Consider the following 144,179-nt stretch of genomic DNA (forward strand, 5'->3'; position numbering starts at 1 on the left):
CTTCGCCTTCTAAAGTGCTGGGATACAGGCTTGAACCACCATGCCTGCCCCATTGATATTTAAACAAGAAGTGAAATGACCAGAGATGTGTTTTAGGAAAATTTATTTGGAAGGAATGGGTAGGATACATGAGAGAGGATAGAGACTAATTATGAGGCCATTACAGTAGTCAAGGGGAACAAAGAAGAGAGGATAAATGATGCAGGATTAGAATAGACAAGGTATAATAATAACTGGATGTGACAGCTTGCGGAAAAGAGGGAATCAGACACAATGCTAAGGTTTTAGGTCTGGGTGATTGGGTAAGTAGTAATATCAAAACTTGGGAATAGGGGAGGAGCAGGGTCTGATGAAGGTAGGGAAAGATTGGAGAAATATATGCTGCTTTCGAGGTCCCAGCACATCATCCTTTTAAGTGTGAAGACAGTTAGAAAAACAGAAGTGGGGCTCAGAAGAGACACCAAAGTTGCAGATTAAGATTTCAGACTGGACAGGCATGGTGGTTCATGCCTGTAATCCCAGCACTTCGGGAGGATGAGGCAGGAGGATCGCTTGGGGCCAGAAGTTCAAGACTAGCCTGGGCACTATAGCAAGATCCTATGTCTAAAAAAAATTAGCTAGACATGGTGGCACATACCTATAATACTAGCTATGGAGAGGCTGAGGTGGGAGGATCCCTTAAGCTCAGGAGGTTGAGGCTTCAGTGTGCTAAGATTGTACCACTGTACTCTTGTCTGGGTGACAGAACAAGACCCTATCTCAGAAAAAAAAATCAGACTTAATTCCATATAAATGAAACTAAATGAATATTACAAATGGGGGAGATAAAATGGAATTGTCACTGCAAAAAATAGTAGAAAGGAAAGATGAAGGTGTGAGAGCAAAAAACTGACCCGTGACAGCCATTTGTATTTATTCTGTGAGTCTACAATGTTTTGTTAGTGTGCCTGTTTTGAGTTACGCTGCAGATTTAGTAGGCAAAAGGAGGAAGAGGAGCAGAGAAAGAGAAAAGAAGCTGGGCACAGTGGCTCATATCTGTAATCTCAGCACTTTGGGAGGGCAAGGTGAAAGGATTCCTTGAGTCCAGGAGTTTGAGACCAGCCTGGCCAACATAGGAAGACTCTGTCTATATATATTTTAAAAAATAAATTAGACAGGCATGGCGGAGTGTGCCTGGGTTCCCAGCTACTTCAGAGGGTGAATCAGGAGGATCACTTGAGCCCAGGAGGTTGAGGCTGCAGTGTGTCATGATGGTGCCACTTCACTCCAGCTTGGGTGACAGAGCAAGACCCTGTCTCAAATGAGAGAGAGAGAGAGAGAGAGAGAGAGAGAGAGAGAGAGAGAGAGAGAGAGAGAGAGAGAAGAAAGGAGTGGTAGAGAGATGGTAAGTCCTGTGCAGTCACAATGAAGACAGCATTTCAAGCTGAAGAGAGTGTGTAGATGAGAGGCCCTAGGAAGGTCAGAATGGATGAAATATACCAAAGTTCACTGGACCTGGCAGTGAAGTCTCAAGTGACCTGCATATGATAAACAGATTTATAACTAAGATGGTCCCCAATGATACCCTCCTCCAGGTATTCATGCCCTTGTGTCACTCCCTTTTTTTTAGTATGGGCTGGATCTTGTGACTAGCTTCTAACAAATCGAGTAGCTTTTAGTGAATAGTGTAGAGCAAAAGTGATGGGATATAACTTCAAAGGTTAAGTTTATTAGATGGTAACTTCCCACTTACTCTCTCTCTCTCTCTCGCCTTCTTGCTTGCTTGCTCTGATAAATCCAGTTACCATGTTATAAGCCACTCTGTGGAGCAGCCCATTTGGCAAGGAACTGGGGCAGCTTTTGGCCAACAACCAGCAAGAAACTGAGGCCTTCAGTCCAACTGACTATGAAGAATTGAATCCTTCCACCAACCACATGACTGAGCTTGGAAATGAATCCTTCACTTGTCAAGCTTCGAGAGACTACAACCCTGGCCGACATCTTAAATTGCAGCCTGTAAGAAGTCTTGAGCCAGAGGATCCAGGTATGCCACATCCAGTTTCCTGACCCATGAAAACTGAGACAACAATGCATGTTGTCTTCAGGCACTAAGTATCAGGGTAATTTGTTATGCGACATTAGCTAACTAACCAGCACACTGTACTTCGAGAAGAATGGCGAAGGCAGGAACCAAATCACAAGGGTTTAGGGAGGAAGTATAAAGAAATGCAGGCAAGAAATAGAGACAATTCTTCTAAGACTTGTGATGGCAAAGGGAAAGAAAAGAAAGCAATATCTGCTACCCTAAGGCAATTTTCAGGTGGCTATAATAAAATATTGCTTAGAGCTATTAAGATTACACAGACTTACTACAGCCTCGGGACTCTTAAATATTCAGATTAGTCTTTATTGACTTCTGCTGAGAATCTACCAAGTAACAATATCAAAATCCTTTAAACTCGGATATCAATGTATAGCGACAGCCTCTCTTTATGCATTATCCTGTGGAATTCTCATACCCTCTGAAGTAGGCCTGACAGGCACTAAAAAATCAAGATCCACCGGCACTACCATTCTTCTATCTTTGTAATTTGGTAAAGTTGGTTCCGGCAACACAACTCTTAACTATTGGCACAATAACACCTAGTTAGACAGATGTTGCTATAAAGCAGAAGGCTGGTTACACATACTTTGCATGGTAAAGGTATGTGGACTCTCTGTAGGAGTGTGTGGTTGTGGAGGGGGAAGTGGGTGTCCCAATGCAAGCAAACGTATTGAGAGCTGCAGATTGTCATGCTCATGAGAGTCAAGCTTTCCTTGATTATACAATTCACCCCCCTCTGCCAGCACAGAGTCCCCAGCTGTTGCTCTTAGCAAAGGACTGACATTAACTGATACTTTATCATTTTTATGGGCAGAACACTCGATACCAGTGCTATCTCTGCCAGCTTTGGAAAGAAAACTCTCCCAAAATCTTTGCATTTGAGTGACATCTGCAAAGGGCTACAATGGAGCTTACCCATTTGTGGGTGCACTCCGGCATGTGCCTTCCAAGCTTGACTTTCAGAGTCTGCCTAATTGTCCCAGTCAATTACTCGGCATGTAATTCCTCAGGCAATCAAGTGTTCCAGAAAAGCTGTGCAGAAGCTGCCAGTCAGCTCATCCATCCTGACCCTTCCTGCTGTGCTTCAGATGGTGACCTCCAATCTGACTCAACTTGGGAGGGCAAAAATCAAAACTTGGGGCCTTGTCCAATGGTTTCCGAAGGCCCACACCAAACTCATAAGTGCACTGAAATTCATAAGGTCTTGGCCCAGTTGTGTCACCTTGGGAGCATATAAGCAAGTAAAACACGTGTTTCTTCATGCCATGCCATTACTGGTAAAGAAGTTTCTTTCTCCTAAAGGTCTTGATAGCTGTAACAAAAAAAAAATTTACCTTTAGTGCTTTTATTTTTTCATTTCTTTCACTTTGATTTGTTCACGGTTTAAAAAATGCTTTTCTCTACTCAGTGGAAGGGTTTCTAGAATACTTCTTCCAAAGAGGTAAAAATGAGTTAATTAGTCACCAAAACATATTTGCACACATGAGTCTTCACATTTGTAAGCAATAATATCATCAAAAAAGTACTTGGCCCCACTCTGATTTGAAATATTTAGATCCCTAATATGTGACTGATAACTAAAAATAATTTCTGATTGGTAATGAGAGCCTATGCACTGTGACGCCCTCAGTCTATGCACTGTGAAAGTAAAATACAGTAATGAGATCCATGGTTTCATTTATAGGGTATTGCTAATTTATGACTATTATTTTTGTTTGGATAAACAGTTCCTTCCATCATTCTGCTTTAAAGTTAAGGATTGCCATCGCTTATGTGTTATTTAGAAGACACTTGTATAGCACATATTCTGTGCCAGTCACTTTTCTAAGCATTTTGCAAAGTGTGAACTCATCTACTCTTCCTACTACACCCATAAGGCGGGTACCATGATTATTTCCCCCATTTTAGAGATGAAGAAACTGAGTCCCAGAGAAGTTAAGAAACTTATCCAACGTTACACAGCTAGGAACAGTGAAACTGGGATTCGTACCCAGGCACTGCATGCTCGTGAGTACTGTACTATGCTGCTTCTCTGAGTTGCTTCATTATTTTTGCTTCTGAAGATTTTAAAACATGCTATTTTAAGTCACATCAAACTGCTGACCACAGAGTACACCAGAGCACCTTGCAAATGGAAATGATGATGGAACAATCCACTCTTGGTGAATGAATTTTAGCCCAGCAGTTGTCCCCCAGGGGCTGGAGAAAGTTTGTCTGTAAGGCTGTGACTCCTTGGCTACTTTTTGAGAGGGGCTTCAATTTCTTCTTTTTCCATTTAGAAAGCTTTTACTCATTCTTTAGGTCCCAGTTCAAATGTCTCTCCCTTTGAGACAGCCTCTGAAAAGCCAAGCAGGCAGGACAAATTTATGGTGGATGTGCCAGAGGGCAGGCTGAGAGAATACCGAGAGGGGAATTTTTCCCAAGGCTGGGCTTTAACAACCTCCCAGGGGTCTGGGAAAAATTACAAACATTTTTACAGTTCTTACTACAGGTGCTCTTCGACTCTCGATGGTGTTACACAAACCCACTGATTAACCAATCATAAATGGAAAATATTGTATGTAAAAATGCATTTAAAGCCAGGTACAGTGGCTCATGCCTATAATCACAGTACTTTGGGAGGCCAAGGTAGGCAGATCACTTGAGGTCAGGAGTTTGAGACCAGCCTGGACAACATGGCAAAACCCTGTCTCTATTAAAAATACAAAAATTAGCTGGGAGTGGTGGCATGCACCCTTAATCTCAGCTACTAGGGAGGCTGAGGCAGGAGAATTTCTTGAACCCAGGAGACAGAGATTGCAGTGAGCTGGGGTTGCACCACTGTACTCTAGCCTGGGTGACAGAATGAGATACCGTCTCAAAAAGAAAGAAAGACAGAAAATGCATTTAATACACCTAGCCTACTGAACATCATAGCTTAGCCTAACCTATCTTAGGCGTGCTCAGAACACTTACATTAGCCTATAGCTGGGCAAACTCATCTAACACAAAGCCTATTTTATAATAACATGTCAAATATTTTATGAAATTTGTTGAACACTTCACTGACATTGAAAAGGAGAATGGCTGGCTACATGGGTACTCAAAGTACAGTTTCTGGCCAGGTGTGGTGGTAGCTCACACCTGTAATCCCAGCGCTTTGGGAGGCTGATGTAGGTGGATCACCGGTTTGAGACCAGCCCGGGCAACATGATGAAACCCTGTCTCTACTAAAAATACAAAAATATTAGCTGGGTGTCGTGGTATGCTCCTGTAACCCCAGCTACTTGGGAGGTTGAGGCAGGAGAATCTCTTAAACCCAGGAGGTGGAGGTTGCAGTGAACTGAGATCACACCACTGTACTCCAGCCTGGGCGACAAAGTGAGACTCCATCTCAAAAAAAAAAAAAAAAGTACTGTTTTTACCGAATGCATATGGCTTTCACATCATCATAAAGTCAAAAAATCTAAATTGAACCGTGTTAAGTCAGAACTGTCTGTGTGTGTTTGTGTGTGTGTGTGTGTGTGTTTGTGTCTGTGTGTGTGTGTGTGTCTGTGTGTGTGTGTGTGTGTGTGCGCGCGTGCACGCTAACTTAATCATCACAACACCCCTGTGACATAGGAACTCTTATTATCTCTATTTTACAGATGAGGAAGCTGAGTGTCAGAGAGGTTAAATAACTTGCCCAAGATCACACATTCAGTAAGTGGTAGAACCACAATTCAAGCAAACAGGCAATTTGGCTCCACTTACCCTGCATTTAACCACCACAGGATACTCCCTGTGTGGAAACCCAGCTCCACTGAAAGAGTTAAGGCAAATATAAAAGGAAGTTTCAAGAACGAACTATGATGCAGACCTCTGGGCAGAACACCTGTCATCTTTGCAGAGCCTTTTGCAGTTTCCCATGAGGTGGCTCCTGAGACTAGGCTTGCTTGGGTCCCAAGTATCATCTCCTGGAGGGGAAAGAACATTAAGGCATTTTTAGAGGGGAAAAGGGAAATAATTTTCCTGAGTATGAAACCTTTTTTTCCTAAGAGTTTAGAATAATATTCAGTCATTTGACAGCCTTTCATGAAGGGCTTACCATGTGCCAGCTACTCTTTATCTAGCCCTGGAGACACAGAAGGAAGTAAATGTGAGCAAAATCCTTGCTCTTGTGTTTTCGCGATAATTCTATTCATTCCAACTACTGCTGTCCTTAAACGCTGTAAGACAATTATTTCACGAACAAATAAAATAAACACACATATATAACTTACACGTGCACACACCTTTTTTTCATTGAAAGGATGCATTTATTTTATTTTTAAATAAAATTTAATTTAATTTTAAGTTCTGGGATACATGTGCAGGATGTGCAGGTTTGTTACATAGGTAAACCGCACACTGGTTTTTAATGAGACACAGTTGAATGGGAGTAGGGTGGTGCTGGCCTTTGGATTCCCGTTCAGCTCTGACTGTGAGAACTTGGTAAGTCCTGTCAGTGCCTGGATGAGTTTCCTCACCTGTCAAAGGATAGAGAGGTGACCTCTGGTTCTCCTATCATCTTTTATTCTGTGTAGCCTTATTTTACTCAGCCATGCAATGGGGTAATAATGCCTCACCCCTTTTCCTGTCCCAATTTTCTCCTAAATCCTGAGACCGATGAGAGATATATGTAGGTAGGTGCGGGGCTTTCAGTGCTGTCTTTTTGCATACGTTTCCCTGTTCCTAGAGCCTGCCCTCCCTCCCCTCCCTTTCCAACACATAGACTCAGTATCAGTAACTCCACCTCTTAGGCAATCAATTGTAAATAAAGGATATGTTTCAAAACATCATTTGAAATGCAAAATTAGGTACTTTAAAGAATTTCAAATACCAAAAATGAAGAATAGTATTAATATTTTTTTCTAAATAATTTGATAGTAAGTTGTCAAGCTAGTGTCCCATCACCTCTGAATGCTTTGGCGTGTATCTCCTGCAATCATTAAAGGACATTACTAACATCTAACCTCTAACTTCATTCAAGTTTCTCCAAATGTCCCAATAATGTCCTTTATAGCAAAAGAATCCAATCCAGGATCATAGGTAGCATTTAATTTCCATGTCTCTTTAGGCGCCTTCAGTCTGAAACAGTTTCTTGCTCCTTGTTTTACATGACCTTGCCACTTTTTGAAGGGTACAGGCTATTTCTCTGAGTGTCCCTTAATTCAGGTTTGTCTGATGTTTCCTGTTGATTAGGTTCAAGTTATGCATCTTTTCCAGGAATGGCACAGAAGTGATGCTGTGTTCTCATTGCATCCTATCAGGTGGCACATGATTTCAATTTGTCCCATTACTAATGATGTTCACTTTGATCACTTAAGTTGGCAGTATCTGCCAGCCTCCTCCACTGTAAAGTTATTCCCTTTGTAATTAATAAGTATTCTGTGGGGAGGTACCCCAAGACTATGTCAATATTCCATTTCTCATCAAACTTTTACTCACTAATTTTAGCATCCATTGATGTTTCTTGGCTGAATTAATTATTACTATGATGGTTGCCAAATGGTGATTTTCTAATTCAATCATCCCTAAAACATTTGTTAGTTGATTTTTTCATGTAAGAAAAAGCTTTTTCTTCTCCCCATTTATTTCTGTATATAAGTATGTACCTATCAATTCCTATGTTTCTGTAAGATTTTACAAACACTTCTTCCCTGTTATTCTCAAATCTCTTACATAATCTAACACTTCTTCCTCAGCAGAATGTGGAGCAGACAGGGGTTGAAAACTTAACCTATAGTCAGGTTTCTTATCAATCACTCTAACCCACAGAACCTGCATCACACAAATTTTACCTCATTGCAACATAAAGAGGATAATAACTACCTTTGTTGAGCACTTAGACTGTGCACTAATTTATTTGCATGCTGTATTAGTCAGGATTCCCCAGAGAAACAGAGCTAATAGGATACAGATATAGAGATAGATAAATATAAATATAGATGAGGGGATTTATTAGGGTCCTCCCATACATTCTGCCATCCCAGCTTATAGGATACCATTCTTTTTCAAACCCATGTCCTCACTTTAAACAATAAACACCTTGCAAGGCTGAGAGTTCAACATTCATTGTAATTTAGCCAATTGTGTGATGAGGATGTGGGTTTGATTTTCAGTGATTTTAGTCCCGTGGCTGTAGTAGAGAAGATTCTGGCTCTGAGCAGACTTAGAAGCGTTTAGGCTATTTATACAAAGCTAAAGCCAGAAATTTCAAACTCTGCGTTTATCCTTTCTTTCATCGCTTTGTCCAACGACCTTTGGAGCAACAAACCAATGTCATCATGTACCCTGGTTTTCCACTAAACAAATTAAGAAAACTCCTTCTTAAAATTCTGTTCCTTTAGAATCACTCTTAGCATGAAAATTTGTATTAGTGAAGGTTCTCCAAAGAGATAGAATTGATAGAATAGATAGGTAGATAGATAGATAGATAGATAGATAGATAGATAGATAGATAGATAGATAGACATACAGAAAGAGATACATGAAAAAAATATTTATTAGCATAATTGGCTCATGCAAATGATGGCAGCTGAAAAGCCCCTCGACAGGTTGTCTGAAAGCTGGAGACATTGAGAGGCTCTTACCATACCATGGCTTAGTACAAGTCCAAAAACCTCAAAACCAAGGAAGTCGATGGTGTAACTCTCATTCCAAGGCCAAAGGCCTGAGAACCTGGGAGACCACTGGTGTAAGTCCTAGAGTCTTAAGGCCAGACATCCTGGAGTTCTCCTGTCCAAAGGCAGGAGGCGGAGATTGTCCCAGGTCCAGGATAAAAAGGAGGAAATCCTTTTTTTTCCTTTTTTGTGTTATGGAGAGTGAGGCTGGGCCTGGCTGGTTGTATGGTGCCCAATCGCACTGATGGCAGATCTTCCCCACTTAGTCCACTGACTCACATGCCAGTCTCCTCTGGAAACACTCTTACAGACTAACCCAGAAGTAATATTTTACCAGTGCTCTAAGTATTCCTTAATCTAGTTGACACCTAAAATTAACCATCACACATGTATTATTTGAATTTATCAATAACACAACTCTATGAAGTAGGTGTTATCATCATCTGCAATTTACATATAAGAAACCAAGGCATTGAGAAGTTTATTTACTTGCCCAAGGACACACAACGGATAAATAACAAAGGGAGGATCTCAGCCTGTAGGACTTCTGAGCTAGTGCCATTAACTACTTGGCAGTCCTGTCCTTAATTTACCTCTTTACCGCTGGGCAGTGGCTCACGCCTATAATCCCAGCACTCTGGGAGGCCGAGGCGGGTGGATCACCTCGCCTCAGGGAGGTCAAGAGATCGAGACCATCCTGGTCAACAAGGTGAAACCCCGTCTCTACTAAAAATAAAAAAAAAAAATTAGCTGGGCATGGTGGCGCATGCCTGTAATCCCAGCTACTCGGGAGGCTGAGGCAGGAGAATTGCTTGAACCCAGAAGGCGGAGGTTGTGGTGAGCCGAGATCCTGCCATTGCACTCCAGTCTGGGTAACAACAGCAAAACTCTGTCTCAAAAAAAAAAAAAAAAATTACCTCTTTACAAATACAAAAGTCTGGGACCTGACTGAGTAATGATTTTCCAGTTTTTCATTGATTTTGTTTGTTTTCTGGGGCAAACAGCCTGCTTCTCCTTACTATTTATTTATTTATTTATTTATTTTGGAGACAGAGTTTTGCTCTTGTCGCATAGGCTGGAGTGCAATGGCATTATATCGGCTCACCGTAACCTCCGCTTTCCAGGTTCAAGCGATTCTACTGCCTCAGCCTCCCAAGTAGTTGAGATTATAGGCATGCATCACCACGCCCGACTAATTTTGTATTTTTAGTAGAGATGGGGTTTCTTCATGTTAGTCAGGCTGGTCTTGAACTCCTGACCTCAGGTGATCTGCGTGCCTCAGCCTCCCAAAGTGCTGGGATTACAGACGTGAGCCACCGAGCCCAGCCCCAGTCAGACACACTGAATTCAATGACCAAATAAAATTGAAAAGAGAAATATACCTTAACCCTCTTCCTCCCACCTCCAATGTTAGCGTCCGTAAAACCTAAGATTTTGGGTCTTAGGGGTCAGTCTCCCAGCCAGTGCTCTGCTGGAGTGGGGCATGTGTGTGTAGTGTAGCAAGCTTCTGGTTCATGTTCTTCTGTGAGAGGATCCTGGTTGATTTTTGAGACTCCAGGCTGCTTGGAGTTGAGCCCCTAAAGAGCAGTCCTCTGGAGTTGCACGGTTTGCAATTCATCCTGGAAATCTGAGATGTAAGTCCAATAAATGTGGCAGGCCTTTGCTGAGTGTGGGATCCTGAGAGATCAGTGCCTTGGGAACCTCTTCCTTCCCAAGTCATTCATTCACCAAATATTTTTTAACCACTAGGTGATGCAGAACAATGTGAATAAGATTCTTGATTATAGAATTCTGAGTCCTCTGTTGGAAGAGGTAGACAAATAAATAGAATTCAAAAAGTGTGATATGCTAAAGGAATACAAATACTGTCCCTCATCCAACTATTCTCAGAATTTTCCCTACTTTCAAAATGTTCGACAATGATACTGCATTCCTATATTCATTCATCCATTCATTCATTTAGCAAATGATGATTTACTGACAATTGGGTCTGTGCTGGGCACTGAAAGTAGGTGGGGGAGGGACAGCAGCCCTCAAAGAACTCAATGCTCAGGCCAAGAAATCAAATGATGAGACAATGACAGTTCCTGTTGGGAGACACATAGGCTTCAGTAGGCACAGAGCAGGACCCTCCACTTGGTCTGGATGAAAGTCAGGGAGGGCAAACAAGGCTCTGAAGGCTTTCTGGAAGAAGCAGCTTTGCAGTTGTTAGGGGAAGCCAGACAGATATGGGTACTTAGGCTTTCCCCAAACTGAGGAGGCCTCATGAGTGAGACAGCAGGTAGAATGAGGGCCACTAGAACTTTGAGAGTAAGGGAAGATGTGGTCCCAGGATTCAGGGATTCAGTCCAACCAATGGAGACTGAGTGGCAGCTTGATCTCAGGGAGTATCCTGTGATCAAATCTTGAAAAGCAGGCTAAGGGGAGAGGACCCTAGGGTCCCATTGCAGAGTACTGATCTACAATGCCCTGTTTCTCACAACCAGCCAGCAGTCTCAAAAGTGTACCAAATCCACCTGAAGGAATCAAAATATGGTGCTAGTTGCTTCAAGTTGTCACTGATTCCCCTTATACAGCTGGTGAGACATAAGCTGCTCTTCTTGCTCCAAAGAGTCCTACAGTGGAGATTTTAAACACACACACACTTTTTGCTAAGCTTACTTATCTCTGCTGATACTGCTTGCACAGGCCCGTGCAATTTTCTAAGGGCAACTACTGGCCAGGTCTCAGGTTGGTGACCACAGTTGCCACAGTCTTAGCAACTAGCCAAAGAGCCAAAATCACAAGATGTGTAGCTTTAAGGGCAATTGCTAGAAATACTGATATATTACATTTAAAGCATGTTAAGGAGCCTCCAAACACATTTGTTTGGGCCTGATTTCCTAGTGCATAAGTTTGCAGCTGCTCATAGCTTAACCTCTTTGGGCCCTAAGCTAGCTGTGGCCAACAACATTGGGCTGTTCTTCCCAGAGACTAAAGTGGGAGCCCCAGCACTCTGCTGTCCTATCACACTGGAGCTGAAGAAGGAGGGGGCCTGGTGAGGGAAGTGATACTCCTGAATTTCACCTCAAGAACCCAACACTGGAGCACTCTGGAAATTCAGTTTTGCATCATGCAAAGCACATAGGCAGACCTGGTAGATCCCAGCTCAACTACTTTCCACCGAGTGACCTTGAGCATCTCCCACAATCTCTCTGAGCCTCAGCTTCCCCTGCTAAAATGAGAATAAGTCAACCTCAGAAGGTCACTGGGATGGTTAAATAAGATGATAGTTGTAAAATCACACCGCAAACTGAGAAATCACCATGTAAATATTTCTGTTGCCATTTTCCCCTCTGCTCAAAGAAAAGACCTAGTAAAAAGTAGCCAGTTGGTTACCTACTCATGGTAGAGGTGGCAGCAGAAACAGTTACAGGGAGAAAGTAGGAAAGAGCCCTTAGCAGAAAAGAGGTTTGCCTGGCAGAACTGGGTAACTGACAAAGCAGACTTCAGGAAACATGATCTTCTTGTGTCCTTAGATGGAGTGCTCCCTTCAGCTTGTCCTCCACTATGTTTTCCCAGGCTGCCTTTTGAGACTGCCCAAGTGTCCATGATAGCCAATGACCGAGATAGCTTCTCTGTATTCATTAACCAGGATTGCTTTTCTCTAAGATTGTAGCACTGGGATTGGTATCTATCTTTAATCTCATACCATGCCTATAGGGAAGAACAATTATGATTAGCCTCATTTTGCAGACAAAGAAATTGGAGCCTAGAGAGGTTCAAATACATGCTCAACACAGTCAATGGCATTTACCTTTCAGTATTCTAATTGATTCTTAAAATATATTTATTCAGTAAGCAAATATTTCTTCAACACCTCTAAAATGCTCATTGTTCTAGGGGCTGGGGATACAAGGGTTAACAAAAACAACAACAACAACAACAGCAACAACAAAACCACCAAGATTCCTGCCCTCAGGGATCTTACATTCTAGAGAGGGTAAAAGCAAATTAACTTGCAAAGAAATTAATTAACAAGTTAATTTCCCATAGAAGTAAGTGCTAGAAAGACAATAAAAGAGAGAAGACCTTTCTGAGAAGGAAAGATTGAGCTGCAACCACCTGATAGATCAGGAAGAAGATTTTCCAGGCAGAGGGAGCAGCAAGTTCCCAAGCTCTGAGGCAGAAACAGACTCCCTATAATGGTTCAAAGGACTCTGTGACTGGAGGGTCTTCAATGATGGGGAAAACATGGAAGGAGGTGAAGATCAAAGAGGTTGGCAAGAGCCAGATGTGGAGGGCCTTGTCAATCAGCATAGAGGGTTTGGATTTGATTCTAAGTGCCTTGGGAAACCACGGAGAGCTAGTGGGGAATGAGAGGATGTGCCTAAAAGGTGAGGAATGGACCACAGAGAGCAACAGTGGCAAGAAGCAGGGAGACTGGTCAAGAGGCCATTGCAATGAGTTCAGATAGGAAAGGACTGGGGCTGGGACTAAAGCTGTGGCACTGAAAGTGGATGGGGCAGGCAGATGCAGGGTTTGCTGATGGATTGGATATGGGAGTGGTGCAAAGCGAGGAATCAAGGATGTGAGGAACTGTGGGTGGTAGAGCCATTACTGAGAAGAAGAAAACTGGAAGGAAGTCGGTTGAGGAGGTAGGGATAGGGCAGCGGTGTGGAAATCCATGAGTTTGCTATAAAGCATGGAAAGTTTGAGGTTTCTATTCTGGGCACTGAGGAAGAAATGATGGACAAAAATTGATGCAGTCCCTGTCCTCATTCCAGCTGTGTACTGTGGCTGGTGGTTGCAACACACTTCTCCAAAAGAGAGATTTAAATGGGGTTTGTGTATGTGCTTGAGGAGAGTCTACAGATCTCACTCCCCAAATTCTGTTCCCAAATGTTTCTCTTCCTGCATCCCTTTGAGATTGTGATCAAAACGATTGCTCTTCCTAGAAACATACATGCAAGCACACAAGTCACAGAATTATCAGATCACTGAAGGCACCCTGGTATCCTCAGGGCTCAGCACAGTGCTTGGTGCACCACACATGTTCAGTGACTGTTGACTGGATGAATGATGCTCCCTGTCTCACCATTATATGCCAGTAGCACACTCAAAGCTGTGCACACCGGGCCCTAGGCTACTTCTTCATCCTCACCTTCAGCTTTCTCGATGAGAGTCTTCACCTCTGGTGAAAGATGTCAACTCACTCTCCCTCAGACAGACTGTGTCCTTATCTGGCCTGTACCCCTTCCCTTGCCTCAGGTGCTTCCACTCCTTACTGTATAGTTTAAATTCTAATACTATTGAACTACATGCAGATCACTGCACTGACTCAGCTCCATGCCTTTACTCATTCAGTCCTTTCCCCTTGAAGGATATCCCCTTCATTTAATGCTTCTGTTGCTTAACTAATCCCTAATCATACATTCTATCCCTGTGCCTTCCCTAGTTAGACTCCAGAGAATCAGTAGTGAAGAATACACACCTGATCCATATCCTCCCTGAGCTTATGGTCTAGCAAGAAATACAGACAACAAACATGTAATGGTAACACAGTGGATAAATGCCTTGAAGGAGAAGGGTAGGGTGCTGTGAGAAAGAACAACTGGGGGATCTAATCAGCAGTGGTGGGGAGGTTATGTCAGATAACATTTCCTGGGTCAAGAGATCTGTACATTGAGAACTGAAAGAGAAGGAGCAAGAGCAGTGGAGAGAAAGGAAGAAACGCGTATGTCTGGCAGAGGAGACAGCATGTGTAAAGACCTGGGGTGGCAGGCCGTGGAGTACAAGAGGTGAGAAAGGGGAGAGGGCCTTGTAGGGCAGAGTAAAGGACTTGGACTACATTGATTGGTCTGAAATGGAACAGTGACATGATCAGATTTATATTTGAGAAAGGGCACTTTGCTGAGTACAGCATGAGCGGGGGTGGAGGAGCCAAGAGAGGAGACCAGGAAGCCATGTTCCTGTTGTACCAACAGCAGGTGACTTGTTTTCCTCTCCCAGGAGACAAAGATTCATCCTTTCTTTAGTGTATCCTATCCTTGCAGTGTGGGCCATCCAGGATATCTGATAGACAAGAGAATGTGCTCAACTGGGTGTGGTGGCTCACGCCTGTAATCCCAGTACTTTGGAGGCTGAGGTGGGAGTATTGCTGGAGACCAAGAGTTCAAGACCAGCCTGAGCAACATAGCAAGACCTCATTTCTACCAAAAAAAAAAAATAGCCAGGCATGGTGGCATACCCCTGTAGTCCCAACCACTTGGGAGGCTGAGGCAGGAGGAACACTTGAGCCTAGGAGGTTGAGGCTGCTGTAAGCCTTGATTGTGTGACTGCATTCCAGACTGGATGACAGACTGAGACCCTGTCTCTAAAAATAAATAAATAAATAGATAAATAAAAAGAAAAAAAGAGAAAAGAGTATGTGTCTTTGCTCCATAAAAAAGAGATCTGTTAAGATCACATCTTTCTGAGCCTTCTAAGCCTGTTCTATACCCTGACACCCCAAAGTGCTCTGTAAGCACTTACTGCCATCAGTGATGAGTGGCAGGGTTTGCAAGACCCAATTCTTGGGCTACACTCTTATCAGCCCAACAGAAGGCAGAGAAATGTGGTGTATGCAAGTTCAGAGTCAGGGTTGGGAGGGTGAGGTGAAATGATGGAGTGGAGTGGGGAACTTGGATCTTCTTAAGTTGACTCAAGTTGACACATGATTTCTCTCAAGATTGGGATATAGGAAGAATGTAGCATTTGATTCTGGTTTATAATTAACTCACGGAGTAGTAATGAGGTAGATTTTGGAGACAATGATGTTTTCAAAGTTCCTCCCGTGGTCTTCTGCTTTAGGGTTCATTAGTGTCCAAAGGTTGGAGCCACTTGCCAGAATATGCTTAGGGCATTGGAAATACTTCTTAGCATGACATCCTTCTACCTGCACAGCATAGGTTTGAATACATGCTCAAGAGTCAGACTGCCTGAGTCCAAAACCTGACATTGCCACTTAGTTGTGTAATCTCGAATAACTCACTTAAACTCTCTGAGACTCAGTTTCCCCAATTGAAAATTGAGATGCTCATGTCACCCACTTCACAGGATTGTTTGAGGGTAAAAAGGGATGGTACATGTCAAATACCTGATATATCATGTTAGTAGCTAGCAGTTAGGGAATACTTACTGTTACCGTAACCAAGCCATCTGGCAATTCAGACTCCCTCTCTACCCACAAGCATGTATAATCTTACTTCTTACTGCAACAAACAAATAATTCTAGAAACTTCCTTATATTCGCTGGAAAAACGTAATTTCAAACAAGACTGCCTAAAAACCAATACTTGGAGCTTTGAAATAATTCATTTGTTTTCTAATGTGACTGATTTTGTTTAGTCATAAACAGCTGTAACCTAAGTAAACGCAAGAAGAGAAAAACAGTAAGATCAAATTTTAAAGTTAGTATCATAATGCAGAAAAGAAGAAAACATTTTAAAAGACTGAAATACACAATTGACAAGGAAACTAGAAAGCATAGATATTAACAAAGGTTGTGTCTGAATGAGGCTATGTGTTCTCTTTTCTTTTTTCTATAGATCTGCATTTTCCTAATTTCTTTTAAGAAACTTGTATTGCACACGTTTTAAAATCATAATTAAAAAAGAAAGGAAAAAAATCAATGCAAGTGTTGTTTCAAATTTCAGTATGAAGATTCATAGCAGTGCAAAATAAGCTAGTTACAGCCTCAAAAAATTAACTAGTTTAATTCATGCTGTTTGTTCACTGTGAGTTAATTTAATATACTTATCCTAGAAAATAATGCATTATTCAGTTTAATCAATATTCATTTGTTCTTTGCATAATCATATTTGCAAAAGCATTTATTAACGATGCGCCTACAGACTCACAGGGAAAGGCCATGCTATAAGTAGTGTAAAATTTTTGAAATGGAAAAAAAAAATAGTGAATTTACCAACATTAGACAAATGATTGATCCTAATATGCTGCACATTTTCATTTAAAATGCAGCCAGGAGTCTTTTGTATATGTGTCTTCGTTGGAAGTAGCAATAGATACACTGTCAAGTTAATGAATATCATGTTAGTTTGGGAGGAAATTAAATCTGGGTTATTATCGAATAGTTGGCATATTGGTGCATGTAACATTTGCTCTTTCTACATATCCTCAATTGACTGAAGCAGTCAAAGCTATGGATACTTGCAAATATTTGTTGTTGTGCTAAGAAATACATATTTTTCCATTTTAATCCGGATGTTTAGCATTATGTAGACACAGACAAAAACTGATGTTGAGCTTTTCAACATTGTGACTTAAAAGAAAGTCACCTTTTAAGGATAAAGAGAAGTTTCCTGTGAATGAATCCCATTTGCATTGTTACAATTTTTCTTTAGGATTGTATTTAGGTCGTGATTTCTATTTACTGATTCATTTCCATAAGTAGCCCAGACAAACAATGGTTTACAGTGCAACCCCAGGTCCTAGGATGGTGACCTTTTCTTCTTAGTGATGCATGCCTATTTTATAGATGCCCATTAGTGAGGACCCATCCTTGTCAATTAGGGGCACTATCTCTTATGCAAAAGAGCTCTTTTCCAGTTGAGGAGAAATTGTATTTCATGATAGTTGAGAGCTCTAACTTTCCAGAAAAAAAAATTTAAAAATTGGATGTAGAGTACTGCTGATTAGCCTGTATAAGGCACTCAGGAAATGACAGCCTTTGGAGAAATGAGTAATGTTACAATAGTACCTGCATTTCCATTTTGTTTAGGTTTTTTAGCTGAAATATAGTTATAACTATTTTTTTAAATAAAGTAACCAACTAAATCTATTTTCGGCTGTGTTGGACACTTCCAGAAAGATATATCTTAGGCAGAATATCGGGGAGGCTAGTGTAAACAATCAGAAGCGATTTGGTATATTATTTTAACTTGCAGGTGGGAAACTAATCCTGAAGAATTGCACGTGCTTATTCTCATGAAATGCAACTTAAATATCACTTTGTTTTTATCCTAGGAGAAGTGTCCAAAGCCTTAAACTCCATTATTATTCAGAAATAACTATATGAACATGCCCACTACTACCATAATACCCAACAAATGGGGGCCAAATAAGAGGAAAAAGTAATAGTAAGAAAACTTCGATTGTAAGAATGCTCATTGATATTTTCCAAATACAGGTGAATCCCACTTAAGTGGGATCTACAACTCATTAGGTAGAATATACCTACAGAAGTTAAAATTTATGGTAATTATCTTTCAACTAGCATCCGATGCCTCATCTTTGCAGAAAGATAAGGCGTTTTCTCCATACTGAACTTAAAAGGGCATTGAGCAAACACTGCAACTACTGACAGCCTTGAACAGGATGATTAAATAAATAAACAGTTCAGAGATTTCCTATATGATAAACCCTTTCACAGAAGGGGCAGCTAAATACTTTGAGTTTTCAAAGAAAATATTTATCTGGGGAAAGGTGAGCAACGGAATACATTTAACAACTGAGGCAACACACAGGATACGCCTTCTTTTTCAGATGTAATCCGAGCACTATTTCTAATCATTTGCTATGGAAGAATGCTTTCACTTGAAATACATGATTTTTGAAAGCCTTGTTACTTTTCATATTGTGGTTAAACAAATCTGTCACATTCTAAAGTGTGATTCGTATTACTTCGTAGTAGCCAGAGAATCCTCATGAAAACAGTTATAAGTTTATGACAGCGGTTGTGGAGGGAAATACGGTTTAATTTACAAAAGCAGACACCACAGGCAACGTTTCTGGAAGACATCCATTCAGGAACGGCAAGCACATCTGTGCCTGAAGTGGCTGGGTCCCAGAAGATGTGGCTGCTCTCCAAAGGTAGCTGCCAGACCACATCTCTGTTCAATGCAGTCAATGCCAGATCAATCATTTTAATCAATTGGCAGGGAGATAATGATTTTTCAAAGCCTGAGGATCATTTTCAAATATAAACTTAGACACAAGCCTTCCTTAATGCACCAAAGAAAAGTGTTTAAAGTTCCTAAATTCTGTATCTCAGGGATGTCTCAGCTTGTGATTTTAGAAATGGCCCTTAATATCAGGGATAGGCCCAGGGACCAGCTTTGTTTTCCCCCTCCAGCACAGTTCTAGTAGTGTGTTAGGGAAAGAATTCATTGAATATCCTACCAGAATAGCACAGATACAGGTACAGTAGCCCAGGTAAACAGTTGTTTACAGTGCATCCCTGGGGCCCAGCATGGTGACTTTTTGTGCTTAGAGCTATATGTCTACTTTAGATGCTTATTAGTCAGGACTCCTCCTTGTCAATCAGGGGCACTATCTCTTATGCAGAGGAGACCTTTTCTAGTCGAGGAGAAATTGTATTGTGGGAAGTTGCAGAGGGAATCATCTCAAAGAAAAAAAAGCTCCCACAGGATACAGGCTTAGTTACTCAGGTGACAGAAAACTCACCTAACAATCCATCTGTAGACTCCAGAGGGTCCCAGCTGTATAAACGAAGGTATGCTGTCATCTACAGAAAGGAATAATAATAATAAGAAGAAGAAACCCCTCCCAAATCCGAGAGGACACAATGAGTTTTATAAGGAACCAAAGTAATGTACTCCATGTTACTTGGAGAAGTTTTAACTTTTTAACACCTATGAGAGTTTCTCGCCAAACTGAAGAACTGCCATGGTATATTTACAAATATACTTTTGTTTAAAAAGGTACGTTTCAGATTAATTACCCTGTAGTTTAATAGCTGCTATGGTACTATCATAGTGTGCAAAGGTAAGGCTACACCTACAGCTGTCTCTGTCTCTAGCCATTCTCTGTGTAATTCTTTATTCAGCAAGATTTGGTATTTCCTGCCTTCACTTCACTCCCCTCAATATTGAAATGATATTCTTCAATTTATACGTTTCTTGCATCTGTATATTTCTAATAAGGCTGTACCTTTTGTGAAGATGAGGATCTCACTATGTTGCTCAGGCTGTACTCAAATTCCTGGGCTTGAGTGATCCTCCCACCTTAGCCTCCCAAGTAGCTCAGACTGCAGGCATATACCAATGCGCTCAGTTTTGACCATGTTTCTTTCTTTCTTTTCTTTTTTAGATATGAAATCTTGCTATGTTTAGGTCAGGCTGGTCTCAAACTCCTGGCCTCAAGCGATCCTCCCACCTCAGTCTCCCAAAGTGCTGGGACTATAGGTGTTAGTCATTGTGCTTCGCCTGGCTGCATTTAAGTGGGCTGGCTGTAGTGCTCAGCTTTAAGAACTGTTGCTTAAAACACACAGTAATTTGAAATCATATAACATCAAATAATGCCGTTCTTAATTTCTTAAACTAGCCATTTCAAAGGAGCTGCCTCCAAAATCTTATCAATCTAATAAGAAAAAATATACCTGTGCTCAAATTAAGCCACTCACTTTTCAAACTCTTTTTATTGGGAAAATTTTTTAAATATACAAAAGTAGAGAAAATAGTACAGCGAAGCCCCATGGAGTCATCACACAGCTTGAGCAGTAATTATGATTTTGCCACACTTCTTTCAATTATTCATTTGCTACAACTATTCCACTTGTCTCAGACTGTGTCATACTAAAGCAAAGGCCAGAACTGTGTCATTTCAACCCTATGTACTTCAGACACAGCTTAAGAACTTATAGATATTTTGTTAGACAGCCTGGACATCATTTTCATAGCTAATCAAATTAACAATGGTTCCTTGTTGTCATGTAATACCCAGTTCATATTCACATTTTCCAGATTATCTCAAAAATACAAACCACGTAATGCGATCATTCCTCTGCAGAAGCAATTAGGAACATCAGGTTAGAGTTCCTTACCAACTTTTTAATGCAGAATGACCCTTTGAGTCTATGTCACAAGGCCCCACATTTGATGATGGCTCAGCCAATGTTTGTTGGATCTGGCCTTTCTCTTATTTGAGGAAAGAAATCAAAAGTGACATAAGGAAAGGTAGTTTTTCCAGGGCAGCTGCAGCTCTCAAGATTGAAGCTCAAGAAAGCTGCTATTGATTTCTGTAGCCTCCTACCCAAGTGTGGCAATGCTCCTAGTGAATATTGAAGGCATATTGAAAAGGCCACCTTCCTGGCTGTATCTGTTCTCTGTTCACTGTGTGCGTCTGCATGGAATTGTTTGGCTGATTAAAGAATCAACTAACCCAAATTGAATGGTTTTGTTGTGTTCTTTTTCATTTGATTCAGCTATAAAAAATTAAGTAAATGCATTTCCTTTCTTTCCCAAAGGTGCAAAATGTCGAATGCATGCCAGTTAACTGTTCTCTCCTATGACTAATTGATGTTTTGCACTCATAGCCTTGAAAACTAATCTTTTCCATGCCTGGTGCTAGTTGTAATGAGATATATTATGCTGACAGCTTGAACCTTTGCAAAGGTATGGAACTCAGCATGTAAATAATTGTGTCTGCAATTTTAAAATTTGATATAAATGGTGCACTGTTCTGACTGAGGGCTGTGCTTGCCAGCACTTGGCCAGCTGTGCCCCAAAGTGCAGCTCAGCCACTGTTTGGCCCTAGCAGTCTTTAACCAGCCATGTGTATCCTGGGCTGCTGCCTAACTCTCAGGCATAGCACCTAGCACAATACTTGGCAAGTGGGGTTTAGTCAACAAATATTTGTAGAATGATTGAATAAATGAACCACTACAAAAAGAGATCAGTCTAAATAGAATACAAGTTATTTCTCACCAAATAAGAAAAACTAAATGAGACAGTTCCAGACAAGCCCACAGGAGGCTCTGACAGACCTCAGTCCTCGGTGTGGTGACCATAGGCTATTGGTTGACTCACGCTGGCTAGCCACAGGATGCAAATGAAATCCTGCATTTTCAAATGAGTATTTAATGTGCTTTTTTTTCCTCAAAAAGATCTGGTCATCTCCCTAACACTCACTGCTTAGTATTTTAAATTCTGGATAAGAAAGTAAAAAATCATAGTGAGAAAAATTCTCTAAAGCTATAAATAACAATGTTTCAGTTTTGAAAAGCATAAAAGCAGGTCAACTCAACTGGAACTGTGGGGCAGTATCATGGACAGAAGATTTAGGCAGGAGCTGCTGGATGGTATGGTGATCTGTACAAGAGCTCTAAAACCATGCCTACCCTTTGACCCGGTAATCTCACTTATAGGAATATATCCCAAGGAAATAATCCAAACAACAAAAGGTAATTTTATAAGGATATTATTCATAGCAAAGCCATTTATAATAGGAGAATATTGGAAATAACCCAAGTGCCCAACAGTAAGGAGACTGGCTACGCCAAGAATATCATATGAACTCCATGGTGCACCGCACAGCCATTAGCACATCGAGCAGGTGGTACATTTCAATGTGTGGCAATGTCTACATGAAATAATGTTAATTGGAAAAATCGGAACACAAACGATTATGTGCCTGTGATTACAACTTTGTGAAAACGTACCTGGTATTTTGAAAAGGGTCAGGAAGGCATTGAGTGATGTAAACACAGCTGTAGGTTCATTGAATTCTTTTTCTGCATTGTGGATGGCTGTTTAAATGTATAATGTATAAAAAAGAAAGGAAGGACGGAAGAAAGAAAGAAAAAAAGAAACTACTGACTACAAACCAGAGCTGTCATTTAAAACAATCTGTCATTCATGTTTATAGATTAAGAACACCAGAGAGAAATACAAGTGGGAAATCAGAAAGACCCAGGAACATCTAAATGGTAGTCTATACGCCTAATAGAAAGTCGAAGTTCATTTGGAGCAAGATCCCTTCTGAATGCCTTGCCGCATTGGATCAACAATTGCAAGCCATAATGACAAAGATGTGCTCAGACTCCTACAGGGAAAGACAACTTCCCACGGCCAGTAATGTTTGTTCCTTAGCAAATCACTTCTCAAGTGATGATGTCATCATTAAGGAAAAAATCAACATCTGCAGAGTTCGCCACCATCCAGCAGAAAACAGCATGCCAAAACCTTTAGAATCGATTTCTGGGCATTTGCAGCACACTCTGGATTCTGTGTCTTAAATGAATCACTAATGAAAATTAGCCTTAGTTTGGGATTGTATTTGCCGCATGGCCCCTGCTACTAAAGCGGGGAGGGTCTTGGAAAATAAGTAAAATAATTACCTAGGACTTAGTTCTGAGGTTCACTGTGGGACATCTTCAAAGATTTTTTTGTTTAATCTTTTGTTCCTGTTGAAAATTAGCCTCCGTTATTGCTGATTTTTTTTTTCTGCAGTATTTTTTACAAACACAATTACAATTAAGAGGTGAGAATGTAATGTTTTCGAATAAAGAGCAGTACAGGTCAGTGTCTGCTAGAGCATTTTAAATATTACAGGACTGAATTGGGGGCAAAATCCCCTTAAAATTATTTGAGGTCTTGAGATATCCTATATCAACATGCAAGTTGGGAAGAAACCAAAGCTGATGACGGACAGCTGAAATGTGTTTGATCTGAAAGTTTTCATTTATGCCATCATTTTATTGCTGCAAAGGGACAACAGCAAAATGGTGGCTGCCTATACTGTATTTCTTTGAAGAGAATATATGTAAAACAGCCACCCACTGTGAGGTGGTTAATATGCTGCCTCAGCCTTGAAAGCCGTGCCCTTCCTGATACACAGGATACAGACTTGACTCTGCCATTTGTGCTGATATTGAAGTTGCAAAATCAAATATCAAGAAGCCATATTTTTTCTCAAAAGACAATGCTTTACCAGTTAAACTACACAGTGTGTCCGGCTTCTTTGCATCTGCCTTTCTTCCCTCCCCCATATCCTGCTGGGGAATAGTAATAATCCTGGTGTCATGGGAAACCTAGAGCTCTAAAGAGCCTAAGTGCTTCGACTGTGTTTGTGAACATGAGTTCTACTTAAAGATGAGTGACTGGGTCCTGTTTTTCCTCCTTCACCACTGTTGGAGGTTTATATGGTATGATTTTCTCTTAGTTGTTGACAAGTAGTGATTATGTCCATTTTGTGATATTTTAAAATGAGGGACTTAGGAAGCAGACACTGATCATTCCCCTGTCCCTAAACAGTGTCCTGGTTTTTATTCTGTATCCTTTGTCTCTGTCTCATCTCATAAGCTCAGATTCTAAAGACGTTCATCATCTTAAGTTTTTCATATGCACTGACTGTGTGTATGCAATCTTTTTGTACTGGTTCGTTTATTCAATCATTCTACAAACATTTGTTGACTAATCAACATTTGCCAAGCATTGTGCTAGGTGCTATGCCTGGGAGTTAGGCAGCAGCCCAGGATACACATGGCTCGTTAAAGGCTGCTAGGGCCAAACAGTGGCGGAGCTGCACTTTGGGGCACAGCTGGCCAAGTGCTGGCAAGCACAGCCCTCACCCTGAATAGTGTGTGTTTGTATGTGTGTGTGTTTGTTCCATATGTGGTAGGTAAGTTTCCTCAGCTATAAAATGGAGATAATGCTTCGTTTTACTTTACCTCCTAGAGTTCTTATGAGAATAAAATGAGATTCAGTATGTGAGAGTGCTTTGAAAAAAGTTGAAAGCCCACAACAATATGAAGTGGTTGCTGTCACCATCTTTTCCTGTGAGAACTAGACAGTATTTATGCCACAAGTGGAATGTTGAGCTAAATAATTTCTAAATTTTGGTAGTAATTTGCTAAAAGGTAAATACTATAATTTGCCAAAGGTAAATGAATTTAACCAAAATTGTAAAGTTTGTCCATTAGATTCTCATGTTGTTCCTGAGTTGGCCACACTTTAAACTCTGGGTTAGCTCTGTGCATCAGATATGTGAATATTAAGCAAAGGGTGGCTGGGCGTCATGGCTCATGCCTGCAATCCCAGCTCTTTGGGAGGCCAATGTGGGCAGCTCAATTGAGGCCAGGAGTTCGAGACCAACCTGGCCTAACATGGTGAAACCCCGTCTATATTAAAATACAAAAATTGGCTGGGCATGGTGGCACATACCTGTAGTCCCAGCTACTTGGGAGGCTGAGGTAGGAGGATGGCTTGAACCCAGGAGGCAGAGGTTGCAGTGAGCTGAGATTGCACCACTGCACTTTAGCCTGGGTGACAGAGGGAGACTCTGACTCAAAAAAAAAAAAATGACCAAAGGAGCTCCCGAGTCAGCTTAGGCAAAGGGGAGAGATGGGCAGGAGGAAGTGAAAAATGGGCTCTTTCATCACCAGTTACTTAGAGAAAAGCATGCCAACGGGAAAAGAAGTAGGCTTGGATACCATTTTCTTTGGTAAAAGGTAATTAAATCAGTATAAATCTTTATTTCAAAATCTTGTGTAAAATTATTCTCCAGAGAAATAATATTATTAAAATATCCATACTACCCAAAGGCTTTGCCTCCAAGCTATCATAACAGTTAAGTGTAATCCAGGAAAGGGAGGAATGGAAGCCCAATAGAGACTTCAAGATCTGACAATCTGCCTCATTCATTTCTGAATGTTCCCAACAGCTATTTCACTTCCTTTGTGGTTGTACCCATTTAAAATACCTCAGTCTTTCTCCAATCTTTTCAAAACCAAAGTTTAAAAAAAAATTTAGAGAATCTCTCTCTCTTCTTTTTTGAGACAAGAGTTTCACTCTTGTTACCCAGGCTGGAGTGTAATGGGGCGATCTTGACTCACTGCAAATTCTGCCTCCCAGGTTCAAGTGATTCTCCTGCCTCAGCCTCCCAAGTTCCCGGTAGTTTAAAGATGCCCACCACCATGCCTGGGTAATTTTTTTGTATTTTTAGTAGAGACAGGGTTTCACCATGTTGGCCAGGCTGGTCTCAAACTCTTGACCTCAGGTGATCCACCTGCCTCACCCTCCCAAAGTGGTGAGATTATAAGCATGAGCCTCTGCACCCAGCCTTAGGAGAATCTCCTTGAAAGTAGGCTGCATGCAACAGCCCAGAGGAATCTCAAAATTTTAATGTTGACCAAAAGAAGCCACATATAGAAGAATACATTCTGTATCATTTCATTTAATGAAATTCAAGAGCAAGGAAACTAATCTATGATTTGAGATGCCACAATAGTAGTTTCCTTTGCAGGAGTCTTGACTGTATGGAGGCACCGAATGAACCTTCTGGGATGCTGAAAACCTTCTTTATCTTGATTTGGGTGGTAGTTATATGGATGTGCATATGTATGAAAGTTAACTGAGCTGTACAATTAATGTTGATGCACTTCATTATATGTGTGTTATAACTCAATTTAAAAAATTAAAACTCACCACTTCATTCTTTTTCAAATCAAACGTTCAAAATCTTTTAAATACTTTTCCTGTGTCTTTTAAGGACAGCCTGTATCTCTAAATCACAAAAACAACAAAAGTCTTCAAAACAGAAGCAATGATTCCTCTTTTGGATCCTCATATGGCTTAAGACATGGTTAGCCAAGATGATCTGAAGCCTTTCATCCTGAAGATTAGAGTAACAGAAAACACTGAATCCCACAGAAGCTCCAAGAGAGGGTAAGTTAAAAATGTTAAATTTGCTAGGACCAGGTGGCCTCTCAGAAACACCATTTCCCATCTCTCCTCTGCTTCTACTCATCCTCAAGCCCAGCTGAAATGTCTCCCTTCTGCAATGCATTCTTTGGTCTCTTCTATTCTCGACACTCTAAAACAGAAGTAATCCCAACTAGTTAGTAGAAGAGCATGGATGGAAGCCTTGCTACTCAAAATGTAGTATGCAGATAAGCAGCATAGTTATTGCCTGGGAACTTACCAGAAATGGAGAATCACTGACCCCACTCAGACCTGTTCTGCATTTTAACTTGATTCCAGGGCGGCTTTTATGCACAATACAGATTAAGGAGCAATCTAAGAGAGCTCTTGCTCAAATTTAAAAGCACTTCCAAATCACCTGAGTCAATGCTTACAGTTGCATTCCTGGATCTTGCCCTAGAGATTTTGATTCCAGAGTTCTAAGACAGGTATCTAGATTGCCACAAAGTTGGATTTTAATGTTGACAGGAAAGTTGGCTCAAACTTGAAGAGCACTTGCTAACAGAGACAACGCCACAGATAGTGAGTTCCTTACTGCTCCGCAGAAGACTAATGAACAAGTATGAATCATAATTTGAAATTTAGCTATCCAAAGAGAGGCTTACAGAAAAATTAAGTCCTAGGCCTTCCCATCTGGGACTCAAAGATGCCCTTTGCTTAGAGCTTGGGGTTCCCAGAGAATCCCATGTCAAGTTCTCATCTCCTTTTGGCACTTTCCATCCATTTCAAACAGGATGGATGAGAAAACGTACCTATCCCAGGATCTCAGCGTCTCAGATCAGAGACTATTCCAATAAAGTTTTAATAACAAGTGCCCATGGTAAGGGCTAAGAGGAGTCAAAGAACACAGTCACCTGTTACTGTGGGCCGAATCTCCCTGGACAACTGAAGCCACCAGTGCCTGAAGACCTCTGCCGTGCCAGACATTCTGAAGTCTGAGAGCATGTAAAAGGCTCAACAGAATTTAGTAGTCACATGTTATGAGCCACTCACAGGCTGTTCAAGGTGACAGCATTCAGAATTCCCGTCCATTGTTGATATGGACTAAAGAACTTCCTTAAGTATTCAACGAAAGTGGCCAGTTATCAGACTGACAAAAATGAAAATGAATACTAATTCCCAGAGTTGATGAGGAATTTTTAAAAAGAAGACACAACCTGGGAGAGAATGAATCAGGACAGACTCTTTGGAAGCCATTTTGACGATATATATGCTGAAAGGAAGGTACTAAAGTGGGGTACTTGGGGTATCTTGGAGAAATTCTGAAATGACCTAAAATCTGCTTGAGCGGTAGCTCATGTAGCCATGGAAAATGTTATTTCAGTCCATTTTTATGAATATAGAAAGATGTTCACAATGTATTTTTAAATGAAAAATTGGTGTGTATGGTAGGATCCTGTTTTTCAAAATATCCATATGGCTTGTTAGTATAGGGACAAATCTGGTGTGATAGATGCTGATAGTGTTTAGTCCTCACATGGCAGATTTAGAGAAGACTTTAAAAGTTATTTTTGATTGACTAATGCAGAAACAGAAAACCAAGTGCCACATGTTCTCACTTATAAGTGTGAGCTAAATGATGAGAACAGATAGACACAGAGAGGGACACCACAACCTGTGGCCTATTGGAGGATAGGGTGGAGGGTGGGAGGAGGGAGAGGATCAGGAAAAATAACTAATGGGGACTATGATTAATACCTAGGTGATGAAATAATCTGTACAACAAACCCCTGTGACACAAGTTTACCTATTAACAAACCTTCATATGTAATCCTGAACTTAAAATAAAAGCGAAAAAAATTACCCTTGCTTTCTTATATTTTCAAATGTTTCTAAAACAAACGTGAAATTTTAGTAAAATGTTAAAATAGTAATTCTTTCAAAAACTAAAGGAATACCAGCCAGGGTAATGACCTACAGGAGGAGCTCATCCCTTATTATTCTAACGTGATCATCTTCAACGCATAGAGAACCTTTAGCATGAAATGCAAAGCAATTACAATTTGCTCTTGAAATGGGACTTATATTAAATGGTTAAGGAACAGAGAGGTTCTGTCATTGGTTTAAAAAACAAAAACAAACTGGAAGCTGTAACATTGTCTTTTTCCTGAAGAATGTCCCTTTAGTGATCCTTCTTGCTTATCTAGTTGATATGTGAAACCGGAAAGCTGAGAGTGAAATAGTAGTCCTGTCACTTTTGTGGACACGTATTTAGATTTGATCCATACTTGGATGACATACTTGGAGTCACCCCAGTGACTCCCCCAACCATTAATCTACACACTGGTGTAGACCTGCTCTGTAATTTCTGAGGTCCAAGACACAGCCTCAGAAATTACAGAGCAGGGTGGAAGAAAACATAAACAAATGGACATCTTTGGGAGTCAATAGAGATGCTGAGAGGACTTCATGAAGTTGAGTCTCTGAAGCCTATATGAAAAGCAATAATTCAGAAGTGGAGAGAGATGCTGTCTCCCAATAAGCCATGAAACACTCAGCCCCATGCACCTAGACAAGGGCAATGCAGAAAGGATGGCCAAAAAAGAGTTTTGTCACCAGTCATCCCCAGCATCACCCTTCTCTCACCTCCATTCATACCAAGAGCTGTACTTTTTTTTTTTTATTTTGAGATGGAGTCTCGCTCTGTTGCCAGGCGGGAGAGTGCAGTGGTGCAATCTCGGCTCACTGCAATCTCCATCTCATGGGTTCAAGCGATTCTCCTACCTCAACCTCCCAAGTAGCTGGGACTACAGGCACGTGCCACCAAGCCCAGCTAATTTTTGTATTTTTTAGTAGAGACAGCGTTCACCATGTTGGCCAGGATCAATCTGTTGACCTTGTGATCCGCCTTCCTCCGCCTCTCCAAGTGTTGAGATTACAGGCATGAGCCACCACGTCCCACCAAGAGCTGTACTTTTTAAACTGCTGGTCATGATCCACGGGTGAGCCAAGCATTTACATGGTGCATTTTTTGAAAATGCAATAGAAAGAAAAGAAATGGGCTGAGGTAGAGATAGGATAATACATGATAGAAAATGTAGGAGTGCCTCCCATATAGTAAAAGAGTAAGAATGTTGTGCATGTGTGTGTACCAGTGATGATGTTAAATGTATTGCTATGGGGAGTGGTCACAAAGTTTGAAAGTTGAAAAACTGGAGGTTTTGTATCTAGATGCTGCTGCCCAGTATACTGCAATGAGTTGTCACTTGAAGCCCCTAACCCAGATCTGTCCCCTGTCCTCCACTTTCGATTCATTGATCAGCCTCTTTCTTCACCCAGGTATCGCTTGACTAATCCTGACTTTTTAAAAACACAGACCCAATGCCATAGATGTTTTTTTCTGAGATGATCAAAAGCCTACATAAAATACCTATTAAGTGCTCCCCATAATCAGGGAAGAGTGCTTGCATTTAAGGTACATTTTTTTCTCACTTATTTATATATAAGGGATAGATGAATTTTATTAAAAAAATCATATTTACCATTTCGTATATATAAGGGATAGAGAAATTTTATTACACAAAATCATATTTACTATTTCATACTTGTCTAAAATATTCACTTTTTAAAAACATCTTGAATGCCGATTGTTACTAATAGTATGTTGGCTTATAGAAAAGAAATTGGTTTATTAAGTTGCTAGTAGTTTTTAAAAACTAAAGATATAATTGGATCAAGAAGTACAAGAAAAATTAAGCTCAACAAAGTATCTCCGGGACTCAGTTTCTGAGCAATTGCCCTATAGTCTATAATTATGAATAAAATACCCTTTGAAAAGACCTCTTCAGAATGAGAGAGAAATGAGAACAATAGGGTAGGTATTACAAAAGATTGGTTCTTTTCAGATAATTGTTTTTAATAAAATGGTAAAAGTGTAGAAAATACCAGGCAACTATAATTAGGATAATAATCTATTGTTCTATAGGAATATGTACTCTGCTGTTTCTTCTATGGGAAAGCAACAAAGAAAATGAAGCAAAATATAGGTGAATACATTTGAAGGATAGTTATACATAGAACTGTAGAGGTCATTAACTAATCTTCCTTTTACGGCCGAACCAGCCAAATAACCAAGAGTGAATGCATTCTGTCTGCAGTCTCTGAGAGCACTTTACTTTTAGAGAGAAGCCCAAGGAGACTACAGAACTGCTTTCAGATATGATGACACATTTTCTGTTTGATTCTATTTATTTGCTTAGATGAAATGATATTCAGACACTAAGCATCTTTTCTACACCTTTAAATTCTATTTTTTGTCAATAGTTGAATGTGTGAGCCTATGATTCATCTCTTTAGTTGGGAGAAATTCCAGGAATGGTGAATCCATGAAGCTGGGTCTCAATTTGATTATGACTTTGACAGATATGTGTTTTCAAAACAGGGTACTTAATGAGATACAACACAACCCAGTGAAAGAATCTGATTTTCATCACGATTTTCCAGATTTGAAAAAGAGGGGAGTAAATCAAGCTATCTCCCCAGCTCCTGGCTAGGAAAGAAAGAAACACCTTTGCCCCCAGAATTCCTATCCACTGACTGCTCTGGACCAGAGGACAGCCAGACCCTTCCATAGTGCCTAAGGAAGAGCATGCCCTTGACTGTCCCAGAGACACTGCCACTGTGTGATGCACCTACAGGGCGGACATGGAGGCTATGCCAGACAAGTTTCAGAAGAGGTCCTTGTCTGCTGGACCACAACTCTTTTTTCTCTCCTGAAGCTACAGACCCTCAAACAGCAGTTTGCTTTCCTAGGTCCTGACAATTCTAATTTAAGTAAAAATTTAAGTACTGGCAGTATTGTCCAGTAGTTAATAGCACAGGCTCTGGAGCATGACTGCACAGGTCCTTATAGCTGTGGGGTCTTGGTCAATCCTTTAACTTCTTTGAGCCTCAATTTATTCATCTGTAAAATGGGAGGGTACGTAGTGAATATTTCAGAAAGCTGTGAAGTGGATTAAATAATTAAAGGTAAGTAGAATTCTTAGCCCAAAACATAATGAGCATTTAAAAACAGTAACTATTTTTATAACTGTCATCAACTAGTGGGAATATTCATCTCCCTTCTTTTTCAGTCGAACAGGAGTGTTGGGACTGCATAAGGAAGAACTAAGTGATCGTCACTCAAAAAGAAGTTACAGTGGTTGGTTTTCCCTATCGACAGAATCTTCTCTGCCCCTTACATTTGGTGACTCTTGCCATACAACGTGCACACAACACATACTCTTACATGGACACACTCACCTGGTGGTCCATTGAAACTATTAGATTGGTGCAAATATAATTGCATTTTTTGTCATTTAAAAGTAATGGCAAAACCGCAATTACTTTTGCACCAACCTAATAATTCCAACTCAGTTTACTATAAGGACCTTAAGGTGAGGGCAGGTATGTGTGTGTATACATATGAGTGTGTCTTTGTTTGCTAACATTAAACAAATAGATCTTTGGATGAGCATGGTTGCTCAAGCCTGTAATCCCTGCACTTGGGGAGGCTGAGGCAGGTGGATCATTTGAGGTCAGGAGTCTACACTAAAAATACAAAAACTAGCCACGTGCCTGTAATCCCAACTACTTGGGAGGCTGAGGTAGAAAGATTACTTGACTCTGGGAAATGGAGGTTGCAGTGAGCCGAGATCATGCCACTGCACTCCAGCCTGGACAACAGAGAGAAACTTTGTCTCAAAAAAAAAAAATGGATCTTTGCTTTGAGGAGAGTCCTTTGAGCTTCTCCATCTCTGAGTATGTTTGATTCCCTTCCACACCTTTCCTGCCAAATGGAAGCATTTCCATTTGAAGAAGAAGCATTTCACCTCTGCTTCAAACATTCCCGGAATGAACTCACTATACCCTGAGGCAGCAAAATCTATCTTTAGCCAACTCTTATCACTTTTAGATTTTGATCTAAAATCTGCTTTCTTCTAGCTACATTTAGAGCTTAGGTTGGCCTCCTCAGGAGCCCTAACAGCACAGAGTAAAAGAACGCCATTTACATCATGAACCTCAGTAAAAAAAACATCCAAAGGGAGGGATGGAATATTTCTGATACTGGTGTCTTGGATGGGCAAGGGTTTATTTTGAACCTGAATCCCTGCTGGCCAGAGCAGCTCCGTTGGCTTTCTATCCACTTTAGGAGCAATTTTCCACTTTACTATTTTCCTGACTGCTCCAAGCCCAGCTTGGGTACACAACATCTCTGGCCTCACTTGACCGGCCGTGGGGTTTTCATTGTGGTCCCCTCAGAAATTCAAGTTGTTGTGACTCACCTTGGGGTATAAATACTGGCAGTTGAGAGCCTAGAAGCCTAGACTTTTCAAGAAGCAGCAGCATTACCTTTCATTTCCCTACCCTCACACACAGTTTGGCAGTGCCATATTCCCCAGACTGACCCACAACCACTTGGGCTGCAGCCTCTTTAAGTACAGGTGATTTGGTTTAAGCCCATTAGTGATCATTTGCGCATCACTGCTGGCAAATCCTAAAGCTGGTGGATTGCCGAGGAGGAGGGGAACACAAGTGTGTGCACATGTGTGTGTTTCAGTGGTGGACGGTGTCAGTTGCACCCATGCATGGCAGCTCCACTTCTGTATTTTATGTTCCCAATTTCCTTTTGAAATGTAATTCCTTTCTGTCTCTGTATCAGTTATATCTATTTATTCCACATCCTGCAAATTTATGAGGTCATTTTAGTTACTTAAAATACGACATTATCACAAGTTTTCCTGTTATTTAATTAATGCAATTACACAGCAGAACATAGGCCATTGCACAGTATCAGCTCTTGCTGCCCTAGAAAGACTTCATAACCAAGTATTAAAAGCCTGTTTCCATCTTTTTTACCTGCTGTGGAAAGGGAAGAAGCTTTCATGCAGCTCTCCAACTTTTAAACAGTAACTTTTTGGTTAAATAAAATAGTGTTTCTAAATAACCACTTAGCAATTTTGTTTTCTAAATTTAAGAAAGCAATGGAAAAGGGGACTAGAATGTATTGTATCTCAATGATGTGCTAGATGTTTTACTTACATACATGGTAAAATGTTCAGGAAGAGTTTCTTTTGTCTACTAAAAAAATGAATATTTTTAGTTCCCAATGTTAAGAAAATGAAATAAATGAACAAACCTCAGTTGTGCTTAAAATCAATTTACACAATAATTTCTCAGGGTTGGTTTTGGTGAACACTAGTATTTTTTAAAACTTTCTATTTTGAGTTCATTTTTGATTTCCAGAAGAATTGCAAAATGCAGAGTTTCTGCATATTGTTCAATTCACCTTCTTCTGGTGTTAACATCTTACATAGCCACGGTAAATTTGTCAAAACTAAGAAATGAACATTAGCAAAATGTTATTAACTCCAGACTTTACTTGGATTTCACCAGAGTTTTCACTAATGTCCTTTTTTTCTTTTCCAGGCCCGGATCCAGGATCCTACATGGCCTTATCTGCCAATCTGTAACAATGCTAGGTCTTTCATTGTCTTTCATGACCTTGACACAGATAGACACTAGTTTCTTTCTTTTTTTTTTTTTTTGAGACAGAATTTCACTCTTGTCACCCAGGATGGAGTGTGATGGCACAGTCTCAGCTCACTGGGACGTCCACCTCCCAGGTTCCAATGATTCTCCCACTTTAGCCTCCCGAGTAGCTGGGATTACAGGCATCCACCCCCACACCCAAGTAATTTTTGTATTTGTACTAGAGATGGGTTTCACCATGTTGGCTAGTCTGGTCTTGAGCTCCTGATCTCAGGTGATCCACCTGCCTTGGCCTCCCAAAGTGCTGGGATTACAGACATGAGCCACCATGCCCGGCCTAATTTTTAAAAATCTACTGTAGGGGAAAAAGGGAATTCTGTGGTCAATTATTTCTTTTTCATTTTCTAAACACATCAGGGAAGTAAAAATCAAACCATATTGAGATATCACCTCATTCTTGCTAAAATGGCTATTATCAAGAAGATAAAAGATAAAACATGCTGGCAAGGATGTGGAGAAAAGGTAACCCCTGCACACTGTTGATGGGAATGTACATCAGTACAGCCATTAATGGAAAACAGTTTGGAGGTTCTTCGAAAAAATTAAAATTGAACTATCCTATGATCTAGCAATCCCTCTTCTGTGTATATATCCAAAAGAAATAAAATCAGCACCTCATAGAGATACCTGCACTCCCATGTTCATTGCAGCATTATTCACAATATCCAAGACATGTGAACAATCTGAGTGTCCACTGATGCACGAATGGATAAAGAAAATATGATATGCATACACAATGGAATATTATTCAGCCTTAGAAAAGAAGGAAATCCTGACATTTGTGGCAACATAGATGAATCTGGGGACATTAAGTGAAATAAGCCTGACATAGAAAGACAAATACCACATGATCTCAGTCAGATGTGGAATATAAAAAAGTGGATCTCATAGAAGTGGAGAGTAGAGGCCGGGCACGGTGGCTCATGCCTGTAATCCCAGCACTTTGGGAGGCTGAGGCAGGTGGATCACCTGAGGTCAGGAGTTCGAGACCAGCCTGACCAACGTGGAGAACCCCATCTCTACTAAATATTTTCAAAATTAGCCTATAATCCCAGCTACTTGGGAGGCTGAGGCAGGAAAATCGCTTGATCCCGGGAGGTGAAGGTTGCAGTGAGCCAAAATCGTGCCATTGTACTCTAGCCTAGGCAACAAGAGCAAAACTCTGTCTCAAAAAAAAAAAAAAAAAAAGTAGAGAGTAGAATTGGTGGTTACTAGAAGTTGGCATGGCTAGGGAGGAGGGAAGGTTAAGGAGATGTTGCTCAATGGGTGTGTTATCACAGATAGGAGTAGTAGTAAGTTTGAGAGATCTATAGGACAGCATGGTGACTATAGTTAATGACGATGTATTGTATTCTTGAAAAAGGCTAAGGGAATGTATGTTAAATGCTGTCACCGCAAAAATTATAACTATGTAAAGCAACGAATATATTAATTGATGGGATTGAACCATTCCACAATATATATATATACTTCAAAATATCATGTTGTACACAATACATACAATTTTATGTCAATTTCAAAAATAAATTTGAAAAAATAAAGACTTCCTATAGATTAGAAGAATCTGTTAATATGTTTTATAAACATTCAAGAGGCCTCTTCCACTCCTCCAAGCCCAAGCTGAGAATGAATCTCTCCACTCTTGGTTTTTATAATCATATCTACTTGCATCACCGACAGCACTCATCTCATATCGCTGCCTATTCGAGTTAGCTGCATGTGCAAGCCCTGCCCGGGGTGCGAGCTCCCTGAAAGTAAGAAATAGGCCTTGTTTGCCAAGAGTAATACCTTACTCTTCATCTTGTGCCTTGCACAAAATAGGGGCTCATTAAATGCTTGATGAATGACGAAACAAAACTCTCTAACACTTTATGCATATTTATTTATTCATTTTGAGACAGTACCTCACTCTGTTGTCCAGGCTGGAGTGCAGTAGCACGATCTCAGCTCACTGCAACCTCCACCTCCCAGGTTCAAGCAGTTCTCATGCCTTAGTCTCCTGAGTAGCTGAGACTACAGGCATGCACCACCATGCCCAGTTAATTTTTGAATTTTTTGTAGAGACAGGTTTTCACCATGTTAGCCAGGCTGGTCTTGAACTCCTGACCTCAAGTGATCTGCCTGCCTCTGCCTCCCAAAGTACTGAGATTACAAGTGTGAGCCACCGCGTCCGGCTAACACTCAGCACTTTGTAAGTCTCTCATTTGAGTCTCACAATAACCCTATGAAGAAGGAGTTATAATTATTTTCAGTTCACAGTTGAGGAAACTGAGACACAGATTGGTTAAGAGACTTACCTGGGTATCACGTAACTAATCAGGTATTGGGCAATATTTCCTGATTCCAGTCAGTAACTGTGTTCACTTTAACCTTTCCACATGACCTTCCTGAGTAAGTGAGCAAGTGGACATCAAACATTACGTATCTACTGTGTGCTAAGTAAGAACTAGGATATGGGTGACCCCAGAAATGAATAAGAATGGAGGAGCATTTGTGTTTGAACAGATAGGAGTGGCGTCTTTTATAGACGAAAACAGCCTGACCAGTGAAAGGCAGTAAGAACATAAAAGGATAAGAAATGGTTTAGAGGCAGCGATGAGTTGGTGGCGACCAGAGGAAGAGAGCTACTGGTTGTCAAAGATCAGGCAAGCTGGGAAGAGCTGTGTCAAACTGGAAATCTGTTCAGAGACAGTGATGAAGCCAACACTCTTTGATTGCCTAAAATTGGCTGTGCAGAAATGGATGGCAATGGAGACGTTTGCTGCTGGGGAGAGAATATACTTTAAATTTAATGAGGACAACTCTAGAAGCCCTGCTGATTCCTGATTGATAAGTACTAAGGCGCCTCACTTAACTTGCAGGCACAGCTGTCTGCACTGAGCTTTAGTTGGGTATTGGGCGGCCGTTTGACCCAGAAGGAAATAGTCTCTGCCTTTTTGCCCGTTTGCACTTTCACCTCCTGGACAGCAAGTGGGAAAAGGAGCAATCCCACAGCCTTGCAACCCCCTGAAAGGTTATTTTGTCCAAGGCAAATGTTGCCTATTGAATTCTCACCAGCCTGATTAGAAAGGATTATTCTGAAGGTCTGTGAAGTATCCAGTAACCAATCTTCCCGAGTTATTTTTGAATAGCTATTGAATGGATAATTTCCATACCCATTATCAAAATGATATGCTGGAGGTGAAATTTAGCTGTATTGTATTTGATCAGTAATTGCAGAAATGTTTCCCTCAGATTTAATGCCTTATTGGCAGCAGGTCTCCCTACAGGCTCAAAAGACTTTGGGATACTTTTTGGTTGACACAAATGCTTTATTATTGCAATATTTTTGTTGCAGTGGGGGGGAAAACAGGATTTATTTGGGCATCTACAGATTAACCGAAAGTTTCTTTTTCCACCTCCTGAGAGCAGCATTTGGCAACACAGCATTTTCCACTAGTAAAGCAAGTGAATAATATATCTCTTTATCACCCAAGCCTCAGTGCTCTGGAACAAGAGCAGACCACGAGCCTCCCAGTGGCCAGCAAGTCCAGTGACAACAGCCATTCATTCAGGTCCCTGTTACCAGAAATAAGTGTACAAGGAAAAGAAAGTTGAGAGATTCGACTATGGAATAGTAACTCAATTCCTGAGGTTCATTTCATGCCTTTGCATTGCAAGATTCTAGATCAGCCACTGCCAACAGAAATAAAATGCAAGCCACACAGGTCATTTTTATTTCTCCAGTAGTCTCATTAAAAAGGTAAAAAGAGCCAGGCGCAGTGGCTCACGCCTGTAATCCCAGCACTTTGGGAGGCTGAGGTGGGTGGATCACCTGAGGTCAGGAGTTCCAGACCAGCCTGGCCAACATGGTGAAACCTCGTCTCTACTAAAAATACAAAAATTAGGCAGGTGTGGTGGCATGCACCTATAGTCTCAGCTACTTGGAAGCTGAGGCAGGAGAATCACTTGAACCCGGGAGGCAGAGGTTGCAGTGAGCAGAGATTGTGCTATTGCACTCCAGCCTGGGTGACAAGAGTGAGACTCCATCTCAAAACAAAGAAAAAAAAAGTAAAAAGAAACAGATGAGATCAATTTGAAAATATATTTTATTTAACAGAATATATCTAAAATATCATCACTTTAACATAAAGGCAATATAAAATTATGAATAAGAAAGCATTAGGTGTAGTAGTGGGGGGAGGGATAAGCAATGAGCAGGGCTCTAGGACTCCCAAAATTATATGGGAGTCTTCCACTACCAGAGTGGGTAGGGAAGGGCCATCAAATGGGGGTGGGGCTGGGCGTGTCTAAGCTCAGACTCTCTTTGGGTGGGGTCTCGCTATGGCTGCTGTGGGGGATGGGGGTGAGAGTCCCAGGTCACTGGAATTGTGTACTTAGGAGGACTATGGCTGTCTCTGCTGAGTCATGCAGATTGTTATGGAAGCGGGGTAAAGCCAGCTGTCACAGGCCTCACTCAGCTCCCCCCAGCAAACCAAAGGGCTGGTCTTACTCCCACTGTGCTCCACCCCGAACAGCCCTCTATTTCCCGGGGGGAGGGTGAGATGGGCTTGAAAACTTGCCAGAGGCTTTCTGTCTCCCAGCTGCAAAAGCGAAGTCTGCATGCTGGATTCACGCCCTCCTTAGAGTTCTGGCAAGGAGGCTTCTTGACCCATTCAAATTGTTACAAAGTTCAGCTGGAGAATTCCTTCTCCCAGTGGAGTTTTACACCCTGCTCTTCTGACCACTCTCCTGATGGATCCCCATGGTGCCAGGCAGGAATGGGCTGCCTGGGGACCCAGCAAACTCACAGGGCCTTTCTGCTGCTCCCTTTACCCCCGTATTTTGCTCACCTTGGCTCTCTAACATGACTCAGCTCCAGGTAAAGTCAGAAACTTCTCTCGCAAACAGACCTTCAGCTTCTTCAGTGGGGGTGAGTGTTTGGGAGAGGAGGGTCTCACTTTCCCACTTCCACTGTTCGGGCATTACTGGTATTTGGGGCATCTCCCGGGTTATGCAGGAGCAGTTTGCTTCGTTTGGAGGGTCTGTGGATCCTCTTGGGATTGCTGGCTTGTTCTTGTAGTTGATCTGAAGCTAAAATTCACAATGTACACAACCTATCAAAACCTCTGGGATACAGCTAAGGCAATACTAAGAGGAAAGTTCATAGCCCTAAATGCCTACATCTAAAAGTCTGAAAGAGTGCAAACAGACAATCTCAAGGAATTAGAGAAACAAGAACAAACCAAAACCAAACCCAAACCCAGCAGAAGAAAGGAAATAACAAAGTTCAGAGCAGAACTAAATGAAACTGAAACAGACACACAAAAAATACAAAGGAGAAATGAAACAAAAAGCTGTTTTTTTGAAAGGATAAATAAAATTGATAGACTATTAGCAAGATTAACCAAGAAAAGAAGAGAGAAAAATCCAAATAATTTCACTAAGAAACAAAACAGGAGCTATTACAACTGACACCACTGAAATACAAAAGATCATCCAAGGCTACTATGAACACCTTTACAGATACAAACTACAATACCTAGGGGAGATGTATAAATTCCTGGAAAAATACAACCCTCCTAGGTTAAATCAGGAAGAATTAGATATCCTGAACAGACCAAAAACAAGCAACAAGACTGAAATAGTAATTTTTAAATTACCAACAAAAAAAAGTCTGGGACCAGAGGGACTCAGAACCGAATTCTACCAGACATTCAAAGAAGAATAGGTACCAATCCTTTTGACACTATTCCACAAGATAGAGAAAAAAAGAATCATCCTTAATTCATTCTGTGAAGCCAGCTTCACCCTAATACCGAAACCAGGAAAGAACACAACCAAAAAAGAAAACTACAGACTGATATCCTTGGTGAACATAGACGCTAAAATCCTTAACAAAATACAAGCTAACTGAATCCAACAACATATCAAAAAGGTATCCACCATGATCAAGTGAGTTTCACAACAGGATTCAGGGATGGTTTAACATAAGCAAGTCAATAAATGTGATACATCACATAAACAGAATTTAAAACAAAAATCATATGATCATGTCAATAGATGCATAAAGAGCATTCAACAAAATCCAGCATCCCATTATGAGTAAAACTCTCAGCAAAATCACCATACAAGGGACATTCCTCAATGTAATAAAAGCCATCTATGACAAACCCACAGCCAACATAATACTGAATGGGGAAATGTTGAAAGCATTTCCTCTGAGAACTGGAACAAGACATAGATGTCCACTCTTACCACTCCTCTTCAGCATAATACTGGAAATCCTAGCCATAGCAATAAGACAAGAGAAAGAAATAAAGGGCATCCAAATTGGTAAAGAGGAAGTTGAACTGTCACTGTTTGCTGATGATATGATTGCTTATATGATTGTTTACCTTGAAAAACCTGAGAACTCCTCCAGAAAGCTCCTAGAACTGATAAAACAATTTAGCAAAGTTTCCAAATATAAGATTAATGTACACAAATCAGTAGCTTTTCTATAAACCAACAGTGACCAGGCAGAGAATCAAATCAAGAACTCAACCCCTTTTACAATAGCTGCAAAAATAAATAAATAAAATACTTAGGAATATACTTAACCATGGAGTTGAAAGACCTCTACAAGGAAAATTACAAAACACTGCTGAAAGAAATCATAGATGACACAAACAAATGGAAACACATCCCATGCTCATGGATGAGTACAATCAATATTGTGAAAATCACCGTACTGCCAAAAGCAGTTTATAAATTCAACACGATCCCCATCAAAGTACCACCATCATTCTTCGCAGAGTGAGAAAACACAGTTCTAATATTCATATGGAACCAAAAAACAGCACACATAGCCAAAGCAAGAACTAAGCAAAAAGAACAAATCTGGAGGTATCACACTACCTGATTTCACACTATACTATAAGACCATAGTCACTAAAACAGTGTAGTACTGGTATAAAAATAGACACATAGACCAGTGGAACAGAATAGAGAGCCCAGAAATAAACTGAAATACTTCCAGGTAATGGATTTTCGATAAAGCAAACTAAAACATAAAATGGGGAAAGGACACCCTTTTCAACAAATGGTGCTAGTATAACTGGCTAGCTGCAGGTAGGAGAATGAAACTGGATCCTCATCTCTCACCTTATACAAAAATCAGCTCAAGATGGATTAAAGCTTTAAACCTAAGACTTGAAACTATAAAAATTCTAGAAGATAACATTGGAAAAACCCTTATAGACATTGGCTTAGGCAAGGATCTCATGACCATGAACACAAAAGGAAATGCAATAAAAACGAAGATAAATAGCTGGGACCTAATTAAACTAAAGAGCTTTTCCATGGCAAAAGGAACAGTAAGCAGAGTAAATAGACAACACACAGAGAGGGGGAAAATCTTCACAATCTATATATCTAACAAAGGACTAATATCCAGAATCTACAATGAACTCAAACAAATCAGTAAGAAAAAACAAGTGAGGTAAGGACATGAATAGACAGTTCTCAAAAGAAGATACACAAATGGCCAACAAACATATGAAAAAATGCTCAACATCACTAATGATCAGGGAAATGCAAATCAAAACCACAATGTGATACCACCTTACTCCGGAAAGAATGGCCATAATCAAAAAAGCAAAAATCAGTAGATGTGGTGAAGAGGGAGCACTTCCACACTACTGGTGGGAATGTAAACTAGTACAGCCACTATGGAAAACAGTGTGGAGGTTCCTGAACAAATAAAAGTAGAACTACCATTTGATCCAGCAATCCTACTACTGGATATCTACCGAGAAGAAAAGAAGTTATCCTTTGAAAAAGGTACTTGCACATGAATGTTTATAGCAGCACAATTCACAATTGCAAAATCGTGAAACCAACCCAAATATCCATCAGTCAACAAGTGAATAAAGAAACTGTGGTGTATACACACACACACACACACACACACACACACACACAATATGGAATACTACGTAGCCATAAAAAGGAATGAATTAACAGCATTTTCAGTGACCTGGATGAGACTGGAGACTATTATTCTAAGTGAAGTAACCCAGGAATGGAAAACCAAACATCGTATGTTCTCTCTGATATATGGGAGCTAAGCTATGAGGACACAAAGGCATAAGAATGATACAATGGACTTTGGGGACTTGGGGAGAAGAGTGGGAGGGGGGAAGGGATAAAAGACTACAAAATGGGGCTGGGCATGGTGGCTCACACTTGTAATCCCAGCACTTTGGGAGGCCGAGGCGGGTGGATCACCTGAGGTCAGGAGTTCGAGACCAGACTGACTGACATGGAGAAACCCCGACTCTACTGAAAACACAAAATTAGCTGGGCGTGGTGGTACATGCCTGTAATCCTAGCTACTTGGGAGGCTGAGGCATGAGAATCGCTTGAACCTTGGAGGCGGAAGTTGAGGTGAGCTGAGATTGCACCACTATACTCCTGCCTGGGCCACAAGAGCGAAACTCCATCTCAAAAAAAAAAAAAAAAAGCCCAATTAGGTTGATTATATACTGCCATAATAAAATCCTGAATTGAATAGTGTTGAATATTGGTAGGCAAAATTGATTCATCTCAATTAAAGATCTTTCTAGTTACAAAAAAAATTTTCATTTTAATTCTCATGTTGCAATGGGTTTGGACCCATAGCTGTATATCCTAGGCACTCTGAAGGAATGCTATTACATGGGGACATTAACAGCCTCAGTGTGGGCTACTATACTTTGAGGAGATATAATTTTGGTGTATCTAGACTAATTTGACACTGATTTATCTTTTTTCTGGTGCTGTGATCTAATCCTATCAGTCTCTAATTGTTTCACATGTATGAGATTTGTCTCACTGGTAATATGGCTTAATTACCAGATGATAAAAATCTTAATTTACATTCTACTGTTCTACTGTTTCCCTCTCCTCCCCATCCAAGTCTAGCATAGTAATGAGAATTTGATGCCATTAATGTTCGTTTACTTGACCTGATTCCAAGTTACTTCAGAAAGAGCTGTGGTCATTCTTCTGGGATACTGACAAATACTATTGCTTCTTACTTCTCTTCCTTGAATGACTTAATTTGGGTCTTTGAAGTGCTGAGCAGCTCATTATGAGTTTCCATGCTGGAGCACAAATGTGGGCAGGTAAAAAACCCAGGCACCTAGTTGATTTTGCCTACTTGGCATTAAGAACTGTTGGCCAATTGTTTTCCACTAAATTGATTGAAAGAGCAGTAGCATTTTCTACAACGCTGTAGTCTCTTTTCAATTCTTTAAGCATGTTATCAAATTCCTGCTATGTGATAAGCACTGTACTAGGTGCTAGGAATTCATCAGAGAACAAGACAAGACAGATGATAACTCCCCTGCCTTCAAGTTACCCAAACAATAATAAGGAGACAGAGAAGCATATAGAAAAGGAACTTTAAAAATGGCAAGATAAGTGTTCCAATGGGGGGCTATAGATTACTTTGGAGGAGTACCTAATTTTCACTTGGATGAGATGGGCAGGATGAAGAAATTTTCTGTGAGAAGTCTTAAAGAATGAGTAGGGGCTGGGCACAGTGGTTCACGCCTTGTAATCCCAGCACTTTGGGAGGCAGAGGCAGGCAGATCGTGAGGTCAGGAGTTCGAGACCAGCCTGGCCAACAATGGTGAACCCCATCTCTACTGAAAATACAAAAACTAGCCAGGTGTGGTGTAGCATTCCTGTAATCCCAGCTACTGAGGAGGCTGAGGCAGGAGAATCTCTTGAACCCTGAAGGCAGAGGTTGCAGTGAGCCAAGATCACGCCACTGTACTCTAGCCTGGTGACAGAGCGAAATTGTCTCAGGAAAAAAAAAAAAAAGAAAATGAAAGAAAAATAAAAGGAAAGAATGAGTAGGAAGGGGGAGAAAGAGAAGAGGCTGATGATATAGCCCAAGTGTAAGATGATGGGGGCCTAAAGTAAGGAGGTGGAAATGAAGACATTGACTAAGACATATTTTATTGAGGTAGGATCAGTAGGACTTGTAACAGATCAGTGAAAGAAATAAGAGGAAAGGAGGGATCTAGGGTGACATCCAGGTTTCTGGCATGAATGATTGCATAGATAATGCAGTCATTACCAGATACAGAGAATACATGAGAAGAAATAGGTTGATGGGAGCACTAGTGGGGGAAATAAGCTGAGTTTGCGCCTGTATCATTGGAGGCACATCTGGGACAGCCAGATTTCTAGTAGGCAGCTGAACAAATAGAACTCAGGAGAAAGGTCTGGGCTGTTGATACAGTTGGCCTTTCACATCCGTATATTTGACTTTAGTAGCATGTTTTTATATGCTATTCGTTAACAACCCCAAACCACTTAACTTCATTCTTTTTTTCAATATGGCAACTTACTGGGCTGAACTTGAGCTCTTGGCCTCAAGCAATCCTCCTGCCTTAGCCTGCTGAGTAGCTGGGACCACAGGTGCAAGCCACCATGCCTCGTTTCTCTTTTCATACGCCAAATTCAGTGACAAACTAACATTTCACTCTACTGCATGGTGGCACTGTTTGCCAGACAGTGGTTTCAAAGACCTTGACCTGTGTGTTCACTAGTGTCTATTGAGCACATATTGGAATATTTTATTATATTTCTCCTTATAAGAATTAATGAAAATCAAGAATTGAGAAAAACAAAAGCATAAATAATTATGACAAGAAACAACATCTCAAACTTAAGATAAACACAGAAATCATTGGTTGTCCTGTAACATGGCAAATAATTAGCTTCAAGTAGATGCTCATTGGGCTTACAGTATTTATGTCTTCAATTGTGAAAAAAGGAATAAAGCTACAGAACATAAATTCTGAGAATCTAGTTTTGAAAATTGTGACTGGAAGATAAAGTACAATTGGGGATTTTTACGCTACATTTTAGCTCTCTGAGAATCAACTCCTTCCCATGTCCCCAATAACATTTGAGTCTATCATTTGACTCTTATACACCGGACTTTCACATGTATTTTCAGTATTCCTTCCTATAGGAACGTAGAAAGCTACTTGCAATTGTCAGCATCAAGATGGTAGCTGTGATGGCTAACTTTCGGTGTCAACTTGACTGGGTGGAGACATTCAGATACAGCATTATTTCTGGATGTTTGTGAAGGTAGTTCCAGAAGAGATTGGCATTTGAATCAGTGGACTCAGTAACGAAGATCTACCCTTGCCAATATGAACAGGCACCATCCAATTGGCTAGTGTCCTGGATAGAACAAAAAGGCAGAGGAAGGGCGAATTCACTCTCTCTTCTGGAGCTGGGATATTCATCTTCACCTGTCTTTGGACATTGGAACTCTAGGTTCTCTGACAGTCAGACTCCAGGACGTACACTATAGAGACACTGGGATATCTCTGGCTTTCTCCTTGGACTGAGAATTACACCATTTGCTTTCTTGCTCCTCTGGCTTTCAGACTCAGACTGAATCATACCATTGGCTTCCCTGATTCTTCAGTTTGCAAATGACATAACATGGGACTTTTTGGCCTCTATAATCTCATGCGCTGATTTCCGTAAGTAATCCCTGTTTGTACATCTATATCCATCTATCTATGTGTAGATATTAGCAGATATCTTACTAGTCCTATTTTCCTGGAGAATCCTGACTGATACAGTAGTTAAACCCTGGACTAACTGTAGCAGTTTTCTTTCTTTCTTTTTTTTTTTTTTAAGACGGAGTTTCACTCTTGTTACCCAGGCTGGAGTGCAATGGTGCGATCTCGGCTCACCGCAACCTCCGCCTCCTGGGTTCAGGCAATTCTCTTGCCTCAGCCTCCTGAGTAGCTGGGATTACAGGCACAAGCCACCATGCCCAGCTAATTTTTTGTATTTTTAGTAGAGACAGGGTTTCACCATGTTGACCAGGATGGTCTCAATGGCTTGACCTCGTGATCCACCCACCTCGGCCTCCCAAAGTGCTGGGATTACAGGCGTGAGCCACTGCGCCTGGCCTGCAATTTTCTAAATGTCTCGCTATTTGGTTGTTAGTCTGTTCTCAGGCTGCTAATAAAGATGTACCCAAGACTGGGTATTTATAAAGAAAAAGAGGTTTAATGGACTCACAATTCCACATGGTTAAGGAGGCTTCACAATTATGATGGAGGGCAAATGAGGAGCAAAGCACATCTTACAAGGTAGCAGGCAAGAGAGCATGTGTATGAAACCATCAGATCTCATCAGACTTATTCACTATCATAAGAATAGTATGGGAAAAACCCAATTTCATGATTCCATTACCTCCCACTGGGTCCTTCCCATAACACCTGGGGATTATGAGAGCTACAATTCAAGATGAGATTTGGGTGGGGACACAACCAAACTATATCATGTTCTTATCAACATCTTATTCAGCCACATTTTTTGGTTGACAAAATAGATGCAAAAATAATTCATTTCTAAGCTTAGTCACTGGGAATATTCTCACTTTTGAAAGTCACACATTTCTAGATTTCTCCAATTATTTTTCACTTTCTATTGCTCAGGATTGAAATGGACAGAGAATTAAGTAAATTAGCAAAATAAATTAAAATAGAAGAGTAAATGAAAGCTATGTTGTAAACCTGCAAAGGTGGCCACAAAAAAGCAGCTTTTCCATAATGATAAAGTACTGGGTCTCCTAATATTTGAACATGCATTTTATGTCCTTGTTGTGATTGATACATTGTGTGGCAAAGGAAAAGTATAAGCTCATAAAATTTCCCTTTAAAAAATGAAAGTTATGCACTTTGGCTAAAAGACAGTGTTGCCAGGCATCTATATGGAAATTAATCCCAGCAGGTGAACTATTATGTTCCTGCCATGGGCTGGGAAAGATTTTTTTAGTGCTGGGAGTCACCAACTTCAGAACCTTGGAATTTATTTATTTATTTTTTGAGACAGGGTTTCACTCCTGTCACCCAGGCTGGAATGCAATGATGCAATCTCAGCTCACTGAAACCTCTGCCTCCCAGCTCAAGTGATTCTCCTGCCTCAGCCTCCTGAGTAGATGCGCACAATTAATTTTAAATCTTGGAATTTATGAAAAATAACATATCTATATACTTTACCAACAGACGGAATGCATTTAAAACATCATTTTAGCTCTGCTTTTTCAAAAGAAATAAAACAAGGATGCATGTTTTTATTTTAGATAGTACCTCTTTTGCATATATAAACAGTGTGTTCTCCATGCCAGTATCCATGGCAAGGATCAGATGGTATTTTTTTTAAAGTATTCATGTCCTATTGAGAACTTTCAAAACTTGAATTTCATTTTCCCTTTCCATTGTGAAATTCACTAAAATATTGCAAACAAAGATGTAGTCATAATCACAGGTGGAATGTTGAGGTACATTAGTTAAGATGTACATTAAGACAAACCAGGTTACAGCCTGTTGGGATGGCTTTCTGCTTTTTTGTGAAAGGAAGTACCTAGAATTGTGTGTCTCAGAGCGTAATGTGCATAGGACTCATCCTGGGATCATGTTTAAAATATAGATTCTGAAAAATAAAATCCTTTGCAAACAAACAAGTACTCAGAGATTTCGTCACCACCAGGCCTGCTTTACAAGAGCTCCTGAAAGAGGCACTATACGTAGAAAGGAACAACCAGTACCAGCCATTACAAAAACATACCAAATGCTAAAGAGCATCAACAAAATGAAGAATTTTCATCAACTAACGGGCAACACAGCCAGCTAGCATCAAAATGGCTGTATCAAATTCATATATAACAATATTAACCCTAAATGTAAATGGGCTAAATGCACCAATCAAAAGACACAGACTGCCAAATTGGATAAAAAGCCAAAACCCGTTGGTGTGCTGTATCCAGGAAACCCATCTCACATGCAAGGATACACAAAGGCTCAAAATAAAGGGATGGAGGAAGATTTACCAACCAAATGGAGAGCAAAAAAAAAGCAGGAGTTGCAATTGTCGTCTCCAATAAAATAGACTTTAAAGCAACAAAGATCAAAAGAGACAAAGAAGGTCATTACATAATGGTAAAAGGATTGATACAACAAGAAGAGCTAATGATCCTAAATATATATGGACCCAATACAGGAGCACCCAGATATATAAGGCAAGTTCTTAATGACTTACAAAGAGACTTAGACTCCCACACAATAATAGCGGGAGACTTTAACACTCCACTGTCAATATTAGACAGATCAACCAGACAGAAAATTAACAAGGATATCCAGGGCTTGAACTCAGACTTGGAACAAGCAAACCTGATAGACATCCACAGAACTCTCCAGCCCAAATCCACAGAATATACATTCTTCTCAGCACCACATCACACCTACTCCAAAATTGACCACATAATTGGAAGTAAGCACTCCTCAGCAAATGCAAAACAAATGAAATCATAACAAATAACCTCTCAGACCATAATGCAATCAAGTTAGAACTCAGAATTCAGAAACTAACTCAGAACCACACAGCTTCATGGAAACTGAACAACTGGTTCTTGAATGTTTACTGGATAAATAATGAAATGAAGGCAGAAATAAAGAAGTTCTTCGAAAACAACTAGAACGAAGACACAACATACCAGAATCTCTGGGACACATTTAAAGCAGTCTCTAGAGGAAAATATATAGCAATAAGTGCTCACATGAGAAGAGTGGAGAGATCCAAAATTGACACCCTATCATCAAAATTGAAAGAGTTAGAGGAGCAAGATCAGAAAAACTCAAAACCTAGCAGAAGACAAGAAATAACGAAGATCAGAGCAGAACTGAAGGAGATAGAGACGCAAAAAACCCTTCAAAAAATCAATAAATCCAAGAGCTGGTTTTTTGAAAAGATCAACAAAATAGACAGACCACTAGCCAGAATGATAAAAAAGAAAAGAGAAAACAACCAAATAGATGCAATAAAAAATGATAAAGGGGAAATCACCACAGATTCCACGGAAATTCAAACCATCATCGGAAAATACTACAAACAATTCTATGCACATAAACTAGTAAACCTGGAAGAAATGGATAAATTTCTGGACACCTGTATCCTCCCAAGCCTAAACCGGGAGGAAGCCGAAACTATGAATAGACCAATAACAAGGTCTGAAGTCGAGGCAGCAATTAAGAGCCTACCACACAAAAAAAGCCCAGGTCCAGATGGGTTCACAGCCGAATTCTACCAGACACACAAAGAGGAGCTGGTACCATTCCTTCTGAGACTATTCCAAATAATCCAAAAAGAGGGAATCCTTCCCAAATCATTTTATTAGACCAACATCATCCTGATACCAAAACCCAGCAGAGACCCAACAAGAAAAGAAAACTTCAGGTGAATATCCATGATGAACATAAATGCAAAAATCTTCAATAAAATACTGGCAAACCGATTGCAAAAGCAAATCAAAAAACTTATCCATCATGATCAAGTAGGATTCATCCCGGGGATGCAAGGCTGGTTCAACATACGCAAGTCTATAAACGTAATTCACCACATAAACAGAACTAAAAACAAAAACCACATGATTATCTCAATTGATGCAGAGAAGGCCTTTGACAAAATTCAACAGCCCTTTATGCTAAAAACCCTCAATAAACTCGGTATTGATGGAACGTATCTCAAAGTAATAAAAGCTATTTACAACAAACCAACAGCCAATATCATACTTAATGGGCAAAAACTGGAAGCGCCTTTGAAATCTGGCACTAGACAAGGATGCCCTCTCTCACCACTCCTATTCAATATAGTACTGGAAGCTCTAGCCACAGCAATCAGGCAAGAAAAAGAAATAAAGCATATTCAAATAGGAAAGGTGGAAGCCAAATTGTCTCTATTTGCAGACGACATGATAGTATACCTAGAAGACCCCATCGCCTCAGCCCAAAAACTCCTGAAACTGATAAGCAACTTCAGCAAAGTCTCAGGATGTAAAATCAATGTGCAAAAATCACAAGCATTCCTATATACCAATAACAGACTTAAAGGGAGCCAAATCAAGAACGAACTGCCATTCACAATTGCTACAAAAAGAATAAAATACCTAGGAATACAACTCACAAGGAACGTACGGGACCTCTTCAAGGAAAACTACAAACCACTGCTCAACGAAATCAGAGAGGACACAAACAGATGGAGAAACATTCCATGTTCATGGTTAGGAAGAATCAATATTGTGAAAATGGCTCTACTGCCCAAAGTAATATACAGAATCAATGCTATCCCCATCAAGCTACCATTGACTTTCTTCACAGAACTGGAAAAAACCACCATGAACTTCATATGGAACCAAAAGAGAGCCCGCATAGCCAAGTCAATTCTAAGCAAAAAGAACATAGCAGGAGGCATCACACTACCGGACTTCAAACTATACTACAAGGCTACAGTAATCAAAACAGCATGGTACTGGGACCAAAACAGAGATATAGACCCATGGAACAGAACAGAGGCATCAGAGGCAACACAACATATCTACAACCATACAATCTTTGATAAACCTGACAAAAACAAGCCATGGGGAAAGGATTCCCTGTTTAATAAATGGTGTTGGGAAAACTGGCTAGCCATGTGCAGAAAGCAGAAACTGGACCCCTTACTGACACCTTACACAAAAATTAACTCCAGATGGATTAAAGACTTAAACATAAGACCTGGCACCATAAAAACCCTAGAAGAAAATCTAGGCAAAACCATTCAGGACATAGGAGTAGGCAAGGACTTCATGACCAAAACACCAAAAGCATTGGCAACAAAAGCCAAAATAGACAAATGGGACCTAATGAAACTCCACAGCTTCTGCACGGCAAAAGAAACAGTCACTAGAGTGAATCAGCAACCAACAGAATGGGAAAAAATTTTTGCAGTTTACCCATCTGACAAAGGGTTGATATCCAGAATTTACAAAGAACTCAAACAGATTTACAGGAAAAAAACAAACAAGCCCATTCCAAAATGGACAAGGGATATGAACAGACACTTTACAAAAGAAGACATACATGAGGCCAACAAACATATGAAAAAATGCTCATCATCACTGGTCATTAGAGAGATGCAAATCAAAACCACACTGAGGTACCATCTCACACCAGTTAGACTGGCGATCATTAAAAAATCTGGAGACAACAGATGCTGGAGAGGATGTGGAGAAATAGGAACACTTTTACACTGTTGGTGGGAGTGTAAATTAGTTCAACCATTGTGGAAGACAGTGTGGCGTGTTGGGGTCCGGCATGACTGCTGGGGGACTACCGACCTGCAGGAGTCCCCGAGACCGCCAACGTAGATATCTCGTTCAACCTGAAGGATAGAGTGCACGGAAGTCAAAGAATAAAGAAAGCAGAGTCTGGAGGGCTGGCTTAGGCTATGTCCAAGCAGCAATTTGATTTTTGCAATACGTTTCATTATATACTTTTCTGAAGTTAAAGTTGTTTATGCCAGATCAAGGTACTTAAGTTACAGTAAGCAAGTTACGCCCACTTAGTTACGCCCAGTAAGTAAGTTAAGCCCAGTAAATAGGTTACACCCAGCAAGTAAGTTACACCCAGTAAGTACTTAACAATTGTAAGCAAGTTACAGTTACGCCCTGTAAGCTATCGTAAGTAAGTTACAGTTACACCCAGTAAGTTACCAAGTGTAAATACTTAAGTTAATATTTTACAATGAAGGTAACAAGGGTCCAAAATGAACACAATCAAGCAATAAACCATAAGAAGCCAAAAGTGGACACAATGCTTCCCATGTCCTCATATCCATAAAGTAATGTCTGTTAATTATTTTGAATAACATAGTCCCTCTTTCGGTTCCTGCTTTCCCTCAGCTCAACTCCCCCAACCAGGGATCTGTGTCCGGGCTCAAGGTCACTGTATGGCGAGGCCCATTTCCTAGGGCCCTCACATGGGAGCGATCCCCATAGATTCCCTCAGTGGCGATTCCTCAAGGCCTTAGAAATAGAAATTCCATTTGACCCAGCAATCTCATTACTGGGTATATATCCAAAGGACTATAAATCCTTCTACCTATAAGGACACATGCACACGAATATTCATTGCAGCACTGTTTACAATAGCAAAGACCTGGAACCAACCCAAATGCCCATCGATGATAGACTGGACTGGGAAAATGTGGCACATATACATCATGGAATATTATGCAGCAATCAAAAATGATGAGTTTGTGTCCTTTGTAGGAACATGGATGAATCTGGAGAACATCATTCTCAGCAAACTGACACATGAGCAAAAGATGAAATACCGCATATTCTCACTCATAGGCAGGTGAGGAAAAATGAGAACACATGGACACGGGGAGGGCAGTACTACACACTGGGGTCTATTGGGGGGAATAGGGGAGGGACAGCGGGGGCGGGGGAGATGGGGAGGGATAGCCTGGGGAGAAATGCCAAATGTGGGTGAAGGGGAGGAAGGCAGCAAAACACCGTGTGTGTACCTATGCAACTATCTTGCACGTTCTGCACATGTATCCCAAAACCTAAAATGCAATTTAAAAATAAATATATCTATCTATCTTTATATATATAGATAGACTCTGATTCTGCAGGTTTGAGATTGAGATTTCTTATAAGCTCCTAAGCAATGCTGATGCTGCTTGTCCACAGCTATGTTTATCCATTCAGGAATGCAAGCTGCCTTCCTTTTCAGGATGCAAGATCCATTTGAGAAACAAATATGCTTGCCCCTCCACGTAAATATTTATCTGGAGAGTGTTCATCTTTGTGAAAGGGAGAAAGGAATTTGCTTGTCAAGTATGTAGTTATGTGCTAGGGACTGTTAAACATAGTCATTTAATTCTGACAAATACTATGCAAGGTGGGTGGTATTTTTTCACTTTGCCAGTGAGGGGAAAAAAAAAACCTGAGAGTGATGTACTTGTCTAAGGTCAAAGCTTCTCTCCGTTGTATTATCTTATCCCTAAGATTTCAATCTTACGACAGTGGCCAAAGATGCCATCTAATTCACCTCTTTGTCAATGTCATTTCTGCAGTTCTCAAAAGAAACATAATTCAAGCTAAAATGTTTTACCACATTGCATGAAATGTCACAGAGCCATATGACAGCATAGCTTGTGATTTCATACCTCTGAATAGAATACTGACCACTCTGTGTCCTTGAAAATGTAGCAATTACACACAGTAACAGCCTGACATCTCACCCTTAAGCGGGAAAGCAGTGGTTATTGTTGTTCCCTGACCCCACCAGGTCTGAGGTGAAGTCACTTTAGTCACTCACCTCTGTCCAGGCCTCCTGAATGCAAAAGAAAGCTAATCTACCAGTTGTTTGATCAAAATGATGCCAATAAATCAGTTGATATTCGCCATTAAACTGTCCTGCTGCTAAAGCTAAGTCAAAAGGACATGGAGATACTGTGTATGAAACACTTCAAACAGGCATTCAAAGAAAACACATTTTCAATTGGTCATGTATCCAAGATGACCCAAGTTCTGTCAGTAAACAAATTTCTCTAAGAAAGAAAAAGGGAGCTGGAGACTGAAGGCAGTGTTTATACCCAACATTTCAAAGCAGCTTTGTTTCTGCCTGCGAATAAGGAAACTCATCAGAGGTAAACAGTACAATTAAGTTATTCCACCAAATTCAACTCACCGGGCAATTACAGAACACCTGCCGCATGTGCCATTTGGGGTGCTGGGGAGACTGAAAATAGTAAGAATTAAGCCGTTCCCTCAAGGTTCTTATAGGCAGGTGCACAAATGACTCCAGCAAGGTCGAGTAAGATAAGGGCTAGAAAGAAAATGCCAAGCAAGCCGTATCAAGATTCAGGAGAGGGAGAGATCATACCCCGTTTGGGGCATCAGGAAAGGCTTAATGGAGAAAGCCGAATTTGAGATGAGTCTTGTAGAATGGGTCAAATTTCCATATGTAGTCCTGAAGTGGGGAGAATCCAGGGAGAAACAGCGTAACTGAAGAGAGGCATGAAAACAGGAAAGTGTAGAATATATTCAGTGGACTCTGGTTTGGCTGGAATATAGGATAAACTTACTGCACAAATAGTAAAAGGGCAGGACAATGCCTGGCAAGTGGTTAGAAACTAAATTGTAGAGGACCCTAAATATCCCATTTCAACAGGGATGCTCTCATTATTAATCAGAAATATAATGATTTATATGAATCCTTAATTACACCCACAAAAATTATCCACTAAAATATCACCCAGCTTTGGTATAATTCTGTAAAAAAAAAAAAAGCCATGTCAATGTTGTATATACAATCTGAAAACTTCAGTATCAGCCTGTCAGTTATTAAGGCATACTACAAAGCCACTGTGTAAACACACACACACACACACACACACACACACACACACACACAGAGTCTATTATTGACCCAGAAAACAAACCGTAATAATCCAGAGGATTAGAATTGAGCACTCAGAAACAGTCGCATGTGTGCGCGCATGCACACACACACACACACACACACACACAGAGTTTCAGCTATGTATTGCTATGTAGCCAACTACCCTTCCCTCTCTCTCTCTCTTTTTTTTTTTTGAGATGCATTCTCGCTTTGTTGGCCAGGCTAGAGGTCAGCGGCACGATCTCAGCTCATTGCAACCTCTACTTCCCGGGTTAAAGCGATTCTCCTGCCTCAGCCTCCTAAGTAGCTGGGATTACAAGCACGCACCACCACACCTAGCTAATTTTTGTATTTTTAGTAGAGACAGGGTTTTACCATGTTGGTCAGGCTAGTCTCAAACTCCTAACCTCGTGATCCGCCTGCTTCGGCCTTCCAAAGTGCTGGGATTACAGGCATGCCCCACTGCGCCTGGCCCCCTCTCTTAGTCTATACTTTACAGAGTAGCCAGAATGATCCATTTAAAACTATAAATCAGATTATGTCACTCATGTGCTCAAAATCCCACAATGGCTTCTCAAAACACTTGAAAGAAAATCTAAAGTCCCTGGGATGGCCTATAAAAGGCATTCCATATTCTGGCACTTGGTACCTCTCCAAACTCATCTTTTAATACTTTCTCCTTCGCTCACTCAGCTCCAACCACTTCCATGTCCATCCTTTAACCCACTTATCTATCTCAGGCAACCTACTGTGTCGTAGGCCCGAAATACAGTCCCCTGTATAGCCAGCCCTGTACAATAAGGCCCACATTCCTAGGCTGACATTCAAGGTTCTTCGTGCTCAGGTCCCAGCCTAAGTTTTCGACTCTTATCTCTGACTTTCCCTCACCATGCAACCTATCAGTGCTCTGGTCCAGTTGTTTAATTTTTTTGTTCTTATCATTTGGACACTTCCCCCGCCCCCAAACAACTGAAATCTTAGATGGAACCCTAATGTCAAAAATAGATCAAAGCAGAGGTACTTTAGTTGAAGTTGTGATAGGTGTCCTGGGTTTCCTCCAACTTGACATCCCTCCTTCTCTGCAGTATGCCCTAAAGTAGCTCTAACAAATTCAATTTGAAAATGATATTTTAGCCAAGCTGAAATATCTATGTCTTTCAATGCCTCTGAACACCCTGTGTCACCCAACCTGAATGTCCTCCAAGACCATTTGTGCATTTCCAAATCCTACTTAGACTCTAGGCCCGGTCAAATATCACCTACTCTGTGAACTTTTCTTCGATCTCATCAAACAAGACACTTTTCCCCTCTCAACTTTGTTCATATACCTTCTATGGCCCATACTTCCTCACTTTCTGTATTAGGGAGATTGGCTTATAAATTGTTAATCTTACTAGGCTGAAAGCTTCTTTTAAAAAGGTGGGCAGCTAGTGTTTGCTGAATGAATGATTCATCTTTGTAGCCACAATAGTCCTAGTGCAATGTCTCGTTCGCAGTAGGTGCTCAATGCGCATTTGTTTTTTGGATGAGTGAGTGAATGAGTTTTCTACATTATATGAAACAAAACCAATTTTTTAGTTGAGCTTATTTAGCTTGTTGTTTGTTCCTTCCTTTTTATGGTCATAAAAACAGACAATGCATCCAGTCCCCTGTGGCTCCTGAAGACTTCAGTAAGCTGCCAAATAACATTACTGAATTTATTATTGGATTAATGAAGAGCTTATAGCAAAATTATCATAGTGAGGAAATGATCCTTTTGGGGACTTCAATTTCAACTGTTGAGGCAACATTAGTTTTAAATGAAATAAAACATCTCATTGTGTAGACTTCACACAGCTGATAAATATGCCAGAAGGAGTTTGTCCCAGGTCATCCTGCAGGAGATGAAAATAGGAAGAAACTCACCATGGCAAACTGAAGAAAAGGGAGCCATGCTGCACGACCTTAGAAAAGCCACTCCCCTTCTTGAGGCCCCATTTCTCAGGTTTTCAGTGTGTAGATGGAGTTTCATTCCAACGATCTTTAAGTTTTCCTCCAGCCCAAACCATCTATGGTTCTTTTAGATTGTAAGCAGGACACTATTTCCACTGGACAGAGTCGCAGATAGCTAGCCCACTTAAGAACGTGGCATTTGGTCCCAATCTTTTTTTAAAATTTGTTTATTATACTTTAAGTTCTGGGGTACATGCGCAGAACATGCAGGTTTGTTACATAGGTATACACATGCTGTGGTGGTTCGCTGCATCCATCGACCCATAATCTACAATAGGTATTTCTCCTAATGTTATCTATCCCCATCTCTCCAACCCCTGCTATCCCTCCCCTAGCCCCCCACACCTAGCCCCCCACACCCCCAGGCCCTGGTGTGTGATGCTCTCCTCCCTGTGTCCATGTGTTCTCATTGTTCAACTCCCATTTATGAGTGAGAACATGCTGTGTTTGGTTTTCCGTTCTTGTGTCAGTTTGCTGAGAATGATGGTTTCCAGCTTCATCCATGTCCCTCCAAAGGACATGAACTCATCCTTTTTTATGGCTGCATAGTATTCTATGGAGTATACGTGCCACATTTTCTTTATCCAGTCTACCACTGATGGGCATTTGGGTTGGTTCCAAGTCTTTGCCATTGTGAACATTGCACAATAAAAATACATGTGCATGTGTCTTTATAATAGAATAATTTATAATCCTTTGGGTATATACTCAGTAATGGGATTGCTGGGTCAAATGGTATTTCTGGTTCTAGATCCTGGAGGAATCACCACACTGTCTTCCACAATGGTTGCACTAATTTACACTGCCACCAACAGTGTAAAAGCGTTCCTATTTCTCCACATCCTCTCCAGCATCTGTTGTCTCCAGATTTTTTAATGATCGCAATTCTAACTTGCATGAGATAGTATCTCGATGTGGTTTTGATTTGCATTTCTCTAATGACCAGTGATGATGAGCTTTTTTACATATGTTTGTTGGCTACATAAATATCTTCTTTTGAAAAGTGTCTGTTCACATCCTTTGCCCACTAAACCTTGGTCCCAATCTTTATTCAGGACCCATTTGTAGTAATCTTGCTAGGATTGAGCGACATAGCTAGCTTTGCACCTGTCTCTTGCCAATGACCCACTAAATATCTCTACAGCAGGATGTATTCCTTACTAGAGATCTGTCTACAAAAGAAGAGCCACGTTCACAATCCATTCTACTGGATAAGTCATACCACTTGCCCCCAAATATCCAAGAGATTGAAAAGAGGTGGGACCACTAGCCACAGCCTGTACCTGTTGCTGCACTTATCACTGGGTTGTCCCAACCACATATTATAGAAGCAAGGGACCTTGCTACATTCCGTGATCTGTGGCCACCATTAGCTCCTGGAGCCTGTGCCATTGATCTGCAGGCGGTTGTTTGTCATTGTTCAGTGGGGGAAGCTGCCTCGTCATATTTGCATCTTTTTTCCCTATGCAGGTATAGGGAGTCCACTCTCTGAGCTCTATGCCTGAAAGCCCCACAGTGAGTCTGGCTGAAGTAGTAGCTTTGTTCTCAGCAACTTAAATCTAATCCTATTGTTGGCATGGCTCTGCACTCAATAGACATGGGTTTGAAATCTAGTTTCATCAGTAACTAGCTGTGTGACCCTGATCAAGTTACTTTTCTTCTCTGACCTTCAGTTTCTTCACCTGTCAAATGTGGATAATCTTTTTAATTTAAAAATTTAAACCAGTTTTATTGAAAACTGGTTTAAAATTTTAAATTAAATTTTAAATTTAATTTAAAATTTGATGATTGACAAACAAAACTTTTTTTTTTTGAGATGGAATTTCACTCTTGTCACCCAGGCTGGAGTGCACTAACACGATCTTGGCTCACCACTGCAACCTCCACCTCCCAGGTTCAAGCGAGTCTCCTGTCTCAGCCTCTCTAGTAGCTGGGACAGAGGCACGCATGCCCAGCTAATTTTTTGTATTTTAGTAGAGACAGGATTTCACTATGTTAGCTACAATGGTCTCAATCTCCTGACCTCGTGATCCACCCCCGCAGGCTCCCAAAGTGCTGGGATTACAGGCATGAGCCACCGCGCCCGGCCTAATTTTTGTATTTTTAGTAGAGACGGGGTTTCACCATGTTGGCCAGGCTGGTCTCAAACTCCTAACCTCAAGTGATCTGTCTACTTGGGCCTCCCAAAGTGCTAGTATTACAAGCATGAGACACCGCGCACAGCCAAAAATTTTTTTTTTAATTTTATCTTAGGCTCAGGGGTACATGTGCAGGTTTGTTATAAAGGTAAACCGCATGTCATGGGGGTTTTGCGTGTAGATGATTTTGTCACCAAGGTAATAAGCATAGTATTTGACAGGCAGTTTTTTTATTTTCTTTCTCCTCCCAACCTCCACCCTCAAGCAGGCCCTGGTGTCTGTTCCCTTCTTTGTGTCCATATGTACTCAAAGTTTTGCTTCCACTTATAAGTGAGAACACGTGGTATTTGGTTTTCTGTTCCTGTGTTATTAATAGTTTGCTTAGGATAATGGCCTCCAGCTCCATCCATATGGATACAAAGTGCATGATCTCATTCTTTTTTATGCCTGTGTAGTATTCTGTGGTGTATATGTACATTTTCTTTATACATGTGGATGATTAATGGTACCTTCCTCAAAGGATGGAGGTAAGTAATAAATGAGGTGATACTTGTAGTAAAAAAATTTAGAACAGTATGTCACATATTATTATATTAGCAATATACATTAACAAATACATTAACAAATATTTACTATTATCACTACTATTAATAATATGAAGTTTTCTAAGTACAATGAAGCCCCACTAATTCTGATTAAGGTGTCAGTGAGTAATGTTTGGGAGGCAGAGCGATTTCTACCATAATTCATTACAAGGATATTAAAATCAGATGTATATAGGGCTTACCATGTGCCCATTCTAAGTACGTTACATACATTACTTTCCACAACAACCCTATGAAGTAGGCATCATTATGACTCTTAGTATTGTCACTGTGTTACAGAGATGAAGAAGTTAAGAAACTTATTGACAGTCACACAGTTAAGTGGAAAAGTTGGGGCATGATTGCAGGTCATCTGGCTCCAGGGCCTGCATACTTAACCCCATTGCTACACTGCCTTTACATACATAACTAACTGTTGACGGTGTGAATGGAAATGCAGCTTTATTACCACACACTTAGGGTTGTAACCCTTCCAGTCACTTATGCTATCTTCTCCTGTAACAAATGGGCGCTAATTAATTATAATTAGCACATTATTCATGTGAAATCCTTGCAGGCAAACTGCTGCTACTAGAGGTAGAAAGTGACAAGAAATGTATTTGTTTCCCTTGATGAGAAGGGAAATGTTTCTTCTTCTATCCTGATTGACTATGTTTGGGCTTATCCAATCCTCCTTTCCATCAATGGTAGACTCCAGCTCAGCACACACAAAAGCAACGCTTCTATGACAGATGACTCTCATCTACACACTTAATTAAGACTTGCTCATTAAAGTACTGACAAGATTCTTTGAAGCTGTTTCTCATGCACTTTCCTCCAAAAGCAACCAGTCTGCTCAGTTAATTCAGGAAAGAAATCAAGTTGGCTTTATTTTCATTCAACAAGCAATTACAGTATGCCAGGTGCTATTCTGAAAGCTTGATGTGCATCATCTTTTTTAATTCCCAATTCACTCCAATATTTTAGGTCCTATTATCATCTCCATTTCGAACAAAAAAAATTGAAAAGTTGTGACTTCCAGAAACCACACAGAGAGTAGCAAGAGGGGCCTTTGTCCTTGGTTTTGTGCTTTGCTCTGGCTGCGCTCTAGCTATGACCCCCCAGAGGGCAAGAAATCTGCAGGGCCAAGGAAAAGTGTCCACCCAGAGACTAGGCTCCTTCTATCCTGCTTTTAGAGCATAAATATCTGGGACCCCACATTTTCCTGCCCAAATGACTCCAAACCCACTTCCAGGGCCTGAGCAGAACTCTTCCTTGTAACCATCCTCTCAAGGGCAAACAGTGATACTGCTAGTGTGAACATCCCTTGGTCTGAAGGGTGATCAAGAGATGGCTGTTTGTGGGGTTTTTTGATTATTTCTGGCTGTGAGAGCTGAGGCTGGCATGTGCATGAAGCCTCCTGTGGTGAGGAATAAAACCCAGGGTAGGAAGGGAAGAAAGAGCAGCTACAGGCCAGGGGACTGGGGTAAGGGACCACCTCTCCCCATGTGGCCATGTTTCAGAAATTCAAAAGGTACAAGAACTTTAAATTGTAGCTTGGCTTTTTAAATTGTTGTAAACATGCATTTTCAAGGTAAAAAGAACATTTTATGTTAGTTTGCCAGTTTGAACAAACTCTTATCCTAGCTTGACAGATGTCAGGGTCAGGCTTGCACCCCCATGTCCACCAGACACAATTGTATGCTTCTTTAAGGGATCAGCTCAAATCCCACTTCTTCCAGAAATTTCATCTAGAGGACGCCCACCAGAATTGTTTTACCCCTCTACTTCTCTTGTGGCAGCCTTTCTCCTGGCCTGCCTGGCCACACTTGTCTAAGCTTCTATCTGTCTTCCCTGTGAGACTGTGACCTAAGATCTGAGACCCATCCATCTGCTTGACCCTCAGTGCCCAGTAGACTGCCTTGCCCAAAATGCATGTCTGAAGATGTTTGTTAATTGAAAATATGAGAAGGGAGAAAAGAGAGGCAGCACTTCTTGGGGAGAAAGGAAAGAATGTGAAGCAATCAGAAAAATCCTTGACATGAGGTTAGGTAAGCTGATAAGGGTTTTTTTTCTTTATTTCATGGAAAATTTCCAACGTATAGAAAGGTAGAAAATAGTGCAATGAACTTCTCTAGGTCTTTCTCCAGCTGCAGGAATGATAAATGAACTCATAGCCCATCTTGTTTCAACTCTACTTGTACTCTTTCCCTATCTCAGTCTTGGATTATTTCAAAGCAAGCCTAAAACATCATATTATCTCAACCATAAGTATTTCAGTATGAAAAGAGCTTGGCCGGGCGCGGCGGCTCACACCTGTAATCCCAGCTACTCGGAAGGCTGAGGCAGGAGAATCATATGATCCCAGGAAGCGGAGGTTACAGTGAGCCGAGATCCTGCATTACAGCCTGGGTGACAGAGCAAGACTCCGTCTCAAATAATAATAATAATAATAATAATAATACTTTTTTTTAAAAGGAAGAGCTTGTTTATCAAGATTTGGTATCACCAAGCCCAGCTGAGCAACAACTGGAGACTGACATGATCGAAGCAGAATCACTTCTGGCAGCTGCAGAGGCTTGTAGGACAGGGGCACATGCAGACGGGTAGCCTGTGTGTGATCAGGGAAGGCAGGCTTTCTCCTTCCCACCGTGATCCTCAGGGGCAAGGAGCTGGGGAAGCATGGGGCCCATGGTCGTGGCTCCTCACTGAGCTAGCCATCTTTCTTTGCTCATTTCAAACCCTGTACTTAGTGATTTTAGACACCTTTGTGCACATCCATACTGACTTGTCTTAATTCTGTCAAAGCCTTCTCTTTCTCCCCTGGAGCTGTCTGGGAATTCTAGTTCATTGTTGCTGGCCGTTTTTTACTTCCTTTGTGCTTAACTTGTTGAAATACTAAAGGGGTTGGACAGTGTCAGACAATATGGCCCCCGTCACGCCACATTTTACATTGAAATCATTTTTAAGGGCTTTGCTCCTTGACACAGATGGTCTCCATATCCTAGGAGATGGTCTTTTGGCACAAAAATGAAAAAGCTGTGCCCCCTGTGAATCAAGAAACCTTGCGAGTTTATTCTAGCTCAAGTCAAACGGACACTTCATTGTCCCAGAGCCTCTTAGTTTCTCCTCTTGTAGGAAGCATTTTTGATTCCTCTCATTAAACACATGGATGAGTTTGCACTCCTCTTTCTCACCTCACGGTGGGCCCCTATTCACACTAAGGCTCATCCCCTTTTCTAAGACAGAGAATGGCCTTCACCTTTAATACTGACACAGAGGATCAACTGCCTGAAGCCACTCCCTGCTTCTCCAAGCCCTCTCAAGAAAGGTCTATAGGACCGGGCACAGTAGTTCACACCTGTAATCTCAGCACTTTGGGAGGCTGAGCAGGGCAGATCACCTAAGGTCAGGAGTTAGAGACCAGCCAGGCCAGCATGGCAAAACCATGTCTCTACTAAAAATATAGAAAAGAGCCGGGCATGGTGGTGGGCACCTGCAATCCCAGCTACTGAGGAGGCTGAAGCAGGAGAATTGTTTGAACCTGGGAGGCAGAGGTTACAGTGAGCAGAGGTCGTGCTACTGCACTCCAGACTGGGCAACAGAGGTAGACTCCCTCTCAAAAAAAAAAAAAGAAGGTCTATCCTTTCACAGACTGCTGCTAATTGTTCCGTTCTTGCTCATGTTAACCCTGTTACTGTCACCACTTGGAAGCCTGAATTTCTTTTCTTTTCTTTTTCCCTTTTTTCTTGGAGTTACCACTGGAATCACTTTCTTTTTAGTGTTTGGGCTTTTTCAGTAATTAATATCTCTCTCAGAGTAAGAGATGTAAGCAAATCTATAATCTCCGTTCCAATCTCTTTTCCTGACTTGTTTGATATTTCACTGACTGTGGTGTAGGTAGCATATCACTGTACACATTCCATTTCACCCTATTTAGGTCCCAAGAAGTCTTTGTTTTTCCATCTCTCTTATGGATTTTTTACTTACTGGGCCAAACTGACATCAAACACAATTCTCCTAGAAAACACTCCTTTCCCACTTCATTGATGTTTTCCACAGTTCTCCTTTAGAGCACATATATCCAATCTGTTTGGTGACTGCAGTATTAAATATTTAGTAGCTATTCTCTTTCTCCCCACTACTAAGTTCCAGGACAGGGATGGCAACTGGGTAATAGTAAGCCCTCGATAAATATTAGAAGGGAAAGAAGTGAATGAATGAACTTTCATTTTTTGACATAGCTTCTCACTGTATTGCCAGGCTTAACTAGAAATCCTGGGCTCAAGCAATTCTCCCACCTCAGCCTCATAAGTAGCTGGCACTACAGGCACAGGCCATGACGCCTGGCTTGAATGAATATTCTTGAATGAATTTCTGATGGCATTTCTTTTATGCTTCTAAAATCTGATCTCCTCTTACTCTCTTTCAGTTTGTTTTCTCAATCATTACAAACCAAATCAATTGTTCATTGGGAAAAACTCTTCTTGCTCCACAATTCCACATATTTCAAGCCAGACACTTTTTTTAAGCTAATATATTCGTCTGTATGTGGCTTCTTAAATCTACAATTTTAGGAGATCAGTGGATTTTTGTTTTCATGGAAATTTTTTTTCATCAGGCTTTAATTTGCATTGCCCAAACTATAATGTAAAACATTCTTTATAAAAACTAATCGATATTAAATACTTTGTAATAGTATCAATGACCTTGTAGGTACTGTTATCTGGTGGCAGAAAATCCTTAAGTGTGTGTAGGTATGTCAGTGTGTATATGTGTGAGTTGCATTTAATAATTATGAAAAATACAGGCAAATTCAAAGAGTTGTACGGACCTGGCAGTAAAAGATATTTGAATTTCTCTCTCACTCTGTCTTGTTTTAAGATTTCAAGTTAAACTTTCCTAGAATAAGAGATTCGAATAAGAGCAATTCTGATCTCAAAAGCATCTATTTCAAAGCCTTCTGAATAATAAAGCTTAAGCGTAGATGAATGGAATGCAACCATCGAATTTTATGTTCAAACATAGTCAGACCTGGATTAAAACCCCAGCTCTGCTAATCATTAGCTGTACGAGATTGCGAAATTTATTTTACCTGTCTGCACCTCTAATTCTCTCTATTTTCTCATCTGTAAAACAGGATACACAGAGCTGGATGTGGTGGCATGCTCCTGTAATCCCAGCTACTACTCAGGAGGCCAGAGAGTCACTTGAACCTAGGAGTTTGAGACCAGTCTGAGCAACATAGTAAAAAACATACCTCAAAAAACAAAAACAAAAAGAAACCCAGCTGGTCTCACGCTTTGTAGTCCCAGCACTTTCGGAGGTCAAGGCCAGCCAATCACCTGAGCTCAGAAGTTAGAGACCAGCCTAGCCAAATGTTGAAAATCCGTCTTTACTAAAAATACAAAAATAAAGGCCAGGTGCGGTGGCCTACACCTGTAATCCCAGAACTTTGAGAGGCCAAGGCGGGCGGATCACCTGAGGTCAAGAGTTCAAGACCAGCCTGGCCAACATGGTGAAACCCTGTCTCTACAAAAATAAAAATAAAAATAAATTGCCAGGTATGATGAAGGCTGCCTGTAATCCCAACTACTCAGGATGCTGTGGCAGGAGAATAGCTTGAACCCAGGAGGCAGGGGTTGCAGTGAGCCAAGATCACGCCATTGCACTCCAACCTGGGTGACAGAGTGAGACTCAGTCTCAATGAATAAATAAAAATACAAAAATGAGCTGGGCATGGTGGTGCACACTATATTCCCAGCTACTAGGGAGGCTGAGGTGGGAGGATCACTTGAACCCTGGAGGCAGAGGTTGCAGTAAGCTGAGATCGTGCCACTGCACTACAGCCTGGGTGACAGAGCAACACCCTGCCTCAAAAATAAATAAATAAATAAATAAGAAAGAAAGAAATCAAAAAAATTTTAAAAAGAAAAAACAGGATAAACAAACTTATTTATGTTATATGTATCAATGCACATAACAGACACACATTAGTACCTAGACTATATAAAGATGTTAAAATCAACTTAAAGAAACCTAACAACCCAGAAGAAATATGGGCAAAGGATATGACAAAGCAACTCAGAAAAGCGGAAACCTGAATGGTAAATAAATACATGAAACAGTGCTAACTCTCTGCTGTGGTCTGAATGTTTGTGTCCCTCCAAAATTCATATGTTAAATTCTAATCCCCAATGTGTTGGTATTTGGAGGTGGAGCCTTTGGGAGGTGACTAGGTGATGAAAGCAGAGCTCTCGTGAATGAAATTAGGAATAAAAGAGACCTGAGGGAGCTAGCTATTCCCTTCCTTCATATAAGGATGCAGCAGCAAGAAGGCACCATCTCTGAGGCAGAGAGCGAGCCCTCACCAGATGCTGAAACTGCCAGCACCTCAATGATGAATTTCCAGCCTCCAAAACTGGGAAAAAATTAATTTCTGTTGTTTATAAATTGCCCAGCCTAAGGTATCTTGTTATAGCAGCCTGAAGAGACTAAGACACTCTCTCTCCTCAGTTACTATGGAAATAGGAATTAAGACCAAGAAAAATACATGATTGCACATGATCCAATTGGCAAAAATATTAAAGACCAGCAATGTAAAATATGACAAGAAACTATGGAAAATACTGTGGAGATTTCTGAAAACATTAAAAACAGAATTAGCAATGGATCCAGCAACCCTACTCCTGGTTATCTACTCAAAGAAGAAGTCAATATTCTGAAGGAACACCTGCACATACATTTTCATTGCAGCACTGTTCACAATAGCCACGATATGGAATCAACCTACATGTCCGTCAGCAGATGAATGAATAAAGAAAACGGGGTACATAATACACAATGGAGTACTATCCAGCCACAAGAAAGAATGAAATCTTTCATTTACAACAACATGGATGGAACCGGAGGTCATAATGTTAAATGAAGTAAGCCAGACACAGAAAGCCAAATTTCTCATGTTCTCACTTATATGTGGGAGCTAAAAACTTTGGATACTTGGAGGTAGAAAGTGGAAAAATGAATAACAGAGACTGGGAAGGGTGAGTGGCAGGGTGAGGGGAACAAGGAGAATAAAAAGTGAGTTAAAAGATACAAACATAAAGCAAGATAGAAGGAATAAATTTAATGTTTATAGCAGAACAGGGTGACTATACTTAACCATGTCTTGTATTCAGGTGACGGACTCCCTAAATACCCTCACTTGATCACTACACATTAGATATGCACAATTTTTTAAAAGGCAAATCCACACATGCATTCTTAAAACTCAATCACTAAAATATGACAGGGAGATAGAGAAATACACTCTTGCATACATTACAGATGGGAGTGTAAGCAGGAAGTCTATTTTAGCAATGTGTAGTAAAGTTGAGGATGTTCATACCTCATGACCCAACAGTCCCACTTCTTGAAAACTACAAAAGGACATGTGTAAGCATGTCCACTATAACGTTGTTTATAAAGCAAAGAGCTGAAGACAAAATGCTCACCAACAGGAAGATGATTAAGTAAATTGTAATATATATACACAGTGGAATACTACATACCAGTGAGAATAAACAAACTAAAGCAACTCACTGTAACTTGACTGCATCTCAGAAATCTACATACTGGGGTCTATTGGGGAGAATAGGGGAGGGACAGCGGGGGTGGGGGGAGCTGGGGAAGAATAGCATGGGAAGAAATGCCAGATGTGGGTGAAGGGGAGGAAGGCAGCAAATCACACTGCCAGGTGTGTACCTATGCAACTATCTTGCATGTTCTGCACATGTACCCCAAAACCTAAAATGCAATTTAAAAAAATAATAAATAAAAGAAATCTAACATCGACCAAAAACCCACCTGCAATCAGAGGCATATAGTATGTGAGCATCTTCATAAAGTTAAAAACATGTTAAACAATATGATTTCTCTTTTAGAGATTCATACAAATATGTTGTACAAATACATGCCTGCAATAAAACTTTAAAGACCTGAATGGGAATAATAAACACCAAATTCTAGAAAGCGGTTACCTCCGTGCTGTAGGGGGAAAGGAGGAGTACACACGCGCTTCAACTACATTTCTTCTGTTATATTTCTTAAGCTGGAAGATGGATATACAATTGTGAATTATGCTATTATCTAAAGGTCTAAAATACTTAACTTCAAAAAATGCCTATCTCTCAGTATTGTTGTGAGGCTTAAATGAGGTCGTGGATTTAAAATATTCAGCACAGTATTTGGTACCTAGCAAATGTTCTGTAAGTATCAATTCCCTACCACCATAATACACAAACATCCACTCCTTCACCTCCCACCATGGCCTTTAAATTTGTAAATATCATCGGGTAGCTGCATAAGACTCCAGACACCTAAGCCTGCTTTATGAATTCTCACCTTATCCTGCAGCTTCTTTCCTTTATATTAACTCTGTTGAGCTGGGCTGAGGAAGCTTGTCCCTTAGAGCGAACTAAACTAAGTCCCTCACATTGTAATTTACACTAGTTTTCTCTTCTGCCTTGGTTGGATATTGGAAGTTATAATCTGCAAAAGGTCCCAACTGTACATGACCCAATCTTCCCAATATGGTTTGTGAAATATTTCAGTTACCTATTGCTGTGTAACAAACCACCCAATACTTAGTGGCTTACAATGGCAACTGCCTTATTTGCTCATGATTTTTCAATTTCGGCTGGGTTCATCTAGGTGGTTCTTCTGCTTGTCTTTTGTGTATTGGCATTCAGCTGTTAGCGCAGCTAGAACTAGGCTCAGCTCAGATGTTGGCATAACTGGGACAACTTTCCATGTAATCTCAAAGCTTCTCCCTCCCTGTGTAGACTCTCCACATGTTTACTGCAGCAGGGTAGCTGGACTTCTCACATGGTGGCTCAAAGCTCTCAAGAGCACAAAAACAAAACAGTCAAGCCATATTAAGGCTTAAGACCCAGAACTGGCACAGTGTCATTTCTGCTGCATTTTACTGGTTAAATCAAGTCCCTGCCCAGATGCAAGGGGAGAGAAATATGCACTGATGGGAATACTTTCCTATTATGTCATTTACCAAGCCTGTTGTTTCCAGAAAACAGAGGTGGCCTGGGAACTCTATTGTTGCCCTTTGGTTCATGGGAGAAGACAGACTGCCTGCAGCAAGAAGCAGAGTCCTCAGATATCAGAACATCACCTGCTGCTGCACATACTCTCTCTCCCCATCCCAGCCTCACTTATAGACACCGCTTGATTTAGAAACTCTTTTCCAATTTCACATATGTAGATTGTATGAGTACCAGGCACTAGGCACTATATTATGTTCTGGGAACCTCAGAACAAATAGCAATGGTTTAGATCATTAAGGATTTCAGATTGCAGCCAACAAAGAAGGGGGGTTAGATTCTATCTTCCCAGCTGCCATGAGGTGGCCTCACAAACCAAATCGAAAGCCTAAAGACATCCAGGCTAGATGACAGCCACAATAGCCACTTGACCTAACAGGCTGAGCCCTTGGTCACAAAAGGGCATTTTATTAGTCTAACAAGGCGTAATTTTTGTAAGAACATGAAGCTGTTACCAGTATGTGGCTTCATTGTGTAGATCAACATTTTTAGATTCTAAAACTATAAGCTAGCTGCTTTTGCCCTGTGAGACCTAGTACTTTTTGCCTTGTTCATAATAGGTGGCAAAGACACATTTATTTTCATGTCGAATTGAATTTACTCTGAGTTTTTTGAATGTCGAGGAAATGTTGTTTCACTGCATGTAATACTTAGAATAGTGCTTTAAAAAATAACACCTGGTAGACCTCCAATGACACATAGATACACACAAATATGTATATATATACACAAATACACACAAAATACATATATAACATAGCTATTAGTCCTCAGTTATTTTAGTTTGCTTTTAGCCAATTGAATTTTTTAAAGTTCCCAGACACTCCAAGAAGCAAATAGGCACCACTTACACCCTGCAGCCAATCACTTTTAATTCTTCTAGCAGTCATTTTGATAATATCAGACATAATGAAATCACTTATCAGTAATATGGGGTCTAATTCCCCGTATGCAAAATAGTCTATTTTAATTCAGGTTTGGAATCCCTGCCAGAGCTCTCAAGACAGCTCCTTTTATAGGGTTATTATTAAAGAAACTTTATTTTTATGATAATAAATTCTTATATAAATAGATCTCTCACACAATAACACAGAATCCCAGCTAGACTCTCCCACCAGTTGTCATGAAGTGCTATCATGCTCTATATTGCTTGAGTAAATAAGAAGCTGGCAGTTTCTGAATTACACTGAGTTTACAGATGGGGGTTATGAGGGTGACTCCCGGATCCCCAAAAAATCTGTCACTGCAATAACATTTTAGATTGAATGGAACCTTATTAAATCAGATCTAAAGAAACTGAGCGCAGAGCTGTTATTATCTCTTATGTAAATAAGGGTGGGAGCACATCATTTTTTAAGACATGATTTTTCTTGATGGACTATGTGGCTTGTCTGACATCATTAGGTCCCTTTTGTGGTTTTAATCTGCAGTTTGGACACTCGAAGTGTTGAGCTATTTTCGCTCCTTAAAGTGACATGAGTTTGGTTAATGGAAGAAAGAAAATGAACCCCTGAGGATCTTCAGCTAAAAGCATTACTTATAGGAGAAATCAGTCTTCTATTTGGGTTGGGAAAAATCAGTTGAAGAAAGGTGCTGAGTGGCCAGGAAATGGAAAGGAAGTTGAAGAAAGGAAAATAGGAAGAGAATGAGTCAAAGCCATCCCCATGTTCTTCACCATTCTTCTTCACAATGGGATCCTTTTTCTTCTCCAAGCTCCTTCTTTCACGCATAGAGCCTGAGAGCCTAAAATTGCAGGAAGAAGAGTGCTGGTACCATTAACAGGTAAAGGAAAGAAATATCCAGGCCTGCCCTCAGATTAGCCCGGTACTCTCTCTTTCAGCCTAAAACTTGGAAAATAAGAGCACGCATGGTATGAAAAATAGCTTTGTTTTAAACTACTAAAGAGAAAAAAAAGACCAAATTACAATATTAAACTGACTGTGAAAGTGTGTTTTATTCATTTCATTTTCCTGTCTTGATACATCTCATCCTTACACATGGATTTATGCTTCACAAATTACTGCTTATGTTAGAATCCTTGGACCAAATTCGTAGAAAAAGATTCAGCCCTAACTCTGTCGAGTATTTTTATTGTTGTTTAACGCAACCAGATCTGTGATTCATTAACTGCTTGTCATGTGTTGATATGTGGATCAGGAATTGATCAACAGCTGGCAAAATTTAATAAAAGGAGCTCATTTCTGGAGAAACGAGCTCGTTGCCATGCCAACTATCGATCTTCCCTGATGGAGGCTCCACAGTCAGTCACAAAATGGGCCCTGTTAGGCAGGCCCTACAGTCTGCCCATAGGAAATCACTGGGTTGCCAACCTCAAATGAGTTCCTGAAAATGACTTCAGGTTCACAGTGGAGAGAACTGGGCTGCATGTGTTTGCAGGAAATACTCTGGCTCACAATTGAGTAGGACACATATATTCCATTGAACACCTGAGAATCTTGTCACATAGCTGGGTATGGAATGCAACATTGTTGAAATACATTGCATTCTGCTTGTGCAGTGCATAGCATATTATAGCCATAGAGAGAGAACGAACAGATTAATTTATTACTGTTTCATGTTTACGAAATATAAATGCAAAGAAATCTGTTTACTCTGTGTCATTATGTACTCATTTTTTAGGTGTGAGAAAGATTAATAGCAGCTTTATCAAAGAGAGATCTGGGTCTGCACTGTGTTGTATAACATAAAGGCCAGGGGAAAAAAAGAGAGAGAGAATAATAATCAAAGAACTCTTTGAACTTTTTGAAACTCTGAAAACTCCTTTAAAGTTAAGAAGTTATCAGAATATTTGAAAATGTCACAGATTCTAATTTGAGGAATTCCATTTGCTTTTATAGGAGCTGAGACATCTTCAAATGTAGAAATTACATTTCACTGTATTGTTACCAAGTGAATAGAGTGCTTTTAACATTTGCTCAACAAATACTATTTGAGCACCTACAATGTAGATGGCAAAGCTTATAAATATAACTGCTACATGCACAGCATTTAAAAATAAATCATACTCCCTACATATTGTAATGAGAGATAAAGTTATCCTGTTTTAAGCCTTGGCTAGTAAACTTGAAGCCTCTTGGACATGATTTCTCCCTCCCCTGTCAACTGGACTCAAGGGCATGAGGGGCCCACTCTCAGAATGAAACCAGCCCTCACCGATGCCAAAACCATTCAATGGGGAAAAAAGCAGTCTTTTCAACAAACGGTGCTGAGAAAACTGTATACTCACATATAAAAGAATTAAACTGGATCCTTACTTAAATCCATATATAAAAATTAACTCAAAATGATTCAAAAGTATACAACATGATGTGTTGACATACATATAAATAGTAAAATGATTACTACAGTCAAGCAAATGAACATATTCATCACCTCATATAGTTACCTTCCTTTTTTTGTGTGGTGAGAGCACTCAAACACTACTCTTCTAGCAAATTTCCAGTATACGGTAAATGTTATTAACTATAGTTCTCACACTCTACATTAGATCTGTAGGCTTATACATTTTCTGTAGCTTTGTACCCACTGGTTGGCCCTTACTTTTCCATTTTTCTCCTCTCCTTGCCCAGGGTAACCACTGTTCTATTATCTATTTTTATGCATTCAACTTTGTTTTTCCCTTTCTTTTTTTTGAGATGGAGCCTCTCTGTCACCCAGGCTGGAGTGCCATGGTACCATCTTGGCTCACTACAAAGTCTGCCTCCTGGGTTCAAGCAATTCTCTGCCTCAGCTTCCCTAGTAGCTGGGATTAAAGGTGCCCACCACCATGCCTGGCTAATTTTTTGTTTTTTTTAGTAGAGATGGGGTTTCACCATCTTGGTCAGGCTGGTCTTGGACTACTGACCTCATGATCCACCTGTCCCGGCCTCCCAAAGTGCTGGCATTACAGGCATGAGCCACTGTGCCGAGTCTCAATTTTTATATATATATAACAAAAATAACAAATTTTCAAAAAGACACATTGAAAAGGTAAATAAAATAAAATTGGGCATTTTGTAAATACTCTTTTATAACTTACATTTTCCATGTAACAATATATTTTAAGCATTTTAAAATGCCATTGTTATTATGAATATAACATTATTGTTATTAAACATGACCTTAATAACTAAAAAATAGACCAAAGACCTAAATGTAAAACCTAAAACTATAAAGCTCTTAGAAGAAAATATTGGAAAAAATCTTCATGATATCTGATTTGTCAATGACTTTATGAATATTATATAAAATGCACAGACAACAAAAGAAAAAAAAATTGGACTTCCCCCAAATTAAGAATGTTTTGCTCACCAAAGGATACTATCAAGAAGGTAAAAAGACAAACTACTGAATGGGAAAAAATATTTGCAAATCATATATCTGATAATGCGTTAATATTCAGAATGTATTAAAAACTCCTACAGTTCAATAATAAAAACCAAATAATCCAGTTTAAACTGGGTAAAGGACTTGAATAGATATTTCTGCAAAGAAGATACACAAATGGCCAATAGGCATATGAAAAGATACGCAATATCATTACTTCTCTAGAAATGCAAATTAAAACTACAATGAGATACCGTTACCCACACACTAGGATGGCTGTAATTTAAAGACAAAACAACGACAAAAAAGAAACCCAGAAAATAACGAGTGTTGACAAGGTTGTGAAAAAATTGGACCTTTCATGTATTGCTGGTGGGAGTGTTAAAATGGTGTGGCCATTGTAGAAAACAGTTTGGTGATTTCACAAATGTTAAACTTAGAAGTCCATATGGCCTGGCAATTCTACTGCTAGATATTAATATATATTTAAAAGATTTGAAAGCAGGGGCTAAAAATAATATTTGTACATAAAATGCTATTCACAATAGCCAAAATGTGGAAAGAACCCGTGTCCATCAACCAACGAATAAACAAAATATTATATTTTATATATAGATATTACAATGAAATATTAAGTCTTAAGAAGGAAAGAAACTTGACATATGCTGCAACATAGATGAAACTGGAAACATTATGATAAGAGAAATAAGGCAAAAGGACAAATATTGTATGATTCTGCTTATATGAGATACCTGGAAGAGTCAGAATACTGGTTAAAATAGAGACAGAAAGTAGAATAGTTACCACGGGCTTTGGGGAGAGGATAATGGGGAATTAGTGGGTACAGAGTTTCTCTTTGAGATGATGAAAAAATTCTAGAGATAGATAATGGTAAAGGTCATACAACAATGTGAACATACTCAAAGCCAGTGAACTGTACACTTAAAAATAGCTAAAATGATAAATCTTTTGTATGCAAATTTTACTGCCATACAAAAATAAAATTGAAATTTCCTGATTTTTGTTTTTGTTTTAGACAGAGTCTCACTCTGTCACCCAGACTGGAGTGCAGGAGCGCAATCTTGGCTCACTGCAACCTCCACCTCCCAGGTTCAAGCAATTCTCGTGCCTCAGCCTCCCAAGCAGCTGGGACTACAGACATGCACCATCAAGCCAACTACCTTTTGCATTTTTAGTAGAGACAGACGGGGTTTCATCATACTGACCAGGCTGGTCTCGAACTCCTGACCTCAAGTGATCCGCCCACCTCAGCCTCCCAAAGTGCTGGAATTACAGATGTGAGCCACCGTGCCTGGCCGTCCTTTTCTCTTTCTACCTTTAAAGATATAAGTCCTTAAGATCTCATCTCCAGGTAGGTTTTCTCTCTCTGATTCTAAGAAGAAAAAGCACACATGGAGAACCAGAATTATCTACTATCACTCGCTTTTCTAATTAACGCTCTCATCGAAGACTTATTTATTCACTTTTATCTTAGCATCCCACAGTGTTACAATTTTCTGTTTCCTTCCATCTCCCCCACTGCTGTGAGCATCGTGAGGACAGAGGCTGTCTTTTCTTTATGACAGGAGAATGGATGGAAATGCAAGCTTTCAATTTAGTTGGCCTTAGAGACCAACTCCAAATCTGTCCTTAACTAGCCAGGGGAACTTAAGCAAGTGATTGCATCTCTCTGCAACTCTGTTTTCTCATCTGCAAACTAGGGAGTGTTTTAAATGAGGTGATAAAGTGTTCAGAATCATAAGGAGTAAAAAAATCTTAGTTATAACGTAAATAATAATTTTAATAATAAGTATTAAATTCTTTTTTTTTTGGGGGGGAGGAAGGCGGGAGGGAGGGAGGGAGGGAAGGGAAGAAAGGAAATCAAGCAATGAAAGAGACATTGCCGACCTGGATCTAGAGGTTTACAAGTTGATTTCTTTTTTTTTTTTGAGAGAAGGAAAGAAAAAAAAAATAAGTAAAGGAGAGGAAGAAAGAGGAAGAGAAAGAGGGAGAGTAAATGGAAATATTACTTTATTTTGAAAAAAATTGGGTATTAATAATGGCCAATCAATGTTTCATTTAAACTAATGGGTGGGTGTGATGTGGTATTGACAAGAATGTATTTAAAGTGGAGAGCTCTATAAATATTTATTAAGTTTACTTGTTCTGGATCTGAGTTCGAGCCCTTGATATCCTTATTAATTTTCTGTCTCATTGAATCTAAGTCTCCTATCTGGGTGTTAGGATCGTTAGCTCTTGTTGTTGCATTGATCCTTTTATCACTATATCTTTGTGGCTTTAAAATCTATTTTATCCGATACAAGAATTGCAACTCCAGCTTTTTATTTATTTATTATTTATTTTTGCTCTCCATTTGGTTGGTAAATCTTTCTCCATCCCTTTGTTTTGAGTCTTTGTGTATCCTTGCATGTGAAACAGGTCTGGATGTAACATGCTGTTGGGTTTTGGATGTGTCTTTTGATTGGGAATTCAGTCAATTTAAATTTAGGGTTACTGCCATTTGATGTTGACTGGCTGTTTTATCCATTTGTTGGTGTAAATTCTTCTTTGTGTTGGTGCTCTTTACTTTTTGGTGTATTTTTAGAAAGGCTAATACTGGTTGTTTCTTTCTGTGTGTAATGCTTCTTTCAGAAGCTCTTGTAAAGCAGGCCTGGTGGTAATAAAATCTCTGAGTTCTTGCTTGTTCATAAAAGATTTTATTTTTCCTTCAGTTGTGAAGCTTAGTTTGGCTGGATATGAAATTCTGGGCTGAAGGTTCTGTTCTTTGAGGATGTTGAATATTGGCCCCCACTCTCTTCTGGCTTGTAGAGTTTCTGCTGAGAGATCTGCTGTAAGTCTGATAGGCTTGCCTTTATGGGTAATCTGACCTTTCTCTCTGGCTGCCCTTAGTATCCTCTCCTTCGTTTCAACCCTGGTGAATCTAACGATTATGTGCCTTGGGGTTGCTCTTCTTGAGGAATATCTTTGTGGTGTTCTCTGTATTACCTGGGGTTGAATGTTGACCTGCTTTGCTAGTTTAGGAAAATTTTCCTGAATAATATCCTGAAGGGTATTTTCCAGCTTGGATTCATTCTCTCCGTCGCATTCAGGTACACCTATCAAACGTAAATTTGGTCTTTTCACATAGTCCCACATATCTTGGAGACTTTGCTCATTCCTTTTTATCCTTTTTTCTCTAATCTTTTCTTCACGTTTTATTTCATTAAGTTGGACTTTGACCTCTGATATCCCTTCTTCTGCTTGAACAATTCGAGTGTTTAAACCTGTGCAGACTTCTCGGAGTTCCTGTATTGTATTCTTCAGTTCCATTAATTCACTCATACTCCTCTCTAAGTTGTCTATTCTCAATAGGATTTCATCAAACCTTTTTTCAAAGTTCCTACTTTCTTTACGTTGGGCTACAACATGTTCTTTTAACTCACCGAAGTTTGTTATTATCCATTCCTTGAAGAGTGATTCTGTCATCAGGATGCACTCGTTCTCCATCAAGCCTTGTTCCATTGTTGATGTGGAATTGTGATCATCTTTAGAGGGAGAGGCGTTCTGACTTTGAGTATTCTCAGCTTTTTTATGCTGGTTTCTTCCCGTCATTGTAAATTTATCCTCCTGTCGTCTTTGAAATTACCAACTTTCAGATTAGGTCTCTTGAGTGGACGTCCAGGTTGTTAGTTCCCAGGGCCAGAGCAGCTGCGTTAAAACTGATGGTGCTTTTCTGCCCAGGATTCTCCTGTCGGGCTTCCTTCTTGTTTCCGTAGTAGGCGACTCTGCCTTCCCGGGGGCTCCAAACCTCGGTCAGAAGGGGAACCGGTCCTGTTTACTCTGCGCCGAGCGCTGCTGCGTCGAGGTGCCGTCACAGCCGCTGCGCGGACCACGAGAGTCGCGCTGGCGACTTGTGTGTTTCCACCACTGGGGGATCTTCTGCTCCGTGAGCAACCAGACTTTGTCTGAAAATGTGGCGTCCTCTAGTTCTCCGCGCCTTCCCTGAGAGCTGCAATCCCGGGATGTTAGCGATCGGCCATCTTGGATCATTTCCCGTATTAAATTCTTTTAGTGTAAAAATAAAGTTTTAGTAATAGAATGATTTATGTTATAATTTTTATAATTATTATATCCAACGCCTAACACATAAAGTGAAATAAGCCAGAAAAAGAAAGACAAATACTACATGTCCTCACTCATATTTGGAAGTTAAAAAATTGATCTTAGAGAAATAGAGAGTAAAATAGTGGCTACCAGAGCCTGGGAAGAGTAGGTAGGGAGGACACACAGAGAGATTGGTTAACAGAAGCAAAATTACAATTAGAAAGGAGGAATAAATTCTAGTGTTCTATAGCACTGTAGGGTGACTACAATGAACAACAATTTATTATATATTATCAAATAGCTAGAAGAGAGGGTTTTGAATGTTCCCAATATGAGAAATGATAAGTGTTGGAGGTGATGGATATGCTAATTATCTTGATTTGATCACTATACATTGTATGTATAGAAACATCAGTGTGTACCACATAAATATGTACAATTATTACATGTAAAATTTAAAACAAATCTAAATATTGAACACACATTCTAATTCTGATTTAAATATTAGATGATAAAATTTATAGAATAAAATATTATCAAAAATAGCCAGGTAAATATGTAAAATAAAGACAATGTAAAAATAATAAGCGTTTTAAGATTAGACATTACTTCAGCTATTTTTTTGAATGCAATCTTAAAATAATGTGCAACACTATGCATGCATTAAGGTGTCAGTTCTTTTGTGCAAAATATTTTAAGCTTCAGTTAAAAATTCTGACTCTTTGCTTATAAGTAAAGTGTTAAGGAAATAGTGTTATGACAATCCAAACATTTTCCTCTAACTCTTTCATCTTCAAATAATCCTACATCTTGACTTATAATTTTAGAGAAATGTTTTTGAAGACTTTAATTTGGGGAGAGGGATCAGAGACTGAAATCTTTATATTGAGAGTAAGATGTTATTCTTGTTTAGAGAAAGCATTTCTAGTTTGTCTTCCTCTTTTTTAGTTTTGTTGTGTATAGATGGAGATTTTGGTTTAGAATTACCTGGGTTTTTTGTTTGTCTGTTTCTTCTGTTTTGTTCTTTGAGCCAGGGACTCATTCCTCTCTCTTTCTGGCTGGAGTGCAGTTGCACAATCTCAGTTGACTGCAGCCTCAACTTCCTGGGCTCAAGTGATCCTCCCATCTCAGCATCCCAAGTAGCTAGGACTACAGGTGAGCACCATCATGCCCGGCTAATTTTTTTTTTTGTAGCGACAGGGTTTCACTGTGCTGCCCAGGCTGGCGTCCAACTCCTGGGCTCAAGCGATTAGCCCACCTGGGCCTCCCAAAGTGCTGGGATTCTAGGTGTGAGCTGCCACACCCCATTACCTGTATCAATTTCTGTATTATATTTCCTTAATACTTTGAAAGGTAATCTAACTAAAATAAAATTGGTTCTTTCAATAGAAAAAACAGTAATTTTTATAATAAAGACTAAATGATTTTTAATGTAAAAATTAATATTGTGAATAAATATAATTATTACATTATAATTATTGTACCCAATACCTAACTGGATAGTGACTAGTAAGTTGCAGAATATATGCATTTACCACACCGTAATTGCCAACCGTAACTGACTTTTTCCTTGTCTGCCTCTCCCAGTAGATTGGCAGTTCACTAACTGCTGAAACAGTGTCTTAGTATCTGAAACATGGAGTATAGTACCTGATATATAGGAGGAACTCAATACATGTGAATAGTATGAAAAAAAGTGAATTCGTGGAAGACTAGTGGTATTGGGAACCCAAGTGAGAGAAGCCCAAAAGTGAAGAGAAATGAGAAAGGAGATGAGGCCTCTTGTGTGGTCATTTCCTCCTATTCTGGAGCTTTTCCTAGAGCTGTCCTTAAGAGGGAAAAAGTCCTGTGTCATTTTTTAATGAGGAATGGCACTTTCTTGTTCATGCTTCCTAATTAGAATGTGGCAATACAGAAAGTTTTATTGTACTGCCTATTTACTTGTTTGCCTCCCACCTCTAGACTGTGAGTTCTGGGAAATGAGTGTTCATTCCAGGTCCTGTCCGAGCACCTAGCACGATACCTGCCAGATAGTAGTTGGTGCTCAGTGCATGCTGATGGCATGAAAGAATGCAAAATAGAATTGGATCTGATGCTTATTTTACTTTATAAAAGGACTCTCTGGCCGAGCGTGATGGCTCACGCCTGTTATCCCAGTACTTTGGGAGGCTGAGGAGGATGTATCGCCTGAGGTCAGGAGTTCGAGACCAGCCTGGCCAACATCGTCAAATCCCATCTCTACTAAAAATACAAAAATGAGCCAGATGTGGTGATGGGCGCCTATAATCCCAACTACTCGGGAGGCTGAGGCAGGAGAATCGCTTGAACCCCGGAGGTAGAGGTTTCACTGAGCTGATATCGTGCCATTGCACTCCAGCCTGGGTGACAAGAGCAAGACTCCATCTCAAAAAAAAAAAAAAAAAAAAAGACTCTCATGTGGGAGGAGGGGCAGTCTTGATGCAGTGATCAGCATAGTCATTCAGTGAACACTTGAGTGAATGAAACTTATCCCCTATTCAGAGAGTCAGTGTTTGGTTTTTGACTTTCTCTCTCTGAGGTCAATACAGTAGAACATTACTTAATTGACGTATTTTAAGTGTGTTAAATGATCTGCTCTCCATGAATTTTGGCTTAACATGTCTAAATCATGAAAAAATGAATAGGAATGCTCATGCTTTGAGGACATAAGAAGGGAGGAAGTAGAAAATGGTAATGAATTGAGGGAATACAGCAGGGGAAATTATAAAAACACCCAAATTTTCTTTTCTTCTTTTCTTTTTTTGAGAGAGAGTCTCACTCGGTTGCCCAGGCTAAAGTGCATTGGCACGATCTGTGCTCACTGTAGCCTCCACCTCCCAGGCTCAAGCAATCCTCCCACCTCAGCCTCCCAAGTATCTGGGGCCACAGTCACACACCATCATGTCCAGCTAATTTTTGGATTTTTAGTAGAGATGGGGCTTCATCACATTGCCCAGGCTAGTCTTGAACTCCTGAGCTCAAGTGATCTGCCCGCCTCTGTCTCCCAAAGTGCTGGGATTACAGGTGTGAGCACCGCACCTAACCAAAACCCAAGAATTTTCTATCTGAAGGACAGTAAAATGGCAGATAAAAAGGAAAAAAATAAGGAATGTAAGAGAGAGAAAATTCATGGATTCAAGTCTGTGCCTTGCAATCTGGAGGGAAGAAATTAACAGAACATAGTTTTTATCTAGAATGACAGTATTATGCTAATATGCTGCTTCCTCCCCCATGTCCCCCTCCACTGCAAGTCCTTAGAAAATGATTTTGTGTCTACTGGTTAGTTCACATCCTCTCACTATTTTCAGTCTGGGGAGTCTAGGTTAACAAGATCCAGTAGTCAGGTGTGGTGGTTCGCACTCGTAATTCCAGCACTTTGGGCAGCCGAAGTGGGCAGATAACCCGAGGTCAGGAGTTCAAGACCAGCCTGACCAACGTGATGAAACCCCATCTCTACTTTGCTAAGTACGAATGTCTATACAAAAAAGAAGTATGTCTGCTTCTTTTCTAAGTATGAATGTCTATACAAAAATAAGCCAAGCAGGGAGGCAGGTGCCTGTAATCCCAGCTACTCAAGAGGCTGAGGCAGGAGAATCACCTGAACCTGAGAAGTGGAGGTTGCAGTGAGCCAAGATTGTGCCATTGCACTCCAGGTTGGGTGACAGAGCGAGACTCCATCTCAAAACAAACAAACAAACAAAAACAAAAAAAAGTCCAGTGACTTGACTCCATTTTACATAATTGTCCCTGCTTTCTGAATTCTATATCGAGATCTCCCTTCTTTTAAAATATTATGACAAGATTACCTGGAGCCAATGTTTATCCTAGAACATGCTTTATCATCAGGATGATGACTCACTCCATCTTGGAATGTTGTAATGATGGTTTTTCATGATGGCCAGTAAATACACCAATGCTTTTGTAGCCAGTGAACAATTTCAACCAGCAGTCCCAGCCAAACCTGCTGCTCCTGGTTGCATAGGGTACCAACTGGGCCTACAAGGCATCCATTCTCCATGGCTGGTCCTGCACTCCACCCACAGTTCAGTCGAGCCTCACAGTTTCAGAATTTACCTCCAGTAATAGGTCAAATCCTGCTAGAACAAACTACATGGACAGATGCCAAATTCCTCTGCTGTACAGGAATACAGCTATAACAGATAGTGCTTGAAATCCAGCCATCAGTAGGACTTCCTGCCATATGAAGGTTTTTTTGTGATGGTGTTTCTTGTAATACAAGTTGACCTGGACTATTTAGGGCCCTGCTTTGCTTCTTTTCTAAGTACGAATGTCTATAGATGGCTGGTTACCCAGGCTATTGCTTTGAATAGGTCCTTCCATATTTAAATGTTTGGTAGCAGAGGTAGTATTAAAATACTCAATGACATGAGTCTTCATTTCACAAAGAAAAAGTAAGTATCTCTAATTACAAAGGGCTAGATAGGCTTCAATTTGTGAAATATGCCAACAGTAAAACAATGATGCTAAAATATTTTGGGGATTTACAAATAAATTATATACATTACATGACTTTGTGTCTCATCATGCAGCCTAATCTTATACGTAGACACTTCTTTCCAATTCCCTTTGCATTTTTGAGGAAGGACAGTTTGAAATTTTTCCACACACATCCAGGTGTACCCCATTGACATAGTATTTCAAGACAGCTTGAACCAATTATTATTCTGCTCAGAATTCCCATAGTATATTAGAGCTCATTTTTGCTATATGCAAGTTGGCACCTAAACATACTCTATTGTCCTAATAATAATAGTTCTTATATCATGAGTGCAAGGTAAACACTGGGCTAAATTTTGGAGATCCAGTCAGAAGGGCACAGTTCTTATCCTTTCTTAGGAACTCACAAGTTAATGAGAAAGAGAACCAAGCAGTTGTAATCTGTTGTGATTTGTGGTGCAGAGAGAGGCACACAAGGAGATAGTTGAAACAGTAGATATTTGAAACTACTAATTGATTCATTTACAGATACATAACCAAGCCAATAACAACACAAAGCTCAATCTATAGTTTCTCTTTTGCTTCCTGTATCTATTTTTACACTGTTTCTTAAAAGTGGGGTTGAATACAGGTAGACCCCAACCCAGTAATAATTTGAACCAAAGACTTCCTTGTGTTTTTAGTTCCTAATCTTAAATATTTGAGGAGTTCTTTTATAGACACAGCAATATTTTTAAAAAGTTTTAAACATTTACTCAGCACTAAGCAGGTGCTAGACATAGTACTAGAAATTTCCCTGTATTAACTCATTAATCATCAACATAATTCTTTTTAAAAATGAGAAAACTGAGTTTTGGGGGAATTTAAATAACCTGCCAATTTCACACAGCTATTAGGTGGCACGACAGAGATTTGTGCCAGGACTTTCCACTCCCATGAGCATGTAATGCTGCCTCTTTCACATAACTGCTGAGTTAACTTAATTAGGAATTCTTGTTTTTCTTTCTATTACTGAGTCAGATCATCCCAGACTAGAATTTGAAATGCATTTTACCTAAGGAAATATGTTATATATGGTATTTATGTGTGGTTGCAATGGGTTAGAAAATAGTCAGGAAATTAAATCACAGAGAAAGAGTCAACTCAGAAACCACCGAACAATGGGCAGGATGCCCTCCGGCCCAGACTCACCAAAACAAACGGATTCAGTTTTTATAAATGTGCAAGATCATCCAAGATGTAAAGGATTATAAATATAGACCCTGGAAATTTTAAGACGCTTTTTGCCTCTCTAGGCCAGACAGAAAGAGAATGTCAACAGCAAAGTGCCATTTGTCCAAAATTATATTCAAAGCAGCAATCTGAACATACATCACACAAGGCTATGGACACTAAACACAGGCCGAAGCCACATGATTCAACTTGCTCCCGGGACAAAACCGTGACATTTTTAGAGTCTATTTCCCTAACCATGCTGTTTCTTATTCTCCGTAGAAAGTCCAAAGTAGGGGAGAACCCAAGTGTGGCTATACTTCTGATTCCAGTGGGGCTATCCAAATACCTTACTGTTCAATTGAACATAAATATGAGCCAAACCACAATCACCTAATGCCAAAACATTTTTGAATTCTCTTTCCTTCCTTCTATGTATGTTCAGACTCTTTGACACAAAGAAATGTAACAGCTATTAAAAATCAACAGAGGCCGGGCATGGTGGCTCACACCTGTAATCCCAGAACTTTGGAAGGTGGAGGCAGGGGGATCACCTGATGTCAGGAGTTCGAGACCAGCCTGGCCAACATGGTGAAACCCTGTCTCTACTAAAAATACAAAAAATTAGTCAGCATGGTGGCACATACCTATAATCCCAGCTACTTGGGAGGCTGAGGCAGGAGAATCTCTCGAACCTGGGAGGTGGAGGTTGCGGTGAGCTGAGATCGTGTCATTGCACTCCAGCCTGAGTGACAAGAATGAAAGTCCATCTAAAATAAAACAAAAAACAAAAAACTCAACTGAAAATATGCTGTGAATCAAGTGATAATCTTTTAAAGTTAGGAAGTTATTGACTCAAGAATGAACTATTTGAAATGCCTCTTACTGAGACTTAGTAAGAGCTTAAATGATATGAACCAAATCCCAACGTAAAACGTACATTGACATCTTTTTCCTCATTGAGAAATATTTTACCTAATTCATGACTTGTATTTTAGGAGGTTATCCTTAACCATGACAATATTCTTTGTGATTGATATACTCAGTTATGTGGATACACATTTGGGGACCCCTAGGTTACTTTACACATAATTAATAAGCTGAAATGAATGTGATCTTGCCAGAGATGTGGTTGGCTAGGATTGCCAACTGATCACTGTGAGGTGCCTCTGGAAGTTCTGGGAGACAAATGTGCCTTCCTTTGGAAAGGGTAGAGAGAAAATATACAATTTGATTTTTCACCAATGAACTCCCCGAGGAACAAAACTACTCTGTGCAGTGAGGCTAACCAAGGTCATGCAAAACCAACAGAATTTAGAACAATTTTCCAGAGGCATGCAACACTGTGCAATAAAGGTGCAGCTAAGGTATATAGATGCTTCAACTCTGGTTGACAGATTCAGCTGGAACCTGGGATCATCATGACCCCAGGAAAAAAGGTCATGGTACCCTCACTAGGTCACAGTAATCTACTTCTACTTTATCTATTAGGTTGCATCTCCTCTTGGTTTGGATTCTTGAAGTAATGGGTTATGGAGTTTTCTCACCTATTTCTAAGGAAAAATCATCTGCTCAGACATAATACAAAGAGACAAGAAATGATACATCTGTTCTACCAGGCCCATTTTCATCTCTACTCCAAACTAGTCTCTCAATGCCATCAAACTGCATCTCAACTTTTTACATAGGACTGAGGTTATAGGTGCATAGATGTTTAGAAATGAAAGGGCTTATAGTGATCAACCAGTTCAGCTGTCTCTGATTTACCCATGAGTTCAATAGAAACCCACATAGCATAAGTGACTTGTCCAAGGTCACTTGGCTAGTTAGGGTGCCCAGTGTTGCGTTCATTCTCTTCTCCTTTTTATCTTGAGATCACATTTGCAAAACTCTGTTACTCAGGCCAAGGGCTGACTCTAGGCATTGTAAGTCATTGCCGTGCTTCTGGCTGCCTTGTTAGAGGAGAGAGTTGGGTTGAGCTGTTGAGAATTTGCCAGTGTTTAGGGAAGGAAAAACTGATGAAGTTGCAGTAATTCCACATATTCACATATTTTCGTAACCTGCACCATGCATGTAGTTCAAGGCCAGCCCAATGGGTCCTTGATCCCTACCTTTTACCTCCAATTCTTTAGGTTGCATTTTTTTTTTTTACTTCTACCACATATTCTGGGCTACTATCCATCATCCTCCTACCTTCACTTTATCCACCAGAGAACACATTAGAAAGGAAATGAAGAGAAGGACATAATCTTCCTATTGGTCCGCAGCCCCTCGGGGCAGTCTTTGGATGCCCTGTGTAAAGATGAGCCACTGGATCAAGGAGGACTGGCCCTATTACAGAAGGGGAGTGCCAGTTAGGCCTTGGCTAAGACTGGACTTACAGGAGATCAGTTAGGGCATCTCCAGGTGGCGTTGGAATTACTTTTTGGGGATCTGAGGGATAAAAGCATCTGTCATCAGTTGGTATGATGGCAGGTGGGATAAGATGCCATTATTGTAAACTCATGCTTGGAAGGGATTTTAAAAGTAGCTTCGTCTAACATATTTTTCTCCAAGCCTCCACAAATACAGTGAAGCACTTAACCATTTTGAGCCACTCTGCTTGCTTTGACACATTACAGAGGAAGCCACTTTACCAGAAGTCACTTTATTCATGTTAATAACTAACACTGGGTTGCTACTGTTTTGTGTTGCTTGCGCCATTTAATTTAATTCACCTGAAAACTATAAAGATAACCACCATTATTCACTTTCTTTTGCAGATGTGGAAACTGAGATTTAGTCTCCTAAGTAATTTGTCCCAGGTCAGGAAGCTAGCTAGTGGCAAGAAGTAGGGATTCAAACCCTCCTAAAAGTGTTTGACACAAAAGCCTGTGCATCGAACACAAGACCTTTGAGGAAGTGAGATGATGAGTGAGTGAGTGAATGAATGAAGTGTATGTAAGAGAGACAGAGAGAGAGAGGAAGAGAGCTGTTTGTGGTAGGCTGGAGAGGTCAGACTGGAGTTCTCATAATCTCAGCCCGGCACAGAGGATGAGAGTCAGTTAAGACTTTGTAGGAGCTGGGTGCGGTGTCTCACACCCATAATTCCAGCAATTTGGGAGGCCAAGGTGGGTGGATCACAAGTTCAGGAGTTCAAGACTAACACGGTCAACGTGGCGAAACCCCATCCCTGCTAAAAATACAAAAATTAGCCAGGCGTGGTGGTCCACGCCTGTAATCCCAGGTGCTGAGGAGGCTGAGGCAGGAGAACGGCTGGAAACCAGGAGGCAGAGATTGCAGTGAGCTGAGATCATGCCACTGCACTCCTGCCTGGGCAACAGAGCGAGACTCCATCTCAAGAAAAAAAAAAATTGTAGGAATGAGCATTTTGAGGTGAGGACAGGATGGGTCATTGTTCCCCATTCCCAGGTAGACTCACAGCTGAAGCTGCTGTTTCCCCCAGGGCATCCTTGAGTTCCTGTCACAAAGCCTCTCAGAGCATCCCAAACCAGCGCCAGAGAGGCATACGTAACTAGAGCAGTACTCACTCACTCACTCACTCACTCACTTTCTCCTCAGCACTTTGCCTTGAGATGCTCCAGCGCTGCGCTTTTCCTGCTTGAACTTTTCCAAAGCAAAAAAGGAGAACCCATTCATTTTCCTGGAGCTAGGGACCCTCAAGTCCAGACTAAATGCAGGCTGCTTCCGAGAAGAGACGGTGGTGGTGGTGCTAGCAGACACTTGCTAATTCTCTCCCAAACGCTCCTTGTGCTCAAGTCTTTTGGAATGGCTCCGGGGAAACCCAGTCTAGATACTACCTTATTTACCCTTGACCTCGCCCTTTGAAGACCCAAGCTAGATGTGGACCCAAGCGCCCTCGAAATACCAATAATCATCGCCGGGAGCTCTGGAACATAAGGCATTTTCTGAATAGCCTCGGTCCCTCGGGCCGACGACTCGTAAGCTGCCAGGTGCGTCATGTAACTTTCCCACAGACTATGCGCTTTCCCTGGCTGGGCCGCAGCGGGCTCCCTGACAGTGCCAGAGTCACGCTCTACAGGCGGCTCGCAGGAGGCCAGGGGACTTCCCACCAAGCTTGCCTCTCACCAGGTAGGCTTGTAGCACTCCGCGGACAAGCTGGGTAAGGAAGCCACTTCGATCTGGCAGGAAGCAGATGTTAATGGCGTACAACTAGTTGAACATGGATGGTGCACTGGGCAAAGAGAACTGTGAGAGTGAGCGGATGACTTTTTGAGGCCAGACTGAAGATGTAGATGAGGCGGGGGACGCGCTGGAGTCCTTGAGAGTCGGAAGGCCTCCTGTGCACAGCACTAAGTGTTTGCACCAGACTTGCTCATCCTGGATCCTCGACCCCAGGGAGGGAAGAGGACATGTTTCTCCCACCGGCCTCTTGGCTTGGGATGGGATGGGCAGTGCCGAGGCAGGAGAAAGAGATCCGAGAAATAGGCGCGTACTAGGAGGCGGCAGCGGGGACTGTGGAGCAACTGCCGAGTAGTCAGTTGGGAACACTACCGCGCCTAAGCAGCGTCCCGCCCAGCAAGGGCTTAGCAGATCGCTGGAATCCTCACCTCCTGCCTCTTTCTGGCATGCAGAGCAGACAGGGCCCCACTGAAGAAATGATCACGCTGCACGGGAAAGAAGCTATTTGTGTTTGGTGTTCTTGACTGTCACGGTTTCACAACCGGAGAGCGAGCTTAGCTCAACACTGCAAAGGTAGCCTGAGAACTGTGCCCTCTCGCCCTTCCTTGGACCCGGGAAGCTGGCTGGGCCCACCCTGGAGTCAGCCTCTGCTTTCTCGCAAGAGCTTGGATCGCCTTCTTTTTAAACGTTTAACGCACCCACTTTTTGAAGAAGCATTCCAAGAGTAAAGTGGCCTTTTAGTAGCCCCAAAGAGGGGGTGTGGTTAGCCCCTTTAAGCCAAAGCCCAGGGAAGGTCAGGTAGACCTTCCAGGGGGAGCCTCTGGATCCCCACCCCACCCTGCAAAGAGGCCACCCCTGGCCTTTCGGATCGCTGGGCTAAGGGATTAGAGGGGGTAGGTGGGGAGGCTGCACTGCCAGGACCCCAGCAGCTTCCATCTACTGCTGGGGACAACTTACTGCATGGGCAAGGCTCTGGGGACAGAGGAGGTGGTAGAAGAGAAAGTCCGTCTAGAGGAACAGATGGGCTTTACAAGAACTTTTCAGACGAATCTGCGGAATGGGGGTAAAGAGGACAAGCAGGGGTCCATTTCCCAACAAAAGTAGGGTGCGTCCAAGTCTACAACAGGAGACCAGTCACTGTCCAGAATGTACTAGGATTCCTCATTTTACAGTGGGGAAACTGAGGCCTGGACAGGGGCCAGGATTTGCTTCACATCAACCAATCTGTAGGAGCCTAGGTGAGATTGGAAGCCAGCTCCGGATTCTGATCTGGATGATGTGTGACGCTGTCTCTTCCCTCAGGTAGACCTCAGACACCTGCCGAGCTCCCTGACCTTGGCCACCATTGCCAGCGGCTCCTCTGGGTTGGGCCTAAGAGTAGCCGGCGCCTGGACAGGGGTGGCGCAGGCGGGCTCTGCGGCGAGCCGGGGAGAGCGCGGCTGCCAGGGAAATATGCTAATGGCGGCCTCCCGGCACTGTCCTGGATTTGGTCTAGGCTTTCTGGCTTGGCCCTGGAACCCTCACCAAGGACGGGCCGAGTACCCAGGCCGTGGAGAAAGCCCGGGAAGGGAACGTGCTAGGATCTCACAATTGGCTCGAGGCAGCGGCTGCTCGGGTCAGACAGTGGCGCTGGCGTTTCTTCCTGCTCTTCCCGCCTGTGTTCGGGTGGCCACAGCTTCTTTGAGGCCCGAAGCTGGTCGCCCATATGCGCGTGAGTGCTCTTCTCCCAGTCATAACTGTGGGCAAACTGCCTACTACAGCCGTCGAGTTCACACTTGAACTGATCACACCTGGAAATAGAAACCTAAACGCTCGCACCCAATCCTACGGAGCCGCTAAGCAACATATAAGAAGGGTAATAAGGGAAGGCGACAAGTCATTCCCCACATTAAAATAACCGATTATTTTCAGGAATTTATTTTTTACATAAATATATACAACAAATTCACGCCGATCTCCATTGCACCCAGCATTTTAGAAACTTTCTAGTGATCTGTAGTTCAGAGACAGACACCGGCGGAGAGTCACAGCAAAATCTCAGCACCTGTCGACTTGCTACACTGAGGCAGATGAAACCCTTCGCGCCCGTATCCCCAGGCGCACAAACTCCTGCGGGCCCCAGCGCTTGCTCTGGAACTGCTAGCACCGGGCCACTTCCTTACCCGCAGACTTCGCCAAAGGCTATTGCAAAAACCCACCCTTTGTCTCATAAAACTGCAAAGAACCGCACAGCTGGAGGCAGACTTTTCGGCTGGCTCTTCAGCCCTCCGCGGAGATACTGGCGAGTCTCGGGTGCACCAGGCAGGAGCAACTTTTCTCCTTAATGGTATTGAAGGGAGCTTCTCTTCTTCCCGGTGGTCCTGCGCGCGGGGGTGTGCGGAGAAGACTCTAAAGAAGCTACTAACTGGCAGGGCCTGCTCTCCACGGGACGGAGCCTTAGGGAGAAGATGAAGGGAGCCCCTGGGAACACAAGAACGCCTGGCAGGGTTGGGTGGGGACTTCAGCTAGTCCACGTCCCAACTACCGTGTGGACCTGGACCCAGAGGCTGAGCTGTAAGCGGAGCTAAGGTTTCTTCTTCTCGAGCTAGCCTGAAGATGTAGTCATCACGGAGGACGCCTCTTGGGAAGGAACTGGGATGGACAGCGGTTTCCGAGAGAGAGAGAGAGAGAGAGAGAGAGAGAGAGAGAGAGAGAGAGAGAGAGAGAGAGAGAGAGAGAGAGACAGAGAGCGCCTGGGAGTGTGAGCAAAAATTCAAAATGTTGAGCACTCCCCTCGCCCTCGGCTCCCAGAAGGACCCACCCCTGTCAACAAATGCTAAGTCCTTTTGGGAATGCTAGAGAAAGAAACTGGAAGGTCGGAGATAAGGGTGCGCGCCTGGGCGCTGGGGATGGAGTGGGAGGTCGGGGAAGGGTTAGTGGTCCTTGTCCTATGGAAATGGTACATGTGCTCGGAAGGCTCGTGTAATTGGAGGCCAAGGACTGTTTGTACTAGTGTACGAGAGAGAGAGACATGAGACCAAGAAGCAGAATGGACGTGTGAGTCGCACTGGACGACAATTTCAAAATGCAATTTGGCTTATTATACAAACGAATAAATCTCACACAGCTTTCACTTGTTCATCCCCTGAGATCTTAGCGGTTTGCACTCTCCTGGTTCAAGTTCGAAATGGAAAGGGAAACAAAAGCAGGCAACGATTCCAGCGCTGCCTGAAAGGCGGACCACAAAGCCTCCTCCCTCCTCTCTCCTCCCGGAGCCTGGAAGCCAACGCGAGGATCAAAAGCTTCCACATCATTCCGGCGGGGCGCACCCTCAGCCCTGTCGAGGAGGTGGGGAATCTGTAGAACTCTGGATCTGGGCGGCTCCTGCCAATTCTTCCTTGGATCAGCGGAAGGCGCGGGTTATAGGGCCCTTTCTCCTGTGGGTTCACCACCGCGGTTTACTAAGTTTGTATCCGGCCATTCAATGACACCCGCGCCTGCTCTGAGACTCCGTGGTACATTAGACCAGTAAGCGTCCCAATTGGGGAACTGTATGGTTGCCGTGGCCTGCGGGGGCACCGGTTCTGTCCTGCCTGTGGACGTCTCTAGCTGGGCCTCTGGTTCAGGGCTGTCAGCTCTGCCAAGGCTCAAGTCATCACTCGGAAGGGTGGGGAAGTCCCTTGCAACTCTGGGCAGGGAGAGCGAAGAGAGAAGAGCCCCGTTCCTTGTTCAAAAGCAAGCCCTAACCTAAACACGGGCCAGGAAAGACAGGTACACCTCTTACACAGGGGTGACCGGCCCTGACTCCTCTCTACCACAGCTCTGGAGAGGAGGTGCATCTTAAAGATGAGCCTCGGCTCCAGGTGGTCGAAGTGCAGCGTCAGGTTGCACCTGGTCTTTCCTTTTTAGGCAGGCGGGCCAGGAGGGCGACTATTGAACCTCGCGGATCCAGGCCCTGGCGACCAGGCAGAGGAGATCGTGCAGCCTTGATAAGCCGGATCACCAGCAGTGACCTTCCTTGACGTCGGGATAACCCGGCTAAGTGACCGCCACGTGAGAAAGTCTGGGCCAAGCACAATGCGCCGGCGCCTCGTTAGGGCCGGGCGGGCTCTCGGGGAGCCAGGCCAGCAGTGTCCGCGGCCTCATCATTCATTCCCCTGGACGTGTTGGTAAAAATGCATCAAAACAGGCTGCGGAGCGCGGTATAAAAGCACAGCGGGATGAGCTGCTTTCCAAAAAGGATCTCGGTGATTGGACCGAGCTCCGTGTGATTGACAAGAGCTTAGTTTGGTAAAGGGAAGACACGCAAGCTTTCACAGCAGGATCCCTTTTCTAAAATATATCACACTGGCCTTTGAAAAGCGCCGCACACTATAAGGAAATAGCGTTTCACGGCTTGCTTTATGGTGCGATGACATTTCTTTAAAACACAGCGAAGATCAAAAAAAGGAGAGAGAGAAATAAAATGTGTTGCAAACACAATGTTTTAATTAGTTTATTCTGCGCGTTGCTTTTATCTGTCGTATACATTGCGGGTTTTCCTTTAATTAAACAGCCCCTCTCGAGCGGTGGCAGGCGAGGAAGGCGAGGCACGGCGCCCTTTCGTTCCCTTTTGGAAAAACGGGAAGGTTGGCTGGCCCCAGAGCCCAGCTTACAGGCTCCTGTACCCTGGCGGCCAGGATAGGCAAGCTGAGGCGTTGGGGCTTCGGAAAGCGACGGGACCCGAGCGCCCCACGGAGGCGGAGAAGGAAGGGAAGAGGAGGAAAGGAAGGGGAGGAGGTTCTCCCCTGGGGAACCGAATGGGACCACGGCAGTGCCAGTAGTTCGGGCACTGCGCCAACGTCCAATCCCCTCCCCCTCCCCGGGGCTCCAGCCAGCAGCCTATGTCCTCACTACCCCCCACCTTCCCTTGTTCTCTCCGGTCGCTTGGGTGGTGGGGATCAGTAGGCGCGAGGATGAGCCCAACGGTTCTTGCAGTCCCCTCGCCTTTGGGCTCCGATTTCCAGCTACTTAGCCCTTCTTGGATCCCAAAGTAGCGGATTCTCTAATTCCTGACCAACAGGAAGAGGAGACTGCGCAAGCATCCGCTCGCTGAAAGCGCGGGCGCCGCAGGCGCTGTCAAAAGTGGCGCCTCAAGAAAGACGAGGGTTAAGCTAATGGTGGAATGTGTTGTGGACCTAAGACTGTTCTTACACACACACACACACACACACAGGCTCCAGTCTCACTCATACTTAATACACGATTACTTCTTGGAAACCTCTGTAGATTTCAGTTCTACCAATAACCACCCTCTCCACTCCACATGCCCCAAAGGCCCAGCTTCAGCCTTAACCCAGTGCTTGAGCCTGGCATAGTCAGTGCATGCAACACTCTCTCAACAATATTTACTGCTCAGGCCGGTAGGTAGTGATGGTAGGAGGCTGCGGCCTTAAAATCACAGGGCATTGTTTCGTTAATTCTGCTAGTGAGATCTGAAGACAATATAAACCTGCAGAGTCTGGTGAGAAGGTGGAGTGCCGGTGTAGATAAGAGATCCAGATGTGGCCTCCTAAATGAACCACAGAACACAGCCCAATAAATTCATGGACTGGACATAAGGCTTTCTCTACTGTCCAAATGTATTTATTCTACTGGAAGTGGGAATGGAAGAGTCTGAGTCAAGGTTTTTAGCCTAGTTGGGGGGGGGGGGCAAGGAGATAGTAGGGAGGGAGATGAGGACAACCACCAAGTGGCTGGGGTGCCTCCTTTCCACCTTTTGCTCAGAGGAAAATATTCTCCAGATGTCTTTCCTTTCAAGGCAATGAAACAGAAAACAGGTTGAGCCGTGGGATGTCTCCATGGCCTGTTTGACTACTCAAAGAGGTCTGCAATGTTGCTTCTCCCACCAAATATTCTCAACATTTTTGTTTAAATATTAAGATTTGTGCAAATGTTTGAAACTATGCTCCTCAAGGTAATGGACTCACATTTTATTTACTTACTTTATTTATTTATTTAATGTTTTGGAGATAGGGACTCACTCTGTTGCCCAGGCTGGAGTACAGTGGCAAGATTTCAGCTCACTGCAACCTCTGCCTCCCAAGTTCAAGTAATTCTCCTGCCTCAGCCACCAAAGTAGCTGGGATTACAGGTGTGCACCACCACATGTCTAATTTTTGTATTTTTGTTTGTTTGTTTGTTTCTGTTTTCTTTTTATGTAATCCCAGCTACTTGGGAGGTGGAGGCAGGAGAATAATTTTTGTATTTTTAGTAGAGATGGAGTTTCATCATGTTGGCCAGGTTGGTCTTGAACTCCTGATCTTAATTGAACAGACTCCATTTTATTTTATGTTTATTTATTTATTTTGAGACGAAGTCTCACTCTGTTGCCCAGGCTGGAGGTGCAGTGGTATGATTTAGGCTGACTGCAACCTCCACCTCCTGGGTTCAAGGGATTCTCCTGCCTCAGCCTCCCGAGTAGCTGGGATTACAAGAGCCCGCCACCACACCCAGCTAGTTTTTAAAAAAAATATTTCGATAGAGATGGGGTTTCACCATGTTGGCAAGGCTGGTCTGGAACTCCTGACCTCAAGTTACCTGCATGCCTTGGCCTCCCAAAGTGCTGGGATTGCAGATGTGAGCCACGTCATCCGGCCAGACTCCATTTTAAATCATATACACCCTCCCCATGTAATAGCACACATAAGTAGCATATGATTATAACTGGATGAACCTTTGAAAACAACTGCAAAGATCATTTGATAATAGTCAAAATAAGTCATTTAATATGCAGTTTTTATGATCACAAAATTCAATATTCAGGGCATATGCACAATATACGTTCTGCATTGCGTTATCCTTGGAAGGACCTTTTTCTTTAAATTATTTAATTATTTGGGATGTACATATATTATAACAGCAATCAACAAAAATTGAGTGACATGTGTGATGACAAAGTAGTGCCAAGTCAACTCCCAGAGCACTTTGCCTACAGATTCATTAGAACATTACATTCAAAATAATGACTTCAACCCACCCTGGCCACAGAATGAAACCACAGTTCAAGCAGTGCAGCTCTGCTACAGAGTACTCTTCCATAGCTAACCTTCTGTGTGTGTGTGTGTGTGCGTGTGTGTGTTGTGGAGGAGATACAAAATTGTGAAGTTAAAAATAATAATAATGAGCCTCAAATTTTTACCAAGTAATTTTAAAGTCTGTTTTAATGAAGAACATAAGGAATATTAAATGGACTTTCTGATCTTAAAGACTATATGTTGCAGCAGAAAAGGACACAAATAGAATACAAAAGAAGGCAGTCCCCAAGATAATGAATTCGAGTTTATTTCTTTTTTCCTCATGAAATCACAGATTCTTTTTTTTTTTTTTTTTTGAGACAGAGTCTTGCTCTGTTGCCCAGGCTGGAGTGCAGTGCAGTGGTGCAATCTTGGCTCACTGCAACCTTCACTTCCTGGATTCAAGCAACTCTTCTTCCTTAGCCTCCCGAGTAGCTGGGATTATAGGCATGTACCACCACACCCAGCTAATTTTTGTACTTTTTAGTAGAGATGGGGTTTCACCATGTTGGCCAGCTGGTCCTGAACTCCTGGCCTAAAGTGATCCACCTGCCTTAGCCTCCCAAAGTGCTGGGATTACAGGCATGAGCCACCACACCCGGTGGACTCTTTTTATAATAGTTTAATTTGGGTATTTGTCCCAGAAAACCCCAGTAACACATCCGAGTTGGAAAAGGCATAACCAAGAGAGACATGTTTAAATAAAAATAAAGAAGCTCTAGGGCCAGGCGCAGTGGCTCATGCTTATAATCCTAGCATTTTGGGAGGCCAAGGTGGGAGGATCGATTGAGCCCAGGAGTTTGAGACCAAGCAGGACAACATGGCAAAACTCCGTCTCTACAACAAATACAAAAATTAGCCAGGCCTGGTGGTGTGCACCTGTAGTCCCCAGCTACTTGGGAGGCTGAGGCAGGAAGATCACCTGAGCCCAGAAAGCTGGGGCTGCAGTGTGCCATGATTGCACCACTACATTCCAACTGAGTGACAGAGTGAGACCCTGCTTCAAAAAAAAAAAATTAGAAAAGAAAAAAAGAAACAAAGAAGCCAGGCTCGGTGACTCATGCCTGTAATCCCAGCACTTTGGGAGGCCGAGGTGGGCAGATCACGAGGTCAGATCGAGACCATCCTCATCCTGGCTAACATGGTGAAACCCCGCATCTACTAAAAACACAAAGGAAAAAAAAAACACTTTTGATGAGATTGTCAACATTGCTCGACAGATACGGTACTGATCTTTAGCTAGAGAACTCTCTGGAATCATTAAAGAGATCCTGGGGACTGCCCAGTCTGTGGGCTGTAATGCTGATGGCCAGCACCCATATGACACCATAGATGGAATCAACAGTGGTGCTGTGGAATGCCCAGGTAGTTAAGAAGCACAAAGGAAAATATTTCAATAAAGGATCATTTGACAACTGAAAAAAAAAATAACTGGACGTGGTGGCACGTACCTGTAATCCCAGCTACTTGGGAGGCTGAGGCAGGAGGATTGCTTGAACCTGGGAGGCAGAGGGCTGAGATCGCATCACTGCACTCCAGCCTGGGCAACAGAGTGAGACTCTGTCTCAAAAGAAAAAAAAAAGAAAACAAAAAACAAAGAAAGAAAGCTCTGACAGTTACCCTAAAGTTTCAGGTAATCAGCATAGTATTATGAAATATTTGTTCTAAAACTTCAAACCCAAGCATTGTTTTCAGGTTGCTACAATATTTTGCTAGCCCATGTGCAGGACTGAACCTTGACATCATTTACTTGTATCTTCCCCCACAGTAACTCCAGGATGTCTTACATGTAGCAGGCAAGCTGTAAATATTTTGAAGGGGCAGGCATGGTGGCTTGAACCTAAAATTCTAGCACTTAGGGAAGCCAAGGTGAGGATCACTGGAGCGGAGGAATTCGAGACCAGCCTGGGCAACATAGGAAGATACTGTCTCCATGAAAAATTAAAAAGAAAAATAGCCAGGCGTGGTGGCATGTACCTGTGATCCCAGCTACTTGGGTGGCTGAGGCAGGAGGATTTCTTGAGCTCGGTAGGTCAAGGCTGCAGTGAGATGTGTTCATGCCACTGCACTACAGCCTGGGTGACAGAATGAGAACCCTGTCTCTAAAAATAAAATAACTTGAAGAGTGAAGCAGCTAATGTATTGCTTGTGAGAGTAAAAAAAGTTTTTCCAAGGGGAAAAAAGGGTTCAGTTTCAAGTCACTGCAACTTGAACTACAACCACTTGCTCCCATCTCTACCCACCTTCCACAACTTCTGGGAACTGTCCGTGAAGCCTGAACCAAACTGCCTGATACCTGGAGAGTTCTGGTTTTTGCACTCATCTAGAAATTTAGAGGCATAAGGCTCCCCTCACCAGTTCTTAGGATTCCACCTAGGGTAGGGGAGAAACAGCAAAGGAAATATCATTGGGGAACAATTCTTAATGAGATGGCATGCTCCTCATTCCCATCCACCTTCTTTCTTCTAGAAGGACAGAGCGGATCTGCTGCAATGGGGGAGAAGTGGAATTAGAACAGCCCTTTTCACCAAGTAGCTCCATCCTCACTGTCTTACAGCGGGAATTTCGTTCTGCAACAGCAAAAGTATAGCCCTTTAGTTGAAATAAAATAAATGGTTCTAGGTCCACGAGCAGCCCTTTATTTCTTCCACCTCATATTAGGGCAAGGGGTCATTCCTAAAAAGCAGGATGAGTAAAGTAGAAGTTGAAGGCGAGATTTTTCTTCATGGAAACATCTGATAGGCAAAAGAAATAGACAGAGATAGCAGTCTGGAGTGGGGACCCAAAGTTTATTCTTAGAGCACATCTAGTTGAAGCATTTCTCAGATCTTAGCGGTAATGGCAGGACCAAGAATGTAAGCCTGGGAAGACTGCAGGGTGGGAGAGGCTCTAGATATTGACTAACTTTAACATTGTGGCTCCCGCATTAGAATCACCTGGGGAGTTTCAAAAATAAGGCCATGGTACCCTCCTCTAGACCAAATGAGTCAGGAGCTCTGGGGTTGGTCTGGCCATACGAATGTTTCAAAGATTCCCAGGAAATTCCAATGTGGAGCTGGAGTTTCTGGTTCTACTCAATTGCTTCTGGAGTAGAAGGCAGTCAACCTCTCCCCGCTATCAAATTGAGGGAGAGGATTTGAAATTTAATAGTAAAAACTAAATATTGCAACATAACTCTCTAATTGGGAATCATAAAAACAAGAGATCATGTGGGAGCTAGAGCTTTTAAGTGTGTGCATTAAGAAAATGGGTCCCCTTGGGCTGGGCATGGTGGCTCATGCATGTAATCCCAGCACTTTGGGAGGCTGAGGTGGGCGAATCACCAGAGTTCAGGAGTTCGAGACCAGCCTGACCAATGTGGTGAAACTCCGTCGCTACTAAAAATACAAAAAATTAAAAATAACCGGGCGAGGTGGTGGGCGCCTGTATTCCCAGCTACTTAGGAGGCTGAGGCAGGAGAATTGCTTCAACCCAGGAAGCAGAGATTGCAGTAAGACGAGATCGCACCACTGCACTCCAGCCTGGGCAACAAGAGCAAAACTCTGTCTCAAGAAAAAAAGAAACTCAGGAGAACAGGCAAGTGTGCAGGTGTGTACAGATGTGCACTATGCTAGTGGTTATGGGCTACCAAAACTACCAAGAACTTCAGTTTGCACAGGTAGGCAGTGGCGGCTCCGTTGGCTCCAAAAACCTTAGAGGCTAAAACCACCTTAGAAAGGAGAAAAAGGTAAGAGGTAAGAACGAGTGAGCTTTTCTACAGTGATAAAGGGGTATTTAAGTGATGGGGGAAAGGGATCTTCTGGAATGTTTTCGAGGCCACTGAGCTGCTGGCAGGTCCGGCCCTTAGAACTTGTACTGATAGGAGTGAGGAACAGGGCACTCTAGGCCATGTCTTTTCCTCCTTCATTTAATAGGTAGATCGATAAGAACTTCCATGGAGGAATGTGTGATGAGGATGGGGAACCAGGGAAGAGGAGAACGGATGTCTGCTGATAAAACCTGCTTCACTCTGCTCTTGGTCCTCAGGAAAACGACCTTTAGCCCCGGATGGCTCGAGAGGGGCCTCTGCACAGCCCAGTGTGGACTGAAGTTTGTGCATAGAAATCTGGAGTACAGGGCTAAGCAGAGGGAGTACAGGCTCTGAGGAGTCCACCTGTTGATAGCCCTCAAGGGCCCATAGGGGCATTCTTTCTGAAATCAGCCTCTTCTATCCTTGAAGACAACCCCATTAAAGTGAGAGAAAGAAGAACCAAGGGGCTGCAAGGGGAGGAGGATTTTTCAGGCTTAGTGAAACTTGAACCCTAGAAAGCAAACGGAAGGGGGCCTCAGGCTCACACAACTTGAGCAAGATAGGAAAGAATGTTCAAGGCAAACACCTGTTTCAGGTCCCAGAGGAGAAGCAGGAGGATCAGGTCAATGCACTGGACTTGGAGGCTTGCAGTGCATGGGATCTTAAGGTCCCCAGTGCACTAGTACTGAATATCTGCAGTGTACCAGATCTCACAGTGAGTAGCACAAGAGGCTTTCCTTCAGGGGCTAGGACAGAAGCAGGTACAATTAATCACTGTTTGGGAACAGCGCCCCCCCTGCCACTCCTGTGGTAACAATCTAGTCAGGGTAGCTCCTGAGCCTCTTGATGAGAAAGGACAGGCTCACTGAGCCAGAACAGAAATTTCACCAGGAGCCTTTCCTGGGCCTTCAGGACCACCCTGTCCCTAAGTTGATCTTCCCACAAATGGAGCCTTTGGAAAACCCTTGGCAAGTGGCACAAGGTCAGGCTACACTTTGGTGAGAGCTCCATTGGTGTGACAATTTAGCCTGTCTAGACCATACTCCTGAAAGTAGGATCATCAGATAAGATACAGGATGTCTTATAAAATCTGAATTGCCAATAAAGAATATTTTAGTATAAATATCTCCCAGGCAATAATTGGAACATACTTAAATGAAGAAAAATGGTTTGTTTCAAATTCAAATATAACTTAGTGTCCTGACTTTTTGATGTGCTAAATTTGGCAACACTACCTGTGTGAGTGGCTACTTGGGTCTGGAAGAATTGTTTGCCAGTCTGGGCCACATTCAGAAGGTGAAGTATAATCTACTAAAGATGAGTCTGAGGGGCAAGGGTTGAGGTTTATGCAGCCTTAAAGAGAAATTCCTGATAGGGCCAGAGTGGGAGGAAAGACGAGGGAGAGGGGAGACATACCTAAGGGGATGAGCTAAGGTAGTAGCTAGCAAGCCGGGTTGTTGGGAGCACCTTGGAATCTTTTTTTTTTGAGAGGGAGTCTGTCAAAAAACAGCCTGTTGCCCAGGCTGGAGTGCAGTGGCACAATCTTGGCTCGCTGCAACCTCTGCATCCTGGGTTCAAGTGAGTTTCCTGCCTCAGCCTTCTTCTGAGTAGCTGAGATTACAGGCACCTGTCACCATGCCCAGCTAATTTTTATATTTTAGTAGAGATGGGACAGGGTTCTATCATGTTGGCCAGGCTGGTCTCGAACTCCTGACCTCAAGTGATCTGTCCGCCTCGGCCTCCCAAAGTGCTGGTACTACAGGCATGAGCCACCGTGCCTGGCCCACCCTGGAATCTTTATAGTAACTTATCTTTATAGTTTAATGGTTAAGAGTGCAGAGAAGGAGCATAAATGTTTTGACCAGGTCTACCAACTGATAGCATTTGTCTTGGGAAGAAAGGGAGGAGAGTGTTTCTGGGCAAGAAAGAGGAGCTGGGTGAACTCTAGGCCCTCACTGAGGAGGGGCAGTTGAGTTGGGAGGGAGTCGACCTCTGTTCCTCCAAGCCCCTCAGGCCTAGGGAATTGGGGTCACTTCCCTCAGGCTTTCTGGCCTCACATGCCTGGCTTGGTTTGGAGCTGTGGTTGCCCCTGAGGGCTCAGTCACGCAGAAAGGGTCAATAAACTATGTATCTCTAGCCAAAGAAGAAAGACAATAAAACCACCCTCAGGGTCAGAGGTCACCTAGTCACTGATTGAGATATTCACAACTCTTTTTCCTCTCTTCTCATTCCCTCTTTCTCCTGAGGACTCCTCCTTCCTTGACTACTTTTTGCCTTTCTCCAAAGCCAAAATTATCCCTGAAAATAACTGAGGTGTGGGGATGGAGAAAAAAAAAAAAAAAATCAAGCCATATGCAAAATGAAGCTGGAAATTTGGGAGGGTGATGGTGGATAAAATCTACTGGTCAAGAATACCTAGCCTCTGCTGACACTACAGTCCAACCGCTAGTCCAGGGGTCAGCAAACTTCTTCTATAAAGGGCCAGAGAGAAAATATTTTAGGCTTTTCAGACCACATTCAGTATCTGCAGCATAATTCCGCTCCGCACCACCCCCACCCCGCCACTTTTTTGTCTTTCTACTTTTTCTACTTCTGCTCTCTAACCCTTTAAAGATATTTAAAAAAAAAAAAAAAAAAAAAAAAACATTCTTGGCTCCTGGGGCCATACAAATACAACAGGCTATGGGCCAGATTTGGCTTGCAGTTTGCAGGCCATAGTCTGCCATTCATGTCCAAACCAGCAGTTAGTCTAATTCACCTCCACTCTATCCTGTTGGTGGGGAAAGAAAAAAGGGAGGAAAGGGAGGCCCTACGCTTTGTTTTAATGTCAAAGCCCTTTCCTCCCATCTTCTCACTAGGAAAGGACTAGATGAATAACCACAAACCAAGTGCAAATTGCAACAGGCAATTTGATTTGACAAAATGCAATTCCTGAACTACACAAAGTTCCCTGGGAGTGGAGGGAGTGGAGACAGTATTTTTTTTTAAGGGATCAGGAATTCTCCCTCTCAGCTTGGGGAAAAGAAAAGCTAATTTAGGTAATTTGGCCTCCGCCCCTCAGCCAGGAAGGGAGAAGGAAGATGAAATGGTGGAATAGGCCTCGAGTAAGGAAATGTAGCTTGGGAACAAATGGTTGGTGGGGGCTCCAGATCTAGGCACTAAGGATGAGAGTTACTGCCAGAAGTCATAATGTGGTCCAGAGACATCTATCTTTCCTATAACCCTGGGAGAAGGATTCTGTCTCAAAGCAAAGAAATGAATGAGCAAATATCTCAGAATAGTCTAAGATTTCTCTCCACTTGCCTTGAAGCTAATTTACGTTGTAGAACTAGTACAGCATTTAGCAGCTACAAAAAACTTAGGGTCCTGGGTAAATGTGTGCTCCAAAATGTCAGGCAAACTTGGCTTTCGAAAATGATTCTCTTTCCCCCATCTTTTCAGGTGTCTGGGGAAGGACTTGCAAACCTAAATCAAATGTGTCATTGTGTATCTCAGCCTCTGCCTGCCATCTCCCTCTCCTCTTGCCTGGGCACTCCCCATCTACAAGGTGTTCTGATCTAGAAGGAAGGAAGAAGTCCTCTTTCAATGTGACTTGCTCTTCTGGCACCTGAAGCCACAGCTAGTGTAGCTGGGGGCTAACATCTGGTCACCCCCAGAGTGGCAAAAGTATTCCATGGCAGCAGGACCTAGCAGGCCACAACTCATTATAAGCCTTTCACTCAGATTTGCCTGAGGACCACTGCCCACCACCTGGGCGGGGGGGTGGGGGGGGTGTAGGGGGGGTGGGGGGGGTGGGGGGGAGTGGGGGGGGTGGTTTCACTGCATTTTCTATATTTCAGGGGCTCCCTTTATAATCCCAAACCAGATTCTGATAGCTCTTGTTCAACTCCCTGCCTGTCTTCTTCAAGTTCAGTCCTATTTACTTCAGCCTATGTCTCTGAAGTTCAAGTATATATATCTGTCTGCACAGCCCTGATTGACAAGTACAATGAAAATGTCTCACTCCCATCTGGTTTGCATTTCATTACATTAGGCAACAATATGCCTTGGATTTCAGAGGACAAAGGCAAAAAAAAAAAAAGGTTGATTAACAATATCTATTTGTTCATTGATCGAATTTTAAGGGTATTTAGGGCTTATAAAATATGTGTCAAATGGTAGGACCATAGTGAAAAATTCTGACGTGGCCAATAAAATCTGGAGCTCTGATTTTACTCACCAACCTGCGGACACACTCGGTAGGTGAGTGTGTTGGCAGGTCCTGGAGATGGATAGTTCAGCTTGGCCCCTGAAGCCAATTAAGGGCTTTATCTTAGCATAAAAATAAAAAGAAGTTAAAATGCATTCTTTTCCCAGCTTTCTTCCTCCTTCATATTTTATTGCCACTTGCAGTTTTTCTTTTAAAAAGATCTGAAACTCTGAAGAGAGGGTGGGGATTTATGTAAAGAAAGTGTCATTTACCAGGAAAAAAGGCGAATAATGGTGAATTTCAAGGACATGTGGCAATGAGAAACACTTTGTGCTCCACTAAAGAGAGACAGGGGCACCAAATTCAGCGTCTTGGAATAATTCCCTTCCTGGATTCAGAGATTCATTTATTGAAATAAATCAGGAAGACTTGGCAGAACGGAAATCCGCTTGCTGGGTTTAAAGGGTCTTTAAAATGTTGCGAGTGTTAGATTGCAAGTCTTTTCTAAATACAAAACAGAAGAAAAGACCGCAGTGTTTCCCTGGACTTAAAGAAAATCACTAGGTCACCGAATCCGGATAATTTCGTGTCCACCACATAAAATGTGTTTAGAAAGAAATGCTGCACGATAACACAACGTGCTGTGTATGCTCTGTTTTTTCCGAGGCTAGAGGAAAAGTGCTGTGGAGTGGGGCTCTGGGTTGTTCGAAGAACCCGTTCTTATCCTACTGCCCCTAAGGACGCTCTGTTTCCATACTGCTTCTTCAAGATGGATCCTAAAAATCGGGCTCAAAATCTTTGCTGGTCTAGAAATGATCAGTTTCTCTGATTTTATTTACTGCTTTAGATTTGGGCATAAAAATAAATCTTTTTCCTATTTGGCGTTTGAACTCAGTGTGAGGGACAGGATCCCATTATATTTCCTATCCATACAAACATGGATATTTAGACCGGACCACATACAACTGGGGGACGCATAAAAGAGATTTATTGGTTGATTTACGCTGCCTAATACACATGTAAACCCCAGTAAGCCAAAGCTGCCGAGGGAGCCTCGGTTATAGCGTAAAATAAGAACCAAGACCCCTGGGTTCGAGTTGTCCTTCCTGCCTGGAGCTGTGACTCCTGTCTTCACCTGAAAAACGAAAACCCGAGAGTTCTCTCCATCCTCGCCTCGGACTGCGTGTAGGAAAAACTTTTCTCCTCTCTGCTTTCCCTCTTCTGCCACTACTCTGCTGTCAGACTCAGCTCCCCAAAGCCCCTGTTGCCCGAAGTTGTTCCCAGAGTCTCCTCTGAGCATCGAGTTTGGGGACGAGAGAAGCTCTAAGTCATAAGAAAAACTTGGCGCTTTTTTCCCCCTAACAGAAGTGATGGGCTTTGTTGGCGGTGGGGGCTTTGCTTTCCTGTGCAGTAACTAGCTTTATCTGGAGGGATATCGCTTTCTACCCTCTTTTAAGGGTTAGGGTTCCCCCTCCCCAAATAAGGAAACTCCCACTCAAACCAACTGAAACCGAATTAGAAATGGCCTGCCTCTGCCTTGCTGTTCACAAAGCCCCCAGCCTCGTCCTTTTGCGCGCATCTGGGACCCCTGAGTCCCACAGAGCAACGACACCCCCTCAGAGCCGCACTCTCGGAATGGGCCCGGCTGTCCCAGGAAAGGCTCCACTGCCCGGGCTTTGGGCCTGGCTGAATCGCCTCAGGTCTGCCCCTTAAAAAGCATCTCCGCCCCCCCTCCTCACCTCCCCACTTCTCGGTTGATGATCTAATTGAATTATGTCTTTTTGTTCCAGGGACTACAGAGCACGTGCTGGAGGCAATTAATTATCGGAATGTGGCCGTATCAAAACGGACACTGGGCACCGGGTAGGTCAGCGGCGGCAACATCCCCCTGCCCTGAGCTCGAGACCCCTCCCCAAATGGCAAGAAGGGTTCCCTCGGCTGCCCCCCTTCTGAGCCCTTCACCTGGTTGCAATCGCGCAAGGCCCTTGATTCTTGGGGTACCTGGCGGGACTCCCAGGAAACTCTCGCATCAGCGCTGGCCCGGCCAGAACTCGACAGTCGCCCCTTCCCGGTCCCCCAGTCTCAAGAACCGCTATCCGCGGGACCAGCTCAGTGAGGAAATCCAAACTTTTTCAAACCAACTATTTGGCCTAGGGCAGTGGGGGTTGGTGGGAGGTGAAGAGAGGTAGAAGGAAGAGAGGAAATAAAGGAGAAAGTGAAAAGAAAGGGGGGGGGGAGAAAGGCAATCCTCTTTTTTTTTGTAAACCTGACTCCAGGGGATTCATTTGCATGATTTAAGCATATTTGTTCTCTGAACACGCCAGCGCCCCCCTGTCCCCCAAAGAAACCTTCTGCTGAGACACTGAAACCATTCTTGGAGAGCCTATGTTCGGTAGACGCAATAATTTAAGTCAACAGTGAACTCACCTTCCAACCTGGGGAGAGAGCTCTGGATGTGAAGAGAGAATTGGGGCGAGTTTGATGGGAGGGGGTGAATACGGTAAGATGTACTACCGGTAGGGTTTTCTCCCAGCAAACTGCCTAAGAAAGAAGGTGAAGTGTTGGCTGGGCCAGGCAGATTGGGGAGCAGGAAGTGAGAGGCTGCAGTTATAAAGCGCTGCTTGAGGCGGTCTCTCCTGGCGCCTCTGAACTTGATCAGATGTTCTGTTTCCTACAGAGAGATGGCGGCCAGGCTGTGAGGCTGCCTCAAGGCTCGGACTTTGAGGCTTGGCCCGGCTAGGGATGTGACAATCACAGCCATCTTTTTCTCTGCCTTTTTCCCCATTCTCACTCTCCTGCATTCTTTGCAAATGCCTTGCAGGACACAAAAATGAATGAATTTATAGCCTTGTCTGAACCTGGTCATTATGTCTAGAAAGACCTCGCACCAGACAGAAGGGGGGGGCGACACTTACACACCCCTGGAAGTAAATCCTTAAGGGGTAAGCAGTCCCCGAGGTCACTACACGCTCTACCTTCTCCGGGTAGAAGAGAGTAAAGCCTCGGCTGTTCAGAGGAAAGAAAATTCCATCTCACAATCCCCATTCAGCATCAGTGCCCCCCCATACGACTTTTGCTTTTGAAAATGTTGAAAATTCAAAGCTTATTAGCCTAGTGATTTGGAAACCACCCTGATACTATGTGTGTTTACTGTGTTGTGTGCATGTTTTGCCTACACGGGCTAAAAGTGTTCTTTGCAGGGTTTGTATGTTTGCTGTTATGCGTATTTGCTCTATTGTGTTTAGTTGTGTGCCTGTTTACTGTGTTGTGTGTAGTTTATGTTACTGTGTTGTATGTGCTTACTTTGTTGTATTGTGTGGGTATTTCATGTGTTGTGTTTGTTTCCTGTCGTGCGTTTGTGTTTACTGTGTTGTGTGCTTGTTTCCTGCTGTGTGCTTGTGTTTACTGCCTTGTATATGTTTGCTGTGTCCTGCCCGGTGTATCATTCGGGCAGTGGGCAGCGGCGAGTACAGCCGCTGCTCACAAACTAAAGGATCAACGCTTGGCGCAGAAGGAAGTAAGGGAGATCAGCTCTAATTGTAATCGTTTCTTCTCCTTTGGGTCTCGCACAGCTGCCGGCAGCGTGGGGGCACAGACGGCGAACTATCCCGGCCTGGGTCCGGGGTCTCGAGGCCATCAGGACTCGCAGTGGCTTGGGGGTGGACGCAGCTGCTGGGCCGGGAGCGCGGAACTGCTGCGCTCTCCCCAGGATCTGCGCCCTGCAGCTACAGAGGGGACAAGGTCTCAAGGTGGTGAGGCAGCGGGGGCCCAAGTGGGACTGGACGTCGAGCGCCGCGTCACCTCCGTCGGCGCGGCAGTAGGACGGATCCTCGAAGGGCAAAGAGGTTCTTTGATCAAAGCGGGTAAGGAGCGCGCGAGGGGTTGGGGGGAGGCCTGAGAGAGGCCCGGCGGCGTCCCGCCGTTTGCCGCCTAGAGCCTGGCCCCAGTTCCCCGCAGCCGCTCAAGCCCAGTGGAGCCCACTCGCGGACGCTGGGCAGCCGCCGCCTCACCTGCCAAGCACCAAGCGGCTGCCCAATCAGCGGGGGTCGCTCGGCCGCGGCTGCCATGTTCTCCGCTCCGCGCTGCCAATCAGCCTGGCAGCAGCCAATGGACGATCCGGCCGGGGGTCAGGTGACTGCGGGCCAGCTGTCTCCCCATTGGCGCGCGCCGCGCGGCCTCCCGCTCGGTTTATGTGTGAGGAGTGAGTGATTGACTTTATCAGTCCAAGGACATTACTCTGGAGGCGAAGAGGCTGGGACTCGCACGGCGAGCGGCGAGTACCGAGCCTGCCTGCTGCCGGCTGCCTGCCTGCCGGCCTCTAGCCGGCTCCGCCACTTGGCGCAGCCCAGCCCGGAGGCCGGTACCCAGGGAGCCTCCTGGCCCAGCGGTTCTGTGCACTGGGGAAGAGGAGGGGTGCTGCCCGGGACAGGATTGGCAAACTCCGCCCTCCACTTACTATTTTGCTTATTTTTCTTTGTGCGCGCCTGTTAGTTTGTTAAACCAGATCTAGTCCCAGAGTCTTTTCTCCTCCCTCCTCTTTCCCCCCCACACCCCCTCCCTGCTCTTTCTTCCCCTCCTCCCTCCTATCCCTCTGCAGGAGACTCTCGCAGCGACGGAAAGTTGCAGCCCTTGGTATCGCCTTGGGGGTCTCCCGGCAGTGTCCAACCGCCGACGCTCCTCTCCGACAACCGCACTTCGGAGATATCCTCCTTCGCCGGTACCTTCTCTCACTTCGGCCGGATCGCCTGTGCCCAGAACGTCCCACCCATGACGATGCTCCTGGACGGAGGCCCGCAGTTCCCCGGGCTGGGAGTGGGCACCTTCGGCGCGCCGCGACACCACGAGATGCCCAACCGTGAGCCGGCAGGCATGGGGCTGAATCCCTTCGGGGATTCAACCCACGCCGCCGCCGCAGCCGCCGCCGCTGCCTTCAAGCTGAGCCCTGCCGCAGCGCACGATCTATCTTCCGGCCAGACCTCGGCTTTCACGCCGCAGGGTTCGGGCTACGCCAACGCCCTGGGCCACCATCACCACCACCATCACCACCATCACCACGCCAGCCAGGTGCCCAGCTACGGCGGCGCTACCTCTGCCGCCTTCAACTCAACGCGCGACTTTCTGTTCCGCCAGCGCAGCTCCGGGCTCACTGAGGCGGCCTCCGGTGGCGGGCAGCACGGGCTCTTCGCCGGCTCGGCGAGCAGCCTGCATGCTCCAGCTGGCATCCCCGAGCCCCCTGGCTACTTGCTCTTTCCCGGGCTGCATGAGCAGGGTGCTGGGCATCCATCGCCCACAGGGCACGTGGACAACAACCAGGTCCACCTGGGGCTGCGTGGGGAGCTGTTTGGCCGTGGTGACCCATACCGCCCAGTGGCCAGCCCGCGCACGGACCCCTACGCGGCCGGCGCGCAGTTTCCTAACTACAGCCCCATGAACATGAACATGGGCGTGAACGTAGCGGCCCACCACGGGCCCGGCGCCTTCTTCCGTTACATGCGGCAGCCCATCAAGCAGGAGCTGTCGTGCAAGTGGATCGACGAGGCTCAGCTGAGCCGGCCCAAGAAAAGCTGCGACCGGACCTTCAGCACCATGCATGAGCTGGTGACACATGTCACCATGGAGCATGTGGGGGGCCCGGAGCAGAACAACCACGTCTGCTACTGGGAGGAGTGCCCCCGGGAGGGCAAGTCCTTCAAGGCGAAGTACAAACTGGTCAACCACATCCGAGTGCACACGGGCGAGAAGCCCTTCCCATGCCCCTTCCCGGGCTGCGGGAAGATCTTTGCCCGCTCTGAAAACCTCAAGATTCACAAGAGGACCCACACAGGTAAGGGGAAAAGCAGGCGGGCGTGGGTTCCACTGACGATACCCCGTCATCCAGCGGACTTGCAGCGAGAGGGAGAGGTGGCGGCCAAGGAATGGGGCGACGCCCGGCCACGGCCGTTCGAGAAAGAAGCGCTGTCCATGCCCCTCCACCCCTAGCCCTTCCCGTCCCGTGGCGCCTTTGCTGAGTTCTAACTTCCCGGGCAGACTGCTCTGCGGTCTTAAGAACTAATTGGGACCTTCTCGAGCCCAGGAACAAACTGGCGCCGCCTCTTTTTGTCTCCCTTGCTGGGTTACCGTGAAGGGACTCCGAATGTGTTGAGAGCATATTGCTTACAAACGACTTAGCTCTCGGCACACATTCGTGGAAGGCAGCCATAGAAATGCTAATGAAAACTAACTTTCGGTTACTTCCGCTCCTTTTTACACTTGATTGGCACATCTCCTAATTAAATGACTGATACTTTTGTCAAACTATTTTTATTTGGAGTTCCAGGTTCAATTTAGTCCTCCGGGAGGAAAGCTAAAGTAGAAAAGGCACCACAGTTTCGTGGCTTGTTCAGAACATCTTGTAAAACTGTCTGGAGCCCCCTGGATTTATATAGTTTGTTGGTTTTTTTTCCCCCTCAAACATTAAGTACGACTAGCCAGGCTTTTTAATACCGGGCTTAGCCAAACCGCTGCATTTGAAAGAGGCAAATTAAAAGGTACAAAGAAGAGGCTGAACGGGATTGTCCTGTTCGGGGCCCATTGTCCCGCCGGGCTCGGTTACGTCGCCGAGGTGGTGGCGGAACGTGGCCGCGCATTGGGAGCCCTGGGTGGGGTGGGGTGGAACCACAACTTAGGGGAAACTTCGGAGGAGTCAGGGGCTTTCCCTCCTTGCAAGAACAAAGACACGGTCAGGTTCTGGGTCGGCCCTGCCCCACCCCCGCCCCGACCACCACTCCCAAACCCAGCGGGCCCAACCAACGCTCTTCATTTCTCTCCTGGGAAATAGATGCCACAGCAGCCCCCAGTCAGTGCTCCCTTTCCCGGAAGACGGCAGGGAGCTCAGTCTCCTGCTGCTTGCCTCTGGGAAACTCCGGCGCTGACCGTATTTTACCCCTCCTGCGTTTTTGCCTTTTTCAGGTGAGAAACCTTTCAAATGTGAATTTGAAGGCTGTGACAGACGCTTTGCCAACAGCAGCGACCGTAAGAAGCACATGCATGTGCACACCTCGGACAAGCCCTATATCTGCAAAGTGTGCGACAAGTCCTACACGCACCCGAGCTCCCTCCGCAAACACATGAAGGTAATTACCTCTTTATTAGCGGTCGGCGGTTTGTAAACACTCGGCCCGACGCGGGGCCGCGGAACGGAAGCGCCCGCGCTGCCAACCCTCTGTCCTCCACGTTAAATCCGATTTGCTCCAGCAGTGACACCTTGAACCCATTTTGGGGACCGGGCGGGGGTGGGGCGGGAGTGAGCAGAGTTGGGAGGGGGAGGAAGCGGAGGGAACAATCGGTTGTTTACTAGGAAGCTCTAACCGAGCTCGCCTGGGCTTGAGGCTGCTTTGGCCACCTCTTCCCGACTCAGCCCGCTGTGGGAACCCAGAGAGTAGCCGCGCGCCGAACCCGAGGGGTGGGTGGTTCATTCGCTCTTTGGCTTCCGATAAAACAATAGGGCCGAGGAGCGCAATCTAATTCCCACACATTTGTCTGCGACTTCGCAGTACTCAGGGCCCCTGTGCCACCTTCTCTGTACCTGCTTTCCCAAGCCGAAACGGGCTTGGTGAAACCTGGGCCCGGAGTGAGTATTTTATAGGACCCCATAGAGTAACTGCTTATAACCACTCCATCCGCGTAGAAACATTTTTGAAGTGGCCTGAACAAAACGGAGTGCTTCATTCCTTTTCCATAATGCCAGTCTTAGGACCGAAACTGGTTTTTGGCGAACATCTCCGGGTTTTCTAGACATCGGTAATATGGATTTTTTTTTAAGCAGCATTTTTCTTTTAAGTGGGTCACTGGGCGGTTTTGTTCTTACAGTACTCGAATTCTGCTCTTGTTTTTGCTTGCACATTGCCAGTTGGAATTATATTCATTATAATATATACATGTTAATTTTAGGTTCATGAATCTCAAGGGTCAGATTCCTCCCCTGCTGCCAGTTCAGGCTATGAATCTTCCACTCCACCCGCTATAGCTTCTGCAAACAGTAAAGATACCACTAAAACCCCTTCTGCAGTTCAAACTAGCACCAGCCACAACCCTGGACTTCCTCCTAATTTTAACGAATGGTACGTCTGAGGAAAAACACAAACCCTGTTAACTATAGAATGGACCAAATGCATTTTTAAAAGAAAACTGAGACCAATCAGATGGAAATGGAGTTTTAAGGCAAGAGGCCATATATAGGGCTACATCTTGTTAATTGCAATTGTCCAGGAAGGTTTCGGGCAAGATCCAAAACTAGCCATGCCCTTTTCTCAGGATTAGAAAATATGTTTTGGCGTTTGAGGATTTTTTACAAAATCTTTACACTGCTTTTTCTTCCCCTTCCTCTTGCTCTCTGCACACCCCATTCCTAAACTCTTGCAATTCAATTTAACACTTGTCCTGTTTCTTGAGAGGAAGTTATAGAAGGCTTGGTGGTGGTGATGTTAAACTGATGGAAATTCTTTTTCGCCTTAGTGGTGATTGTTTAAACTCTCACAGTCTTAAACCGTGCCAAAGTCCTGTTATGTCTTGAACTTTTCCTCAAAGCATTACACTTGTGAATGTATTTTTGTCTAATGGGGTCGAAACTGTTGTTCAGTATTTTTTCAGGCTGAGGATGTGATGTTACTCTACACAGATTGTGACGTTTAGTATACAGTTGCCTTTTGTAATAACTTTTTTTTGTAAATACATATCCATTGATGCCATATTTATCGTTTGTAATTTAATTATTTCTACAAGTGCCGGGAACTGAACAATATTTATGGATAAATGTTTTCTAACAAATTCTGTACAGCTTTTGATTATAACTGCTTTAGCATTAAGAATTTATTGTTTTGAAAGAAGAACACAATTTACAATTTTTGAACCACTGACTCCTTTCTCTTGTTTTGTAACAGCCTTCTTCTACAAAGAGGAGATGTGAGCAAATTAAATCTTGTTTGTTGGTATTTATAACTCACTCAGATCCCTTTTTTAATTGTTAAATTATTTTTCTATTACAGTATAAATTCCTTACAGTGTCAGTTTCCATCTGGGAAGACCCTCCTTTCTTTAGCTCTATCTCAGATGGTTGTTTAACTTCCGGTTAAAATGTGTTTGTCCTGGATTTTCGGCATGCAAATCAAATATTACTGATCAATTCAGTTAGTGGCCATGACATCTCAATCTTGTACTTCAAAGACTGAGAAGCTGGATTTAATCATCCCTGCCCTACATATATAAACATAAGGTAACCTAATGAATTTTATGTCCCTTAGTTCTTTATTACCTTAAAAATGAAAACTGCGGCAGGATGCATGTCTGTCTGTTCTATCTAGAGATCACCCATATACCTGTATATGTTTGTATCTATGACTTATCTAATCTGCCTATCAAATCTATCTAGTAGCTATCTATATATTTTCAAAAGATAGCTTATGTCTGAAACAGTGGTGATAAGTAAGGCCAGTTGAGCATTGCTTACTTATGATTAAAGTGCTTCTTAAAAGAACCATAGTCCATTTACAATTTTGGAAGGCAAAGGGTGATTTGTTTGCTGTATATAGTTCAATTCATAATTATCACAATTATCCATAACATTTATATAGCGGTGTAATAACTGCAGCAGTTCTGAAATGATGCTATGGAAAAAAATTGCAAAATATGTATTTTTAAAGTTCGCGATTTGTAGGCAAAGATGTTAAGAGCAATGTTTCCATTAAAATCGATAACAATGAAAAACGGTTGTTTGCTTTGTGATAAAATGTTAACCATCCATTTAATCTTCAGTGAAGCAACTCATTTGGACAAACAGTTCTTTTACAACAGTTATATGGAAAAGAAATTGATTGCTATTTTGGGGGGCTGGAGTGGGTAGAGGATTGAGACCTTTTTTATTAGGGTGCTGTTTGTTATTGAGAGCCCAATCTGCATGAATAACAGAAAGGTGGAGATAAGGAATTGTAAAGTATTTAGAAATGTATTGAATAGGCTTAAGTACCTTCTTCTCTTTAAGGGGCAATGCTCTAGGTTTTTGGTGGCAGTCAATTTGGTATCATATATAATCATTTTCAATTCTAGAATTTTGTTTATTGTTCTTTTTGAAGAAATAAAGTCTTGGCACATCTTATTTATGTTACAATATTTTTGTATTTGGTGCCTGATTTTTTTTAATGTTCAAATAAATGAACCTAAAATTGAAATGCTTACAGAACTTCTGATGATTAAAAGAAACTGATTCTGTGAATGCAGTTGAAGCAATCTATTTAAGTTATCTACTGTTCTTTGTCACCAATTATTGACAGTTTCTAATTGCAAATTGCTTTGGAAGCTATTTTTTTGTTGTTGTTAGTGGAGAATAATGGGGCCTTTTGCATTTTCTTCCACCAATATCCAAGCCTGAATGCCATGAACAGAGATTGGGATGACTACACATGTGACGAGCAGGTAACTGGTCAGTCTATCACTCCCAACCCAGACATTCCGATCTTGACCTTGACATTGAGGGTGCTGGACCAGATTCTTATTTCAGGCTTTTTCCTTCACCCCAAACCAGAGACCATTTTAAATGCTCAACAAGTTCTCAGAAAGTATATATTCATAAGACTGGCTCTAAGTGTGTTCCATTGTGAAGTCTAAATAGTGTATTTTTCTTTTGAACTGTACAATGAACTTCCATAATTTACTACTTTCTCCATGAATTCCCCCCCCACCCCCAATCTAACCTAACTTTAAATGGAAGTGGAGCCATGGGGTTGGGTACAAGATTCAACCAAAAACTTGCTTCCACTTCAATTAAATGTGTTAAATATCTGCTTAGGAGACAATGAGCAAAGAGCAGTTTGATCTTTTCTTAGTTACTTAAAATGATTCCACCATAAAATTTTTCCTGTAAAATCTTATGGTGGGATAATTTCATGGACATTGTGAGTGTCCTAAGAGGGGAAGATACCAATTCAATGGAAAACAATTATGATAACCAATATTAAAAGAATATAAAAAGCTTTGCTCTACATGATTACCTCTAATTTGGGTGTAGCATATTTCTCAAAATCATGTCTTCCACAGGCCTTGTCATTTGTGGTAAACAAAACTTACTTTGAGAGAAAACTCTTCACAGATTCCTCCCCCTCACCAATAATCTGGCTCTGGGAGTGCACATTTACATTCTTGAATATTCAGTAAACAACCTTAGAGAATAAGTATCACCCCTAAAAACAAAAACAAAAAAAAAAAAAAAAAAAAACAAATCCTAAATACTCAAGCCAGAGGCATGGGCCAGGCTCTTAATAATCAACTTGTTACTTTCCCTCTTGCACCTTGTAAGATCTTTGTTCAAAGTCCCTTATCTTTTTCAAAATGAGTGATTTAGCATAAGAAGATTCCTACTATTAAGTAGGCAAAATGGAGGTGGCTATTTCCACGAAAGACGGAAGTCTGGCCCTAACGCAGCTTGGGAAGGTTAAAGATCAGAACAGGGTGCACGCTAAGCAGGTCAGTCGGTCTAAATTACTAAGGCTGGACAAGAGTGAGCAGGGACCTCCGCTCACAAAGCCTCCCAGGAAAGTTGGAGTGTTCAGAACTTCCTCACCCCTCCCCCTTCTCCCCGCGCCTGATGTCTCTGCCTCTTCGCCCTGGCTCTCTGTCTTCTAAAAAAAAAAAAAAAAAAAAACTCCCTAAAACAGAGGAGCAAAGTCGAAGGGCCTCTCAACACGTAAGTCTGTGGAAGAATCTCTAGCAGCATGCCCATCCCCCTAAGAGTGGGTTTCTCCAGGCACCCAGACTGGTTTCCTCTCCCAGGCTTCTGTCCCTCGAGCCCCAAGTCTCCAGCGGATCCTTGGCCAGGGCCTGGGAGAGGGCGGAGAAGCCAGGCGTTTCAGAAGTTGGGGCTCCAGCTCAGTTGTCCTCGGGGACCCTCGTCGGGGCGCCCAGTCTCCCTGTCCACACACCAAGTTCTTGAAAGTCTCTGTCGAGGCTGGGGCGGGAGGGAAGGGACCTCATTTCCTAGGGTCAATTCTCTCGCGGTCTCTGCCCGCTGACCCTTTGACCTCCACCTACAGGGCCCTCGGCGGCCGTAAGCCGGCGGTCGCCCGGGCTCCGAGGACGCTTCGCGCCCCATCGCCTCTCGGCCTCATTAGGCCGGCGGGGCTGTAAAGCAGGAATCAGCCGCTGCCTAATCCGGACCTGGGGTCAATACGAGCCCAAACAATGGTGAGCTCCGAAGGCCACTGCGTAGCGCTGGCCGCAAACTTTGTGTTCAATTCAATTTTCTAAAGCGGTGGGGGTGGGGGGCAGGGAGGTACTCGTCCACCCGAAGGCCGCTCGCGGCTCACCGTACTCTTCAGAGAACGTCCTCTCTCGCTTGGCCCCTCCAGCCTCTTTGCCAAGCCTGCGATAGAGGGGGCGGCGAGGCCCGGGGCCTGGTTGTCGGCCTGCGCGGGTGCCCGGGGGCTGGCGCAAAAGGGGCCGCCCCCGTGCCGAGAACAGACTTTGAAGTGGGTTTTTAGCGCGCACGTGTGAGAGCCGGGCCAGGGCCGGAGCGGGGACCCGCTGGGAGGAAAGAGGAGGCTCCAGCCGGGGCCCCAACCCCTCCCCCGCTTCCCCGTGGCTCCGGCCTTTTCAAGCCGCGGCCGGGGGCCCGTAGGCCTCCCACACCCACCCCCACTCCCGCGCCCGCCCCCGCCCCGCGCCGCGCGCAGGCGCACACCTCGCAGCCGTCGAGTCGGATTTTGCTGTGAGGAGGGGGGTGCTGAGTTGAAAGCGGCTTTGCAGCGCCGCGGCCTCGGTTGAGCTGGGAGGGAGGAGAGAAGAAGAGAGGGATGTGGGAAGGGGGGCTGGTTTTGGGGCCGCTTTCGAGTCGCGAACATGGCTGCCGGATGCGAACCCCCGTGGAGCGCAGCAAAGCACAGACTACAGGCTGCCGAACTGTTGTGTAGTTTAAACTCCCTTGTTATTCCTCAGCTCTGGGAGCCTCGCGGGGGAATGTAGGTCGTGGCGGTTTAGCGCAAAATTGTTTAAAACACGGAAGCGAAGTTCTTCCTGGGTATTGCCCTCGGAAGTTGGCGTGTGCTTTTTGGGTTTGGGGTTCCCTTGGGACCTGGATAAAAAACCCGCCAGAGGCCTCCCCACCCACTTGGCTTGACTTAAAATGCCCCCTCTCGCAGCTCTCATGGGTAGGGCATGCCATTTCGAGTTACCAGGCCCGGGTCGGGATACCACGGAACCTTTCAGTCCCTAAAAATGCCCCGAGAGTGGACAGTATGTTCTCTGCCAGGACAATGGCAAAGCCTATGAACACATAGGCACCATTTTCCAAGAAAATGCCTCGGCTCTTCAAGACAAGTGTGCCATTGCGAGTTCGACTCCTTCACGTTGCCCAGGCTCCGTTTTCTGTGTATCTCATTTAAACGTGAGCCTATCAAAATAGTCACTGTACCTTTGGTGTGTGCCCTAAAAGCTGGTGGTCTTATGTTACGGGGAAAAAAAAGGCCAAAATTCCAAAAACTTTAATTCAGCTTTTGCTTAACTCCCTTGCTGCTGGCGTTGAAAGAATCCCTGGTAGCTCTGGGATCTCAAGCTCGTGTTTTCTCCTCAGAAAAAATGTTGCGGATTCACCTTCAGATGTGTCTTTTGTGAGGAAAAAAATAAAAATGTGAGATTTTAAGAAGTGTAGTAATTGACCCTCAGCTCCTCTAGGAAAATAAGCGGCACGAACTCTTCCAGGTTTCGTCTTCGTGGAGACCAACGACCAAACAAAAAGTCAGCCCTCTTGGGGTTGTCCAGTGTCACGCATTTGGGCTCCTGAAGGTGTGGGGCAGTTCTCGTGGGCCACCTCGGGAAGGGCCCCAGGTGGGTGGGCAGGTCATTAGCAAAGCTGGCCCAGATCTGGGGGGAAATCTGCAAAACAGTGCCTTTATCTGCAGAGAACAATTGATGGGGTTGTCTTTCCTCCTTTTCAGTGCACAAAGAAGACGGCTTTGGAACAAGAATTTGGAATATGCATTTAAGTTGTCGTGCTTTGCATTGGAAACCCATGGGCAATTAAAATAAGCATGCCCTGTAGTATTTTCTGTCCTTTTCTTATGTGTGATTCCTGCAAGTCAAAGGGGGCAGGAGCCTCTTCAGTAGTTTGGAAACTTGTTTTGAAATTGCCACCAAGCCGATCTTTTTTTTTTTTCCTGTGGGTGAAGTTTCCTTCCCCGGTTCAGTCACTCCCCCATTCCCCACCCCCTCACTGGAATAGAGTATTGACATCTTTGAGAGATCAAAGGAAGTAAATGGTGCTTGCTGTATACTCTATTTTTCCGTGCCGTAGTGTGAACCCTGAGGTTTGAGCTTTTTTCTAGTTAAATCTCTTGGTAGCAAAAGTGTGGAAAATAAAAAGTTCATTAACTTAAAAAAGCCTTAGCCAATGGTTAGACAGCAGTTTGTCTCTTTAAGAACTACAGAGCCCAGATTGTCTCTTAAATTGACTTTAAAATCGAGCTAACATGCATTGGTGGACTGTGTTTCCCCTGGATACCTGCGGTGTTCTTTGGGTCATTTGATATGGTAAAACTGGTTGATTTTCATAGGAGTTATGTGAATGGAATTTCTGCAAAACTGGGCAAGTGGTAAATTGGTAGAGCTCTTATATATGTTTGGATGACGACTCCGAAGGGCACTGCTTTTCCACTGAGGTTTGGTTCTATCATAACCATTGAAATTTACAGCTTGGAGAACACTAAGTTTGCTGGAAGCATTTAAAGTGGGGAGTGTTTAGAGCACTTGGACTAGTGGTAACTTTTACCACAAGAACATAAATCCTTTGAATATTAGAGAAACTTGTTTCAGAAAATCTGCGGAAACTGAAGAAAATCACTTTCTTTATCTAACATTGAACAAACCAAACAGTTGTGTGTATTTTTAATCTGATGACAGTTCAACCTATTTACAAATCTGATGAATGGAGAGAAATGTAAGCTTCCCATAGTAACTATAACAATAGCTTTCACCAGATGGCAAATTTATAATATTTGATCTCGAATAGGGTGTGTGTCTTTTGTCATGTTTTATTAAAATGCAACCTGCGTCAAGACCGTTTCAACTTAAGGTGTTAAAAATAAAACATAACATCGTGTTTTATTATAAACAAGCGTTTAAAACAACATATCCATGTAACATTTTGTGACATTTTTTTCTAAGAGGAAATGTGGCCTGTTTTGACCTATCTGCAGTTCACTTTTTGTTTTTTTGCCAGTGTTGTCCTGCTTGGTATCCGGGACAGTCTCTAATTCCTGACGAAGAACTTGATTCTGACGTTGGTATGCAGCAGCCAGCCCTCCATAACACTACCTATCCTAAATGCAGGGTTAATGCCGAACCTACTGTGCAAGAAATGATTTACTGATGAGGTTTCAAAGAAAACCACATCAATTTGGATGTCTGTTACCTTGAAGTGATCATTTTAGGAGTAGTAGCTTCTTCCCTAGGTATAAAAAGACTATTTTCTTCTTTTGGTGTATTTCATCCTGTGTTGAGCAATCATTTGTGAAATGAAAAAGCAAAAAAGCTCCCCTGCAATTTAGGATTTATAAATGGGAAGATGGAGGTGAAGACTGGCCTAATTCATAACCCAGATGCATTATCTCATGCATTGTGTTGACCTTGTTGAAAATCTTTTTCAGATGTCGGCATTCTATATGTAGAACTAAAGTGTTTAAAACTAGAAACATGAATTCTTGTTTTGTTAATTTCATGTTTGTGTTCAGAAAGCAATACCCAGGATCCCTTCAATTGTTGTTTGACTTAAATAAAACCATTTAAATTATTTTTGTGATTATTGTTTTATTAAAATGACAGTAGCCCCTAAATAATTTTGATTAACCTGTTGACTTGGGACAATTTATATTCAATTCACATTTTTCACGATATACCTGGGCTTTTATTGGGTAATAAATGGGAATGGGGGTAACCCACTGAACAAACCCCAAACAACTGTTTTGAGCTCAGCGTTTTCCCAGAGGGGTTCAAGGTCAGGTGCTGGGAAGGCCAGGGGAAAAATTCAGAGTCAAAGATTGATTGGGGAATGAAAGGATGCAAGAGTTTGGAGGGGAAAAAAAGAGCATTTGAACACTACTATTTGGGTGAGAAAAAGAGGGAAAGATAGACAAAGCTGAAGATAACCTGAAAGGTGAAAAGGGTGCCTCTGTGGCATCCAGGGTAGGGGAGGAGACATTGCAACATTACATGTATATTATTCAGAAGCCCTGAAGTGGTTTTTGGGACAGGCAACTTGGTACAACCATTGATTAGAACACTTTGTCATTAATTAGCTGTAATGTTAGAGAAGATAAAGACGCTACAGAAATATTCCTGGAACTCCAGATACTTGATTTCTCATTCTAAATTTAACATCTATAATGTAATGTAATCTGTGAATGGCCATCATTCTGTTTATTTGGTGTGATTATGTGATAATAATGAAGTATTGCAAAATTGGAGCCTGATAGAGTATATTGCTATTGGTTCTTTAGATCCAGTTTTATTAAAATTTTGGGTAAGTAGACAGATTATAGTGTAATTTTTAAGTAGTAGGAAACATGCTCATCTCCCTGTGATTCCAGTTATTCATTTACTTCAAGAATAATAGAAGGGGCCAGGTCAAGGAAGTCTATGATTCTTTGAATGTCAGTTTCCTAACACCTGACATTTTTGTAGGCCCCGTAACAATGTTGGTAAAATTTTTGTGTTTTGTTTTTGTTTTTAAGAACAAGAACTGTGTTCTTTCAGACAGGCAGTGGAGTATAATCATAGTATTGTTGAAAAAGCCCTAGGAAAGGTAAGCTACAGAGTTGTTCGTGAGCCAGCTGCACTGTGATAATACCTCCTAGGGTTGCTCAATGGACTAAACAAGTAGTCCTTGAACAAATGTTGTCTTTTTCCCTTGCAGGTAGTTATTGTTTTGTTGCTTTTGGGTAGTTTCCTGTTTTTACTGTTATAGAATATTTTACTAAAAACATACAGTGGTTTGTAATGTGTTGCAAATTTAATACAGTTTTCAGAAAGTAGATGGAGATTTGTGTCATGTAAGAAATACTGCATTTCATAAGTAGAATCACTAGATCAGGCATGTGGATTTATGAGCATAGCTATGAATATTTAAACACATAAAATTAAAATGTTATTAAATGCCTGTTGTTCATTATCTTACAATGAAAATACTTAGATAAAAATAAGTTGTGTACTTAAAATCTGTAAACATGGAAATTTAATGGTTTGCTTTTAATTGAATAAAATTTTTACTTTAGTTAACAGCTTGATTCTTATATTAAAATTCAGTGACAATTTTACAATATGAAAGTTGATACTCACATATAACGAAAAGATTAAATCTGTGTCTTAAATTATTCAGTTTCCCTTTACTAAATTTATGATAGTATTATGTGGTTGTGATTATAGAGTAATGGGACTGATTTTCTTTGGAGCTTGGAAGGTAGCCCTGAACACAATTCCCAATGACGAGTCCTGAAATGTTTTGACCTATGTCAGCATCCTTAGAATAAGTTTATGGAGTCCATAGGTGATGGATTCACTTAAGATAAAACAACAACAAAACAGATAACAGCCACTAGTCTTACTCCTTTACTGCCATACTTTTGGTTTTATTATATTGCAAAGGTTACTCTGATTTTGTATTATGTTAATAAACTGAGGCTTGACTGAAAGACAGCATAGAAATGATCTACTACAGCATTATAGAATTTTGTTTTAAACTATAAGTCTATTTATACAGAAAAACAAAACCACCAACACACATCTCTTCCTAGTGAGCTGTCTGAGTGGGAAGTGTTTCTTTCCTTTCCACTGATTTTGGGAACTTGGGGCTCCTCAAGAAACTGTACTGCTGAATAACATGGGCTGTTTTACAGAGGCCTGGGAGGATTTTCTTCACTGATTTATCAGCTTTGTCGATCTCTTTCTTACTAACTCTCTCATATTTACCCTGCCCCATCAGACGTGGGGGTTAGTCTTGTAAAATTTCTTTTGAAGCTGGGCATGGTGGCTCACTCCTGTAATCCCAGCACTTTGGGATGCCGAGGTGGGTGGATCACCTGAGGTCAGGAGTTCGAGACCAGCCTGGTCTCCACTAAAGATACAAAAAATGAGCTGGGTGTGGTGGCATGGGCCTGTAATCCCAGCTACTCAGGAATCTGAGGCAGGAGAATCGCTTGAACCTGGGAGCCAGAGGTTGTAGTGAGCCAAGATCGTGCCATTGCGCTCTGGCCTGGGCAACAAGAGCAAAACTACGTCTTAAAAAAAAAAATCTTTTGAGTCTTGATTGTTACCCAATAAGAGCAATGTTATATTAAATGTCCAGAGTCAAAATGGATGTCTCTTTATCCCATGTAGTGCTGTATTACCACCCATGGCCCAATGGTCCTAGAGGTGAGATCACTCCAGGATCCTAAGGGGCAAATCAGTCAGCACAGTTTTTTCTAGAACACTGGGCAGGAGAATATACTCTTAGAGTCTCAGAGAAGTATTCTTTTCCTGTTGCCTTTTGCTGTACTTTCTTTAGAAAAAGAAGTCCCTTTAAAATTTTTATTTATGTATTTATTTATTTGGAGATGGAGTTCTGCTCTTCTTGCCCAGGCTGCAGTGCAATGGCACAGTCTTGGCTCACTGCAACCTCCGCCTCCTGGGTTGAAGCGATTCTCCTGCCTCAGCCTACCGAGCAGCTGGGATTCCAGGCGCTTGCCTCCATGCCTGGCTAATTTTGTATTTTTAGTAGAGACGGGGTTTCTCCACGTTGGTCAGGCTGGTCTTGAACTCCCAACCTCAGGTGATCCACCCTCCTGGGCCTCCCAAAGTGCTGGGATTATAGGCATGAGCCACCGCACCTGGCCATAAATTAAAAGAAAAAAATCAGGTTAACAGAAACTTCATTGCTGAAATGAGGAAAATGATTGTGCTAACAATTCCCTCTGTAAAGTCCCAGAGTCAACCATCGAAGGCTATTTGTGGTACAAATAAATCAAAGCATCTTAACATTGTGATATAAATCCAGTGCCAATGCAAATAAATTGTTTACAAATGACTCACTTTGTAATGTTACCCAGCCAGAACTTACACAGAAAAGGTACATTCCTATCTTTTTCATGAAGCACCAAGAGAGTATGTAATTGGTTGGCCAGCTGATATTTCTTTGGAGACCTCGCTATCCTTTACAAAAAATATTTAGCTACTCTGAGATGTGACATCTTATTGGCTGTAGTGATAACCGAAAACAGAAGGTGTTTTGTTAACTTCTGGCCAATGACATATTAAATGAAGATGCTCAGTTGAGCAACATCAGTGATTTCAATTGACTCATCAATCGCTAGTATCTAGCTGCCATCATGTTTCACTTTGCTAACAAGCTGATATCCCACATCGGATGCCAACAACTCAGGTCCTTCAAACAAATGACATGTTTGATAAATCTTTTCAAAATCATTATGCACTTCAGCATTTGTCTTTTCTTCTAGCACAGCATCTGTGCATCTGTTCCATCAGGCGTCTATTCCTTGATCATTTCTGAGCCTTCCATGATTTTTGAGTCTGATTTGCTCTATCTCAGGAATGAGAAATGAAGCTTATTCCATTGAATGTTATGTTATTAAACACTGAAACAATCTTTATGTCCAAGGTTTTAGATTTAATCTTGTGGATGAGACTGCAGGGAAGCATTAGCACAGGCTTTCTGATAAGACAATTTTGTGAAAGAAATTGAGTTGGGGAGGAGAACAAAGTCCTAATTTAGGAATAAGATTAAAGACATATTTTTTTGTTTTGTTTTGTTTTTGGTATGGGCTCTTGAAACTTCACACCACTTTCAGCGTTGCAAAGCTTCTGAGTTTTAAGGCATCTCTGAAACTTTGAAATGAAAAATCACATGGTCCAACTGGTAAAAATGGATGCAATTCATTCTTTGGTGAGCCCTGCTTAACTGTGTAATTTGCTCAGGTGCATTCAATTGAGGAAGTCTTCATCTCTAGTTTGCATATATCTGCATTGCATGCATCTGGCTCCACTAGATTCCTTGTAAATTGCATATTGACTAATAGTGTGATACAGCTATTTTAACACTTAATTTAAGCCCCAATACTGCTGTTAACAGTATAATCACCTTGATTAAGTAAATAGTTGAAATATAACGCTTCAAAATCAGAATGCAGGACAATAACTACTTTTCTATTTTATTTTTAAAAATTTTTTAATTTTTTTAAAAAAATGATATGGGCTCTTATTCTGTTGCCCAGGCTGGAATGCAGCAGCCTGCTCATAGCTCACTGCAGCTTCAAACTCCTAAGTTCAAGTTATCCTTCTACCTTAGCCTCCCATGCACCTGGGACTATAGGCGTGTACCATGATGCCCAGCTACATTTCTAATTTTTTGTAGAGAATAGGGTCTTGTTGTATTGCCCAGACTGGTCTTGAACTCCTGGTCTCAAGCTATCCTCCTGCCGCAGCCTCCCAAAATGCTGGAATTAAAGGTGTGAGCCACTGCATCCGGCCCTCACTTCCATATATATATATATATAAAGAAAAGTCTAGGCATACCTTTGAATTCATAAATAAACCACGATAGTCTTCTGTTGGGGAAATACTAAATCCGAAAATAAATTGTAATTTAAAAATTCCAAATCTTGATACCTAATAAATATTTTATCAAATCTATACTTGCTTCTTTATTTTTAACACTTTGTGTTGTCAATTGAGCATCTGTATATAGTATAAATATGTTCATTAAAATCAAATTATTTTGGAAAGATAATTGTGCAGTTTTTTTGTTCTGTTTTGAGACAGAGTTTCACTCTATCGCCCAGGCTGGAGTTCAGTGGTGTGATCTCAGCTCACTGCAACCTCTGCCTCCTGGGTTCAAGTGATTATCCCACCTCAGCCTCCCAAGTAGCTGGGATTACACACATGCACCACCACACCAGGCTAATTTTTGTATTTTTTAGTAGAGACAGAGTTTCACCATGGTAGCCAGCCTGATCTCGAATCCCTGACCTCAGGTGATCCAGCTGCCTCAGCCTCTCAAAGTGCTAGGATTACAGGTGTGAGCCACCATGCCTAGCTGTGTGCAGTTGTTTTAAATTTGAATTCATTTCTTTCAATGTATGGCCTCTGGCATTTTTGGTTGGGATTGGGAGAGAGTTGATTCTGTAACTTGCACTAATCGAAATTTATTTGGTGCATATATAGTGTTCGATAAAGGACCTGTGGCTGTGTGTGCACGAATATACATTAGTTTAGATTAAAAGTGCGCGTTAGGCCAGGCATGGTGGCTCATGCCTGTAATTCCAGCACTTTGGGAGGCCGTGGTGGATGGATCACGTGAGGTCAGGAGTTCGAGACCAATCTGACCAACTTGGTGAAATCCTGTCTCTACTCAGAAACACAAAATTAGCTGGTGTGGTGGTGCATGCCTGTAATCTCAGCTACTCAGGAGGCTGAGACATGAGAATCACTGGAACCCGGGAGGCGGAGGTTGCAGTGAGTTGAAACGTGGCCACTGCACTTGGGCCTGGGCAACAGAGTGAGACTCTGTACTAAAAAAAAAAAAAAGTATGTGTTAATCACAGTCCAGCATTGAAAACTGGAGTCTCTGGTAGAATCAGGAGAGAGGATTCCTGAGCTAATGTAGACAATAAAGCCCATTTCTTTAGTGATAGAAAAATATTACAATTGCCATGCTAAGTGTATATTGAGTGACTCCAATATTTATGTCTGATTTTAAAATGTATTGTCTAGAATGAAAGAAGTAGAGATCCTCGTTGTTCCTCAGTTTGAATTGTAGTGTCAAGTTTGCATGGTGTGAAGGCCTATTTTTCTTTCTGATGTCATAGACTTCCCCCATCTCTTAAATGATTACAGTCAGGGCACAACCTGAAGACCATTCCAGGAATTTCTTTGGTTTAAGCTTTGAAGAATATTCTCAGGCAAGGTTTTCACTGCATTCCTCTTTGCCTTCATTAGGCATTCTAAAACTCAGAGGGTAGCTATATCTAATTGAAGCCAAAACGTCAGTCATTTCAGAAAACATTCAATATTAATCATGAAGTAGTTGTGTATAGTTAAACTAGTTGATTCATTAAATCAACTGGTTGTTCTGGTATTATGTATAGGCAACTGTACTTCTATGGGCAAAACGAAGTAGAGAGGGAACTATTCAGATAATTGGGTGTTAAAAAAAAGTGTGAATTTTGCACCTACTATATGCCTGGCTGGGCATAATGTCCACATATAAATGAGTGTTGAATAAATTCATAAATAACTCAAAGTTAGTTTCTATTCAATATACTGTGTAACTTAGTTGCCATTTTATTTTTGTTTATTTAGATATTTCCTCAGAATTATGGTGGCCACGGATTATCTTCATGTATAGGAAGTGGGTGATTTGTATCAAAATTTCTTACACCTGGCTCAGTGGCAGGGTGAGGGGATCTTCCTTTTATTTATTTATTTTTGTTTTTGAGATGGGGCCTTGCTATATTGCCCAGGCTGGACTTTAACTCCTCCTCTCAAGTGATCTTCCTGCCTCAGCCTGCCAAGTAGCTGGGATTGGGATCACAGCCATGTGCCCCCGTGCCCAGCAGGATCCTTTCATAGATAATTGTTCCAGGTGAATCTGATATATATATATATATATATACACACACACACACACACACATATACATATATACATACAGATACACACACATATATATGTTTTAGAATTGTTTTTTAGAGAATGACAAAAAAAATCAAAAATCTTGATACTCTTTTCTTTTCTACCAATTTATCTGCTTGTTCACCTGTGGTCTTTTTTTTTTTTGAGACAGAGTCTTCCTCTGTTGCCAGGATGGAGTGCAGTGCCATGATCTCGGTTCACTGCAACCTCCACATCCTAGGTTCAAGCGATTCTCCTGCGTCAGCCTCCCAAGTAGCTAGGACTACAGGCACACGCCACCACACCTAGCTAATTTTTGTATTTTTAGTAGAGACAGCGTTTCACCAAGTTGGCCAGGATGGTCTCCATCTCTTGACCTCTTGATTCACCTGCCTTGGCTTCCTATAGTGCTGGGATTATAGGCATGAGCTACTGCGCCCAGCCTCACCTGTGGCCTTTTAAGACTCGGTATATCAAAATTGTCCGCTCAGTTAAAAACAACCCAAAATAACCTGAGTCTGAGGCAAAGTTTTTTGTTTTTCCAGTGTGGACATTTGTCTCAAGTCTCTACTTAATTTTGCCAATGTACAGCTACCAACCATTCAGAGACACATAGACGTAGATCTGAGGATAAATTGGTGTCTGCAAAGCAGGGAGTAGATTCCTCAGCCTGTGTTTGTTTGATTTAACATTTAACTTAAATGCAAAATCCAAGCCTTTTTGTATTTCTGATATTTCCCATTCGTTATGCCAAAGTCCTCCTCCAGGTTTCTGCAGCTTTCTGTATCAATGATCATGACACTTTAAAAACAGTAACATTATAAATACTGTGCTGTCTTAAGAAATTCTAGCACTTTCTGAAACGGAAAATAATGCCCTTGCTTTTTGTATAATGAGAACAATAATTCTTTCACCTGCTATATACTTCTGTTAGACAGATATTACAACGGCGTTGGTTGGAAGGAAAAGCCAATTTTGAAGTCAACTTTTAGCTTTATGGGTGCTAAAGGTTTGTTTTTTCATTATATTAAAGAAAATGCCTGCTTCAATGCAGCAGGTAGACATTCTTAGTTGATCCGCATTTTGTAAGCAATAGAGTGCTTTCTGCTGAATCTTTTCAATACAAGCAGTTGCAACTAATAATGAGTTATGTTCCAAAATTTGCTTTTTAAATTTAAGCTTATTGTAAACTCACCAGTTATTTTTCCATAGAATCAGAGATAGGACTCCTGGATGACCTCACAGAAAGTTTATTTTATTCTTCTCTATTTTGACTTTAACTCACAATGTAGTCAGATGATGTATCATAATAAAGTGCTTGGTGACCCAACTACAGATGCCAAGGCACAGCTTGGCTCTCTTCTCCCCAGATGCCCAGACAAAACGGGGACAATAATGGCGGAGGTAGTAAAAGAGACCACCTCCTCTTCTTGTGTATCTCTTTCTTTCTTAATCTCCTTAGGGTTTGGATAAGACTGGGGAGAATTCTAAAATAATTGTAGGATGCCTTGAACTGGGTTTTGACATAGAGTCTGGCTTTTAACTGCAGGCAGGGAGTGAAGAAAGGGAACCAATTGGCATATGTGTTGGTATTTGTAAGGCAATGCCTTTGGAAGGCAGCATCTTCTCTTTTCTGAACTACCCCCTCCCTGTTCTTTTTCTATTTTGCTTTGAAAAGCTCTCTCTTATCTCAGCTTAAAGCTTTGGCCTTCAAGTCAGATGCAAAGTAAACCAACTAAATCTACCCAAAGTTACATAATAACGAAAGAGTGAAAGAAAAGTATTTTAGCAGTAATCAATTATTTTTCACTCCCAAAAAGGAACTGCACCCTTGACCTCGTTTTTATATTTTTGTTTTAACACTAACCAATTATTTTTTTACTCCCAAAACCACAAACTTGGTTTTTGTGTTTGTATTTTTGTCCCATGTGCTCTCAAAACATGCGCATTTCCTGCAAACAGCATGTTAATTTATATCAAGCCTTTTCGATCTTGAGGAAAGTAGAATAATGTTTACATAAATAATGTTTGCAAAGAAGAATTGTATAAAATCAGAAAGAAAACCCTATCTTTGTCTGCAGCTTCTGGCTTTTTTAGATCTTAAAAAAGAGTTACCATTTCCTGATAACTTTTTGAGTGCATTATTTACTTAAATGTCAAGTTTGCTAAATCCAGCTCATCTAATAAAAGTAGCTTAACCTGTAACATTTTTAGTTGTGTGCTTCCTAATTTTAGGCTAATTCTGTAAATCTGACAATTTGTTATACCCTTTTTAGTACTGATTTTTTTTTTGAGATGGAGTTTAGCTCTGTTGCCCAGGCTGGAGTGCAGTGGCGCGATCTTGGCTCACTGCAACCTCCGCCTCCTGGGTTCAAGCGATTCTCCTGCCTCAGCATACCGAGTAGCTGGGACTACAGGCGCATGCCACCATGCCCAGCAAATTTTTGTATTTTTAGTAGACACGGGGTTTCACTATGTTAGCCAGGATGGTCTTGATCTCTTAACCTCGTGATCCATCTGCCTTGGGTCCCAAAGTGCTGGGATTACAGGTGTGAGCCACCACGCCTGGCCTGAGTCGTGTGTTTTTCAATATCAGATTTTCTACTAAAGGTGTCAGAACAATTTTAATGAAGCAAATAATGAAATAAATTTAATACATTTGCAACAAATCGCAGTGAATGTCATTTAACACCAACCTGTTGTGAGAACACAGGTATGACAGACTTAGAGCTTTCTAATAGCTTTGGAACACATCTTTAAACTCCTACAGATTAAGAATTCAGTTGAAAAGCTACCTTTCCAGGCTGCTGTTATAAAATCTTGTCGCTTGGATTCTGGGGAGGATTAGGGAGGTAGCTGATTGCTAACACTGTAAACTGGCCGCCGTCTTAGTGGTGCTGCCTCCATGTAGTTTTCATTGGTAGTTTGTGAACTTCCCTGGATTTTTAAAGACTCTCCTTACTGTTCCATAAAATGTAGTTTCCTTTGTCCTTTCAGTTCCTTTTCTGCTGTTTTCAGAATAGGGCTTAAAAGTAAGATAAAAGACCTGATATTTTCCATCATAAAAAGTTGTAATGACAGGTCTCACTAATTAAAGTGTAACAATGGGAAGATTAGCCTTTCAGTTAGCTTTGTGTTGAAGCTCTACAGTATTTTCAAAAGCCCTAACTCAGAACATATTGGAGTATAGCATCTTTAAAATATAAACATTCACACATGGATTTGATTATAGTACACACACCAAATAGAGGCATGGTACCAGTAGGGCTTCCAGAATGTAGTAAAACAGGAAAACTTCCCATTTTAATGCAAACTTTTTTTGGTGCTAACCATTCTACTGCAGAAATAGGAAAGACCCTATGAGAACTGGAGGGGCATATTGTGGAGCCAGGCCTTTTGCTAATTATGAATGACGGGGCTTTCTTTGGATTCCTTAGTATCAGAGAATGTAAGTAGAACATATGTGCTTTTTAATGCCTGTGTTTTTTCCCCTTAATGGAAGAGCACATCTTCAACCCTGTGTTAATAAAGTAATATTCCTTTCTTGCGGTTTCAGTGCCACCACAATGTGCTTAATGCATTATTGGAATGTTAGTAATCTCAAGGGACCAAACATTTGAAGCTGTCGAAAGACATTTGATACGTAAAAACATGGTATACAGTGACTTTTCATTATTGGGGGTCATGATATAACATTGCCTGCATAGCATCAAACTATGCACGCTTCTGGAGATATAAACATAAAAATAATCAAAAGAACTCTAGAAAAATCCAGCTGGAGGATAGCTGACGGGAAAGATCAGAGAGTGAGTAGGAGAAAAAAATTCCTATGTTTGCATCCGGTTTCAAAATAAGTTTAATTTACATGTGTAGACAGTTTTAAATTAGTGATTAATGCTTTGTTAAGAAAAAAAAATGGAGTTCTTTCTTTTTGTTTAAACTTCCAGGTTTGGTCCAAATTCCTGACTTGAATACAAACTAAATCTCTTATTTTCTATAGCATACTGCTTTGAGAAGAGCTTTTGGTTCACACTTAATCATCTTTAATTTTAGTATTTTGGTTTTAGGCATTTATTCAAGCTGAAGTATTTGGCAGAAACAGTGGGCATGTTTTACTCTATTCCAGCCCTGAAGATACGATATTGTGGCTCTGCTCCAAGTTGGAATCATCACAATTCTAACTTTTAAATGTTTGTGTTCCATAGAAAAAAGAAAAACGCCTGACAGAAGAGTCCCATGTAAGATGACTGTATCTCAGTCACAAGGGGAGAAAAGAGGCAAGAATGGAAGAGACGAGAAAAGGGATGCAAGTCAAAGTGTGTTCATTTTGTGTATCATTAAGAGATTATCATTTTCTTTACTTTTCTGGCTCCGGAAATTCACGTGGAAGGATTGTGTAGACATTTCTTCTCAATATTTTTATAATCAATCCCATTCTCTCTTGTAGGTTCACCTCCTTCCTTCAAGTTCTAATTACTGTTTTATCTGGACTATTGAGGGATTTTCCCCCTTTAGGTTCTCTCCACTCTTCTTACACCCTGCTGTCAGATTAATCTTCCTAACACCAACACCGATCCTGTCATTTCTGTGCCCAACAGCCTTCAATGGCACCCCATTACTTACCAAATTAAGCACAAATTTCATAGCTTGGTATGTAAGGCCCTCCTCACTTAAACTGGACTTTATTTTTGCCATATATCTTTTCATTCATCTTAGTCTCTAGTCAAAATAAACTTGAGAAGTAGTTCAGAATAACAGTTACAAGAACATTCTTTGGAGTCAAATCGGAATTGCATCTGTGTGACCCAGCTCTGCGGCCTCAGAGACTGTTAAACCTTCCTTCATCGATGTAAAGAAGATAATGCCAACACCTTCCACCACAGGAATGTTGTGAGAATTGAACAAAAGTTAAAAAATTCACAAATATTTTTGCGAGCAGCAGGACATTTTAGATGATTTCTATCAATCACTCAGTGGATTCTTGTTGTGTGACAAGCACAAATAGAGCTAGTCCTGAGGGGAATACAGAAGTGGCTGAGACACGGTCTAAAGAAGCCTCCTAAGAGATGCTCTCGTTCACACTCCTTAAGTAGATCATGATCAAATGGTGGTGGTGACAGATATTTATTCCCAAAATTAAATAATAAAAGAACTCAAAGTTCAGGGCAGTAATACAAAAATTGTCTCAAGACCAGGTATGAGCAATTGTCAGGTGAACAAAATAGATACTATCTATTGGGATTCGTTGGAAGGAGACATCCTGGTGGTCCGAGATGGTTGGCAAAGACTTCCAGGAAGAGGGGAATTTGAGCTGTATAGATTTTAGATAGGAGGATAAGTGTGAAGTGGGCTGAAAGGGACACATTTCAAGGGTAGCAAGTCCTGGCTTTGTTTTGGGGGGCTCCACCTCAATGAGTTCCTTTTGTCATAAAAGCCCTCAGTCTTTTCTCAAGAGGAAACTTGCTTCAGAGGGAGATGCTAATCAATTTGTTTGGTGATGTAAATTGGGTTTAAACAAACTATTCTCCTGTAGAATTAGAGAATTTTCCTTTTTCTAAAGATGGCTTAAGCTTGGATTTGTTTTGGGGAGACGGGTGTGGCTTTTTGCCCAGGAATTTTCTTCCAATAGACATAAATTCAATGGATTTGTGGCAAGAGAGGTGTGCCTTAAATTGCAGGAAAGGCTGTGATAAGGAACTGAGCTGGACCTGGCTTAGTGCTGGCTAGATAGATGAAAGATGGCCTCACTTGGTGTCATTTGAGATTAATAAGTCAGTCTTTGGGTAATGGACTGTGCACTCTGGTGATTATGTGTCTGGGTCATGGTATCTGGAGATTAGGAATGGGATTTCCCCCAGAAGGAAATGGAGAATCTCAGCGTCGATCTCTCTGGGGTGGGAAAACAGGCCAACTAACTTTAGATGGGCAGGAAGGGAGGAGTTTCTCTGTTTTTCTGGAGCCAAGGGAAGCTGGACATGGAATCGCAAGCATGGGAATTCCTGAATATTCCTGTTACTGTGAATTTTGAGCTGACACCTGTTATGAGAATACTGCCAGGTGGTGGGCCAGAAATTGAACATAGATTGTAAAGTACAAGGGTAGTTTTAACAGCATCCAGTAGCCTTCAGAAATGAAGACTCAGCTGGTATGACAGCTCATGCCTGAATCCTAGCACTTTTGGAGGCTGAGACAGGCAGATTGCTTGAGCCCAGGAGTTTGAGGCTACCCTGGGCAACGTGGCAAAACTCCATCTCTACAAAAGAATAGAAAAACTAGCTGGGCATGGTGGTGAATGCCTGTAGTCCCAGCTACTCAGTGGTTGAGGTGGGAGGATCTCTTGAGCCCAGGAGGTTGAGGCTGCAGTGAGCTGAGATCATGCCACTGCACTCCAGCCTGGGTGACAGAGACCATGTCTACAAAAAAAGGATGGACAGTTGTGGGGATATGACTTAAAGGCAGTAACCTGGGAGAACTTGGGAATGCTGTCTGTTCCGATTCTTCTTGGCTTTCCTGCGTAACATTCCTTTTCTCCTGTTTCTGTCAGGACACCTGTCACATGAGAGTCTTCAAAGAAGTAGGTCAGAGAGAACTTTCTGCTTCTGTGGTTTCCTCAATTTCCTTCAGCTTACAATAGTCAGTATGTCAAGGTGCCATATTTTGGGGTGTCAACATTCTGAGACTTGGCATTTATTCCCAGAGATTCTGATTAAATAAGTTGATTGTGGGTTCTGGAATCTGATTTTAGCATATTCAGGCAATTCTGAGACACAGTCAGATCTGGGGTCTACTTTTCTGGGCTGAAAATATTACTACCTTCCCTTATTGGGCATTTAAAAAGTGAAATATTAAAATGCTTTTAAATTGATGGGGAAAAGTTTTGAAAAATTATGTGTTGAGTAAAGAGAGACTTCCATGTTAGACTTCAGATGATGTTGATGTTTTACAACAAGCATATGCTTATGGTGTATTGGGAACAAAATGAAGATGAAACAGTACAAATTAGAGGTGGACAAATCTGCCCTGGTCACAGTGCTACCATCACCAACTCAGAGGTAGATGGGAAGGGGTCAAGGCTTAAGCAGCATAAACTGTCATACAAATCTCAAGTGCTCTTGAAAGTTAAGCATTACTTTTATAATCCAAAAAGAATCTGTAGATGTGGAACTTAAGAAAATAAAAAACAAGCAGTGCGTGGTGGCTCATGCCTGTAATCCCAACACATTGAGAGGCCAAGGTGGGATGATCGCTTGGGCACTGGAGTTCAAGACCAGTCTGGGCAACGTGGTGAGACCCTGTCTATAAAAAATATTTAAGAAGTAGCCAAGCATGGTGGCACATACCTGTAGTCCCAGCTAGTTGGGAGGCTGAAGTGGGAGGATCACTTGAGCCCAGGAGGTTGCAGCTGCAGTGAGGTGTGGTTGCACCACTGCACTCCAGCCTGGGTGACAGAGGGAGACCCTGTCTCAAAAAATAAAATGAATGAAAACAAAAAACAGGAAAAAGAAAAGTGATGAGAAAATACATTGGTGTAAGTTGGATTTCATATTATATGCTGCATAGGAAATGAAGATCCTTTTGTTAGGCAAATAATCACTCTCTGTTTCTCTTTCATGTAGACACAATTATTTATGGTCTTTTCCTTGAGTGAGACCCCTATAACAGACCATATCCTAGAAATTCCAAAAATGTTTCTATGAAAGTACAGTTTGAGAAAATTTGATACCTACTACAGTTTAGAGACTTCTAATGTTATGTCCATTACTAAAGTGTCATGCATTTCAGCTCATCAGCTTTTTTTCTCACATGTCACATGTTATCAATAATTAGTATAGTGGCTAAGATGTCACAGGAAGTTTTTAACCTAATTTGTATGGTCTGAAAGTACTCATTTTACTAAGACTGTCAAAGAATATGCAGAGTTACTTTTTGCCTTCTATAAGGATAGAGTATTTCCATATTCTTTCAGGTATTTTGAAAGAAACCCCAGATAGCTTTCCTACCATTTGAACCTCTATTGTGAGCCTTTCACACCAACAGGTTTACTTGACCTTGGGTCTAGTGGATTGAAGCCCCAAGTGTGAACACTTTTCTTTCCCAGGAGCTGTTAACTTCAAAGCCCCTGAGAACCATTTGAATGGTAATATTTTTCAGCACCAGGCCTAAGAAACAAACACTCATAAAATGTCTTCTGACTGTCTTTCCTCCACACTTTTGCTTTGAGTGCATTTGTCCATTCATTCCTAGCTGCATTTCCCTGTGCCAGTCCTTACAGGGAAAGCAATTCTTTGATTGTTTTACCTCCCCAATTCTCCCCTTGTGAGAATCGTATAAGGAAACTCTTTGGCTTAGCAGATGGGCACAAAGCAACTTTGAGGTGTGAGTTGAACTTTCTTGAAATTTGAGATCAACTCCTACTTGGATTTGAACTTTGAAGACCCAAAGATAGGAAGTTTCCATATAAGGATCAAAACATGTCAGAGCAAGACCCAGTGATTTGGGCTGGCAACCCTGGCAGGTAGGATTACTTTGCTCAACAGCTCAGGATGGTGTACCCGTCCCCTGAAAAACAACTTCACAAATGTCTGCATTGTCCCAAGGGTGACTGGAGAGAGCGTGAGGATAAATCAGTGCAACCTATCTCCATCACTGGAAAAGCAAATCAAAGCATGTCCTAGTGAATATCATCCCTCATTCAACAGCTAATGTCTGTGAGAGACTGTTAGGTTCACAGCAGTGTGGCAAGCAGAAAGAAATATAATTGTAGTGGTGTCTGCAGGAGGCTGGTGCCTAGTGAACACGGTAGTACACAGTGGAAGCAGCCATGGTGCCCAGTGGGGGACATTGGTGCCTGGCAGGGGACAAGACCAGGAAATGAGAAAAGAAACGGTGCATACCACATGGTAGCAGAGCTGGACAGCTGACAGGGGCTCATTCATGACCACCGGTGAGATGGAGACTCCTAGCAAAACTTAAGAGGTACTTTGCAGGAAGGCAGTGTTTTTTTACAGGAGAAGATGAAAAGATGAAGACAAAAGTCATGGAGGTATAGATTCGGTGGCCTTATTGTACCCACGGGCTGGAGAAACCTGAAAAAATTCAGGTTGCAGAATCAATTGCTGTAAGAGACACGACTCCCACTCTTAGGGGCTTTCACATGCATCTTAGGGACGTACTTACTTACGTGACAATAAAAGAAGGATTATAAAAAATGAAAAATGAGGAGTTGGAGGAGTTTCATGAGGAAGGCGTTGCTGGAAGAATAAGTGGGTCCTCATAGGGGTGCAGGTGGGTATTCAGGAATAGTGTTCTCAGAGCTGGAAAGGTAGAAAGGGCCTTCCAAGTGGGGATCCTCATGACCAGAGAAGGTCAGCCTCTCACCATGTGGGGTCCTGGAACTGCAGACCCGGCCAGGCTGGCGGAAGGAGGGGCGTGTCTGACTGCTCGGCTTTCCTCTGACGGAGCTGAGAGGTATGCCACAGAACAGAAAGCCCTGAAGCCTTTGAGTGATGAAACTACTGGTGATTAACAGGACCCTCCTGGTATCCTGCCTAGGACAGAGGGAAAGTTTGCAGGCTGGGAAGAGAAACTGCAGGCAGGGCGATCCATTAAAAGGCAACTGCAATAACTGAGAGGTGAGAGGCAAGGGGTGATAAAGGTCTGGACTTCCAGATACAGAAAGTGGAAATGAAAAGAAAGGAAGAGAAAACCAAGAGAGGTGGGAAGACAGAAATGACAGGACTGGCCGGGTGCAATGGCTCACGCCTGTTATCCTAGCACTTTGGGAGGCCGAGACCAGCGGATTACCTGAGATGAGGGGTTTGAGACCAGCTTGGCCAAAATGGTGAAACCCCCTCTCTACTAAAAATATAAAAATTAGCTGCATGTGGTGGTGCATGTCTGTAATCCCAGCTCTTTGGGAGGCTGAGGCAGGAGAGCTGTTTGAGCCTGGGAGACGGAGGTTGCAGTGAGCTGAGATTGTGCCACTGTACTCCAGCCCAGCCAACAGAGAAAGACTGTCTCAAAAAAAAAAAAAAAAGAAAGAAAGAAAGAAAAAGAAAGAAATGACAGAACCAACTGACAGATTGGGACTGGCTCCCAATTGGCTACCAAGAAAGAGGTCAGTCAGACAGAATGAAGGGTTTGAGTGTAACCAACCGGAAGACAGACTGATGGAAAAACAGAGGAGTCTTTGGCACTGGAATTACATTTTTTAGTGAGACTGACAACACATTTTGTTTGTCAAAACCACTAAATAGCCAGGTGTAGTGGTGCATGCCTGTAGCCCTCTGGAGGCTGAAACAGGAGGATTGCTTGAACCCAGGAGTTCTGGGCTATAGTGTGGCATGCCAATAGGGAGTCTGCACTAAGTTCAGCATTAATATGGTGACCTCTTGGGAGTGGGAGACCACCAGGTTGCCTATAAGATGATTAACAGCCCGGCATGGTGGCACACATCTGTAATCCCAGCTACTCGGGAGGCTGAGGCAGAACTGCTTAAACCTGGGAGGCGGAGGTTGCAGTGAGCTGAGAGCACACGATTGCACTCCAGGCTGGGCGACAGAGTGAGACTCCATCTCAAAAAAAAAAAAGGTGAACAGACCCAGGTCAGAGATGGAGCTAGTCGACACTCCCATGCTGATCACTGATCCAACGACACTCCCATGCTGATTCAACACCTGTGAGTAGCCACTGTCCTCCAGCCTTGGACAACATAGTGAGACCCCATCTCAAAAGAAAAAGAGAGAGAGAGAGAAAAAAAGAAGGAAATAAAGAAAAAGAAAACTACTAAATAGAGCTCAGTCTTCTTTTCTACCTTTTTTTTTCCTCCTCTTCCTTCACAGCACTACAAATCTGGTCCTTGTTAAATTTCCACAATTTATAAACACATGTTAGTATTTTAGTTTTTAACCACAAATGAGAACATGATATACACATCATCTTGCAACTTACTTTGATTAACAATATATCATGGGTATCTTTCAGTATTATTTCATACAGATCTTCCTCATTTCTTTTCTTTTTTTTTGAGATGGAGTTTCGCTGTTGTTACCCAGACTGGAGGGCAATGGCACGATCTCGGCTCACTGCAACCTCCGCCTCCTGGGTTCAAGCAATTCTCCTGCCTCAGCCTCCTGAGTAGCTGGGACTGCAGGCGCGCGCCACCATACCCAGCTAATTTTTGTATTTTTAGTAGAGACGGGGTTTCACCTTGTTGACCAGGATGGTCTCGATCTCTTGACCTCGTGATCCACCCGCCTCGGCCTCCCAAAGTGCTGGGATTATGGGCGTGAGCCACCATGCCCGGCCTCTTCCTCATTTCTTTAAACAGCTATGTAGCAGTCCATTGTATGGCTGTGCCATCCTTTATTTTACCAGTGCTTCATTGGTACACATTTATGTTGTTTCCAAATATACCTTTTTAAAACCAATGCTTCTCTTAACACCATAGCCATGCACTTGGACAACTATCACAGGACAAATTCTTATAAAAGCAATTGCTGGGTCAAAAGACATGCACAATTTAATATCATTTGATACATATTGCAAAACTGCTCTTCAGAATGTTTATCTGATTTAATTCTTCCACTAACAGGTTAATCAAGACCTCTTTGTGCATGTCTGTGGCAATTTGTCAACCTGCTCTTTCTACAATTGCAATAAATACTAGTTTGCCACATTGGAAGAGATTATATTAGTCAACAGATCCTAATGAATGAAGGGTTTCTTAATTAAAATAACCAGAAAGCCATTACTTGTAAATATATAAACAAGTTGATTATAGCAAGAGGCTGAATACTTCTAATAAGCACGTGTGGATATTAAATTAACCATGGTTCACAAACCATCCATGGATGCATTGGATGCACGGTTGATTGGAAATAACCACTTCACAGTGGTTACCCGATTCCTCTCTGTCAACTGCCAAATGGCATTCCTGTTTTTAGGACTGTTATGGTTTGACATAACTCATGTTATTTCCTAACACATGTATGTGTCAAGTAAAATCCTTTTTTCCTCTTGTGGGTATTTAAGAAATTAAAATACTTAATGGAGGATTAGGAAACTATCCTTTTTTTTGATTCAGCAGATATTTGTTGAACATGTACAACATACTAGGAAATGACCTTGTAATTGCTTCAGAGAATACATGGAGGAGTAAAATCTGATTCTTGCCCTCAAGGTGCTCAAAGAGGACAGAGAAGAATATAGGATGAATATGAAAATAAATATAAAAATGGCTATAAAACTGAGGCAGAAGGAGAACAGTGCTTAAAGAGGAGCACAAAGAAACAATGATGAACATTCAACAGAGAAAAAACACATCTGGTTAATGGAAAAATAAGAAAAGGCTTCATTGAAGGCAATGCATTTAAGAAGCGTTTTCAAGAACGAGTAGGACTTGCTCACTTGTGTACTTCCTTTTGGAACGTCCAAGGCTGCCAAGGTGTGGGAAGGTGAGGCCACATAGAGAATCCACTTATAGATGCTTCTATCAATGGCCCAGCAGAGCAGATCTTGCTAGTCAACCCAGCCCAGGTGCCAAACATGAGCAAAATTTCTAGCAGGGCAATTTCCAATGAGTGAAGACACTTCTGGATGTAAGTAAATAAATAAAATGAAATAAATACAGTTTTCCTTGGGCGTTTAGATGTTCTTCTCCTTCTCCTCCCCCTCCTCCTTCTTCTTCCTCTTCTCCTTCCCGTTCCTCTCCTTTTCCTTCTTTTCCTTCTTCTCCTTCTACTTTTTTTGAAACAGGATCTTGCTCTGTCACCTGGGCTGTGGTGCAGTGGCATGATCACTGGTTACTGAAGCCTCAGACTCCTGGAACTCACGCAATCCTCCTGCTTCAGCTTCCCAAAGTTCTGGGACTAGAGGCACAAGCCACCACACCTGCCCATGTCTTCATTTCTGTAGTCTTCCATGTTATGTAAAACTTTGGTTAAATACAATTTTTATGTTTTTCTCTTGTTAATCAGTCCTTTGTAATGAGGGTATCAGCCATGAATCTTTTGATAGATGAGGAAAATATATTACATATTTTCCCCCAACAATATTAATACATTTTAGGGGAAAATTAAATTCCATATTCTTTTTGCAATTCATTATTTAAGTTAATAAAAATTTCAGCCTGTCATTCATTTAAGGAGTATTTGTTGAATGCCTCTATAAATTTAATTCATACTTTGAAATGTAGTGCATGCAAATAAAATAGAGACCTACTCTATTCAGAATTTATACATTTTATTTGACACAATTCAAATTAATAAATTCAGTAGGATATGTGTGTGCTTGTGCATATATGTATATATTATGTGCCTGTGTAAAGCACTCTTAGAACTTTTGTGCTAAAATTCAAAAACACATAATACATAAAATAGCATCCTTGGAAATAATGATGTAATGAATTTGAAATTTGTCCCAGAATAGCAAATTTTCTCCTTAAGTTAAAAAAGTTCATCTTCTGTTCATTAAGTATTTGCTATTTCAATGTGGCAGGCACTGTGCTAAGTAATTTATATGCACTAGCTAATTTGAAACTCACAACAACCTCAGGAGGTAGGTTAGGTACTATTAGCAGGAAAGTAAGGTCAGTCCTTTGAGTAATCTGCCCAGGATTATCCAATTAGTAAGTTGGATTCAAACAAAAACAGAGTCCCAAAAAGGCATCCTGATTCTCGGGTACTATGCTCCTGACCACTTTTAATTACTTAAAATCAAACCTATCTTTGTGGGAAAGGACTTCAGAAGTATCTAAGGTAACTTAAACTAGGGAGACAGGTGTTAGTAAAATGGTAGATAGATGCTAAAGACAACTTTGTCTCTTAAAAATTCCTCTGCATTGCTTAGTACCCTTTACCAAGGAATACAGAGGCACTGTGGTCTCAAGAGTGTGGAGTGTATAAACATTACTATTTCTTTCTTAAGTTTTTAAATTTTAAATTTTATTTATTTATTTATTTATTTTGAGACGGAGTTTCACTCTTGTTACCCAGACTGGAGTGCAATGGCACGATCTCGGCTCACCGCAACCTCCGCCTCCTGGGTTCAAGCAATTCTCCTGCCTCAGCCTCCTGAGTAGCTGGGACTACAGGCGCATACCAGCATGCCCAGCTAATTTTTGTATTTTTAGTAGAGACTGGGTTTCATCATGTTGACCAGGATGGTCTCGATCTCTTGACCTCGTGATCCACCCGCCTCGGCCTCCCAAAGTGCTGGGATTATAGGCGTGAGCCACCGCGCCTGGCCAAATTTTAAATTTTAAATTTTTATTTAGGCTAGTCAAGTGAAGCAATGGGAGTGGAAAAGCATTCCTATTTCTATTACTTCCCTCTTTTTGGTACCATAGGTAGACAATGGAGAGTGTCACATCACAAAATGAAAACAGATGCCCCAGCCTTCTGGACAGAGGACTGTGAAGAACAGCCCCAGAGAGCCAGAAAATTGTCAAGGAGATCACGAAGAGGACAGAGCTCAAGGTAAAGATCCTGTAAAGTGGTTTGTGAACTACTGAGCACATCTCTGAGTTGCAAACCAAAGACTTTAAGAGCTAAACTACAGTCTAGACCATTGCCTGGTCACACACAGACTGACCATTAATAGTGTATATGCAGGACAGACCACATAGCACTATGAACACTCTGAAAATTGAACTGACACTGGAGCCACAACCCACAGATATTCGGTTGGAAATTCAGCCTAAACCTAACCAGGTCTCTTACCTTCTAAAGTAAACAACAACAGCAAACTACAGAGGGAATGTGGGAGCAAGATAGCTGCACAGAGGCCTACACCATCCATCCTCCCCAAGGAAAACACGAAATTTTGACAACTAACTACACATGGAAGCACCGTTATAATAACCAAAAATTAGGTGACCAATCACAGTACCTAGTTGTAACTTCATATCGCTGAAAGAGACATTGAAGAGGCCAGGAAAGACAGTCTTGAATTGCCAATGTCACCCTTCCCCTATCCTGTGGCAGCGGCCCTGTGGCATGGGCAATCTGTGTACTTGGGAAAGGGAGACCACAGTGATTATGAGGCTTTGCATTGAACTCAGTGGTGCCCTGTCACAGCAGAAAGTAGAAGCAAGCAGTATTTGTTCACATCTGCCCACAGAGGGAGACTTTGAACTGGCCCTAGACAGTGGGGAGTCACCCATCCCAGTGGTCAGAGCTTCAGTTCTGGCAAAACTTGCCAGTGTGGTCTGGAATGCTTTAGGGCCCTAAGTGAATGTGAGGGGCAGTCTAGTCTACAAAGACTCCAAGTCCTAGTCCTGAGCTGGGCTGAGAGCCAGTGGACTGTGGGTGGTGGGGGCATGCAACCTACTAAGACAGTTGGGGCAGCTGAGGTAGTGTTTGTCCACCCCTTCCCTGGCAATGGCCATATGGAAAAATCTCTGCTTGGAAGACAGAGAGCACAGCAACTGGGGGACTTTGCATTAAACTCAGTGCTGCCCAATTACAGCAGAGACCTAGCAGGATTCATCACCTGCTAACTTAAGAGCCCCTGAGCTCTGAATAACCAATAGCAATACCCAGGTAATATCCCATAGGTGTTGAGCTCTGAGAAATGCTGGCTTCAGTTCTGACCCAGCACATTCCTAGCTGTGCTGGCTGCAGTGAAACACTCCTTTTATTTGAGAAAAGCAGGGGGTAAAGTAAAGGGGACTCCATCTTGTACCTTAGATACTAGCTCAGCCACAGTAGGGTAGAGCAGCAAGTAGGCTCTTGGGGTCTCTGAGTCCATGTTTAGACACTTGGTCAGCATTTGTGGACCTGGCCTGGGCCAGAGGGGAAGCCACTACTCTGAAGGGTGAGTCCCAACCTGGCAGCATTCATCACCAGCTGACTTAAGAGCCCTGGGGCTTTAAGTGAATGTTGGCAGTAGCCTGGCAGAGCCCCTGTGTGTTTCTGGTGGTACTGACCACAAGGAGAGGCTCCTCTGCCTGTGGAAAGGGAAAGAAAGAATGGGAAGGACCTTGTCTTGTGGTTTGAGTGCCAGCTTAACTGTGGTAGAATAGAACACCAAGCAAATTTCTAAAGTTGTTTACTTCAATCCTTGGCTCCCAGATAGCATCTCTAGACCCACCTGGGGCCCAGAGGAACTCACTGCCCTGAAAGAAGGGATACAAACCTTGTAGGCTCTGCCCCCTTCTGATCTTACAACCCTAGGGCCTTGAGTGAAGTCAGGTGGTAGCCAGGTAGTGGTTATAGTGCAGTCCCAGTGGTGGTGGCCACAGGGTTGTTTGTATCCTCCCACCTTCAGTTCCATGAGGCCCAGCACAGAGAGACTACATTTGTTTGGGAGAAAGTAAGGGAAAAGAACAAGTGTCTCTGCCTGATAATCCAGGAATTATTTTGGGCATTATCCAATATCACCAAGGCAGCCTATATGAGTCAACCCAAGAACCAGAGTTATTGGGACTGGGGCCCATTCATTTTTTGCTTAGTAGAATACCGGGAAAGCCTTCCAAAGGACAGGCACAAACAAGCCCAGACTGTAAAGACTACAATAAGTGCCTAATTCTTCAATGCCCAGACACTGTCGAACATCTGTATGCAGTAAGACCACCTAGTAATACATGACTTCACCAAACAAACCTAGTAAGGCACCAGGGACCAATCCTAGAGAAACAAGAGATATGTGACCTTTCAGACAGACAATTCAAGACACTCATTTTGAGGAAACTCAAAGAAATTCAAGATAACGCAGAGAAGAAATTCGGAATTCTATCAGATAAATTTAACAAAGATTGAAATATTTAAAAAGGGCCATGTATGGTGGCTTATGCCTGTAATCCCAGCACTTTGGGAGGCCGAGGCAGGCAGATCACTTGAGGTCAGGAGTTAAAGACCATCCTGACCAACTGGCGAAACCCTGTCTCTACAAAATATACAAAAATTAGCCAGGCTTGGAGGCACACACCTGTAGTTCCAGCTATTTGGGAGACTGATGCAGGAGAATCACTTGAACCCAGGAGGTGGAGGTTGCAGTGAGCCAAGAGCACGCCACTGCACTCCAGCCTGAGTGACAGAGTGAGACTCCATCTCAAAAAAATAAAATAATAAAATAAAAAGAATCAAGCAGAAATTCTAGAATAGAAAAATATAATTCACACACTGAAGAATGTATCAGAGTCTTTTAATGGCAGAATTAATCTAGCAGAAGAAAGAATTTGTGAGCTTGAAGACAGGCTATTTGAAAATACACAGTCGGAGGAGACATAAGAAAAAAAGAAGAAAAAACAAGCATGGCCTAAAAGTTCTAGAAAATGGCCCCAAAATGGCAAATTTAAGAGTAATTGGCCTTACATAGGAGATAGGGGTAGACAGTTTATTCAAAAGGATAAGGTTGAGAACTTATCAAACCTAGAGAAAGATACTAGCATTCAAGTACAAGAAGTTTATGGAACACCAAGCAGATTTAACCCCAAGAAGACACCTGAAGACATTTAATAATCAAGCGCCCAAAGGCCAAGGATAAAGAAAGGATCCTAAAAGCAGCAGGAGAAAAGAAACAAATAAACAAATAACATACAATGGAGCTCCAACATGTCTGGTAGCAGATTTTTCAGCGGAAACCTTTCAGGCCAGGAGTGAGTAACATGACATATTTAAAGTACTGAAGGAAACAATTTTTACCCTGTAATAGTATATCTAGAGAAAATATCCTTTAAGCATGAAGAAACAAAGATCTTCCCAGACAAAAACTGAGGTATTTCATCAACACCAGACTTGTCGTCCTGCCAGAAATGCTAAAGGGAGTTGTCCAATCTTTTTTTTTTTTTTTTTTTTTGAGACAGAATCTAGCTCCGTCACCCAGGGTGGAGTGCAGTGGCACGATCTCGGCTCACTGTAACCTCTGCCTCCCAGGTTCAAGCAATTCTCCTGCCTAAGCCTCCTCAGTATCTGGGATTACAGGTGCCACCACCACGCCCAGCTAATTTTTGTATTTTTAGTAGAGACTGGGTTTCACTGTATTGGCAGGGCTAATATCAAACTCCTGACCTCATGATCCGCCCCTCTTGGCCTCCCAAAGTGCTGGGATTGCAAGTGTGAGCCACCGCCCCCAGCCTAGGAGTTCTCCAATCTTAAAAAGGACATTAATGAGCAATAAGAAATTATGTGAAGGTACAAAACTTACTGGTAATAATAGTAAGTACACACACACACACACACACACACACACACACACACACAAACCACAGAATATAACACGGTAATTATTGGAGTATAAAATACTCTTTCTTTCCTTTTGCTTTTTTTTTTCTTTTTTGTTTTTGAGACAGGACCTTGCTCTATTGCCCAGGGTGGAGTGCAATGGTGTGGTCTTGACACTGTAACCTTTACTTCCCAGGTTCAAGCGATTCTCCCACCTCAGCCTGCCAGGTAGCTGGGACTACAGGTGCATACCACCAAGCCGGGCTAGTTTTTAGTAGAGATGAGTTTTCACCATGTTGACCAGGTTGGTCTTGAACTCTTGACATCAAGTGATCTGCCCGCCTTGGCCTCCCAGAGTTCTGGGATTACAGGCGTGAGCCACTGTGCCTGGCCCTAAAATATTCTTAAGTAGAAAGACTAAATGATGGGCCAATTAAAAATAATGACTATGACAACCTTTCAAGACATAGACAGTATAATAAGATATAAAGAAAAAAATAAAAGGTTAAAAAGCAGGGAGAATGAAGTTAAGATGTAGAGTTTTCATTGGTTTCCTTTTCGCTCATTTATTTATGCAATCAGTGTTAAGCTGTTATCAGTTTAAAACATGTAACCTCATAAGCCTCATGGTAACCTGAAACTGAAAAACATACAATGGATACACAAAAAATAAAAAGCAAGAAATTAAACCATATCACCAGAGAAAATCACCTTCACTAAAAGGAAGACAGGGAGAAAGGAAAGAAGAAAGAGAAGACCCAAAAAAAACAAGCAACAACAACAACAACAACAAACAGAAAACAAATAACAAAATGGTGAGAATAAGTCCTTACTTATCAATAACAACATTTACTGGAAATTAACTAAACCTAAACTCTCCAATCAAAAGACATAGAGTAGCTAAGTGGATAAAACAACAAGATGCAGTAATCTCTTGCTTACGAGAAACACATTTCACCTATAAAGATGCACATAGACTGAAGATAAAGGAATGGAAAAAATATTTCATGCCAATGGAAACAAAAAACAGCAGAATTTAACAAACAATAAAGATTAGAGCAGAAACAATTTATAATGAAGAAACCAATATAAAACATCAATGAAATGAAAAATTGTTTTTTAAAAGATAAATAAAATTGACAAACCTTTAGCCATACTAAGAAAAAAAAGACAGAATACCCAAATAACATCAGAGATGAGAAACGTGACATTATGACGGATACTGCAGACATTCAAAGGATTATCAGTGGCTACTATGAGCAACTATATCCCAACAAGTTGGAAAATCTAGAGGAAATGGATACATTCCCAGATACATACAACTTACCAAGACTGAACCATGAAGAAATCCAAAACCTGAACGTAACAATAACAAGTAATGAGATTGAAGCCATAATAAAAGTTATCTCAGTAAAGGAAAGCACAGGAATAGCTTCACTGATGAATTCTACCCGACATTTAAAGAACTAGTATCAATTTTACTCAAACTATTCTAAAGAAATGCAAGAGAAGGGAATTGTTCCAAACTCATTCTTCAAGGCCAGTATTACCTTGATACTAAAACCAGACAAAGACTCATCAAAAAAAGAAAACTATAGGCCAATATCTCTCATGCATATTGATGCAAAAATCCTCAACAAAATACTAGTAAATTAAATTCAACAATACATTAAAAAGATCACTTATCATGACCAAGTGGGATTTATCTCAATGATATAGGGCTGGCTCAACATATGTAAATCAAGCAGTGTGATACATCATATTAACAGAATGAAGAACAAATCCATATGATCATTTCCATTGATGATGGAAAAGCATTTGATAAAATTAAACATCCGTCATGATAAAAACCCTAAAAAACCTGGGTATATACTCGGGGTTGCTGAGGTAGGAGAATAGCTTGAACCTGGGAGGTGGAAGTTGCAGTGAGCCGAGATTGCACCAGTGCACCCCAGACTGGGTGATAGACTAAGACTTCATCTCAAATTGAAAACAAACAAACAAAATGGGTGTAGACTGAACATATCTCAACATAATAAAACCATAAAAAACAGATCCACAGCTTGTATGTCATACTAAATGAGGAAAAACCTTTAATCTAAGATCTGAAACACCAGAAGGATGTCCACTTTCCCCCCTATTATTCAACATAGTTTTGATGTCCTAGGTAGAGCAATCAGACAAGAGAAGAAAATAAAAGGCATAAAATTTGGAAAGGTAAAAGTCAAGTTATCTTTGTCTGCAGACTATA

At 42.1% G+C, this 144,179-nt stretch overlaps 1 protein-coding gene and 1 long non-coding RNA gene across 3 annotated transcripts; one reads left to right on the top strand and one right to left on the bottom strand.

Moving 5' to 3' along the window:
• Positions 1 to 5,822: 5,822 nt before the first annotated feature.
• Positions 5,823 to 108,313, bottom strand: LOC144581166 (uncharacterized). Its single transcript, XR_013531695.1, has 3 exons — positions 108,205 to 108,313; positions 82,576 to 82,698; positions 5,823 to 6,018 (listed from the first exon to the last, which is right to left on the bottom strand). It is a non-coding gene; the product is annotated as an uncharacterized LOC144581166 (long non-coding RNA).
• On the top strand, positions 105,302 to 118,371 carry ZIC3 (Zic family zinc finger 3). Of its 2 annotated transcripts, none has more exons than XM_035288621.3 (3): positions 105,302 to 106,908; positions 108,033 to 108,196; positions 116,323 to 118,371. In XM_035288621.3, exons 1-3 carry the CDS (start codon positions 105,852 to 105,854, stop codon positions 116,470 to 116,472), a joined length of 1,371 nt encoding a protein of 456 aa, XP_035144512.2. In that variant the 5' UTR covers positions 105,302 to 105,851; the 3' UTR covers positions 116,473 to 118,371. The 2 variants fall into 2 exon arrangements, with proteins under 2 accessions (XP_035144512.2, XP_017824256.2); XM_017968767.4 differs by lacking the exon at positions 116,323 to 118,371 and adding an exon at positions 109,014 to 111,227.
• Positions 118,372 to 144,179: the final 25,808 nt, after the last annotated feature.

The sequence above is a fragment of the Callithrix jacchus genome, chromosome X (assembly GCF_049354715.1).
Source record: "Callithrix jacchus isolate 240 chromosome X, calJac240_pri, whole genome shotgun sequence".
Taxonomy (NCBI): domain Eukaryota; kingdom Metazoa; phylum Chordata; class Mammalia; order Primates; family Cebidae; genus Callithrix; species Callithrix jacchus.

Excerpts from the sequence above, each read along its gene's own strand:
- ZIC3 (XM_017968767.4), top strand. The coding sequence starts at position 105,852 with ATGACGATGCTCCTGGACGGAGGCCCGCAGTTCCCCGGGCTGGGAGTG. Across the intron at positions 106,909-108,032 it reads TCACAAGAGGACCCACACAG|GTGAGAAACCTTTCAAATGT; the intron begins GTAAGGGGAAAA and ends TGCCTTTTTCAG. Across the intron at positions 108,197-109,013 it reads CCCTCCGCAAACACATGAAG|GTTCATGAATCTCAAGGGTC; the intron begins GTAATTACCTCT and ends TGTTAATTTTAG.